Source organism: Hypanus sabinus, chromosome 1 (genome assembly GCF_030144855.1).
Source record: "Hypanus sabinus isolate sHypSab1 chromosome 1, sHypSab1.hap1, whole genome shotgun sequence".
In the NCBI taxonomy this organism is placed as follows: Eukaryota; Metazoa; Chordata; class Chondrichthyes; order Myliobatiformes; family Dasyatidae; genus Hypanus; species Hypanus sabinus.
In genome coordinates this window covers 11,345,927-11,490,105 of record NC_082706.1, presented here as the reverse complement: position 1 = coordinate 11,490,105, position 144,179 = coordinate 11,345,927, and the positions used below count along the sequence as shown (strand labels likewise).

The window sequence follows — 144,179 nt, the reverse complement described above, 5'->3', positions numbered from 1 at the left end:
CCTGCCAGTGTTCCTGCCGTGCCGCTGCCACTGGCATCAACTGATGAACTCTGAAAGTGCCCCAGCGATTGCACTGTATCTTCTGAGCGCCAGTGGTCTTTGCTGGTACCTTTGTGTCCTCTGCCAGTGCACAATCCCAGTGCACTCTGACATTAACTTGACAGGGACAGTGAACCTGTAGAAAATGGCTGTGGAAATAATGTATGCCTCTCTTGCTTTGAAACAGTGGCTGAAGGCTGACGAGGCCAAGAAACCCAGCAGCGGAACTCCGATCAAGATCGAGACTCCCAACCAGTTTGTGCCTCTTTTTACAGACCCCCGGGAAGTGCTGGAAACGAGGAATAAGGCAAGATATGTCTGAGCCTTTCTGTCACTGTCATGTCAAAGTCAAAGTTTATTGTATTGTGAACAAGACCATAAGACATTGAAGCAGAACTAGGCCATTCAGCCCATCGAGTCTGCTCTGCCATTTGATCAAGTCTGGCATGATTAACCCCATTCAAGAATGACAGCTTCCATCCTGCTGTTATCAGTGTATGTACCACCAGGGTCAAGGACATCCTCAGTCCCTCTGTCATCAGAGTATGTACCACCAGGGTCAAGGACATCCTCAGTCCCTCTGTCATCAGAGTATGTACCACCAGGGTCAAGGACATCCTCAGTCCCTCTCTCATCAGAGTATGTACCACCAGGGTCAAGGACATCCTCAGTCCCTCTGTCATCAGAGTATGTACCACCAGGGTCAAGGACATCCTCAGTCCCTCTGTCATCAGAGTATGTACCACCAGGGTCAAGGACATCCTCAGTCCCTCTGTCATCAGTGTATGTACCACCAGGGTCAAGGACATCCTCAGTCCCTCTGTCATCAGTGTATGTACCACCAGGGTCAAGGACATCCTCAGTCCCTCTGTCATCAGTGTATGTACCACCAGGGTCAAGGACATCCTCAGTCCCTCTGTCATCAGTGTATGTACCACCAGGGTCAAGGACATCCTCAGTCCCTCTGTCATCAGTGTATGTACGACCAGGGTCAAGGACATCCTCAGTCCCTCTGTCATCAGTGTATGTACCACCAGGGTCAAGGACATCCTCAGTCCCTCTGTCATCAGTGTATGTACCACCAGGGTCAAGGACATCCTCAGTCCCTCTGTCATCAGAGTATGTACCACCAGGGTCAAGGACATCCTCAGTCCCTCTGTCATCAGTGTATGTACGACCAGGGTCAAGGACATCCTCAGTCCCTCTGTCATCAATGTATGTACCGCCAGGGTCAAGGACATCCTCAGTCCCTCTGTCATCAGAGTATGTACCACCAGGGTCAAGGACATCCTCAGTCCCTCTGTCATCAGTGTATGTACGACCAGGGTCAAGGACATCCTCAGTCCCTCTGTCATCAATGTATGTACCGCCAGGGTCAAGGACATCCTCAGTCCCTCTGTCATCAGTGTATGTACTGCCAGGGTCAAGGACATCCTCAGTCCCTCTGTCATCAGTGTATGTACCACCAGGGTCAAGGACATCCTCAGTCCCTCTGTCATCAGTGTATGTACCACCAGGGTCAAGGACATCCTCAGTCCCTCTGTCATCAGTGTATGTACCGCCAGGGTCAAGGACATCCTCAGTCCCTCTGTCATCAATGTATGTACCGCCAGGGTCAAGGACATCCTCAGTCCCTCTGTCATCAGTGTATGTACCACCAGGGTCAAGGACATCCTCAGTCCCTCTGTCATCAGAGTATGTACCACCAGGGTCAAGGACATCCTCAGTCCCTCTGTCATCAGTGTATGTACCACCAGGGTCAAGGACATCCTCAGTCACTCTGTCATCAGAGTATGTACCACCAGGGTCAAGGACATCCTCAGTCCCTCTCTCATCAGAGTATGTACCACCAGGGTCAAGGACATCCTCAGTCCCTCTGTCATCAGAGTATGTACCACCAGGGTCAAGGACATCCTGTCCCTCTGTCATCAGTGTATGTACCACCAGGGTCAAGGACATCCTCAGTCCCTCTGTCATCAGTGTATGTACCACCAGGGTCAAGGACATCCTCAGTCCCTCTGTCATCAGAGTATGTACCACCAGGGTCAAGGACATCCTCAGTCCCTCTGTCATCAGTGTATGTACCACCAGGGTCAAGGACATCCTCAGTCCCTCTGTCATCAATGTATGTACCGCCAGGGTCAAGGACATCCTCAGTCCCTCTGTCATCAGAGTATGTACCACCAGGGTCAAGGACATCCTCAGTCCCTCTGTCATCAATGTATGTACCACCAGGGTCAAGGACATCCTCAGTCCCTCTGTCATCAGAGTATGTACCACCAGGGTCAAGGACATCCTCAGTCCCTCTGTCATCAGTGTATGTACGACCAGGGTCAAGGACATCCTCAGTCCCTCTGTCATCAATGTATGTACCGCCAGGGTCAAGGACATCCTCAGTCCCTCTGTCATCAGAGTATGTACCACCAGGGTCAAGGACATCCTCAGTCCCTCTGTCATCAATGTATGTACCACCAGGGTCAAGGACATCCTCAGTCCCTCTGTCATCAGAGTATGTACCACCAGGGTCAAGGACATCCTCAGTCCCTCTGTCATCAGTGTATGTACGACCAGGGTCAAGGACATCCTCAGTCCCTCTGTCATCAATGTATGTACCGCCAGGGTCAAGGACATCCTCAGTCCCTCTGTCATCAGAGTATGTACCACCAGGGTCAAGGACATCCTCAGTCCCTCTGTCATCAGTGTATGTACCACCAGGGTCAAGGACATCCTCAGTCCCTCTGTCATCAGAGTATGTACCACCAGGGTCAAGGACATCCTCAGTCCCTCTGTCATCAGTGTATGTACCACCAGGGTCAAGGACATCCTGTCCCTCTGTCATCAATGTATGTACCACCAGGGTCAAGGACATCCTCAGTCCCTCTGTCATCAGAGTATGTACCACCAGGGTCAAGGACATCCTCAGTCCCTCTGTCATCAGAGTATGTACCACCAGGGTCAAGGACATCCTCAGTCCCTCTGTCATCAGTGTATGTACCACCAGGGTCAAGGACATCCTGTCCCTCTGTCATCAGTGTATGTACCACCAGGGTCAAGGACATCCTCAGTCCCTCTGTAATCAGAGTATGTACCACCAGGGTCAAGGACACTTTCCATCCCACAGTTATCAGACTCTTGAACAGACACTAAATGCTGAGTGCATTTCTCCCGATTTCTCTCACTGTGGCCCCTACACTCTTATTTGTCTGTGCGCACTGCACTTACTGTGCAACTGCAACAGCCTATTGGGTTTCTCTTTTACTCCCTCAGTGCAATTATATCAGGTATGATCTGTCTGGGTGGTACTCAAAACAAGCTCTTTGCTTTCGGTTTATAATTGTAACGTCCTGAGATGCATGAAAAGTTTGTCTTGCTTACCAGTACAGAGAAAGTGCACTGCAGGTTAACCATAAGGTACAAAGGTTATAACAAGGCAGATTGTGAGGTCAAGCGGCAAATTTATCGTACTCGTCATCATCATCATTGTGTGCTGTGGGTGATCATGGTCTTCCAACTGTCTCTATCCATGACCATGATCGTTCTTGACAAATTCTTCTACGGAAGTGGTTTGCCATTGCCTTCTTCTGGGCAGTGTCTTTACAAGATGGGTGACCCCAGCCATTATCAATACTCTTCAGAGATTGTCTGCCTGGCGTCAGTGGTCTCATAACCAGGACTTGTGATCTGCACCGGCTGTTCATACGACCATCCACCACCTGCTCCCATGGCTTCACATGACCCTGATCGGGGTGGGGGTGGGTTGGGCAGGGGTCTTGCTAACAGGGGCTACCCCTTGCCCAAGGGTGATCTGCAGGCTAGTGAAGGGAAGGAGTACTTTACAACTCCTTTAGTAGAGACGTATCTCCAGCCCGCAGCCTGTTACCATACAGTGGGGTAGATGCTATCCTTGAGCCTGGTGGTATGTGCTTTCAGGCTTTTGCATCTTTTGCCTGGAGGAAGAGAGAAAGTCTGGGATGGGTGGGGTCTGACTGTGCTGCCTGCTTCCCAGGGGCAGCAAGAAGTACAGACAGATTCCAGAGAGGGGAGGCAGTTCTCCGCGATGCGCTGAGCTGCCTCGGTGACCTTCAACTACATTCCTCACTGGTGGTGGGGCCGCCCGCTGTGTAGCTGGGTCTGCTGGGTGGATTATCGGCGCATTCTCTTCCTGAAGGTTTCTGTTTAACCTGTAGATTCGCGAGCAGAACCGGCAGGATATGAAGTCGGCGGGACCGCAGTCACAGCTACTGGCGGGCGTCATCACGGAAAAAAGCCGCAGCCCGGTGAGTCTGTCCCCGAGATCGGTCGCGCCTCTGTGCCCCTGCAGGGGGGCTGAGCGCTGTCAGGGTGACTTGCCAATACTGGTGTAAGGGACAGTGATAACAGGGTTAGAATGTGTTCGATTGGCCGAATGGCTCCATTTGGGGCTTTCAACTTTGACGTATTGTTTCAGATCAATAGCTAGCGTCACCTCAGCATTGTGTATGTGTGTGGGTGTGTTCATACTGCGTATCTGTGCATGTGTTTGTGAATGCATGTGTGCACGAATGTGCGTGCTTGCGTGTGTGTGTGTGTGTGTGTGTGTGTGTGTGTGTGTGTGTAAACGTGTGAGTGTTTATGTGTGGGCGCACGAGTCTGTGCATAGATGTGAGCAAAAAAAAGAAAGTTTAGCTTTATTTCTCACATTTGCATCAAAACATGCGTTAAAATGCATCACTTGCGCCAATGACCAACACAGTCCGAAAATGTGTCGCCATGCTTCCAGTGCCAAGATAACATGCCCATAACTTACTGACCCTGTCCCGCACATCGCAGGGCTGGGCAGTATATTAACTACATGCACTGTTTACATCAGTCTGCAGAAGGAATGCTGCCTTCAGAGGCGCAGGCTGCGACCGAGCGGGATCTGCAGGCGCTGGAGCAGGAGCCTGAGCCCCCGAACCCATTCAACGAGCTCACCGACCAGGAACTGGAGGAATACAAGAGAGAGGTGGAGCGGAAACAGCTGGGGCTGGATGGTAATGTTTTCAGAGTCTCTTGTGGGGAAGCTGGCAAGTTCAGATCGAATTATACTGCCCACCTCATCCATGCCTAACAGTGATAAACCCATCTGCTTGTAAACCTGTTTCTCTCTACTTCCCTATTCATGTGTTTGTCCACAGCAGCACACACTAAATACTCAGTAGGTCAGGCAGCATCTATGAAAGTGAGCGAACAGTTGACATTTCAGGCCGAGACCCTTCACCTAGATTGGAAAGGAGGGGTTAGAATGGCCTGCTAATTACCTCTCCCTGGTTCCTCATCTCCTTCCCTTCATTCTGTGGTCTACTCCCTCTCCTATTAGATTGCTTCTTCTTCAGCCATTTACATCTTCCTCCTATCACTTCCCAGCTTCTTATTTCATCCCCCCTGCCTCATCCACCTTCCTCCTCACCTGGTCTCACCTATCACCTGCCAGCTTGTACTCCTCCCCTCCTCCCTCCTCTCACCACCTTATTCTGTCAAAAAATTTCTGCTGCTTTGTCTTCTTCCATTATCTCATTCATTCTCTCTCTCTCACTCTCTCTCTCTCTCTCTCTCTCTCATCTCTCTCTCTCTCATCCCCACCTCTCTCTCTCTCATCCCTCTCTCTCTCTCTCTCATCCCTCTCTCTCTCTCTCATCCCTCTCTCTCTCTCATCCCTCTCTCTCTCTCATCCCTCTCTCTCTTTCATCCCCATCCTCTCTCACTCTCAGTCTCTCATCACCCTCTCTCTCCCTCTGTTTCTCTCATCCTTTCTCTCTCCCTCTCGCTCTCATCCCTATGAGCTTTCTCTCTCTCTTCCCCTCTCTCACTTCCTCTCCCTCTCCTGCCCCCTCAACTTCTCCCCTTCCCCCTCACCCCTCTCTGCCCTCCCCATTCCTCCCCCTCTCCCCTTCTTCCCCTCCCCTCCTCCCTTCCCCTCTCCATCTCTCTATTTCTCTCTGTCCCTCTGCCTCCCATGAGAGACCGGAGTATTTTAGGGATCGAGGCGGTCATATGAGAGAACAGGTAAAAGCTGTTCCTGTGCTGTGCGGCTGCACAACTTGAGAGACTATATCTAGCATATTGTTGAATAGATGAGCTAGCCTAAAGGGCAAGGGCTGAATGGCCAACACCAGCTCCTGTTCCTTCCTTAACTACCCTTTGACAGCTACATAAATGCACATTGTTGTAATTGAGCAGCACACACAAAATGCTGGAGGAACTCAGCAGGTTAGGCAGCATCTGTGGAAACGAATAAACTGTCGATGTTCAGTTCTTCAGGACTGGAAAGGGAGGGGAAGATGCCGGAATATAACGGTGGGCAGAGGAGAAGGAGGCTGGCTGAAAGGTGACAGGTGAGGCCAGGTGGGTGGGAAAGGTCAAGAGCTGGAGAAGAAGAAGAAATCTGATAGGAGAGGAGAGTGGACCATGGGAGAAGGGGGAGAATGAGGGACACCTGGGGGTGGTGACAGGCAGGTGAGGAGGAGAGGTTAGAGACCAGAGTGGGAAATAGAAGAAGTGGGGGGGGGGGGAAATAAAAATTACCAGAAGGAGAAATCAATGTTCATGCCATCAGGTGGGAAGCTACCCAGATGGAATATAAGGTGTTGGTCCTCCACTCTGAGAGTGGCCTCATTGTGGCATGAGAGGAGGTCATGGACTGACATGTCAGCATGGGAATCAGATTCGGAATGGAGGTATTTGAAAAGGCGGTCCCCAATTTACATTCAGTCTCATCTCTATAGAAGAGGCTGCATCAGGAGCACCAGATACGATAGATGACTCTAACACATTCGCAGGCGCAGTGTTGCCTCACCTGGAAGGACTGTTTGGGGCCCTGAATGGAGGTGTATGGGCAGGTGTAGCGTTTCTCCCGCCTGCGGGGATAAATGGACAAGGGAATCACGGCAGGGGTGAACTTGCCAAAACTGAGCTGGGCCCTCGGCAGTCTTTCAAAGTTTGAAGTAATCTTTGCACGAGACTGGACTAAAGTACAAGCCAATCTTACGTAGACATCAATGGGCTGATTTTGCACGCAGGTCCAGATGAGGAGGACACCTCGGCAGGGATTTCTCCCCTGAAGACCCCCCTCACTTCGCCAGCTAAGTCACCCACATCTCCCAGGTCACCAGGAGGTAAGTCATGGATGGGTCGGTCCCTGTTAGTTCAAAAGATGGATCATTGCGTTTGATATAGTAAACATATCAATGACCTTGAAAGGATTGGTCAGAAATCTCTCATCTATTCCCTGCGTAGATACCCGTCTGTTACTCCCAATATGGACTCTGGAATGTGCATATATAGTTTCCAGTGTAGATTTGCAACCTATCATTCCCAGTATACAGTCCGATATCTTCTTGAATCTGAAATTCTGGTATTTTCTGTTTAATTGGTTATTATTTCTCAACAGGGTTTCCTTGCAGGTTTGAAGCTTCAGTGTGTCTTTGCTCGCTGCTGTGTTTACTTGCCTTGTCTTGTGTGTTGTGATTTCTCCGCACTCTTTTCCAATGGGAAATAAGAAGCATTTTTTTCCTTCCGCAGCCAGCAGCCTTGCTTTCCGTCCCCTTCAGCTCCGAGGCTGACGCACGGTCTCTGACCGCAGGTCAGCTGCCGCTCGGGGCCGGTTCCCTCTCTGACCCTGAGCTCGTGCGTTCTCTCGTCACCAGAGCTGTTGCTCTTCCTGTAGGCCAACGCCAATACTTGGCTGTTGGCGGTTCTCTGACTCAGCTCTGCCCCATGGGGTCGGACTTTGATTCTCTCCTGCGAGTGGCTAGCGGACGTGAAGTGGTGGGGAGATTGAGTGCATCACAGCCAAGCCCCAGGCGACAGCTCACAGGTTGGGAATTCGGGGGTCTTGGCCGTCTCTGCGGGCTGCGGAAATGGTTCCGATTCTCAGCGCATTCCTCCAACCCACACACGCGCGTCAGGCCAGTGACCTCAGCATGAAGCGAAAGCAGAGGCGGCTCGTGTGCCGGGTCACAAAACCACACAGCACAGGAACAGGCCTTGCAGCCCATCGACTCTGTGCCGGCCAAGATGCACCCTCTTTTTACACTGAACCACTCTAACCCATTCTGTTCTCCTACTATTCCCACAAATCCCCCTCACCTACACGCTTGGAGATGGTCAAAACCCCAGAATTCTCGCTGTCATTTCCCAACACAGATTCCACCCCTCGCCTAAGCACTCGCAAAATTTACAGCAGCCAACTTAACCCACCACCCCACAGGCCTTCGGGAAAGCGGAGCACCCGCTAGCTTTGACATTCTCCTGATTTGGTGAACTGCGCCACCTTACACTCCAGCCTCTACCGGCATCCCCAGACAGACCGGCAGCTCAGGTGAAGGCCCTTCGGCCCACCGTCTCTGCACTGTCCATTCAGTAACCATCCCATTTTCCATTTTGCACCCCACCCTCTGCAGCTCCCTGCTTCTAGAGCCCTACCCCCACCAGTGCAGCCTTACAGCTGACAACTAACCCTCCAATTCACACGTCTCCTGCTTCCCAGAGGGCTCACGTAATCTTCCCTAGTAACAGGTGAAGCTTTTAACAAAGCTTTCTGGTGAATTTCAGGACAAGCCGTGACCACTTGATTAGAGATGTTGAAGTGGGGGTGTCACCTCTAGTGTTCAAATGAGTAGAAATTCTAGACAAAACCAAATGCTGAGGTTGTTTTCCCCTCAGAGTTGACTCACACTTTTCTGTCCACATTCCTGTTTGTCAGGGGGTCCAGGGCAAGTGCCTCTCACTGTGTGAAGCTTCTGGGGGGGAGGCAAAAAGGGAGGGCTTCTCTGTTTGACTGAAATACAATGCTTCTCCATTCTTTGTGGTTGTGTGCTGATGTCTCCTGCTTTTCAAACGTGGCCATCTTGTTCCATTCTTGTTCTCTTTTTTTTCCCCCCTTCCGTTTGGCTCACGCTAAAAGGAGTTCCACATGACACTGAGTACTTGTCATTGTAGTAAGTATACTATTCAACCCACTCCCCACCCCTCCGTGCTATCACCCCGAGAGTCCTCAATCCCCTCTCCTCACCACCCCTTGCAATCCTCGATATTCCCCTCCCCGGCCCCTGTGGCGCAGCAGGGACGGCATTGCTGGTTCTGTAGGTTCACTTGCTTCCGAAACGAGGGCACGGGGAGGCCATGCGTCCTAAACCACTGCCTGGCGTTCTGCTGCTCCTCGGTTCAGCTCGACGTTGCCCCTCACTCAGTACCAAGGCTCCGGGAGCACTGTCCTGTGCATTATTGTCCGATTGACACCTTTCCCACCATAATAATAGTGGGCAGCCGCTGATCCCAGGGGTTTAATGGGTTTGAGCCTCCGGTGGAATGTGTCCTCTGGGTGGGAAGATTTGAAGAACCGGCTGTCGCCCCAACAGTAGGTTCCCCTTCTCTACGTCATTGGTGTAGTCCAAGGGAAAGGCAAGCACCGATACAGCTTGGCACCAGTGTCATTGAATACCATACCACAGAAGTTAAAAAGTATCACAGTCCAGGCCCTTCGGCCCACAGTGTTTTGCTAACCTCTTAACTTACCCTATGATCAATCCACAAAACTTTTCATTTTTCTTTCATCTATGTGACTGTCTAAGTCTCTAATGTATCTGCCTCTACCGCCACCCCTAGGAGTGTGTTCCATGCACCTAACACTCTCTGTACAAAAAAACTACCTCCAATCACTTTAAAATTACACCGCTTGTATCACCCATTTCTGGCCACTCTATCTATGCCTCTTATCATCTTACACAGCTCTGTAAAGCTCTAACCTCTCATTCTCCTTCACTCCAAAGAGAAAAGCTCCAGCTCGCTCAACCCATACTCACAAGACAAGCAGTCTTATCTGGGCAGCATTCTGTAAATCTCTTCTGCACCCTCTCTAAAGCTTCTACATCTATCCTATAATGAGGCGACCAGAACTGAGCACAATACTCCCAAGTACGGTCTAACCAGAATTTTATAGAGCTGTAACATTACCTTGCAGTTTCTTGAGCTCGATTTCCTGACTGATAAAGGCCAACACACCATACGCCTTCTTAACCACCTGATCAACTTGTGCGGCAACTTTGAGGCATCACCTGTGGACGTGGTCTCCAAGATCCCTTTGTTCTCTGAACCCGCTAGGAATCCTGCCATTAACCCTGTACTTTACCCTCAAAGTGAATCACTCCACACTTCTCTGCCCTGCTCAGTATCCTGTCATTGTCCTACTGTAGCCTATGACAGCCTTCAGTACTATCCACAGCGCCACCAACCCTCGTGTCATCTGCAAATCGGTGACCTCTGCTTTCACCAAGTTTGCTCGTGACTCCCACACACACACAATGCAGGGGAGGAATTATAAAGGCTTTATGCTGTTTAGGCATTTTGAAAAGTTTAATTCTGTTGAACATGGGATTAATTTGGATGTTGAAATTGGGTTTTGATTATTGTAACATCGGATGAGTGGATTAGCAAGCCACAATGCCTAGACGGACATCACTTGCGAATGAACGCCGAGCAGATTTATCCTGGGGCCATCTACTCACAATTCAATAATTTCTTGCATTTCAATGTCTATGAATAGAATAGAAAAGGAAATATTGCCCAAATACTTTGCACCATCGTTTCACTTCTGGGATGGAGAGGGGAGTTGGGGGTGGGGTGACAATCCTAGATGAATGGGATAAAACTGCCCTCTGGATACTTGACTGTGACATTACTCACTAATCATAACACAAATGTAGAGCATAGAACAGTACAGCACAGTACAGGCCCTTCAGCCTTTGACCTTTTAACCTACAAGATCAATCTAACCCTTCCCTCCCACCTAGCTCTCCATTTCTCTATCGTTCATGTGCCCGTCTAAGAGTTTCCAAATGTCTCAGCGATTACCACTACCTCTTGCACTGTACCTACCGCTCTTTGTGTAATAAAAAGAAATACCCCTTAAACTTCCCTTCACTCACCCTAAAAGGATATCATAAGAATGTGAGACATGGGAGCAAAATCAGGCCATTCAGCCCATCGAGTCTGCTTCTCCATTTGATCATGCCTGATTTAATACCCCTCTCAACCCCATTTTCCTCATGCCCTTTGACTCTCTTACTAATCAAGAACCTACCAACCTCCACTTTAAATATACTCAGTGAATTAGCCTCCACAGCCGTCTGTGGCAATGAAATCACAGAATCACCACTCTCTAGCTAAAGGAACTCCTCCTCAAAGGATGCCATTCTATACTGAGCCATGACCCGCTTGCGCTAGACTTTCCCTCTACCTCAGATATATCCTCGGCTATATGAGTGTCAGGGTGGAGATATGTCTCTACTAAAAGAACTGTAAGGATCTCCTTCCCTCTGCTAGCTTGCAGATCACCCTTGGGCAAGGTGTAGCACCCGCTGGGCTGCCCACACCCCCCCCAACCCTGAACAGGGTCATATCAAGCCATGAGCAGCTGGTGTACATCACAATTCCTGGTTATATGACCACTGACGCACTGACACCAGGCAGACAATCTCTGACGGGTATTGATAATGGCTGGGGTTACCCGTCTTGTAAAGACGCTGCCCAGAAGAAGGCAATGGCAAACCCACTTATTAAGGAATATTTGCCAAGAACAACCATGGTCATGGAAAGACCGTGGTCACCCACATCATACGACATGGCACATAACGAGCAAATCCTCTGGTATTAGCCATTGCGTCCTGGGATAAAGTTGCTGGCTGTCCGCTCTATCTATGCCTCCTATCATCTTACATACCTCTCTCATCCTCTTTCATTCCAAAGAGGAAAGCCCTAGCTCGCTCAACCTTTCCTCATTAGACAGACATGCCCCAAAAAGTTGAGCCTGGTTCATTGAAACAATGAGCTTGGTCAGTGCCTTGCTGACCAGGGAACTGCTTCAATAGGGGGCGCTCTTACAGGGTCCATCTTGCTCCATTATGCTCAGCTTTATCTTGCGTACGGTGCATCTCATCCCAGAATTGATCCCCACTCCCGACCGGTTTTCCCTTCCCATAGGCTAGTTGGAACAACCTCCTCCTCGACCCCCTCTCACCTGTCCCTGCGACGTTGGACAGTTCCGCGTCTCCTTGCATGCCTACTTTCTTCATCGTGTGCTTGCAGATTAATTTGCTAAAGTCCCTCAATCCCATTAACCGCTTTCTTCCACTGCCATTATCTCAAACGACGGCTGCATGCTCAACTGACACTGGGGAAAGAGGCGTAATGATGATGGCTCCCTTCAAACTGGGGCCAGGAAAAGGGGGAGGTGCAACTGTTCCGTTGTGTTGTTCTGCGCTGTGGCAGAAAGACCACATGGTAACATGCCAGTTGAGTCTATGCACATCTTCCAGAAGTCAGAGATGTTTCATTCAGAGTGCAGCCCAATAATAGAGCCGAGATGACTCTATTACTAAGTACATTGTGGCACAGGTCTCGCACCATGATTATTTGGACCCAATTTGTTGAAGATGGCCAAATGTCACTTTAGTTTCAGTTTAGGTTGCATGTGAAGTCTACCCCAAATTTTTCTGCAAAAAATTGGCCTTTGGAGATTGGCACTCAGTTCCATCCGGCATCGCCATATTGCAGCTCTGAGCTTTTCTGCTTTTCTCTTCCCTTTAAGAAACCAAGCCGTGCAAAGGCTCGGAGGCGCCAGATGACGCCGAGACGGTAGCCCCTGAGGAGGTGTCCAATGGGAAGGAGGAGGACCAGACTGTGGATGAGCAGCTGAGTAAAGGCATGCAACAAGTGACGACCAACGTGGAGAACGGCACCGAGCCGCCCGTGAAACCGGCCAAGGACAAGACGGAGTCCGTGACCAGCGGCCCTCTCTCGCCCGAAGGCTCCCCTTCCAAGTCTCCATCCAAGAAGAAGAAGAAGTTCCGCACCCCGTCTTTCCTGAAAAAGAGTAAAAAGAAAGAGAAAACAGAGTCCTGAATTGGGGGGGGGGGGGGTGGAGTAAATGTATACAACAACTTGCCAAACAGAGAACCTTGGTGTAGACCAGCTTCATCAATTGAGTGCACCAATTCTTGTCACACTTGCACAGTTGACAATGCGGACTGGCAAAACAGTACCACCTACCTGAACACAGAGGGCCTGAATTTCACTGCTCATTGGTTTCACGCCTCTTGTTTAACGCATTTTACAATCTGCATTATTTTAATGAGTCAGGGTCCCATTCTTCTTTAATGGGTCGGTGATTTAGTTAAAACTCTGCAGACAGAAGCGCAGTGCACCCAGATGAATTTCTTTCCGCCTTGCCGTGCCCTACTCCACGCAGCAGACCTGGTCACAGGCCTGGCTCTTATGTCCGCAACACTGGCTGTGCTGAGTGAACGGCATGCAGTGCCATTGGATGTGGTGGGTAAATTGTTCAAACGGATGCCTTAAGCTGATCCCCTGGACTTCAATGAATGGCAGTGAGAACGGAGGGTGTTCTACCGGAGGGGAAGAATGTGTGCAGTTGAGGCAGAGGGAGAACCCGCAGAATCCTAACTTACTCACTAATTGTCCGTTACACCGCTGGCGTTTGGGGCAGCAATGAAGATCCTCCATCTCCGGCGGGGTTCAGGGCTTCCTTCATCATGTCAGTTTTCACTACTGTGGGTCACGCAAGTCCTGGGTGGGGTCTCAGGAATACTGTCACACTCAGATGCAGAAGGATTCTTCATTGCTGTTTCCATAACAATTTCATTTTACCAATCAGGGTTGTTGGCCCTGAGCTGAACCTCCAAACCTGGAGGACCGGTGGACCACTCTTAGTTTGGCCTCGACCCTTTGACCTGTTTGGCATGGGTGACCCTACCAAGAGCCAAAGCACAAGGCCCTGATTCCAGCCAACATAGCTCTCCATGTTATTGAGGCACACAAGCCTCCAAATCCTACAACAAAGTTGCAGTCCTCCTAGAGGACAGAATCCTGCGTGTTATATTTAATGACACGGTCATTGGAGCTCAGCAGAAGGTAAAGAACAGGTGATTTAAAGACCAAATAAGCAGAACATCTCAATAGTGGAAAGGTGGTGTGCTTCAATAAATTCAGAAAGGAAGGAGGTGGACTGAGCAGTTAACTAATGGGATTTACCAATCAGACCTGCCCTGAAGACTGCTTGGTCATTGTGTAATGAGGGACATGGTTGGGTGCCTAACAGTTGAGTGTTTATGAAGTTCACTATTTCAGTGAAATCCATGCTGTTTTGCGCAGTCTGTCTGTCTTTGATAGCAAAAGATCCCCCATGATGAACCGGCCCGAGGGGCAACTTCTTCCTTCAGAGCACGGTGTGTATATGAATAAGCTGCCAGCAGAAGGTGGTAAATTTGGGGCAGATTTGGTAAAAGCATTTAGACAGTTCCATGGATAGGAAGGGTTTAGAGCAGGGATTCCCAACCTGGGGTTCGTGATCCCCTTGCTTAATGGTATTGGTCCATGGCATAAAAAAGGTTGGAAATCTTTGGTTTATAGAGATAGGGATCAAACACAGGCAAACAGGTCCAGTTTCATGGGCATTGATGAGCTGGGCTGAATGACCTGTTTCCATGCCGCGTTACTCAATAGCTCAGTTACTTTGCCTGGACGAATTGCTCCTATTATTGCATCCAAAGATGGGCATTTGATTCCAGAGCTGAAACCACTCGTGGACTGTTTCACCTCTTGATGGAAATTGGACCAGGCACCCCTTGTGGCCAGGACACTGTTTCTGACAGGGTGGGTGGGATAAAGTCATTCCTTTTGGAGTGTTGCTGGAGAACTTGGAGCATACTATCCTGTCACTGAGACTGCCCGAATTTCCCTGTGCACCACCTAGCTAGTGTGGCTGTCAGAAGGGTAACCCAGCCAGCCCCATCATTGGGCCCTCACCTGTTGACCCCCATCTCCTTGAACTCCAATATAAGGCTCTGCAACAGAACCTCCCACCACCACCAGCACCCCCCCCCCCCCAAGTCAGTGATCCCCTTTCCCACGTTTTCCCAATCCATCACTATATCAGTATCCTGGTCATTCCTGTCAACCTTGCCCCAAACCATCAACATCTCTCTCGCCCCAGTTCTCGGCCATCCCCAAATCCAGGCACGGAGCAGGACTGTAGGACTGGAACTGGAATTGGTTTATTATGCCACATGTACCAAGGTACAGTGAAAAGCTTGTCTTGCATACTGTTTGTGCAGATCAGTTCATGACAATAGTGCATGGAGGTCGAGCAAGATGAAACAATAACAATAGTGTAATAGTTACAGAGGAAGTGCAGGGCAGGTAGACAGTACAGAGCAAGATCACAATAAGATTGACTCTGAGGTCAGGAATATCTTAACAGACTAGTGACCAATTCAATGTGGAGGAAGCTGTCTTTGAACCTGGGGGTATGTGTTTTCAGACATCTGTAACCTCTGCTCAATGGAAGAGGGGAGAAAAGATATTGTCCAGGGTGGGTGGGGTCTTTGATTCTGCTGTCTGCTCTACTTATGCAGCCAGAAGAATAGAGAGACTCCATGGAGAGGGAGATGGGTTTCCATGGATGTGCTGAGCACTGTCCACAACTCCCTGCAGTTCCCTTTGGTCATGGGCAGAGCCGTTGCGGTACCAAGGATGCTTTCAATGGTACATCAGTAAAAATTGGTAAGGGTTGACAGGGTATGCCAGATTTCTTTAGTCTCCTGAGGAATTAGAAGCGCTGGTGAGCTTTCTTAGACAACAGCCTGTGTGACGGAGCAGTCCTGTGCATAGTGAAGCTGGAAGATCGATAATCCTGTCTGAAGCTCAGCAATGCCTTGTATCTGACATGATTGATCTTCCAAAGGAAGGAATGAATCAAGTTCGATGTGTCTTCTGGCATTGTGCAGCTACTGCTGTTACCCAAGAAAGCGTCAAAAATACCCTCTGAAGTACGCGCAATATTCTTAAAAGGTGCAGGGACTTTAATGTTGTTTCCACAGGCCCCTTCAACATGTTATTCCCAAATTGTCCCATTCCTTAACCAATAATTGCTCTTAATCGCCTAGCAATGAACTCCCTTCTGGGTTATAACTTGGATTTGGCAATAATGATCTGAGTTTCTTCAGAAGTCAAGATTGAGGCATAACACTTGGTATTTAATGTTGTTTATTAAGTGTTATAAGAACAAAAAGCGGGCAAAGAAGAGACAAAGAAAAAGAAAAATTTAAAGTTGATTTATTATCAAAGTATGCATATGTCACTATATACTACATTGAGATTAACTTTCATGCAGGTATTCACAGTGGAGCAGAGAAATACAATAGAATCAAAGAAACATTACACACAAAGACTGACAAACAACCAGTGTGCCAAAGAGGGCAAACTGTGCAAATTAAATATGCATAAATAAGTAAAAAAATATTACTGAGCATGAGTTGTAGCGTCCTTGAAAGTGAGTCCAAAAGTTGTGGAGTTGGTTCAGAGCTGCAATGAGTGAAGCTGACCACACTGATTTAGGAGCCTGAAGTTTGATGGGTAATAACTGTTTCTGGACCTGGTGGTGCAATTATTACCCTTCAAAGAGCCACGGTTGACTTATACTCAGGCTGGAGAAAAACAAAATTCTGCACCCATTCCTAACTGATTCTAAATGGGGCTGAAATGACCTAGAAGCACTGTTTTCCTCTATGTTTTCCCACAACCTCTTTCCTGCTGCACTCAATGAATGTTGCTGAAACCATAGGAGCATTGTCAGAGTCTTAAATGGGGCAACTGTCTTAGCTGAAGGAATCCCCAGAGATATTATGAAAGGGACCATAATTAAATATTAGTGGCCCACAGGGCAGAATTCCAACAGGACATCGGGGCCCGGGACGGGGTTAGGCTAAAGTTTCTCTGAGCCACTCTCACTGCACCTCTCCAGATCACTGGAATAACTCCGGTGTCTCAAAGGAGATCCACCATCATCCAAGCTGCACTTTTGAACTTTTGAACTTTGTCGAGGGAAATATTTGTTCAGTGATCACACCTGTGCTCAGCTCCAAAGGTCGGGGTTCAAGTCCTACTGTCAAAACTCAAATTTGAAAATAAACGAGGAAATGCGTTCCTGTCTGAGGCTATTGTTTCTGAATGAGTTAAGGTCACACGTGATGTCAAGTAAATGCAAAATAAATTCCGCAAAGCTAATCAAAGACAGGGAGCCTTCCTCAGAGAGCTGGATATCATTTATCCTTAAGAAAATTCCAAAGTAAATTCAAGCAATCTGCTGGAGGATCTCAGTGCATCGAGCAATATCTGTGGGCGGTAAGGAATTGTTTACATTTTAACTCAAAATGCGACAGTTCTTAAATATGTTAGGGGCATTTAAGAATCTCTTAGATGAGAAGCTTTCATGTGGATAAGAGGTATTTAAGAAGCTCTTAGGCATGTGATGAAAGAAAAGTGGAAGTCTATGTAGGAGGGAAAGGTTAGATTGAATTTAAGAGTAAGTTAGGCCAGCACAATATTGTGGGCCGAAGGGCCTGAACTCTACTGTAATGTTCTATGCTCTAATTCCTTTTCTCCTATTGATTCTGCTCAATTGCTGAGTCTTTTTTAAATTTTATTTTATTTGGAGATACATTGTGAAACAGCCTCTTCCAGCGCAGGTCTCACTGCCCAGCAACCCCCGATTTAACCCTAGCCTAATTACAGGACAATTTCCAATGACTGATTAACTTACCCAGTACATCTTTGGGCTGTGGGAGGAAACAGGAGCACCCAGAGGAAAACCAACACAGTCACGGCGGGGTGGGGGGGGGGGTGTGGATGTACAAACTCCTTACAGATGGCCGAACTCCACTGCCCTTAGCTGTGATAGTGTCACACTAACAGCAACTCCGTTCTCTTGCATTTCCGAAGCAGGTTACCTGATCACTTTGCGGCAGCATGCTGTGCACATTGAGTTCCCACGTTTCCACCAAGGGAGAGGTCATCTGCTCTTCGAGTGCTTTGCCACATCTTGCAGATGTTAAAGTGATAGCGGGAATGCATGTCCTTCTCTGCTGCTCAGCTCTGGTGGCCAGTGGGTGGCAGAGAGGGGCAGATGCTGGGTGACATTTTCTGTTCCGTCACGTTGCAAAGTTATTGAAACCCAAGAAAAATGGCTTCAAGCTGGGTTGCTCCGGAAGAATCAATAAACAAGAAACTAAAAGGAACTCAGCAAATAAGGCAGCATCTTTGAAGGAAAATGGACAATCAATGTTCTGGATCTAGACTCTTCTTCTGTCTTCAGATTTGGATTGATGTATCGCAGTGTATTGAAGCATACAGTGAAAAGTGTTGTTTACATTAACAACCAACACACCTATGGATGAGCTGGGGGTAGCCCATAAGAGTCACCACACTTTCTGCCGCCACTGATCTTGTTACTGGCACTTGGGACAACAATGAAGGTTCTCCATCTCTGTCTGTCCATACCATCGCACACAGATACAGAAGGGTTCTTCATTGCTGTTTTCATAAGTTTTTTTGAGCAACCAGGGTTGTTAGCCTTGAACCTGGAGGACGGGTGGGCCTCAACCCTTTGACCTGTTTGGCATGGGTGACCTTCTTTGCTGCCCCAGCCAACAAGGCCCTGACTCAAGCCAACATAGCTCCCCAGGTCACTGAGGCGCACAAGCCTCCAAACCCTGCAGCAACGTTGTGGTCCTCTTGGAGGTGCCGCTAACATACCTTGCTCACAATTCCCTCCATGGATGCTGCCTGACCTGTTGAGTTCTTCCAGCTTTTTGTATGTTTCTCTAAATACTAGCATGTGCCTCGGTATTGCTGAAGGAAGATTGTTACATAGGACTTGCCATCTAGTGCTTTTTGAGTTTGTAGTCACTGTTGGGCACGGCGTTGACCTGCAGAACTTCATCATCCCTTCACTTCCACAGGAACATGTCATCATTAAGGAGATGAAAGCACCCTGTAAACCTCAATGCTCTGCGCAAATGGTTTCGGAATTACTTGCTCCAGATTTTGATTGTTACATCAGACAGTGTGATCTGTGAGTTAATCCTTCACTGTCTGTATGGCAACATCTTCAAATCAGCCCTGGTTTTGAACCTCCCTTTCTCAATCTGCTCTTCTCCTTGCGCTATACCTTAAAACGATTCCAAAAGTACCTTTCCAAAGTCAATATTCCCAGTATTAGAACACACTGCACGGATTACATACAATTTCTTCTCACTATATGTTTGACCACAATTTCCATTGTTGGGCACCTTCCAACTCCCATTCTACACCAGGAAACACATTTGAGATTACGGACATTAATGAAATGCAAACCAAATATTAAATCCAGAGCTTATTGTCATTGATATTTATGCCTTTGATGTATAATAAACCATTGATTCGAACTTCCTACTGATTGCAACCATAGCACTTAAAATGAAAGGTATATTGTCCCAAGAATCAGTGCAATCCCCTGTGGTTGTTTATAGAGAATTGTGTTACTTGTGCCGTCTATGTCTGACAATCCTTGCCGAGCACCATGAACCAATGTAATGTATATGGCTTGATGTCAATATATAGGATAAAGAAAAAAATGTTGGTGCATTGCATTTGGTGCCTCACTATGATCTGGCTACCTGTAAATGCTCATCTGTTTCTGCTCGATGTGTGCCTAGGTCTTTGTATTCTAATATTCTGCACTGTAATTAAAATGAACCTGGAACTGCCTAATCTAAAGCTATCTTGTCGTTTTATCATGATCATCGGCAAGGTGAACAGAGGATGCCAAACTGTGGCAAGTCCACCTCCAGCACAAGGGTACACCTGATTTCATAAGATAAGGCCATAAGATGTAGGAGCAGAATTGGGCCATTTGGCCATCAAGTCTGTTCTGCCAATTCATCATGCTGATCCGGTATCCCTCTCAGCCCCAATCTTCTCCCTTCTCCCCCTATCCCTTCATGCCCTGACTAATCAAGAATCTATCAACCTCTACCTTAATGATTTGGCCTCCTGTGGTAAAGAATTCAACAAATTCACCGCTCTCTGGCTGAAGAAATTCCTCCTCACCTCCATTCTAAAAGGACACCCCCCCCCCATTCTGAGGCTGTGTCTTCAGGTCTTCAATTCCCCCACCATAGAAAAACTTTTTCCATATCCACTCTATCGAGGCTTTTCAACATTCAATGAGGTCACCCCTTTTTCTTCTGAATTTCAGTGAGTATAGGCTAACAGCCATCAAACACTTGCCATATGACAAGCTTTTCAATCCCAGAATCATTTTTGTGAACTTCCTTTGAACAATCTCCAATGTCAGCTCAACCTTTCTTAGATAAGGGGCCCAAAACTGCTCACAATCCTCCAAGTGAGACCTCAACAGTGCTTTATAAAGCCTAAGCATTACATTCTTGCTTTTATATTCTAGTCCTCTTGAAATGAATGCTAATATCACATTTGCCTTCCTCACCACTGACTCAACCTGCAAATGAACCTTTAGGGAATTCTGCAGAATGGCCCCCAAGTCCCATTGCACCTCATATTTTTTGAATTTTCTCTCCATTTAGAAAATAGTCAACCCTTTTATTTCTACTACCGAAGTGCATGACCATACACTTCCCGACACTGTATTCCATCTGCCACATCTTTGCCCTTTCTCCTAATCTGTCTCAATCTTTCTGTAGCCTCAAAACTACCTGCCCCTCCACCTATCTTTGTATCGTATGCAAACTTGGCCACAAAACCATCAATTCTATCATCTAAATCACTGACATTTAACATAAAAGGAAGTGGTTCCAAAACAGACCCCTGTGGAACACCACTAGTCACTGGCAGCCAACCATGGATCTGGATGTGTTGAGTTGGGCGGATGAGGGCAGACAGCATTAGGCCAGGGTAGGGTGTGGACTGTGATTTTTTTTTAACTGAATGACACTGAAATTTGTTTTGTGTGAGGCTTTTATTTGTAGAGTTTTGCATTTGGAAAAGGTTCTATCCCCGAAATGAGGAGTTCCCAACCGTTTTTTATGCCATTCCAATACCATTAAGCTAGCGGTCCATGGTCCCCAGGTTGGAAATCCCTTCCCTAAATATAAATTAGTAGCACAGTACCATAGTGGTTAGCGGGACGATTTACAGTACAAGCGAACCGGGTTCAATTCCCACCACTGCCTATAAGGAGTTTGCATGTTCTCCCCGTCACCACATGGGTTTCCTCCCACAGTCCAAAGATGTACTGGCTGGAAGGTTAATTGGTCATTGTAAGTTGTCCCATGATTAGGCTAGGATTAAATTGGGAGATTGCTGGGCAATGCGGCTCAAAGCACTGGAAGAGCCAATTCTGCACTGGATCTCAATAAAACAAAAAATAAAATTGAAACAGAGTAACTCTGAAGTGTAAGACCTGAAATACCCCTGCATTGGGAAGACTGATGGAATCTCTTTTTCCAAATTCACAGTTGCTTAAATTATTGATAATGCAAGAAGATAATCAGGGTATTTGCATTTTGATATTGCAATTATTGAATAATATCATCTACTAAGAACAAGTACAATGAGCAAGATACTAATGAAGGACTTTGTATTTTTTACATTCCTAATTCCTGACAAAAGAGGATTCTCATTGTTCTTGAAATATCTGTTGGAAAATTAGGCCACCAAACCAACATTAGATTGGAGCAGGTTAGTCGACCTCAGCAAATTAGCCAGGCCAATTTATCAGTTATCAATTTGTTCCCACATCTCTTGTTCTTCAACATTAGTGTTTGGGTTGTGATCCGTTTACACACTGCAATAAAACAGGATAATTTATCCAAAAACTCTCAGTGTATGTAAACAGTGAGTGTCTTCTCCAGTTTGATCACTCTGCCATATTTATTGGCCCATATGCTCCCCTTGTGCCACAATGAGGCCACCCTCATGGTGAGAAGCAACACCTTATATTCCTTCTGGGATGTCTCCAACCTGATGGCACGAATATCAATTTCTCCTTCTGGTAAAAAAAATTCCCCCCTCCCTTCTAGTCCCCATTCTGGCCTCCTACCTCTTCTCACCTGCCTATTACTTACCACTGGATCCCCTCATCCTTCCCCTTCTCAGCTGGTCCATTCTCCTCTCTTATCAGATTCTTCCCACTCCAGCCCTTTAATATTCCTACCCACCTGGCTTCATCTATCACCTTCTAGCTATCCTCCTTCACCTCTTCCCCACCTTTTTTATTCTGGCATCTTCCCCCTTCCTTTCCAGTTCTGAAGAAGGGTCTTGGCCCTAAATGTTGTCTGTTTATTAGTTTCCGTGGATGCTGTCTGACCTGCTGAGTTCCTCCAGCATTTTGTGTGTTTTGCAAGAGAAAGGCAACTGCTTTGGTCTAGTTCTTTGTCAATGGTCCTCTGGTACAGTCCAGAGTGAAAGGAGTTTAGGGGCTTAGCTGAGATCAGGAATCCTTGGTTATAGAAATCCAAGGAAGATGTTGTCTGATAAGACGCTCAACTGCAGCTTTATCCATCCTCTCTGTTGGGTTCTGGAGCAGAAATAGGCCATTCATCCCATCAAGAGTGCTCTGCCATTCCATCATGGCTGATTAATTATACTACTTAACCCTACTCACCTGCCTTCACTCATAATCTTTATGCCATTACTCACCCTGACCCTATCAATGTCAGCTTCAAGTATACTCAATGACTTGGCCTCTACAAAGCCTGTGTAATGAATTCCACAGACACACACTGTCTTAAGATATTCCTCCTCTGTTCAGAAAGGAAATCTTTGTATTCTGAGGCTGTGTGCTCTTGTTGTAGACTCTCCCCCTATAAAAAAAATCCTCTCCACACCCACTCTATCTCAGCCTTTCAATATTTGATAAGTTTCAGTCAGATTTCCCCCTTCATTCTTGTAAACTTGAGTGAGTACAGCCCCAGAGCTATCAAACTCTCCTCGTACATTAACCCATTTGTTCCCAGGATCCTCCTCACAAACCTCCTCTGGAACCTCTCCCACGCCAACACATCCTTTCTTAGATAAGGGGTCCCAAACTGCTCACGATAATTTATCGAAACAAACTCCAAGTGAAAGATGTCTGTAGTCATTCTCTAGATATGTGGCCCTGCCTCTTCCCCAGTTTGATCACACTGCCTTATTGATTGCTCACAGCCCCGAGAAGGACAACAATTTTGGTCTAGTCCCTTTGCCAATGGTTCTCTGGTATAACCCAGAATAAAAAGTGTTTAGAGCAGTGATTCCCAGCCTAGGGTCTACAGACCCCTCACTTAATGGTATTGGTCCATGGCATAAAAAAGGTTGGGAACCCCTGGAAAATTTAGAGGAACAGCTAAGATGAGGAACCCTTGAGTATAGGAATCCAGAAGAAGAATATTGTCCAACAAGATGTCCCAATGCCACTTTACACACCATCTCTATCTGCAGAGATGGACAGTGGCATTGTTTCCAAATTTTGTCAGAATGATCCACCAGTTACTTAAAAATATCCATTGGGAGATCATTGGGCAGTCCATTACAGTACAATACCTTAAGCTGCCTTGCTTACAGAGTTCTCAGGAAAAGTTAGAACCAGTGGGTAATGGATTTAGAGAGATGTATCAAGGCTGGGGAAAATATTGAATGGTGGAGGATCAAACAGATGGTAGAGTCTACATCCACAGAGACATGTAAATGCATTAAGGTCATTAATATTTCATACAGGCAACTCTCCTTTGTTAATGGATAGAACATTAGGGTGATTTTGTATTCTGATGTTTCATGTAAGTGTCAGGGAAGAGGCACAAAACCTTTTGCTTCACAATCATTTTATTAAGCGTATATAGAACAAAGGGAACAGTAGCAGAAGGCTTAAAGGCAGGAGACCAAAATGCTAAGAAGATTGAGAAGGTGGCATGGGTTTTAATACCATAAAGATAAGGAAAAATCCCATTCAAATTTATAGATAAGGGTCAACCAAAGAGAAAGCATTTATTCAATATTGCAGTACCAAGTTAACCAATGAGAAAGCACTTAATTAAATAATGTAGAACAAAGAAGCTTCCAGAGTTTTCCAGAATTGTAACTTTTACACCCACTGGAGGCATATTAAACTGTTACATGCAGATAAGAACTACTTAGAATGCAAGCAGCTAATTAATTGCTAATTATTAAACTCAAAAGAAAAAACAATTAAACAGTCTTACGGGTTGCAGAGTGGTGAAACGTCCCTACCAAAGGGAACATAAGGTGCTCCTTCCCTCCGCTACTCTGCAGGTCACCGCTGGGCAACGTGAAGCCATGGGAGCAGGCGATGCACATCACAAGTCCTGGTTATGCAACCACTGATGCCAGGCAGACAGTCTCTGAAGACTATTGATAATGGCTGGGGTCACCCGTCTTGTAAAGTCACTGGACAGAAGAAGGCAATGGTAGACTACTTCTATAGAAAAAAAATTGGCAAGAACAGTCATGGTCATGGATAGAGAAAAGAATAAGAACAACAGCATGAAGGGGGTCTTCCCCACAGGCAATGATCAGTTTAAAGACAGGTGGAAGACCATGTTCAACCATGTCACGACACAGCACAGAATGATGTTGATGATCTGACTCTAGGCTACAATACCTTAAAATGCAGGATACAGACCTACGTGTAATTATTACATTTGGTATTGGGATTTGGGGTTTTACAATATTGCTTCTATTTCAGGACTGTGTCCAGATCATGTATCTTCTAAAGGTGCTCTCGAAGTTGTGGCTCACAGGATTTTACAATTTACAAGAGTGTTGGTGTCGGCCAAGGAAGGAGTATATCTGTCAAGTCACCTCTTATCCTCCTTCCCCACAATGCCTAGCTCACTCAACCAACCCTCACAGGACATGTTCCCTAGTCCAGGCAGCATCCAGCTCCCAAAGTAGGTCCCTGCTTTTGAATTAATTTTCTCTCTCTCCCTCTCTCTCCCTCTCTCTCCCTCTCTCCCCCGCCACCGCCCCCAGATAGTGCAGGAGTTCTAGATTTAATTGACACAGTCTGTAGATTGGGCTCTGTAGTTCACGTCATAATGTGTTTTTGGTTTCTGGTCACTCCTTTTTCTGTTGCCACTTTGGACAATTTTGATTTGGTTCATTATTGTTATATATACCAAGATATGGTGAAAAACTTGTCTTGCCTACTGCTCATATTGTCCAGTGCTTTGAGACATAACAGGACAAGTTAATTACAATGCAGAAAAAAGTATAACAGCTAGAGAGAAAGTGCAGTGCATGTTAACAATAAAGTGCAAAATCATAAGCAGGTAGATTCTGAGATCAAGAGTCTATCTTATCATACAAGAGGTCTGTTCAATAGTCTGATAACAGTGGGATAGAGATTGTCCTTCAGCCTGCTTGTATGCACTTTCAGGCTTCAGCATCTTCTGCACAACGTGAGATGAGTGAAGTGAAAACTGTCCTCACTATATTCCAGTTCTTTTATTTTGAACAAAAGTTTGCAGGTAAAATTTTCAATTTTCCATTCCTCAAGCACCACCCCTACATTTACAGTCATTCAAAGGACTTTGGCCAGAGGCTCTACAACCGAGAATGCGTCTGAACCAGGTGATTTACTGTCACGGTGAGCACTGGCTATGACTGAACCCAGGTGCGGAGGGAAGGCAGGTAGGAAAAAGAGGTTATAGTGTACATACATATACCAACAGAGCATCGGTGAGTCAATCAAGCGGCACTGCGAGACAAATCATTCTCCACACAAGGACCCCATGATGAGTGCTAATCAGGAGTCTGCCTTAAATAATCACAGAATGCAGAAAACCCGTGCCTGACGCAAATACTTCGACAAGATAAAACAGAAAGCACAAGGGCTCAACGACTCTCGTTGATAGCAATTAGGAAATGTCATTGCTGGAGAAATCCAGAAGCCCAATGCTCTATGGCATACTGCAAAGGCCTGCAGGGCTTGTGACAATTACTCACTTGTGGCTAGCCTTTCTGGTACCTCCTCTTCATCAAGTTTTTATCCATTATATTTTCTTTTGCTGAGACTCCACTAATTTTATCCTTCAGTGGGAAACTGAGGTTACATACCTCCCTAGTACCTCAGCCATGCTGTCTGTGTCAACAGCTAAACTTTCTTTTAAGCCTCTGATGAGCTCCTCAACTCCTTTCCTGTTCACAAGCTTGTAAAGTATCTTTGGAGTACAATTCTAGTTCTTTTTTTTTTAAAAAAAAGGCTATCTTTTTTCCTTTATTATTTCCTTAATTTCTTCCCCTTTGAGTTCTGTATTATCAGCATTGTCCAATATGTTAACAAAAAGACCACTGTCGTATCTGCTTTCTTAGGGTTATAAGTCACACAGCGCAGAAACAGGCCCTTTGACCTATCCAGTCTATGCCAAACTAATTAAACGGTGTAGTCCCATCGACCTGCACCTTGGCCAATTGCCCTCCATACCCTTCCCATCCACGTTCCTATCCAACTTCTCTTGATCGTTGAAATCTTCAGCACTATTCTACTCTCTCCAGTAATCCAGGGAGTCGTGGCCTCAAGCTCTTTTTCCTGCTCCCCCATGGGCCAGTACTCTTGTACATTGCTCTAAGGATCAAGGATTAACTTTATCCATCATATACATTTGCATGTATTAGGAATTTGCTGTTGTGTGTTGGCTCGACGCAGAACAAAGCAACAATAAAATTCAACGTTTATAAAGAATAATATAAAAAATGAAATTAGATGTTGAGGTATGAATATAGAATATAATGTGTATAAATATCAGCAAGTATTTACAATATAAAGAGCGTTATAAAAAATGGTTTAAAGTTTTTATAGCGCAGTGATTGATAGAGGAAGGTGGGGAGGGGATGTTACTAACTAGAATTTCAAGTTTGATGTCATATGCTGGTGATAATAAACCTGATTCTGATTCTGAATAGTTGATCAGATTAACTGCTGGGGGAAAGAAACTTTGAAGATGACATGAAAATTTTATTTTAATAGCCCTATAGTGTCTTTCAGAGGAGTGCTTTTGGAAAAAAGCCGTTTGCGAGGTGGGTAGTGTTCTTCCTGCCTGGACGCATACGAGTTGTGCAGTGATGGTAGACTGTAGCCTAGGACCTTTCCTGCTGACCTGACAATTCACTGTCATTTTCATGTGCCATATCATGAGAGGATGCCGCAGCAAACCAGGCAGGTGTGAGGATGCCCCCTATTGTTCAATTACAGTTCGGTCTGCCAAGCTTCACTTCCGAACTAGATCCCTTCCCATTGCGTTCAAATTGGCCTTTCTTCAATTGACTACTTTGTTCCCTTTGAGTTACCCTACCTCTGTTCCCTCTAAGCTGCATTATGCAGTAACTGAAATGCACCCATTTACATAGCCTTTGTTACCATGCAGATGGAATTTTCTTATACATAATGTTAATATAATTGTGAAATACCCTGCACAGGATCAAAGTAAACTGCAGAGCTCCATCATGGGCACTAGCCTCTGTAGTATCCAGGACATCTTCAAGGAGTGATGCCTCAAAAAGGCGGCATCCATCATTAAGAACCCCCATCACCCAGGTCATGCCCTCTTCTCATTGCTACCATCAGGAATGAGGTACAGGAGCCTGAAGGCACACACACAATGATTTAAGAACAGTTTCTTCCCCTCTGCCATCTGATTTCTGAATGGACTTTGAACCCATGAACACTACCTTGGTAATTTTTTTACCTCTAGTTTTGCACTACTTATTTAGTTCAACTATTTAGTACAAATATACTTACTGTAATTCAGATTTTTTCTCTATTATTATGTATGGCTTTGTACTGCTGCCGCAAAGACAACAAATTTCACAACATATGCCAGTGATATTAAACCTGATTCTGATTTTGATGTGTTAATGAAAATCCATAGATTTTCTAAATAATAAATGCACAACAACCTTTACTTTGAAACATTTTAGGGCTTCAATGTATTTACGCTGTCAGTGTTTCAACTTGGTGATACTATTTATCGGAGTGACAAAGTGAAAGATCTGCTTGAATCTGTAAGTTCTGAAGTCAATATTGTGCTTATTATTTGATTCATTCAATGTGTGTGTAATCACTTGGATAACAGATTTTCTAACAATGAGTTAGGAGAATAGCAAGCTTTTGATTCTGTTGCTATTGCAAATGCAACCAATTTTGAATTTGGAAGGAGAAAGTTGGAGGACTGACAAAAATTACTCAGCTACTATTACGAACTATGATGAAAGCATTGCCTCAAAATATCGCAGCCATGCCGTGATTTCAAATTCATCATTTCTGAGAGAGTTAAGACTGGCTCAATTAAGATGTTCACTGATATGTTGAACTACACGCTTGGAAACAAAAGAATATGAAGAACTGTTAATTGTTGTTAACATCGTCGGAACATTTCAAGCTTCTAGTGTTGACTGTGAACATGGGCTCAGTCTTGTGAATTCATTCAAATGTACACCCAGAAACAGACTAGAAATGGAGCATTTGGATGACCTAATGAGGATTAAGATGTATATTGGGTCTGGATGTGAAATTCATCTGGACCATGTTTGGAGACAATGGATTTGTAATAAAGACAGACAAGAAAAAGTTTACGAAATATGAAAGATTTTCTTTGTTATATTGGATTCCATTGTACCCTTCTATTAATATCAAAATCAAAACTATGTCATTTTTCAATTTGAATTCTGAATATTCATAATGTGCATCCTTGGGCTCTTAGCTCCTAGATGGACCATAGGCCATTGATGGCCTCCCATCTCCGTCATCCACTGAAGTTGATGGTATGGCTGGAGTTCATGAACACTTCTGCAGTTCATTGCATCCACTGAACAGGGGCGCCAGAGCCCTGTTGGCCGGCTTTACCCGTTTCCACTTCTCGCGATGGAGATGTAGGTTTGGACTTTGAGAGGCATTCATAGTATGCCTATCACACACAAAAAATTAAAGTGCCATGCTATTTTCAAGCCGTTTAAAAATTCCATGCTCAAAGCAATGGTTGGTCCATGCATCGGCAAAAAAGGTGAGAGGGAATGTTGTCCTATTCCTACATCCTACACCTTCTGATTCTGAAAGCTGTTCCCTAGGTGTTTCCTCACTGATACTGTTCCACATGCCTCTGGTGCTCTCTGGCTTATTTCCCAGAAAGTATTTCTTTTCCCACTGTAAATGCCCACAAGAAAATGAATCTCCAGGGAGTAGTTGATACATATTTGGTTAATAAGTTTGCTTTTAACTTTGAATACTGCTCAGCAACACCTCCCATTTTGATTGTCTAGTACAGGGGTCCCCAACTTGGTGGTCTATGGACTCCTTGGTTAATGGTAAGGCTCCATGGCATTAAGAAAAGCTATGGGAAGCCCCTGGTCTAGAACATGCTAGTCAATAAACTTCTCCTGAATACCCTTCAGTTCTTCCTCCATTTCCCCCTCATGTACAGCAGGTCCCTGGGATAGGTAAGGGTTCCATTCCTGAGAAATAGCTGTAAGCCAATTTCTCTGTAAGGTTGAAATGTCCATTGTCTATAGCACCCATATTCTATCACTTTATAAACACCAACGCTAATGCCTTCACTTCATTGAATAATCACCTAAACACTAACTGTAATTAAACTACTGGAAAGCACACTGTATAATCATTAATGAATATTATGAAAGTTTTTTATTATTACTAGCTTGAAAATTCTTCAAAATGTATTGGGGGGAAGATGTGTGTAAAGGGAAACTTTCATATATTATTTTATATGTAATTTGGAGTGTCTCTATATTTATCCGCCTGGACAATGGTTACATCTGGGGTACTGACACTCAGGGATGGCTATACCAAGTCCAATGCTGCTAAGTGTGGATAAGAATAAGGAATCCCAACCAATGCCACAACCAGGATCCTTTTCTCCTTCCTTTCTCAACAGCCTATAGCTTTCAGGTGCTACATTCAGCAAACCAAAGAGAATGGAGGACGGGTGGTATATTTAGAGAAAGACACAGAGCTGGCATCTCATTTTAATGTTCATTCGTTAGGTGCAATGTCATATGACATCATCATTATGTGCCGTGTTGTATGACGTTAGTGATCATGGTCTTTCTGTGTCCATGATAGTTCTTGGCAAATTTTTCTCCAACAGTGGTTTGCCATTGCCTTCTTCTGGGCAGTGTCTTTACAAAGTGGGTGGCCCCAACCATTATTGGTACTCTTCAGAGATTGTCTGCCTGGCATCAGTGGTCACATAACCAGGACTTGTGATCTGCACCAGCTGCTCATATGACCATCCATCACCTGCTCCCATAACTTCATGTGACCCTGATTTTGTGGGGGGGGGGGGCTAAGCAGGTGCTACACCTTGCCCAAGGGTGACCTTGAGGCTAGCGAAGGGAAGGGGCACCTTATACCTCATTTGGTAGAGGTACATCTCCACCTAGTTTGATTAATATTCATTAAAGTTGCTCTGATCATCATGCCTTTACACTCAGAAAAATCTGTCCAGTGGAGTAAGTTAGTTGTATTTTCATTCTGCAGCTGCTTTCTCTGTGTACCTTCCGCCACACCAAACTTGTAATAGCGATTCAAATGTTATCTGTAGCGAGCTGTTCAGATGTTGTACCCGTAGTTCAAGTTCGCACATAGTTATAATCAGTGGATTAGATCTCTTTGTCTCTTCCCCCAGCATCATTGGTAACCATATTTCCCTGCAGATGTGGCAAATTTCTGTTCTAACCCATTGGCCATTTGCAACAATGTCTGGTCGAAGTTCTGGCTATTATTGATCTTGACAAATGCGGCTGAGTGACGCGCACTTGGAGACCCAGGCTGCACTGCGGTCCGCCGGGTCGGCAGGGGGCGCCTGGCGCCTGATCCCCCGATTCCCCCCCCCCCTTGGAGACCCAGGCTGCATTGCATTCCGCCGGGTCGGCAGGGGGCGCCAGGCGCCCGATCTCCCTTGGAGACCCAGGCTGCATTGCGGTCCGCCGGGTCGGCAGGGGGCGCCGGGCGCCGACGGCGAGGCTTCGTGGTGGGTATAGACTTCTGGAAGGTTCGGCTATTAGGTTTCGGGCCGTGGCCATGGGTCGGAGCCGGAGCAGGTCGCCGCGGAGGGGTGAGTGTGAGGCTCGGGGGATGGTGGTGGGTTTCGGTTTCCCCCAGTGCCGGCGAGGTTGGAAGGGCAGGGGCGTTCGGCATGTCGAGTCGGTGCTCTGTCGAAGGGAATCATCATCCCTCCGACTCCCGACCCTCGCACTGGGACGAGTTACAGTAAAATGGATAACCCACCGACACGCTCGCCTCAGGGGGTGGCAACCGAGGGTCCAGGGGCAACGTGCAGACTTCAAAATCCTATTTTCCCCACTGTCCACCTTTCCTACCAGCCCCTCACGCCTTCCTTCCACACCGTGCCCTACCGACTCCTCCACATCCCTCCCCACCCTTGCCAGTCCCCTCCCCGTCCCTCCCCCCTCCTCCACCCTCCCCCCTCCTCCACCCTCCCCCCTCCTCCACCCTCCCCCATCCGCTCCCCCTCCCCCATCCCTCCCTCCTCCACCCTTCCCCATCCCTCCCTCCCTCCCTCCTCCACCCTTCCCCATCCCTCCCTCCCTCCCTCCCTCCCTCCTCCACCCTTCCCCATCCCTCCCTCCCTCCTCCACCCTTCCCCATCCCTCCCTCCCTCCCTCCTCCACCCTTCCCCATCCCTCCCTCCCTCCCTCCTCCACCCTTCCCCATCCCTCCCTCCCTCCCTCCCTCCCTCCACCCTTCCCCATCCCTCCCTCCTCCACCCTTCCCCATCTCTCCCTCCCTCCTCCACCCTTCCCCATCTCTCCCTCCCTCCTCCACCCTTCCCCATCGCTCCCTCCCTCCTCCACCCTTCCCCATCCCTCCCTCCCTCCTCCACCCTTCCCCATCCCTCCCTCCCTCCTCCACCCTTCCCCATCTCCCTCCCTCCTCCACTCTTCCCCATCTCCCTCCCTCCTCCACTCTTCCCCATCTCCCCCTTCCTCCTCCACCCTTCCCCATTCCTAGCTCCTCTTTCTCTCACTCCTCTACCCCATCTCCACCCCTCCCTCCCTCCACTCCTTCCCATCTCATACCCCTCACACATCCCTCCATCCCTCCTTTACCCAACTGTCCCCTCTGTGCCCTCCCCCACTGTCCCCAGTATTTTGTGTGTGTTTATCTACTTAAACCTTCAAGTGTGGTTTTTGTCACTTGAATCTCGGATGTTCAGTGTTCTCCCATCACACCTTGCAGGATTAACAAATTTGAACTCACCCAAAATTGACTTGTATTACACCATTACCCAACACTCCCTATTCTTGACCTTCAGCATCTGTTTGAAATTTCTCGTCTTTGTGTGAAGTCCTTGGGCCCTTTTTTCTCTCTTTTCTCTGTCCTTTAACCTTACAATCTCTACTATCTTTAACCAGTACAAGATCCAGCTCAATAGTTGATATAAAATTCAGAATGTGATTACTGCACGGAGAGCAGAGCGCGTAGTACTGGAGTAGTTTTGTTTCTGTGGTTTGAGAACGCAGAAGGTTAGTACCTGTTCATGACTTCTCCCCCCCCATTAAGGTATTTTTGAATAGTTCACCTGTTCCACTGGCAAAATTGTACCCAGTGTTGTCAACAAATTAAATTTACTTTCAGGTTTATGTCGTGTTGCCAGTGATTTGGATTATTTTAGAGTTCAGCCCACTTGCCATAGATCTGTATAAATTTGAGATTGTCCATGTAGTTCAAAGTAAATTTATTATCAAATTACATACAGTATATGTCACCGTATACAACACTGCGATTCTTTTACCTGTGGACATGTTCAACAGATCCAATGTAACTCTTGCTTCGGCTAGTGGCTTAATATAGGGGGTGATAGCACCCTCTCCTCCCCCCTCCCCCCCCGGTCCAGCCAAACTTAAGAAAATTCATTTGGGTCAATGCTGCGCGATGTGTCTCGTTACAAATCAGTATCACGAAATAACAAACAATACACAATATGTGATTAAACAATTGCACTTTATAATTTTTAATTTGACTATATGGTTAGTAAAGAAATCAGAAAAAAGGGGGCCATTCTCATGAAACAGTCTACTGTGCAATGTTGGAGCTCACTGATAAGGCCATTCGTCCACCATCGACCTCCTCCGATCGTCGCTGACCTTTGGACCCTCGCTCCAAGTCCACCCCATCCAAGGTCTACCAACTCTCCATTCACATCTTCTTTCCTCATCTCTCCCCAGCAAGAGACTGCAAATTCTCAGCTCCCAGACACACATGAAAGAACAACATCCCATTCATTGGCTAGCCTACTGTGTTACCTCTAGTCGTAATTCAAGCTTTGCTGCTACAGAGAAACCATTACCTCAGCAGTGGAACAGTACAGGGAAGCCAGTACATTAACAGTGAAACGTTACAGTGTATTACACCAATAACTATGATAGTATCAATGAAAGACTGCAACAACCAGTATGTGAAAGACAACAAATTGCAAATACAAAAAGCAAGAAAAATATTGGCAATAAATATTAAAAACATAAGGTGAATCCTTGAAAGTGAGTTCATCGGTTGTGGAAGCATTTCAATGATGGACAAGTGAAATTATCCCCTCTAGATCAAGAGCCTGATGGTTGAGGAGTGATAACTGTTTCTGAACATGGTGGTGTGTGTCCTGAGGCTCCTGTACCACCTTCATGATGGCAGTAGTGAAAAGAGAGAATGACCTGGGTGGTGGAGGTCTTTGATAGTTGCTGCTTTCCTGCAGCAATGCTGTGTGTAGCTGTGCTCAGTGATGGGGATGACTTTACCCAAGATGGACTGGGCTGTGTCCACTGCTTTTTGTAGGATTTTCTGTTCAAGAGCATTGGTGTTTCCATACCAGGCTGTGATGCAGCCAGTCAATATACTGTCCACCATGCATCTACAGAAGTTTGTCAAAATTTTGGATGCCGTGCCAAATCTTTGCAAACTTCTAAGTCTTCAAGGTAATTAAATTTACTCATTTAGCATTGTGGTTTGTGATTATTAATGGATGTATAATTTTTTTCTCTATGAAATCAGAGCGTCGGCGGTCAAGGTCAACATCCAGAGAAAGAGAGAGAGCCAGGCGACGTGAGCGATCCAGATCAAGAGAACGAGATAGAGAGCGCAGAAGGAGTCGTTCAAGATCACCTCACAGAAGGCGCTCAAGGTTCGTTTTGAACTTGATATGTACAGCATTTTGGCTATATTTGTGTAAATTGCTGAAAATAATTTTGTGCTTTCTGATGTACTATAGGTCTCCACGGCGGCATAGATCAAGTTCAGCATCTCCTTCAAGGCAGAAAGATCAGGAAACAAAAGAACATGAGATTTCAGGTAACTGATAGGGCAAACCATAAAAGTGCAAACTTATTAAAGTCTGATTTATTGATCTGATCTCCACCTTTGAATTGCCCAAATTTCATTTGTCTTCAAACAGTTAGTTAGTTTCTCAGCTCCATTTATTAGCCCAAGCAGTGGTGAAAAAATTGTGGCTTTTTTTTGCTAGCAAGTTGAATGTTAATGTAATTAGGCATGTAGTAATGTAGAGAGAATTTGTAATTTTATATAATAGCTTTGAGGAAGGTTGGAGTTGTGGGAACAATACCAATCATCAATGGGGCTAACGGACGAAACTTTAAAATTAAAAAACACTAAATTCTGGAAGTATTCACCAGGCAGACAGAACCATGGGTCTTGCCTTATGGTAGTAATTAAATTATATCCCCATGGAGTGGAAAACTGTTAGTATTTCAGGTCAATAATCTTTGATAGGGCAAACTTGGGGTTGTTTTCAAAGAGGGACTTTCTTATTTTAATTGTTGGTGGACTGTTGAATTTTGACCATCATCTCTCCTCTTAAGTGAGAGTGTAAACTTATTCACATTTTTTTTGGCAAGACTTTTGTGAAAGTGACACTGATCCTGTCTTTTAGCTTAAAGAGTGGGGAGGTTATTATCTGGCTGCTTTAAATAAGAAAAATCATCCAGGCTAGCTCATGTAACGGCTTCAACTGAAAGAGAACAGATAAAGATATCAGGTGAGAATAAGAATTGACTTGGTTCCGCATTCAGCTTTTCTGTCCTGACCACTTAGTGAGAGGTAGTTACTTCATCCTTTTCAATGATAACTTGTTGTAGAATTCCTCTTTCCTTTTCCTGAACATTTTAAGTATTCATTTAAGACTTCATCTTTGTTCTCTGATTTCACACACTTTGATCTCTAATGAGCCCTTCTCTTTCCTTGGTTACTCTCTTGCCTGTAACGTTCACGTTCCAAGCTTTGGGATCTTCTTAATTTTGTCTGCTGTGCTACTTCCTGACACCTTTTTGCTCTCATAATTTATAGATTAATTAACTACCCTGTACTTTCAGTGCTTCTGTTCGGCTTCTCCTGTTTTCAGTTACCTATACCTGCCAAAGCTACTTTGTTTCTTCAATCCATAAATAACTCTTAAATCGGTTCCTTGAGCTGTTGGCCTTGGCGTTCACCATTAACTGAAAATGTTGGTCCCAAATTCTCACTAATTTGAATGACTCCCACTAGTTGCAAATAGACAATTGGAGAAATCAGCTTTCCTTCAGTTCAGGTCCTTAATTTCAAGTCCATTCATATTCTTCATTCATTCAATCATTATCTGATGTGTCGTATATGGGCTATCGTGGTCTTGACCGTGATCCTTCTTGTTAAATTTTTCTGTAGTAGTGGTTTGCCATTGCCGCCTTCTGGGCAGTGTCCTTACGAGACAAGTGACCTCAGCCATTATCCTTTAGAGATTGTGTCCTTTGCATCAGCAGTCAGATAACTAGGACTTGTGATATGCATCAGCTGCTCATACAACCATCCACCACCTGCTCCCATGGCTTCATGTGATCCTGATCCGGGGGCTAAGCAGGTGTTTCACTTTGTCCAAGAGTGACCTGCAGGCTAAAGGAAAGAAGAAGCTCCTTGCATCTCCTTTGGTAGAGACTTATCTCTACCCTGCCACCAAAATATTTGCAATAACAACAGTAAAACTAGAAAAGTAATGGTATTGGTTATAGGTGTACAATTGGGAATTGCTTACACAAAATGTATATTTCTATTTAGAAGCAGATATGGAGGGGAAAACAGAGGAAGAAATTGAAATGTTAAAGTTGATGGGATTTGGTGCTTTTGACACTTCAAAGGTAAGTGGAAATGCTTCAATTCTTAACTTTTTTGGGTTGGATCAAGATTAAATTTAAAATTTAAATTAAAAATTAAATTGAGTTGGATGCGTTACATACAATATGGATCTACAGACCCGGCACTGTCACTGCATACCATTTCCAACAACTATAGTTCTGAGTAAACTAATCTTGAATCATGAATGTGAACTTGCCAAATTAGCGGAAGCAAAATAACAATAATGCACAACAATTAATACTAAAGAAGGACATATTTCAAGGAGCATATGGGTCTCTCCTGGGTTTTAAAAGATGCTAGTGATAATTCTCATACTTTTCTATAGTTTTCTCAGTTGAAGAAACATTCCTTTATATGGCCACATTATGTACTTTATGAAGAATAAGAAGGGTGTATCAGGAACTTACATGACACTCATTCCTGTAGTCAGGAGATATTTCTTACATGTACAGTACATTGAAACATTAAAGCATAGAGAAAAATGTGTAAATTTGTGTCAGCAGCCAACACAGTTATGGTTTCTGCTGGGGGTAGTCTGCAAATAATATCATGCTTCAAGTGCCATAATTAAGGATAGACTAAATACATTTCCAGTTTACCATAGAAAGGTGGCACAGACTTTTATGGTACATAATGCCTGAGAAATTTGATTGGATCTTTTGCAGAGGTAAATAACGGTGGATAATGTCATGGAATGAACCTTAGAGTAATACAGCATAGAAACAGGGTCTCAGACCAATTTGTCCATGTCTGTGTAGTGCCCATCTAAGTTGGTCCCATTTACCTAATAGTCCCCTAACCTTTTTGTATCCAATCACCTATACAAATCTCTTTGAATTGTTATAGACAATAGGTGCAGAAGTAGACCATTCGGCCCCTCGAGTCTGCACCGCCATTCTGAGATCATGGCTGATCATTCACTATCAATACCCAGTCCCTGCCTTGTCCCCATATCCCTTGATTCCCCTATCCATCAGATATCTATCTAGCTCCTTCTTGAAAGCATCCAGAGAATTGGCCTCCACCGTCTTCTGAGGCAGTGCATTCCACACCTCCACAACTCTCTGGGAGAAGAAGCTCTTCCTCAACTCTGTTTTAAATAACTGACCTCTTATTCTCAATCCATGCCCTCTGGTACTGGACTCTCCCAACATCTGGAACATATTTCCTGCCTCAATCCTAACAAATCCTTTAATTATCTTAAATGTTTCAATCAGATCCCCTCTCAATCTCCTCAATTCCAGCGTGTACAAGCCCAATCTCTCCAATCTCTCTGCGTAAGACAGCCCTGCCATCCCAGGAATCAACCTAGTGAATCTACGCTGCACTTCCTCAATTGCCAGAATGTCCTTCCTTAAACGTGGAGACCAAAACTGTACACAATATTCCAGGTTTGGTCTCACCAGGGCCCTGTACAAATGCAAAAGGACATCCTTGCTCTTGTGCTCAATTCCCCTTGTAACAAAGGCCAACATTCCATTTGCCCTCTTCACTGCCTGTTGCACTTGCTCATTCACTTTCATTGACTGGTGAACTAGGACTCCTAGGTCTCTTTGCATTTCCCCCTTACCTAACTCTACACCGTTCAGACAATACTCTGCCCCCTTGTTCCTGCTTCCAAAGTGGATAACTTCACATTTATTCACATTGAATGACATCTGCCAAGTATCTGCCCACTCACCCAGCCTATCCAAGTCTCCCTGTATTCTCCTAACGTCCTCTTCACATGTCACACTGACACCCAGTTTAGTATCGTCAGCAAACTTGCTGATATAGTTTTCAATGCCGTCATCTAAATCGTTGACATAAATCGTAAAGAGCTGTGGTCCCAATACAGAGCCCTGTGGTACCCGACTAGTCACCTCCAGCCAGTCCGAGAAACACCCATTCACTGCTACCCTTTGCTTTCTATCTGCCAACCAGTTTTCTATCCATGTTGAAACCCTGCCCCCAATGCCATGAGCTCTGATTTTACTCACCAATCTCCTATGTGGCACCTTATCGAATGCCTTCTGAAAATCTAGGTACACAACATCCACTGGCTTACCCTCGTCTAACATCCTTGTTACACCCTCAAAAAACTCCAACAGATTAGTCAAGCATGATTTGCCCTTGGTAAATCCATGCTGGCTCGGCTTAATCCTATTTCTGCCATCAAGATGTGCCACTATTTCGTCCTTAATAATGGACTCAAGCTTCTTCCCCACGACTGGCGTTAGGCTAACAGGGCGATAGTTCTCCGTTTTCTCCTTCCCTCCCTTCTTGAAAAGTGGGACAACATTAGCCACTCTCCAATCTTCAGGAACTGATCCTGAATCTAAGGAACATTGGAAAATGATTACCAATGCATCCGCAATTTCCTGAGCCACCTCTTTTAGAACCCTCGGATGCAGACCATCTGGACCCGGGGATTTATTAGCCTTCAGTCCTACCAGTCTGCTCATCACAGTTTCTTTCCTAATGTCAATCTGTCTCAATTCCTCTGATATCTTGGACCCTGGCCCATCCATACATCTGGGAGATTGTTTGTGTCCTCCCTGGTGAAGACAGATCTAAAGTACGCATTAAATTCTGTTGCCATTTCCCTGTTTCCCATAACAATTTCTCCCAATTCATTCTTCAAGAGGCCAACATTGTTCTTAACTATCTTCTTTCTCTTCACATAGCTAAAAAAGCTCTTGCTATCCCCTTTTATATTCCTGGCTAGACTCTCATACCTGATTTTTTCTCTCCGTATTGCTTTTTTAGTTAAGATATGCTGTTCCTTAAAACTTTCCCAATCATCTGTATTCCCACTCATCTTAGCCCTGTCATACTTCTTTTTACAATCCCTGACTTCCTTTGTCAACCACTGTGGCCCCTTCCCCCTCTTTGAATCCTTCCTTCTCATTGGAATGAACTGCTTTTGCATCTTTTGTATTATCCCCAAGAATATCTGCCACTGCTGATCCACTGTCTTTCCTGCCAGGGCATCCGCCCATTTAACTTTGGCCAGCTCTTCCCTCATGGCTCCATAGTCTCCTTTATTTAATTGCAACACTGACACCTCTGATCTGCCCTTATCCCTCTCAAATTGTAGATAAAAACTTATCATGTTATGATCACTACTTCCTTATTATCTGTTATTATCTGTCTTAATGGCTTTCTTTTGAAACTTATTCCTTATACACACTGCTTTCTGCATGATGAAATTATTACTTAGACCCTTTTCAAATCTCTTTACTCTCACCCTAAATCTATGTCCTCTGTCATGTGGAATGATACTCGGCCTCCTTGGGTTAAATTTCAAGAGATAAGAAAATCTTGGGATTGTTTGCTCTGGAATTTTAAAAAAATGTAATGGACAATGTGGTTGCAGTTTTCAAGCTTAAGAAAATTGAACAGATAAATAGTGAGAAGTTATTGGTTTGTAAAGCTTGAGCTGAGGTGAAATAGTCCAAATATTGGTGCCAGCTCTTTCAGGTGTGAAATTAGTAAACACTTTTACGTACAGGGTGGTAGATGTGTAGAACTCTTCCTGAAATGGTAATGGTGGCTGAGTTATGGTTAAATAAGAATTAATAATTTTAGTAGAAAGACAGATATGAAGTAATGTCTCAGATCTATCAAAGCCTCATTTAGTGTTGTCTTGAGTAGTCTGCTGATGCTTTTCCTGATACTTGACATTTAATGCCAATGACTGAAATTGTACCTTTGGGTTTTCAGTTCAATGAGAAACCATGAGTATTGAGAGAGTGGGAGAATGTGGATGTCTGAGTGGCAAGATGTTCAGATAGGCTTAATTTAGTACAGATTCCTGATTACATATCTGAACAGATGCCAAGTCATTATCCAAAAAATTTCAGTTGAAGATAGATAGTAGAATGAATTAGTGCAGGGAGTACTGTTGACATAAATGCTTTGGAGTCTGGATTTCTGAATATCATTTCAAAATAGTGGATAATGCCAAAGTTTTAAATATATGATGATCCAGGCAAAAGTTCACATGAGTGATTAGACCTTGGAACATCTTACTAGTTGGAATAGTTAAAATGAACAGAATGGTATATTTAATAGGAACCGGATCAGGAAAAAAAGAAAGAAAAGCATTTTGCGATACTTCAGTCAAGCAATTCCAAAGAGAGAATGATGTTGAGGTTTGGAATAGGTATCTGTATCTGAACTGACTGATATGTCATTAGGCTTCTGTACTGTGCATTCTGTGTAAGACCATTGGACTGGCTTTGGCCATCATTCTCACACCTTGATCTGTTTTCATACCCATACATCTTGCTTCCTGTGGATCCAAGAAATCTGCAGGCCCTGCTACAACTGCCAAGCAGTAAAGCAAAGCAGTCTGCATGCAACAACTAAGCGCTCTAATAGATTTAGAAACCCCATTGCAGAACTTGCTGTCTCTATGTGAAATGTCAAAGTTTTTGGAGATATCGTTTAGGAGACTATGGTGAATATTAAATACATGTTATACTGCTGTTTGATGATAGAGGGAATGAATGTAAGGGATTCTGATCAGGTTGGCTGTTTACACTGCTGGTGCAGATGATATATTAAAAATACTAGCTAACTAATTTGAGGCTTGTACAAAATAATCAGTGTGAATGTAAAAAATGCTTTTAGTCCCAAAGACATACAAGTTGTGGTAAGACTGGAGTATCTCAGGCAGTGCTAGGGCTATTGCTTCTTTACTTAGTATATAATACATAAATCAATATATCCAGGCAATCCCTGGGTTAGGTAAGGGCTCCATTCCTGAGAATTGTCCTTTAGTCAATTTCTCCATTAGTCAGAAACATCCATTTTTTGTTGCCATGTTGTATTGCTGTACATGTACTTGCTATAATTTCACCTTATGACTCGTCATCCTAACGCCACCCATAACTAAGATATGGAATATTTGCTGTATCAAGTCATTAACAAATATCAGGAAACAACATCATTATTACTTCAAAAATGCTTTAAAATGAATGGGAAATTTTGTATAAAATTAAATTTCCATTATGAGCTAATTTATAACCTAGGGAGCCCCTGTGTGTGGGATACAGAGTAAAATTCCAAACTTAAAAGTTTCTGATTATAATTGTGTTAATTAACTTGCTTTGAAATCAGACAGCTTCCCCACTGTAGAACACTTGTGCTCAAGAATTAGCTGCAAAATTGTCCAGTGCAGTTATTACACTAACAACCAGAGACGGGTAAGAATAATTGCAGTGATTTAACAATGTGGTTCTAGGGCGATTAATGATGAGCACATCCCAATAAACATAATTTTAAATATACCTAAATGTTTAGCAATGTAAATTGTAACCTAAAAGCGTTGTGCACTTGCAACCCAAATCCTTAACAGATTAAATGATAACCTTAATCTTTTACATTGGCCATTAATTAATGTGCAATGTTTGTAGGCACGTGGTAGCTATGTAATTTTTTTCTATATTGGGAATCCCTAATTATGCAGCAGGCAGCTGCTGGTATTCTTCATGGGCAGTATAGCCCAAAATGAAGAATTCAGTAGGGTCTCCTATCTCAACAAAAATAAAATCACCTTCCAATAGATAGTAATAAGACTGCACACTACTGTTTAATTTTTTCTTTCTTCAAACCAGCTGTACTGCTTCAGTGGTCCGTGACTGCGAGACACTAAAGTAAAAGCTGGAAATGCTGGAAAAAACTTGGCAGGTAAGGCAGCATTTGTGGAAAGAACAACAGAGTAAATGTCAAAGACCATTCATCAGATTTCCAGCATCTGCAGTTACTCAGTTATTGTAAGGTGCTATTTTGGCACTGGTTAAATTGGACATAAATCTGTTGGATCTTGCTCAGCTGGACATTGTATGAAGCCTTCTAGCCACCCAGATCACAATTTGCGATTGTGTACTCTGATTTGTGGTCTGATTTTTGTTTTGCAGGGAAAGAAAGTGGAGGGTTCGGTTAATGCTTATGCTGTTAATGTACAGCAGAAAAGAAAATATCGGTGAGTATATAGAATAGTTAGAATATGTATAAAGGCAGTGGCCATTTTATTGGGTACTACCTGAACATATCCTATGTAAATTCGTGATCTTTTGCTCCTATAGCCCATCTACTTCAAGGTTCAATGTGGTGTTCATCCAGAGATGCTCTTCTGCACACCACTGTTGTAACATGCGGTTATTTGAATTACTGTTGCCTTCCTGTTAGCTTGAACCAGTCTGAGCTCATTAACAAGGTTTGTCCACAGAACTACCGCTCAATGTAAGTTTTTGTGGGTTGTTTTTTACACCTTTCTCTGTTAAACATTAGAGACTGTTGTGCATGGGAAAACCCAGGAGATCAGTTTCTGAGATACTCAAACCACTCTGTCCAGCACCAACAGTCAGTCATTTACATTGCATTTCTTCCTCTTTCTGATGTTCCGTCTAAACAACAATGAACCTCTTAACCATGGCAGCATGTTTTTCATTGAATTACTGCCACATAATTGGCTGATAAAGATATCTTCACTAATGAGCCGGTGTATCTAATTAAGTGACTACCGAGTGTACTTTCATGTTTGTGATCTAAGCTTCACCTGGGCCGGCATTTATTGACTTATCATTAATTGCCCTTGAGAAGGTGATGGTGGAGGGGGTTTCTTTACCAATTATGGTTATTCTGATAAAGGATTGCTCAGTCATGAGGGTATATGTAGTAGTTGTACTCCCAAATGGTCTGTTGTGTTTGGCCTTGGTAGAGCTTGGAATTTATAATACTGTCAGAGTGACTGCAGTATGCCTTCTTGTTCTCCTTTCTGTGCAACTTCAAAGAACTGCAAATTGGTTAAATGTGATATCCTTTTTATAAAAACCGTGTTAACCTTGCTTGATTGCCAATAGTTATACAAATGTGCTGCTTAATTACGGATTCCAGTATTTTCCAAGTGACAGATTTTTGCAAATGGCCTGCAATTTTCTCCTTTCTAGTCTCTCTCTCTCCCCCCCCCCCCACCCCCCAGCCCCCACCTTCTGGAATTACAACATTGTCATTGCAGTTTTCAGTCCTGTGCTTCTCTCCAGAATCCAGGAATTTTGTTGAGGTCTTGGTGGTTGAGATTGTTTTGTTTGGTAGGTTCCTGAGCAAGTAACAATGTTGCATTTTGTAAATGGTATACCCTGCAACCATTGCGCATCAACTGTGTTCAATTGGTATGTAAGGTGGTAGTTAGCAACTAACTGCTGGAGGAACTCAGCAGATCAGGCAGCAGCTATGGAAAGGAGTAGCATTAACGGTACTGATGGAGATCAGCACTAAAAAGGAAGGAAGGGGAGGAAGCCAGATTAAGAAAGTGGGGGAGGGGAAGGGAGTACAGGCTGGAAGGTGATAGGTGACGCCAGGTGATGGTGAAATTCAGTGGGGTGGAAGGGGATGTTCTGTCCTGAAGGACATCAGTCTTGTGTTGTTGGAACTGCACTCGTCCAGAAATGTGTGGAGTATTTTGTTTCTTTATGCTTTATGCTTTGTAGAGTCAAATGGCCTGGGGAAGCAAGTTACTTGCTGAAGTTTACCCTATGCACTGGAAGGAGTTTATTTCTAAAACCGTAGCAAAAATAGGCTATATAGAAAATTGCAGTTAATCCAAATAAAATATGATATCCTCCAGCTTAAATAATGCTAAGCTGAAGTGACAGTCAGTTGAGCCAATCTTAGTGAATGATGTTAAAGACTCAAAAGGATTAGTGGCTTGGGGTTACACCTGGTTCCCTTGCTATGGCTGTATTAACCAATCTATTGTGCCTGTTCACAGTATGAGAATTGCATGATTTAACTTGCAAGATTTTCAACTTCTTAACAATCCCATCACTGTTATCATACAACAATAAAACCAATTGCATTCATGTCAAGAGTTTGGAAATATAGTTTGATCTGCACAGTCAAGTTTTAATTTGATAAGAACTTATTATTTCTTGCAAGTTGAATGCATAGTTTCTTGCTATAAATAGGTAACAATGGAATTCAGTAAGGCCTTTGACAAGGTTAGTTAGGAAGGTTCAATCATTAGGTATTAATATTGAAGTAGTAAAATGGATACAACAGTGGCTGAATGGGAAATGCCAGAGAGTAGTGGTGGATAACTGTCAGGTTGGAGGCCGGTGACTAGTGGTGTGCCTCAGGGATCTGTACTGGGCCCAATGTTGTTTGTCATATACATTAATGATCTGGATGATGGGGTGGTAAATTGGATTAGTAAGTATGCAGATGATACTAAGATAGGTGGCGTTGTGGATAGTGAAGTAGCTTTTCAAAGCTTGCAGTGAGATTTAGGCCAGTTAGAAGAGTGGACTGAAAGATGGCAGATGGAGTTTAATGCTGATAAGTGTGAGGTGCTACATTTTGTTAGGACTAATCAAAGTAGGACATACATGGTAAATGGTAGGGCATTGAAGAACGCAGTACAACAAAGTGATCTAGGAATAACGGTGCATAGTTCCCTGAAGGTGGAATCTCGTGGATAGGGTGGTGAAGAAAGCTTTTGGTATGCTGTCCTTTATAAATCAGAGCATTGAGTATAGGAGTTGGGATGTAATGTTAAAATTGTACAAGGCATTGGTGAGGCCAAATTTGGAGTATTGTGTACAGTTCTGGTCACCGAATTATAGGAAAGTTGTCAACAAAATAGAGAGAGTACAGAGGAGATTTACTAGAATGTTACCTGGGTTTCAGCACCTAAGTTACAGAGAAAGGTTGAACAAGTTAGGTCTTTATTCTTTGGAGCATAGAAGGTTGAGGGGGAGACTTGATAGAGATATTTAAAATTATGAGGGGGATAGATGGAGTTGACGTGGATAGGCTTTTTCCATTGAAAGTAGGGGAGATTCAAACAAGAGGACATGAGTTGAGAGTTAAGGGGCAAAAGTTTAGGGGTAACATGAGGGGGAACTTCTTTACTCAGAGAGTGGTAGCTGTGTGGAACGAGCTTCTAGTAGAAGTGGTAGAGGCAGGTTCGATATTGTCATTTAAAAAGAAATTGGATAGGTATATGGACAGGAAAGGAATGGAGGGTTATGGGCTGAGTGCAGTTCGGTGGGACTAGGTGAGAGTAAGCGTTCGGCACGGACTAGAAGGGCCGATGTGGCCTGTTTCGGTGCTATCATTGTTACATGGTTATAATAGAATTTTTGCATCCTCTGTTTCTAATGGTTGACTCCTTATTTTTGAATTATGGCTTTCAGGTTTTCTCAGAAGGGAGAACATCTTTCTCCAAGTCTTTTTGGTCAAGACTCCGCAACTATTTTTCAGCTGCTATCGCTTTTATGTAGCCCTAGTGATAAACAAGCTCCAATGAAATCAGTTATGTTAGTAAATGTTATTAGAAAGGTGTCTTGCCAGAGAGTAGTGGTGGATAACTGTCAGGTTGGAGGCCGTTGGAAACGGTGGTGGATTCTCCACCTTGTAGCACATGGAGTAGGTCGCATTCCTAGCTGCTCTCTCTTTTAATATAGTTTATATCCCACTAACAGATCCCTTTTAGTTTTGATGATTTACTACTACTGAAGGATTTACGACTTAATTACAATGTCTGAAAAAAGTTGCTCTGGTATTGAATTGAGAAGCCGGAAGACTTTCCCTGAAATGGAGCAAACGGAACAAATCAAGAAAATGGAGGAACCTTTTACACTAGCAGGAATATTCTCTTCAATACAAGACATGAAATCGGAATTCGGATCGCTTAAATTTAAAATTGATAAGCTGGCCAGTTCAAGCAGGAAGCTCAAAAAAGCTATTTCTATGATTCAAGACTCTCTGAAAAACTTGGGACTCTCAACTTCAAACAAATCAGCAGACTACAACCCGAATCAAGAGTGAGCATGATCTATTCAAGCAAAATATTAAAGATCAAGGAATGAAGATATCTTCAAGGGAAAAGAAAATCAATGAAATTACCTCGGAACTATCTAAAACGAAGAAAAGAATGGGTTAGATCAGGGGTGGGCAAACTTTTTGACTTGTGGGCCACAAAGGGTTCTAAAATTTGACAGGGGGGCCGGACCAGGAGCAGATGGATGGAGTGTTTTGGTAATACACCTCATAAGAGAAAATAAAATATCATGGGATATGTAGAAAACATGTGCTTTAATTTCAATTGAAAATGAACAAATGCATTACAACAAAATATCTGTCTTTGAAGTCCCATGGTATTTAGCTATTTATTGAAATGACTTTTAAAACACTAAAAATTAAATGAATAAAATACAGCTTTTTTTAATAGTAACAGTTATTATTTTAAAGCGCTGAAAATTCTGTTATCCTTCAAGATATTATCATCATCACTCTCCTCCTGCCTGTCTTTATTTAAAAAACGGTAGGAGATGCAGGTCTACTTGTCCTGCTCCTTATTCAATTGTCCCCGTGCCAAAACTCAACAATGATCAGCACAAGGACAGAACAGTGATAGCGCGCCAGTATGCGGAGCGCGTTATTTGATCTGGAGCGCATTTTTTATTTTGAGAACGTACGTGCACCTGCGCACTACTCATGTCCAGAAATGACATGTAACATGTAAGGCTTATTGAAAAAAATATTTTCAAATGCATTTTTTATATAACACAACAAAGAAACTTATTTTTAATTTCAGTGGGAACAGTGTTGTTGGTCTCCCTTTTTAGCCAGCGCATCAAAGTCTGGATTTAGTTTTGTTGTGGCGATTCTCAGGATGGATCTGAGGTGTTGGTCAGTTAACTTGGATCTGTGGCTGGCTTTGTTGATGTTCATGACGCTGAACGCCTGTTCACACAAATAGGTTGAGCCGAACAAAGAGTAAAGCGCAAATGTGGAGTAATACGCTGCACCTCATCAAAGGTCAATGTGTAGCTGTGTGCTACATGCAGCGCTAAAATTACGACACGGAGTCGGTAACTGCAGTCGAAGAAAAAAACTTTATTCGAAATCCCCAGCCTCACTTTTAAGCCTCCCTCAACCTGCCCCCCATGGCGCAGAGGCTCCAAAGCTCGCAAATCCCCGCAGGCTATCTCCCTTAGCCGGAAAGCTGGCTAATTGTGAGCCGGTTCGGATGTGCCAGGAAATGGGTCGCCACAAATGTATATAGAGTGCATCATCTATTGGGAAAACGCCAGAATTGCGGGGGAAAAACGTTAATAAGGTTTATTAATATAATTTCATCAAGTTCTGCGGGCCGGATTAAAAAGCTTATCAGGCCGCATATGGCCCCCGGGCCGTAGTTTGCCCATGCCTGGGTTAGATAGTAGAGGGCGTCGGAGGAATCTGCGTACGCTGGGACTGCCTGAAAATACTGAAGCTGGCGATCTGTTAACATTCTTTTCAGATATGCTGTACTCACTTTTCAATGAGACCCTTGAAACTAGCCCCTTAATTGACAGAGCTCACAGAATTCCATTTTCTTGGCTTCAGCCGAATTACGTCCTCGAGCAGTTGTACTTGCTTCGCATTATTATATGACTAAAGAAGCTATTATTCGAGAAGGCAGGAAGAAACAGAAATTATTTTTCAATTCAACACAAATTCGTATAATCGAAGATTATCCACCTGAAATCGTTCCCAAAAGGAAGAAATATCGAGAAGTTATGAGTGAAATGTATAAATTAGATTTAAATCCCTCCCTTCGCTTTCCAGCAAAGCTGATAATTTTTCCTGAAAAATCTCAATCATTGAGAATCTACTCTCCTCAGGAGGGATGGGAGTATATTAAAAACCTTAAAGTTAAGCCTACTGAAATTAAAGTTAGTTCGATTACTGAGTAGGTAATTTTGAAGTATCTGCTGTATGAGTTGTTTATGGAGCATTTGAGTTAAGTACATGGTATACCTTTTCATTCTCTGGTATGGGACATGGTCGATTTTTTAAAATCTTATTAATAGTATGTAGCGGTGTGCTACACGCAGCGCTGAAATAACGACACATAGTCAATGAGCTGCAGTTGCAAAAGAGATTTATTCGAACTTCGCGGCCTTGCTTTAAAGCCTTCCTGAATGCTATAGGGGGTGTGTATTCACAGCCCCGTCCTGAGCGCACGCTTTTCCCCTTGCTGGTGAAGCAGACTTGGTGCCCTTTTTGGGACTGGCCTCAATGCCAGCGGGCACTGATTTGTGAGCCGGTTCGAGTGCGCTGGGAAGTGGGTCGCCACAAGTACATATATAACTGTCTTGCAGGGAACCTTTATAGTATTGTACTTTAGTGGTCCGTGTAGGACTTGTTGTGTATTAATCGTTTTATTTCTTTTATTTGCTTTAATACTTATAGTTTTAGGTCTGTTATATATATATAAACATAAAATATACTCATTTACTTTTCTTTTTCGAGAGAAAGAATATTGTTTATAACATTATTTGCCCTGATTTATTCCTTCTTTTGAATATATGTTTAAGTTACTTTAGCTGATTCTAAGATGGTCGTTGTTGATTATGTTTTTATTAATGTTAGACAACATTATAGTAGTTAAATTCTGTTTGTGCCTTTTATTATGGCTATTTTCCGTGGGATTTTTGCTTTTTTTTATTATACGGAGCTGCAAGATGGAGAACAGGGTCAAAGGTTATTAGTTAGCATGGGACCAGCCTATCGGTTCCTTTATTTCTATCTATTGGGAGGGGTCTATTAGAGTAGGTTCTTTTCTTGATTGGGCAGTTCTTTTGATGGATTTCTCTTTTGTAAATGCATCACTCCTTCTGGTTGTACCTGCGCCTTTTGGTTTAATCTGTACTTGCATAACATTTCTTTTATATAATATTAAACTCAGTTTTAAACATGGATGTTAATAAAATCAATATAATATATTGGAATGGTGTCAATCATCCCATTTACCGTTTAAAAAAAAATTAAGAAATTAAAAACACTTAATGCTGATACTATTTTTGCGCAAGAAAATCAGATACGAAAACAAGATGAGGATAGGTTTTTCCACTTCTGGAAAAGGCCTTTATTTCACTTGCTGTCCGATAGTAAAACAAGAGGCGTTTCTATATTTTTTGGTCCCAAAATCCCTTTTGTACACCTTAATACTACTACTGATTCGATTGGAAGATATTTAATTGTTACTGGTTTACTATGCAAGCAAAAGGTAGCTCTGGTGTGTGTATACGCACCTAATGTAGATAATTCTGATTTTTTAAAGAAACTTTTTTCAGAGTTACCGAATCTCAATGAATATAAGCTGATCATGGGTGGTGACTTTAATTGTTGTTTAAATCCGGCGATTGACAGGTCATCAACCAGTCCGTCGCTTCCAAATAAAGCGGCAGCTTTATTAACTCTTTTTTATTAGAATAAGGCCTTGTCGATATTTGGAGATATAAACACCCCAATGATAAAGATTTCTCTTTTTTCTCACACGTCCATCGTAAATATTCTCAAATTGATTACTTTTTTTTAGATATATGTCTGTTAAATTCCATTGTTGAATGTATGACATCATTGCGCTTTCAGATCACGCGCCTTTAAAGTTAACTTAAAGTTAAAGCTTTCGGATAGATTTTTGAAAATTTCACAGTGGAGATTGAACCCCGTATTGTTATAGGATCCAGCTTTTGTTAATTTTATTAAGGAGCAAATTTCTATATTTTTTGAATTTAATACAACTGAAGGAATGTCAAATCTGGTTATATGGGACTCCTTGAAATCTTTTCTTAGGGGACAGATAATCTCATTCAGCAGCTTTGAGAAAGAAAACTAAAGCGGAATTGTCAGTGCTTATTAATAAAATTAAACAGATAAAGCGTATTCAGTTAAACCCACTGAAGACCTATATAAAGAAAGGGTCGAACTTCAATCACAGTATGATTTACTTCTGACCTTTCCCATTGAACAGCAAATTTTTAAATCTAAAAGTTTATTTTATATGCATGGGAAAAATCTGCTAAACTTTTAGCAGGTCAGTTAAAGGCTGGGATGGTCAGAAGACAGATTTTAAAAATTCGTCGACCAGATAGAACAGAAACTTTAGATCCTTATGAAATTAATAAGATATTTATGGACTTTTATTCTAATCTTTATAAATCTGAATTCTCTGGTGGTACTATGATTATGAATAAATTTTTGCAAAGGTTAAATATACCCCAGATTTTGATTCAAGATGCCGATATGTTAGATGCACCCATTAAACAAGAGGAGATAGCCAAGGCTATATCCTCTATGCAATTAGGTAAAGCTCTGGGACCTGATGGTTATACGGTAGAATTTTACAAGACCTTTCATGAAATGCTTATACCACATCTTCATCAAACATTACCGACTCTACATCCTCTGGGAACCTTCCTAAAACTTTTTATGAAGCACTAATTTCATTGATTCCAAAAAAAGGAAAAGACCCGCTGGACTGTGTATCCTAGAGACCTATTTCTTTACTGAATGTAGATTTTAAAATTCTCTCTAAGATTCTAGCAAATAGGCTTGAGACTATCTTGCCTAATGTTATCTCAAGCAATCAAACAGGATTTATTAAAAATAGGTACTCGCATTTTAATATTCGAAGATTATTAAATATCATTTATTCCCCCTCAGCCAAAGAATCTGAATGTATTGTATCTTTGGATGCAGAGAATGCCTTTGATAGGGTGGAGTGGCCTTACCTATTTCAGGTTTTGAAGAGGTTCAGTTTTGGTCCAGGATTTATTTCCTAGATTAAATTGATTTATCATGCCCCGGTGGCTGCGTTTTTAACTAATAATCAAAAATCTCCTTACTTTGGATTATTTAGAGGTACCCGTCAGAGTTGTCCCCTTAGTCCTTTATTATTTAATTTGGCTTTAGAACCACTTGCTATTGCTCTTAGGGATTCTAATTCTGTGCAGGGTATTAGGAGAGAGGATAAAATACATAAGGTTTCATTATATGCGGATGATTTATTAGTTTACATTTCAAATCCTAAGAAATCTATTCCTTCTGTTATCTATATTTATGGAATTTGGTACTTTTTCTGGATATAAACTTAATTCACATAAAAGTGAATTATTTCCTATTAATTATTCTGATTATTATGATCAAATACCTTTTAATATTGCCAAAAAAACATTTTATTTACCTTGGTATCAAATTTACAAAAAATTTTAAAGACCTATATAGGTATAATTTCTCCCCTTTAGTTGAATATACCCAACAGGCACTTTCTAAATGGTCACATATGTTGATGTCATTGATAGGTCGAACAAGTGCTATAAAAATGGTTATTTTACCAAAATTTTTATATATATTTCAAGCAGTTCCCTCTTTTGTTCCAAAAACATTTTTTGATAAAATAGATTCTTTGATTTTATCTTATGTTTGGGATAATAAAAGCTCTAGAGTGAATAAACTTTTATTGCAAAAATCAAAAAAAGATGGAGGACTGGCTTTACCAAACTTCAGATTTTATTGTTGGGCAATTTATATTCGTTATATTACTTTTTGGATTTATGATATGACCAAGATGGTCCTTTATGGTTACAGTTGGAGGAAAATTCAGTAACAGGGTTTTCGTTAGCTTCTTTATTAGGAGCTCCTCTTCTGTTTTCGCTCTCCAGAATAGGTAGACAAGCTCTTAACCCTATTGTTAAACATACTTTAAAAATTGGGTTTTAATTTCATAGATTTTTTGAATTAAATGATTTTTTACTTTCTAGTAATATTCTAATTTTTTTAAACCATCAACTTTGGATAAGGCTTTTTTAACATGGAAAATTAAGGGAATAAAAACTTTTTTTAGATTTGTTTTTACAAGACTGTTTAATGTCTTTTTCACAGTTGATGGATAAATATGATATTTCTAATACACATTTTTTCAGGTATCTACAGGTTAGGAATTTTTTACGTGATTTTTTTACCGAATTGCCCCCTGGTCTGCTCTTTGGCTTAAATTTGGCTTATGTTATTTTTCAGTTTAAACCTTTTCAAAAACAATTAATAGCTATCATTTATGAACAGTTAATGAATGCTTGCATGTCGCCTAATGATAGAGTTCAACGTACTTGGGAAGTAGAACTTCAGCATTCACTTTCAGATAAACAATGGAGTAGGATTTATTATTTAGTCAATAATTCGTCTATCTGTGCACGCCATATCTTAATTCAGTTTAAGATAGTACATAGGGTCCATATGTCCAAAGATAAATTGGCGCATATTTTTCCAAATATAAGCCCTATTTGTGACAGATGTAATGCAGAAATGGCTACTCTAACTCATATGTTTTGGCCATGTGTAAGTTTAAATAATTTTTGGAGGAATGTGTTTGGAATATTATCTAAAGTTATAGATGTGGATGTTCAATCTAATCCACTTACAGCAATTTTTGGGATTATTCCAGAGGAAGCAAGCAGAGTGTCTGCTTCCGCCCAACATGTGATAGCTTTTTCAACTTTACTGGCTAGGAGAGCTATTTTGCTACACTGGAAAGAATCTTACCCGCCTACTGTATTTTTATTGGCTCTCCTCCATTATGTCATGTCTAAGCTTACAGAAAATTAGAAGCCGGACATTTGATGCATCCTTTGATTTTGAACAAGTCTGGCAACTCTTTATTCAATATTTTCACTTGATTTAATTTATATTTATTTATTTTTCTTTATTCTCTTTGGGGAAAATCCTTATCCATGAAGGTTCAGAGATGACTGGAAGGATTTGTTTTTTCTCTCTTTTTTTCTAATTTTATCCTCAATTGGACTGCCTAATCTTTCTTTTTCTTTCCTTTTTTTTTCTCTTTTTTTAGTTTTTTTGTTTCAGTTTAGTTAGAGGGGTTTTTTTTCCTTATCAATAAAATTTCCAATCTTTTTTTTTATGATTGTTATGAGGAGTTGTAGTTTTTTCTTTGAGCAGTGTATATATAACAGTGTAGCAACCCACTTCCCAGCACACTCGAACTGGCTCACAAAGTGGCGCGCGCCGGCATTGAGGCCGGTCCCAAAGAGGGCGCCAAGCCTTTTTCACCAGCAAGGGGAAAAGCCCGCGCACGGGACGGGACTGTGAATATGCACCCCCTATGGCATTCCTGCCCGGGGAGGGTGGGAACAGGAAGGCTTTAAAGCAAGGCCGCGAAGTTTGAATAAACCTGTTTGCAACTGCAGCTCACCCACTACGTGTCGTTATTTCAGCGCTGCGTGTAGCTCACCGCTACAACTGGTGACCCCGAAGGCCCAAACGATATTTGGACTGGAGATGAACGATGCCACATCTGTTCATGCAGTTTTGTTAAAACTGCCAAGCTTCTGGACGCTGCAACCTCACCTATGATTCCAGCAAGCAGAAGCCCAATTCCACATTCAGCAGATAACCTCGGATGCCACACGTTAATACTATGTGGTGAGCTCCCTCGACCAGGAGACAGCCGCCCAGGTTGAGGAGTTCATACAGTCGCCCCCGGAGCACGGCAAATACACAGAATTCAAAGCCTTGCCCATAAGGACTTTCAGACTCTCACGGTGCGAGCGAGCTGCCCGCTTACTGCACCTGGATGGTTTGGGGGACAGGCCACCGTCGGCTTTGATGAACGAGATGCTGTCCCTGGCCGGAGGTCACAACGCCTGCCTCATGTTTGAGCAGCCGTTCCTGGAGCAGCTGCCTGAGGACATACGCCTGCTGCTGTCCGACGCGGATTTCAGCAACCCCTGAAAGGTGGCGGCCTGGGCGGACGTGCTGTGGAAAGCCAAGAAGGAGAATGGGGCGTCCGTCGCACAGATCACCAGGTCACACTCCCAGCAGCAAACCAGACCAGGCCTGGCCACAGAGCCCGCTAACTCCAGAGGCAGGGGTGAGGAGACCAACAAACAATGGTGCTTCTACCACCAGTGGTGGGGCACAGAAGCCCGCTGCTGTAGCCTGCCCTGTAAGTTCCCGGGAAACGCCAGGGACAGCTGCCGCTGATGGCTACAGCGGCTGGCCATCGGGATAGCGTTCTGTATGTCTGGGACAAGCAGTCGGGATGTCACTTTTTGGTCAACACTGGAGTCGAGATCAGCGTCTTACCTCCCACGAGTTACGACACCTGCAACAGAAAACCAGGTCCCACCCTGAGGGCCACAAACGGCACCCATATGGTGCGGCTACAGTTCGGCTCCAGCCAGTTCACGTGGGACTTCACACTGGCCCAACCACTCCTGGGAGCGGATTTTTTGCGAGCTCACAGCCTACTGGTCGACCTGCCAAGGAAGAGACTGGTCCACGCCAAGACCTTTCAAGTGATCTCCCTGGGTGAAGCCCAGTTCCCGGCCCCACACCTAGACTCCATCACACTGTCCGACAACGACTTCACCAGAGTCCTGGCAGATTTCCCATCAGTTCTGGCACCATAGTTCACGGCAGCCATGCCCAGACACATTCCGACACAAGGACTACCCCTCCACGCCCGTGCTGGAAGGCTTCCCCCGGACAAGCTCTGACTGGCGAAGGAGGAGTTCAAGAGGATGGAGGAATTGGGGATCATACGGTGGTCCGACAGCCCATAAGCCTCCCCCCTACACATGGTGCCCAAAGCAACAGGGGGCTGGAGACCATGTGGCGACTACCGCAGGCTGAACGAGGCTACAACGCCGGACCGCTACCCTGTGCCGCACATTCAGGACTTTGCAGCAAACCTGCACGGCGCATGGATCTTCTCCAAGGTAGACCTTGTCTGGAGATACCATCAAATCCCGATGCATCCAGACGACGTCCCCAAAATGACACTCATCACCCCTTTTGGCCTTTTCGAGTTCCTCTGCATGCTGTTCGGCCTAAAGAATGCCACACAGACGTTTCAGCGGTTAATGGACGCGGTGGAACGCGAGCTGGACTTCGCTTTCATCTATTTGGACGACATCCTCATAGCCAGCAGCAGTCATCAGGAGCATCTGTCTCACCTCCGTCAACTCTATGCCCAACTGAGCGAATACGGCCTGACAATCAACCCGGCCAAATGCCAGTTTGGGCTCAACACCATGGACTTCCTGGGCCACAGGATTACTAAAGACCGGGCAACCCCTCTGCCCGCCAAGGTAGACGCTGTCTGCTATTTCTCCCGACCCAACACAATCAAAGGCCTTCAGGAATTCATGGGTATGGTGAATTTCTACCACTGTTTCCACCTTTCAGCTGCCCGAATCATGCGCCCCCTGTTCGCCCTGATGTCGGGTAAGGGCAAGTACATTACCTGAGACAAGAAGTCCGCCGCCGCTTTCATTAAAACCAAAGAAGCCTTGGCAAATGCAGCGATGCTAGTGCACCCCAGAACAGACATCCCTACCGCCCTCACAGTGGACGCATCTAACATGGCAGTCGGTGGAGTGCTGGAACAACTCATCGAGGGTCACTGGCAACCCCTGACGTTTTTCAGCAAACCTACAACCACCCGAGCTCAAATACAGTGCTTTCGACTGGGAACTGTTGGCGCTATACCTGGCAATCTGGCATTTCAGATACTTCTTAGAAGGTAGGCCCTTCACTGCATTCACGGACCACAAACCTCTTTGCGTTCACGAAAGCATCCAGCCCCTGGTCGTCCCACCAGCAGCGACATCTGTCCTACATCTGCGAATACACGACGGATGTCCGGCATGTCTCAGGAAAGTACAATGTCGTGGCGGACGCCTAACATCCAAGCCCTGTCCCAGGGGGTAGACTGTGAAGCGCTGGCGGAGGCGCAGCAGGCAGACGAGGAGATCCCTAGTTACAGGACTGCAGTCTCCGGTTTGCAGCTCCAGGACCTCCCCATAGGCCCTGGTGAGAGGACCCTACTCTGTGACATCACCACCGGCCAACCCCGCCCCGTCGTCCCAGTAGCCTGGTGGCGGTGTGTTTTCAACTCCATTCACATTTTAGCGCACCCCTTCATCAGGTCAACTGTCCAGATGGTAGCCAGCAGGTTCGTTTGGCAGGGACTCCGCAGGCAGGTCAGTGAATGGGCCAAAATGTGCATGCACTGCCAACAGCCAAGGTGCAGCGGCACACCAAAGCCCTGCTGCAGCAGTTCCACCCCACCCGTCGGCGTTTCAACCACATTCATGTGGATATCGTGGGCCCCCTGCCAGGGTCACGAGGAGCGCGGCACCTCCTGACTATCGTGGACCAGTTCACAAGATGGCTAGAGGCAGTCCCGCTCACCAACACCACCTCCGAATCTTGTGCAACCTGGGTATCTTGCTTTGGTGTACCAGCCCACATTACCTCCGACAGAGGCACCCAGTTCACCTCCAGCCTGTGGTCAGCTATGGCCAGTCTTTTTGGGACACAGCTGCACCACACAACTGCATACCACCCACAGTCGAACGGACTAGTGGAGTGTTTCCACCATCACCTGAAGTCGGCTCTCATGGTCCGCCTCAAAGGGCCTAACAAGGTGGATGAGCTTCCCTGGGTCCTGCTCGGAATCCGCACGGCGCACAAAGAGGATCTGCACACCTCGTCGGCCGAGTTGGTGTACTGCGCACCCCTGGTCGTACCATGAGAGTTCATACCAGCCCCAAGGGGGCAAGAGGAAGAATCCGCAGCAGTCCTGGGCAGACTACGCGAGAGGCTCGGTAGCCTGGCCCCCATACCCACTTCACAGCATGGACAGAGCCCGAACTGCGTACCCAAAGACCTGCAAAACTGTAAGTTCGTTTTTGTACGACGGGGCGGACATCGGGCACCGCTACAGCGGCCCTATGAAGGGCAGATTACGGTGATCAGAAACAACGGGTCCACATTCGTGCTAGACATTGGGGGGAAAGAGGAGTTTTTCACAGGGCACCGACTCAAACCGGCCCATGTGGACTTGGTGCAGCCGGTCGAGATTCAGGCACCGCGGCGCAGAGGCAGACCTCCCAAACAGAGTCCGACCCAGTCTGAGGACATTGGGGGGTGTATCGCCAGTTCTGGGGGGGCGGGGGGGTTATGTAGCGACCCACTCTCCAGTGCACTTGAACCAGCTCACAAAGTGGCACGTGCCAGCATTGAGGCCGGTCCCAAAGAGGGCGCCAAGCCTTCTTCACCAGCAAGGGGAAAAGCCTGCACACAGGACGGGACTGTGAATATGCGCCCCCTATGGCTTTCCTGCCCAGGGAGGGCGGGAACAGGAAGTCTTTAAAGCAAGGCCGCGAAGTTTGAATAAACCTCTTTGCAACTGCAGCTCACCGACTATGTGTCGTCGTTTCAGCGCTGCGTGTAGCACACCGCTACAACAGCATATTTTACTGATTTGATTTTGATATATACTTTTTGTCTTTACTGTTGCTGTTTATTTGTCTTTTATATTATTTACTTGTTAAACTCCTCTTCCGATTTGTATATTCTTTATTTGGAAATCAAAAAAAAAGATTGAAAAATGAAAAAATGGAAACGGTCCTGATGTCTTTTCAGAGATGTAACTTTCCTCTGGGCCCTTTTATTTGGTTGCGGTGCTATGGTCACTATTAAGCATTAGTGACTCTGTAAGCAAAATGTGTTCATTAAACACATTTCTCATCTTCTCATCTTTTTTTCCAGTCCTGATGAAGGGTCTCAGCCCAAAATGTTTGTTCATTTCCATAGATGCTGCCTGACCTGCTGAATTCCTCCAACATTTTGGATGTTTTGCCCTGTGTTCATATAAGTTTATCTAATCAGCTACAGTTGATGTACTGTGACTTAGTATTATAAAAATACCCTCCTTGGCAAAAGACAGCAAACTGAATTGTTCGAAATTCTATAGTGATTATAATTTACAGTTATTTCAAGTAGTGTTCATTAAAATTTGCTTTCAATAGTTACCCTTTAATAATTTTTACTTTTTTCCCCCATACAGGCAGTATATGAACAGGAAAGGTGGATTTAACAGACCTCTGGATTTCATTGCGTGACTTATTTTAGGCCTGGACTGCCTGATGATGGCATGTGAGTTCCTGGCACTGGTCAGAATAATAGCAAATGTTCCTTCTCTTACACTATAATCTGCGAGCAAATCTTCAAGTTTTTTTTTATATCAGTGTCGTTTTTGTATACTAGTCACAGGAATGGTTGTTTTGAGGTGGTGGAAGCACTCTAAATTCCTCATTCTTGATAATCAGAATTGTTGATTCTTAGAATCTGCAATGCAAGCATTAATCTGTGCTTGTTCTTGAATTGTATCTTTTATTTCAAGTTTCCAATTTTGTTAATGGTATTAAAGTTGTGGAAGTTTTCAACTAAAAAAGAAAATGAATCTGCTGAATATTTGTATGTTTTTATTGATGCACATCCAATTTTACTTTAAAAGTGTAAATTATAAGCATGTAGAACAGTTGCTGTCTTCAGTGGGTTTAAATGTATGGCCATTTTCATACCATCTGCTGGTTGTGTTCCACATTTCTATTACCATGTAGAAGTTTTGCCTGTTTTTTCAGTGGTTTGAATTGGAATTTGAGTTTAATACACAATAGTTTGTTGCAAGTGCAGATGTCAGTCCTTGCCTTCCCACATATTTCACATCTCATAGTATTACATATCCACTCTAAATTTTACAAATCAAAATCCATATTTGCAGTGTAATAGCAATATCAAACAATTCACTTAAAATGGAAGTCATTGGCTCTTCTGAACTAAATAAAATTCAGTGCTTGCATTAAGGGTTCCCAACCTGGTGTACACAGACCCCTCGGTTAGAGGTAGGGGTCCATGGCATAAAAAAAGGTTGGCAAACCCTGCATTAAGGTATTTATGCAAATTTCAGTGTAATTCAATGTTTGGTGTATGTACCATTCATTAACGTCTCTGATGTGAACCCTCTGTCTTTGAGGGTTGTAATATTAATGTATTTGGAATAATTACAATTAGAATAAAACAAATCTTTGAAAACCAATAATGAGAAGGTTTGATAATATAACTATAAGCCTTCACCTAGCCACCTTGCGTGCTGAATTTAATTATGATTATATCATATGATAAACAACAAATACTTAGAGGCTCACTGTATGCAAGCTAATATACTTATGACTTCTTACATTTCTCTCAAACAGCAATAGTATGTTTCTCTTTGTTGTAATACCTGTCATGTGACATGGAGCATTTTATGCTCAAAGGTCAGGGTGTCTTTGAATAGATGTAGTTATTATTAGCTGCAGTTGTCATCAGTTTGCAGATTCCACTATTTAAGAATTGTTCATATTCCAAATATTTCACTTTTGGAGTTTTATTTATGTAATTTTTATGTTCCCATATGGTAGAAGAATTGGGTGACTTTTCAGGTGACCAGAGAATGGCATCCTAGTTTTTTATGTTGATGATTGAAACTTTTAACTTTGGTAGGAGCTTGTTCTTGAATTGTATTTTTTTAATTTCAGGTTTCTAACGTTAGGAGCTTGCCCTGCAAAATACCTTAATGTCAATTTGCTTCCCAAAGAGCATTCCTATCCAGTTCAAAAGAGACTTTCGCCTATCTTGAACAACACATGCTTCAGTGGTTCACCACCAAGTGAATGATAAGACTTCTTGCACTAGTGTGCACTGCTGATGAGGTGATGTCTATTGTTGGAATTCACTATGACCTGTTGCTGTTTGGGTGCCTAGGATCAGCCATCTTCAAATAAAATATCACCAACAGCCTGCAAGTTTATGCTTGATAAAGCTTCCGTTTGAATTTTAATTCTGGACCAATGTGTATTGGATAGGGGTAAATGTGAGCATTTGTGCAACACCACCTCTTAGCTGTTCGATTTTTCCAACTACCCTTTTGTTGAGCTGTGTAAATGAGACCCCTGAGATTTGTATTGTAATGTAAGGCTAAATCCCAAGAGAACCTGCAGATTTTTGTAAACTTTCTAAATCTAAGTTGGCTTGCATTTTGTTGTAATGGTGGATAGCCTTTGTATCATTTTCAATGGTTAATAAAAAAAAATTTATCACTGTGAACATGTGTTGAAATTTGAAAAGGAATTTGAATGGATGTTAGAGTTGATGTTTCCTTAGATATGCCCTTAGTGAACCACTGAAACAAATTTGAATTAATCCAGAATCCAGTATTTTTATCAGACTAATTTGAAATAACTTGGAACTTTAGAGGATGATTTGATGTAACTCATCAGCATAAAATCATATTATTTTCACAAAAATTACCTCGGAGCAGCTGGTAAATCTGATTAACGTTTACTTCAGCTTCCCTGGTGATTGTAGCATAGCCAAGTCCAGTAAAGCTAAATTATCCCAGTTTCTGTATTTTGTTGATCTGTTACTGCCTTGATTCATGAGGGGGAAATCAGTTAAGATCCTTGCTGTGAGACACTGAAAAGTATTGCTGTATAAAAGGACATCTGGACAGATCATTATGGCAAGCATCCGGGGAGACTAATGGTATGTTGGTTATATTGAAAGAGGATTTGAGTATAAGAATAAAAACTGTCTTCGCATTGTAAAGTGCTATGTTGAGTCAGCATCTAGAATACTATGTACAGCCTAATAAAAATAAAGATATATTGTATATGATGGAGGGAAAGCAGCAAAAGTACACCAAACTGAATACCAAGATGAAGAGTTTGTCATATGAGGAGAGATTAAGGAAGTGGGGTCTGTCTCAACTGGAGCTTTGAAGAATGAGAGATGAACTCACATAGATGTGGAAGTTCTTACAGTGCTTGACAAATTAGATGTAGAGGAGATGTGTCCCCTCCCTACAGTGTCAAACCAGGAATCACAGACTTAAAAATAAAAGACCAATTCTTCAATGAAATATAAAGTCTCCACCTAAGACCTGGAAGATGGTGAATCTTGACAATTCTCTACTTTAGGTTTCAGGTGTTGAGTATTCTTCTTTGGCTGCCCATTGATTTCAGTGTTGAGTATATTCAAGACAGATAGTTTTAGATGATGGAGTCAAAGATTACATGGTTAATGCAAGGAGACCACTCTATTGAAAAGCTTAGTTGTGGCCTTATTGAATGATCCAGCAGATGAGCGTTGAGATATTCTACTGTTGCATTTGTCATTTAAAAAAGGCAGGTCATGTGATGCATTTATGGCCAGAAGACTACTTACTGTGTGTGTGTTATCCAGTTTTGTTTGGGGACTTCCTTCAGATTAAGATCCAGTCCAGGTTAACTCCAGTTTATAACTGAGGGGTATTGTGAGCTTTGTCAGTATAAGAACTGTTCTTGTTTCACGGCTATTGAATGTTGTAAAAAGGACACTGTCCTATATGTGCACCAAATGTTCGGCCAATTTCAAAGAGGTTAATGACTTAATAGTGCCCTGACAAGGGCCAGTCCCTGAAAAACCACTGAGCCCTTGCAAAATGTTGATGGGTTTTCAATATAAAATCTCCAATTAATTTTCAATATTTTTTAATATTTCTAATATTTGGAGGTACTTCAATTTTACTTTAAATGGCTGTTTATAGGTGGTTTTTAAATTAATTTTTATAACAAAAATTTAACTGAAGTTTTTTTTATAAGCAAAACATAGCTTACTTCCACTGTTGATTATTAAATCTTTGTCCACAAATCCCCATTGACATCAACATGCTTTCAGTTCAGATGCCAGTCTAAAGTGATGTGGGATCAATGAGCTATTTTCCACTCTATAATATTAGGGAATGTCAGTAAAATCGGAAACTAGCAGCATAACAAATGTGGCGGTTTTGGCCCTCCACATCTGTCAGTAAGTTTCACTCTTGTGTTTATCAGCGTAAGTATAGAAATAATTAGCTTTTGTTTCTACAGTTGAGCTCTGAAAGGAACTGCCAACAGCAATGTTCTGACAATGTTGTCAAGTTTAGCATGATACCCAAACTTCAAAATTAAACTTTATGTCCATGTTGTACTTGAACTTTTCTTAATACAGTGAATCTGGTTAATTGGGACATATTGGGTCCACTTGATTTTGGCCCAATTAAGCGGCTGCTTCAATTAGCTGAAGTTTCATGGAAACTAATTAAAAAGGTATAAAAAAGAAAAGTTACCATTTAATTGAGTAGCAAATTGTATATTTAAATTATAGAACAAATCAAAACACAGCCAGTGCTACTGTCATACTATAAAACAGTGTATTAGTTCCTAATGGGTTGGAAAAGGTACAGATGAACCTCTGCTTCAATTGAAAGGGAAGAGTTTGACACAGGATTTTGTATAGATAATGTAAGGCAGGCCATTTATTTTGCATACTGTATTCAGTGAACGTGTCAACATTGGTTCAGAGTTTGGCCTCTGTGCAGATAGACCTGTCTCTGTTTCTTTGGGTTGGTCTCTTCTGGCTGAATTAGAAATGACCTTGGTTTTTTGGAGTGGAGAGAACCGAGGATGAACCCTTACCAGTTCTAGTTATGTATGCATGTAAAAAACTGTTTTGACAACTTTTGGTTTCTTGACCTTCGCACAAATTACTTGTTCTCCTGATAGATATTCAGCAATCTGGCAAGAGTCCACCCACCAACAACTGCTAATGATAAGAGCTCGAGTTCGGAACATACTTTTGTGTAAGATTCAAGTTTATTTATCGTGTGTGTGGAAGCATGCAGTGAAATGCATGAGTTGTGTTAACAATCAGCACACTCGAGGGCATGCTGGAGCCAACCCACAATAGTTGCCACATATTCCAGTGCCCACAATGCTCAGTAAAATAACACAGAACATAGCAAGCAACAAAACAGCAACAGCAAAATAAGCTCTGCTCCTCCCTCCCATCTATACACGTACACAGTCCTTTAACCCCGAGATAGTCTTGTCTTCAACCTCTGATTTGGACTTGAACATGCAGATATTGGGCCTTCGACTACTCCAGCTGAGCCACAGAGATTTGCAGACCCAGGGCTCCAGTCAACAGGCCTCAACTTCCAGACTGCCAGTAACCCACAAAAACATCTCGATACCCTAGGCTCTGAAACAAAGCAGTGATCTGAGCTTAGAAGATGCTATGAAGCATATTAAATGGTGAATGAAATCTAGCAGTTCACATGATTTGAACAACATGTTGGGGAAGAGGTTTTCAAATTCTTCTCAGTAACAATATTCTGTTACTGCATTTAATTTGTGTAAGGCTGATTACCATTTCTAGATGTGTTGTACACTTGCTGCTTCTGTGAATCCTGGTTGATGGTTTCATGACACCATGCAGTGCCTATTTTGAGTGACACAAAACAAAAATGAAATTTATCCTCTGGTTAAACTTCTAATAATACTTTGTCCAAAATTACAAGCCTGCTAATGTGATTGATCGATCATTTTAAACCCACAGGCGCTCTCACTCACTAACAAGGGGGAAGAGAGAGGTATCACTTCTGCCACAGGAGAGGGGAGAGCAATAGCTCTCCGTTTTGATGTTTGTGTCGGATGTACACCGAGGTCTGATTCAAGATTTCCAGCACTTGCAGAATCTCTTGTTTCTCAGTTTTGCCCAGATTTGTTCAGAAATCTTTCATATCAAAGTAGTTTAGCTTTAAAATCATGTCTTTTTTTGTGCTTATGGTAGGCTTTGAAAGAAAGTCTTCTTTGTAAAAGAGGAGAATCAAGGTTTGAAGGGATCAATTAAGCAGGTTAGTTTGGTTCAGTGTATTTGTATAGGATTTATCAATGCTCCTTTAGCATCAGTAGCCATTTCACTTGGTACATCTACTCATTTATGCAAGTATCTAATCAGCCAATCATATGACAGCAACTCAATGCATAAAAGCATGCAGACATGGTCAAGAGATTCAGGTGTTGTTCAAACCAAATATCAGGAAGAGGAAGAAATGTGATCTAAATGACTGACCGTGGAATGAATGTTGGTACCAGACAGGGTGGTTTAAGTATCTCAGACCGTGCAACAATCTCTCGACTTCTCAGGATGGCACAAAGAATAAAAACTATTCAGTAAGTGCCATTTAAGTGGGTGAAAATGCCTTATTAATGAGAGAGGTTAGAGGAGAACGGCCAAACCAGTTCAAGCTGAGAGGAAGGCTACTGTAACTCAAATAGCCACATGTTACAAAGGTGTGCAGATGAGCATCTCTGAGCACACAACACATTGAATCTTGAAATGGATGGGCTACAGCTGTGTAAGACCATGAATATACATAAGAGGCCACTTCTTTAGGCACAAGAGCTACCTAATAAAGTGATGCTTTCCTGGGTATGAGAACTGTTCAGATGTGCCTGAACTCAGATGCAGAAACTCCTTAGCTGTGATCATGATGGTGTGGAAGCAATGTCACCATTTTAATGGAACAAAATATTATCTGAGGACAAAGTGTGAAATTGAAAATATTGCATACCAAAGTTAATAAGAATATCATGCCATCAGTCAATGTTAAAGTAAATTTATTATCAAAGTATGTATATGTCACTACATACTACCAGATTCATTTTCTTGCAGCCATTTACAATAAAATAAATACAATAGAATCAATGGAAAAACTATACTTAAACAAGGACTGACAAACAACCAATGTGCAAAAGAAGACAATTGTGAAAACACAAAAAAAAATACTGATGTTGAAGTTGTACAAGACATTGGTGAGAACTAATTTGGAATATTGAGTATAGTTTTTGTTACCTACCTACAGGAAAGATGGAAATAAGGTTGAAAGAGAACAGAGAAAATTTAAAAGGATGTTGCCAGGTCTGGAGGACCTGAGTTATTAGGAAAGATTGACTAAGTTAGGACTTTATTTCTTAGAGCATAGAAGACTTGATTGAGGTATACAAAATTATGGGGGGTATAGATGGGTAAATATAAGCAAGCTTTTTCCACTGAGGTTGGGTGAGACAGCAGCTAGAGGCCATGGGTTAAGTGTGAAAGGTGAAAAGTTTAAGGGGGAACATAAGGGGAAACTTCTTCACTCAGGGGGTCATGAGAGTGTGGAATGAGCTACCAGCATTAGTGGAGCTAGTAAGCTTGATTTCAACGTCTTAAGAGAAGTTTAGATAAGTACATGGATGGTAGGGGTGCAGAGGGCTATGGTCTCGGTGCAGGTGGGTGGGAGTAGGCAGCTTAAATGGTTTTGGCATGGACTAGATGGGCCAAAGAGCCTGTTTCTGTGCTGTACTTTTCTATGACTGAGAACATGAATTGTAGCGTCATGGAAAGTGAATCAGTAGGTTGTTTGAATCAGTTCAGACTTGAGGTGAATGAAGTTATCCACATTGGTATAGCAGGCTGATGATTGTAGGGTAAAAACTGTCCCTAGTACAGGATCTAAGGCTCCTGTACCTTCCACTTGATGGTAGATGGAAAACTGCACTACAGGAACAGACCTTCAGTGCATATTGGGTGCCAAATCAATTAAGTTAGTGATCAAAAGCCATCTAAACAGTGAAGCATTCTGACAGGTCACCTCACTGTCTGGTTTGGAGGATGGGGGTTACTGCACAGGACCGAAAGAAACTGCAGAAGGTTGTATGTAAATTTAGTCTGCTCCATCTTGGGTACGAGCCTACAAAGTACCCAGGGCATCTTCAAGGAGCGGTGTCTCAGAAAGGCAGCACCCATTATTAAGGACCACCAGCACCCAGGGCATGCCCTTTTCTCACTGTTACCATCAGGATGGAGGTACAGAAGCTTGAAGGCACACACTCAGCAATTATGAAACAGCTTCTTCCCCTCTGCCATCTGATTACTAAATGGACATCGAACCCTTGGACACTACCTCACTTTTTAATATATATATTATTTCTGGTTTTTTGCACATTTTTTGATCTATTCAATATACGTATACTGTATTAGTATTTATATATGTATGTCAGGAAGAAGAGTCAGTAGAACATGTAAGTGAGTTGCAGGAAGTATGGGATATAGAAAGATGATGAGAATTAATCTAAGGGAATTGGTGCAGGAATTCACATTAAAAGGGTTACTGGGCATGGGTGAGAGAGCACAGGTCGGGGTACTTTGAGCTTTCTTAAGAGATACAGGGTTTTTTATAGGATATGATGGATAAGCAGGAATAGGGTACTAGGATGGCCAAAGAAGTGTAGTGTAGATTAGGGTGGGTATGTGTGTGTGAATGGGTGAAGGGATTTAGAATGCAAGTCTTATCATCTGATCCACACTCCGGAACAATAGGTGGCAGTAATGCACCATTAAGCTGGGTGCCAACCGCCATAAAACAAGAAGGATTTATTAGTATTACTTCAGTGTGTTTTTTTCTTCTATATTATGTATTGCATTGAACTGCTGCTAAGTTAACAAATTTCATGACACATGCTGGTGATGATAAACCTGATTCTGATTCTTCTGCCTACACAATATCCTTGTGCTTCTATGTTTCTCACATTCTTGTGCCTATCTAAACACACTTTAAAAGTCCCTAGAATATGAGTCTCTATCACCACCCCAGGCAGTGTATTCCAGGCACCCACTACTCTGTTTAAAAAAAATGTGTCCCTCACATCATCTTTGAAGTTTCTCCCTCACACCTTAAATACATGCTCTCTGGTTTTAGTTGTTTCAGCTCTGGAGAAAAAAGTACTGTCTATGCTGTCTGTGCTTCTCATTATTGTATAAACTTCTGTCATATCTCCCCTCAGCCTCAGCTCCAGAGAAAACAACCCAAGTTTGTTCATCTTCCTGTTGTGGCACCTGCCCTCCAATCCAGGCAGCATCCTGGTATCTGCACTCTCTCCAAAGCTGTGATGGCCCTCCTATAATGTTAGCATGGAGAAGAGGGCACTCGTCAGCACAGCCTAATCTCAATGCATTGGTGTGAGAGTTTACACAGTTCACAAAGATACCATGCAGTGCTGCAGATCACTGGGATAGCAGTCTGGTCAGCACACTACTTGCTTTGGGCATGGGGTATGCTGACTCTTATCTGTATGTTCGTGGGGGAACCTGGTGCTGAAGTGTCTGTTGATGACCTGATTCTTGCTCAGAGTTTCATACATAGTGAAGCAGTTACCACATTGCAATCAATCAAAAAATCATCCCCCACCCCCAAGCCAAATTTTTCTAAAGTTTTCCTCATGCAGCATTCGTACTGCTGCCTCAATGCGCCAGCAACCTGAGTTCAATCCTGAACCTCTGCGGAGTTTCCATGTTCTCCCTATGATTACAAGTTTCCTCTGGCAGCTGCACGTTAACTAGCCACTGTAAGTAAGTGGCAAAAGGGGTATATGCATGTGTGAATGAGAAAGCAGACAAAAATTTGCAGGGCTCCAGGGACATAAGGAGAGTTGAAATGAAACTAATGAGATTGTCCTACTGGGTTGACAGCATGAGCTTGAAGGACCGAATGTTTTCCTAATGTGTTATCAATAAATGCTGTGTTCTAGCAGTGGTAAACTAGAACGAAAGTGCACATTTTGAATGAATGTGAATCTGTTCCACATCCTACCAAATTGGTGGATAGAATATCAGGAATGACACCAATAACCTTTTCAAAAAGAGCTGTCTTGGAGATAGTAAACACGAGAAAATCTACAGGTGCTGGAAATCCAAAGCAACACACTCAAAATGCTGGAGGAACTCAGCAGGTCAGGCAGCTTCTATGAAAATGAATAAACAGTTGATGTTTTGGGCTGACACCCTCCTTCAGGACTGGGAAAGATGCCAGAATAAAAAGGTGGAGGGGTGGGGAAGGAGGCTAGCTAGAAGGTGATAGGTGAAGCCTGGTGGGTGGGAAAGTTACAGGGCTGGAGAGGAGGAGGGCACCCGGGGGATGCAGGTGAGGAAAGGTAAGAGGCCAGAGTGGGGAACAGAAGAAGAGGGGAGGGTGGGGTGTTTTTTTTTTACCAGAAGGAGATAGATTCCTCTGAGTCCATTTAAAGATTAATTTTATTTGCAACATGCATATAGAAACATACAGTGAAATGCATAATTTGTGCCAAATCAACTCAGAGAGAATTGTGCTAGGCAGCCCACAAATGCTGCCACACATACATGCTATGCCCACAACTCACTGACCCTTACCCATATGTACGTCTTTGGAATGTGGAAGGAAACCCACACAGTTGTGGGGAGAACGTGCCAACTCCTAACAGACAGTGGTGGTGATCAATCCCTGATGTTACTGTGCAAGCCCTGGAGGCTTGTCTTACTCCTCTTACCCGTAGCTCTTCTGGCTCTTTGCCTTTAGCATATTTCACAAATTCCTGAACTTGCTTTCATATCTTTTTAAAGTGCCAAATTCCTGATCTCAACAGCTTCTACACAAAGATAATTTTCTCACCTATGTACGTTTCTTCTACCAGTTATATTGAACCTATATATTTATCCCCTGTCATCAGAAACATTCTTCTCAATTCAGAGCCTGCTGTAAGAAAAAAGGCTCCAAATCAGGGGTTCCCAACTTAGGACCCTTGGACTGTTCAGTTAACAATTGGGGTCCATGGCATTAAAAAGGTTGGGAATCCCTGATCTAAATGATTGGCTGACTCCACTCTGGCACCTTGTGCACCACAAGTATCACTCACCATTGGTGTGTGTGCCTTTATCTTTTCAGGTCATGTGATTCAGTAAATTTCTGTGCTTTTTGAGGCTTCTTCAAATATAACCATATAATATATAACCATATAACAATTACAGCACGGAAATAGGCCATCTCGGCCTTTCTAGTCTGTGCCGAACGCTTACTCTCACCTAGTCCCACCTACCCGCACTCAGCCCATAACCCTCCATTCCTTTCCTGTCCATATACCTATCCAATTTTACTTTAAATGACAATACTGAACCTGCCTCTACCACTTCTACTGGAAGCTCATTCCACACAGCTACCACTCTCTGAGTAAAGAAATTCCCCCCATGTTACCCTTAAACTTCTGCCCCCTAAGTCTCAACTCATGTCCTCTTGTTTGAATCTCCCCTATTCTCAAATGAGTCTTTTACCATCTGACTGAATACTTATGTGGCTCGGCATCACATTTTGATTGAAAGGATCTGGTGAAGGATCTTGATGCTTCAAGATGTAAAAATAAATTGGATGACATTAAACTAGGAAGATCATTATTGGAATAGGGTGAGGAGAAAGAGTGTGTTTTTCAAAGTAAGTTCATTATCAAAGGGTGTCTATGTTACCATATACATGTGGCATCAGTCGGTCTCGAGACACCATGGATCTGCGCCTGGAGTTTCCAGGGTGCAGGCCTGGGCAGGGTTGTGTGGGAGACCAGCAGTTGCCCAAGCTGCAGGCCTTCCCCTCTCCATGCCACCAATGTTGTCCAAGGGAAGGGCACTAGGACCCACGCAGCTTGGCACTGGTGACGTCGCAGAGCAATGTGTTGTTAAGTGCCTTGCTCAAGGACACAAACACGCTGCTTCAGCTGAGGCTCGAACCAGTGACCTTCAGGTTACTAGTCTGATGCCTTGCCCACTAGGCCATGTGCCAACACATCCATATACATAATACCTTGAAATTCATTTTCTTGCAGGTATTTACAAAAAGTAAATTAATACAATAGAGTTTATGAAAAACTATATACAAACAAAGACTGACGGCAGCCAATGTGCAAATACAAAATAAATAATACTGAGAACATGAATTGTAGAGTCCTTGAAAGTGAGGCTGTAGGTTGTAATATTTAAAGACATAGAGTACAGAAACTCCCACTTCCTGCTTACCACCAACCACCTATATACATCAATGTGATTCTCTTGACATTGCCTCAGATCCCTGCTGATTCTACCATTCAGTTGCACACTAGGGCCAGTGGCCAATTGACCTACCAACCTGAACATCTTTGGGAGGTGGGAGGAAGCAGAGCACCTGAAGGAATCAGAATCAGATTTATTATCACTGACCTATAACATAAAATGTTTTGCAGCAGCAGTACAGTGCAAAGGCATAAAAATCTATAAGTAAATAGTGTGCAAAATAAGGAATAGCAAGGTAGTGTTTGTGAATTTGTGGGCCATTCATAAGTCTGATGAGACAGGGAAAGAAGCTGTTCCTAAGTCACTGAGTGTGTGTAAAAACAGGATATTATGTAAGATGTTGGTGTGGACTAATTGGAGTATTGTGTTCCGTTCTGGTCACCTATCTATAGGGAAGATATCAATAAGCTTGAAAGAGTACAGAGGAAATTGACAAGGATAATGCCGGGACTTGGGGATCTGAGTTATAGGGAAAGGTTGAATAAGTTAGTACTTTATTGCCTTGAGTGGAGAAGAATGAGGGGAAATTTGATAGAGGTGTACAAAATATATAGGATTATAGATAGGATAAATGTAAGCAGGCTTTTTCCACTGAGGTTGGGTGAGACTTGTACCTAAGGTTTAAGGGTGAAAGGTGAAATGCTTAAAGGATACATCTTCATTCTGAGTGTGGAAAGAACTGCCAATGGAAGTGATGGATGCTGGTTCCATTTCAGCATTTAGGAGAAATTTGGATAAGTACATGGATGGGAAGGGTATTGGGGTCTATGGTCCAGGTTCGGGTTGATGGAACTGAGCAGAATTATAGTTTGGCAGAGACTAGATGGGCCAAAGGGCCTGTTTCAGTGCTGTCATGCTCTCTTATTGTGTGTCTATTTGTGAATCTTCAGGATCCTGCACCTCCTCCTGATGGCAGCAACATGCTTATTTCTTAGGTGGTCCAGAGTTCAGTTTCCGCTCTGGAGAAAGTTAAGCAGACGTTCTGGTGCAAAACCTAAGGAGCGCAGTTATGCCTCCTTGAAACTAGTCACGCCTCACCCAGGCCTCTAAGCTACCATTTAATATCATGTCTGATATGACTGTAACCTCAGGCCGTCATTCCAATCTGTGGTAACTCCCTCACCCTCAAGCACCCATCTACTACTGCTAAAAAATTATTCAAATACTGCTTCCAGCAGCTTTGAAAAAGAGTTCTAAAGACTCAATCCTTTGGAAGAAAATTTTGATAAATTCAACATCACAGAAATAGGCACTTTTGGTCCTCCTCACCCTCACTGACCACAATTCCTATCAATGCTAACACCTTTTAGAAGTTGGAGTTGAATCTGCTTCTATCTCCTCCACTTGCAGCTCATTCCATACATTTAGCACCCTGTGAACAACATACCTCTTAGGTCTCCTTTAAATTTCTTCCCTCTGTGCCCTCTAGTTCTAGACTCCTGGAGAAAAGAAAAGATCCTGACTAGATTTTATTTAAACTAATTGTTCATTTCACTCCATTGATGCTGCCTGACTCGCTGAGTTCCTCCAGCATTTTGTGTGTGTTGCTCAAGGTTTCCAGCATCTGCAGCATCTCATGTGTCTCCTGGCAAAGCTACATCATCATTATGTGTCGGGTCGTATGAAGTGGGCAAATCATCGTCTCATGACCATGATTGTTCTTGGCAAATTTTTCTACAGCAGTGATTTGCCATCGCCTTCTTCTGGGCAGTGACTTTACAAGACGGGTGACCCCCAGCCATTATCAACACTCTTCAGAGATTGTCTGCCTGGTGTCAGTGGTCGCATAACTAGGACTTGTGGTATGCACCAACTGCTCATGTGACCAGCCGCCTCCTGCTCCCATGGCTTCATGTGGTCCTGATTTGAGGAGAGTAGGGGGCTACACTTTGCCCAAGTGTGACCCGCAGGCTAGTGGAGGGAAGTTGTTCTTTACACCTTCTTTGGTAGAGACGTATCTTCACCCTGCCACCCAGGCTAAGCTACCCTGTCAACACCTCACGGTTTTATAAACCTCTATAACAGGGGTAGGCAACCTACGGCCCATGAGTCATATCCAGCCCACGAAGTTATTTTGACCAGCCCGTGAGCAAATATTGCAATACTATACTTATCCGGCCCGCGAGCAAATTTTCCTTATTCTGAGTGTTTCACATGACCACAATGATGGACATGCATGGCGTCTTGTTACACTAGCCCCGTTAGGTCCCGTTTTGTTCCAAACCAAACACTGGTATATACAAACGATGGCAGATGGCAGACAGGGAAGGCAGACTACCTTATTAATATATATTAGGTACTCTCCGTGCACGCATAGGTTTTCAGATGGGATCGTTCAAATTTGTAAACAGAAACAGTGTCAATCTCATTTAAATAACTTGAATTTACAACTTCAAGGAAAAAAATCAGCTGATACATGAGATGTATGGTCATGTTGTGGCCTTTGAAAGAAAGCTGCAATTGTGGGAGTACCGGCTTCAAAAAGGAAATAGTGCACATTTTCCCACTTTTCAGAAACGAAAAGCACAAGATCCAGGCATTATTGTGTATATGGTCCAAGAATTGAGAAAAGAGCTTTCATCTTGTTTTGCTGATTTTCACTTGCAAGCAAATGAGTTCAAGCTGTTTGCTACTCCGTTTGATGTGGAAGTGGACACTGCATTGGAAATTTTTCAAATGGAATTGATTGAGATGCAGCATGACGACATATTGAGATCGAAGTTTCATTCTGAAGATGTGTCAGTGCTTGACTTCTATAGAAAATATATTCATCCAAGTGGGAAGTATCCTAACTTAGTGGACCATGAAAAAAAGATGGCATCATTGTTTGGCAGCACTTACCTGTGTGAGCAATTATTTTCAAAAATGAAGCACACCAAGAACCATTTGAGAACAAGATTGACTGATGCCCATCTGGATAACATCTTGCTCTTGGCATCAACAGGTCTGACACCCAATATTGTGAAGCTTTCAAGCAACAAACAGCATCAAGTTTCATATTGATTTATCGACTGTTTGCATTAAAATTTTCTTTTTTATTATACTTAATTTACCACCGTTCAGTGCATCATGTTCATACGTTTTATATTTAAAGATTCTTTGTGTCCTTTTAATATATTCAAAAGATGCCTTGATTGAAATAAATTGCAACTAAACTGAGTTATTTGATTACTAACTGGCATCCTTGGTTAAGCACAAATGATTTTCTAGCATGCGTTATTCAATAATTTGAGGCAAAACATAACTAGATGTAATTAAATGGATAATTCCGATATTTCCAGTTTTTTTATGGCGTTTATCTGGCCCACTGCCCGCTCATTAATACGCAGTCCGGCCCACAGAGGCAAAAATGTTGCCGACCCCTGCTCTATAAGGTCACCCTCAGCCTCCTACGTTCCAGTGAGAACAAACCCAGCCTATACATTCTCTCTTTGTAACTACAGCCCTCCATTCCAGGCATCATATTGGCAAAACATCTACATTCTCTATATTGTTAACACATCTTTCCTGTATTATGGTGACCAGATATATACACAATATATTTAAGTGCAGTATAGCCAATGTTTTGTGCAACTGCAACTCATCATCCCAGCTCTCATACACAGTGCACGCCAAATGCCTTTTTCACTAACTTGTGCCACCACTTTCAGGGAGCACACCAAGGTCTCTCAAAATATTACATTCATGAGGTTCCTACCAGTTACTTTATTTGTCCTACCAGAATTTAACCTTCCACTTATCAGGATTAAATTTCATCTACCCAAACTCAAGCTGATGTATATTCACTGAGACGGTCTTTTTCACTATCTATGAATTTTTTTGTGTGTCATTTGCAAATATTAATCATACCACCAATATTCTCATTCACATCATTTAATATATAATAGGGCTATGGGTAACCTTAGGTAATTTCTAAAGTAAGTACATTTTTGGCATAGCATTGTGGGCCAAAGGGCCTGTATGGTGCTGTAGGGTTTCTACGTTTCAATATTACAGACAGCAATATACAAGTTCATTGATTTGTTTCAACTCAAAATGTTTACAGTTCGTTTACTTCCACAGATGCTAGTAGATCCACTGAGTTCATCCAACGGATTGTTTGTTGAAGTCAACTTTGAATTCAGTTTGGATCTCTCACGCCTTAACCTTCTAGACAAGACTACCATGCAAGAACTTGCTGTAGCCTCACTGAAGTCCATGAAAACCACATCTATCACTCAGCCTTCATCAATTTTCCTAGCTATCTCCTAAAAATATGAATTGGTTAAGATTTATGAGATGAAAAAGTTCCAAGTTCAAAATAAACTATTATTAAAGTACAGGTATGTCATCATATACAACCCTGAGATTCATGTTATTGTGCATACTCAAGAAATCTGGAGAATAATAATCAGAATCAATGAAAGACCACCCAACTAAGGTGTTCAACCAGAGTGCAGAAGACAACAAACTGTACAAATGCAAACAGAAGAACCAATGATATAAATAAGTAAGCAATAAATATCGAGAACATGAGATGAAGAGTTTTTGAAAGTAAGTCCATTGATTGTGGGAACATTTCAATGGTGGGGCAAGTGAAGTTATCCCTTTTGGCTCAAAAACCTGATGTTTGAGTGGTTGTAACAGTTCCTGAACTTGGTGGTGTGAGTCCTGTGGCTTTTGTACCATCTTCCTGATGGCAATAGCAAGAAGGGAGCATGTCCAGGTGGGGATCCCTGATGATAGATGCTGGTTTCCTGCAACAACGTTTATGTAGATGTGCTCAACGGATGAAATCTCCTCTACACAAACCATGCTAACTGCATCCAAGTAAATACAAACACCTTTCCTCAGAGCCTTCAATAATTTCCCTAACATGATGAGTATTTGATGATAAACCCACAGGAAAAACATTGCTAGTGAGATGTCTCCAAACCACCCTGACTTCTCTTTCAAAGGCAGTGTGCATGAAGCCTGGAATCTGTTGTGAACTGCTGACCCCTACTGTTGGACATTTGAGATATGCATGTCTTGAACAAGAGATCCAACAACACCTGAACTCTACCTGGAGCAGAGCCATTGCCATTTCAGTTTTGAATCAGAAACTTACAGAGCAAAGGACAACTGGTCTGTATGTGTATTGGGAGGAGTGGAGTGACTCTGGGTTACTTCAGGTAGACGTAAGTGCAAAGGTTACAATCATGATCTTGTCGCACAGGGCACAGTGCGTTCAAGGGAATGAGTATCCTCTCTTCCTGGCTTTTGAAAGAACTGTTTAAGACCCCTGCATGCCTGCCCAATTCCCTTATATAAACTGTTATTCTTGACATTGGGGCTCTGCATCATTCATGGGTGAAAATATGAAGCGGACTCCAAGCTCTTTTTAGAAAGCAGGTGCTTATTCAGATTTAGATGATCATGTTTTATCATGTGCCTCTGAACTCATCCTTAATAATCAACTCAACTTCCCAACCACTGAGGTCAGTGAATGGCCTATAGTTTCCATTCGTCTACCTCTCTCCCTTCTTGAAGAGTGGAGTGATATTTGCAATTTTCCAGTCTTCCGGGACCATTCCAGAATATAGTGATTCTTGAAAGATCATTACTAATGATTCCTTGATCTCTTTCAGAACTCTGGGGTGTGCACCATCTGGTCCAGGTGATTTATCTACCTTCAGACCTTTCAGTTTCACAAGAACCTTCTCTCTAGTTATGGTAACTTCACAAACTTTGCGCCCCCTGACAGCTGGAACTTCCACCTTACTGCTAGCGTTGTCCATGGTGAAGACTATGTGGAATGAACTGCCAGAAGAAGTGGTTAAACTGGGACAATAATAACTTTTAAAAGACAGTTGGACAGATACATGGTTTAGAGGTTTTTGGGCAAATACTGGCTAATGGAACTAGCATTGATGGGCATTTTGGTTGGCATGGACTGGTTTGCCTGAATGGCCTGTGTCTGTGCAGTGTATCATTATGATAATCCTTGTACCAATTAACTGTTGCAGTTATTAACTCATTGTTTCCCCTGTATAGAACCCTCTTGATTTTGTGTCCCTCAGTTAATTCTCCCCACAGAATCGGAATCAGGTTCATTACTACTAACACACATTATGAAATCTGATGTTTCGTGCCAGCAGTGCAGTGCAAGGTATAAAGTTACAAGGTTGCAAAAATATTTTTAAAGTGCGAATAATGAGGAAGTGTTCAAGGGTACATGGACCGTTCGGAAATCTGATGGCAGAGGGGAAGAAGCTGCCTTAAAACACTAAAGGTAGGTTTTCAGGCTCCTGTTTCTCCTTCCCAATGGTAATAATGAAAAGAGGGCATGTCCCAGATGCTGAGGTGCCACCTTCTTGAAGCACCACTTTTTGGAGTTGTCCTCAATGGTGGTGAACTTTGTGCTAGTGCTGGAGCTGGCTGAGTCTACGTCCCTCTGCAGCCTCTTTTGACCCTGTGTGTTGGAACCTCCAGACTAGACTGTGGTGCATCCGGTTAGAATGCTTTAACAATTTGCTTTGATAAAGCTCCATTTCTTCTTCTTTTGTTCTAAAAAAATATAATCACACAGTTTCTTCATTGTTAGATTTCTCCAACCCTAGTGATATCCTTGGTGAGTCTTGTTGTAAATTTGGGGCCACTTCATTGAGCACCTCCGCTCCATCTGCTACAAGCAGGATTTCCCTGTGACCAAACATTTTAATTCCGATTCCCATTCCCATTCTGACATGTCGGTCTATGGCCTCCTCTTATGCCAAGATGAGGCCACTCTCAGGGTGGAGGAGCAACACCTTATATTCTGTCTGGGTATCCTCCAAGCTGATGGCATGAACATCGATTTCTCCTTTCGGTAAACAAATCCACTCCCCCCCCCTTCCTCACTCTGATTTTTTAACCTCTTCTCACCTGACTATTACTTCCCCTTGGGTCCCCTCCCCCTTCCCTTTCTCCTAAGGTCCATTCTCCTCTCCTATCAGGTTCCTTCCTCTCCAGTGCTTTACCTTTCCCACCCACCTGGCTTCACTATCACCTCCCAGCTCCTTCCCTTTCCCCCACCTTCTTATTCTGGCATCTTCACCCTTCCTTCCCAGTTCTGAGGAAGGGTCTCAGCCCAAAACGTTGACTGTTTACTCTTTTCCATAGATACTGCCGGAACTGCTGAGTTCCTCCAGCATTTTGTGTGTGTATCTTTGTATCTCTCTTGCGCTTAAGTGTCGCGGTCAGAACTGTACACAGTAGCTGTGACCTAAATAGAAAATCTGGCATAGTGTAGTGCTGGACAAGCAAATTTGCAGGACCATTTGATGTTACCTTCAATTTGCCTATTTCAGATGTTATGTGATAGAATAATACTTTCCAGTGGCCCTGGTAAGGTTCAAGCGAGCAGGGGCAACAGAATCAGGTGATCTTCAAGGGCCCCAAGTGTGTAAAAGAGAGAGTGGGAAGGTGAGGTGCTAGTGCAGCATGGATAGTGTAGTGGTTAGCGCAATACTTTACAGTACCAGCGACTCGGGTTCAAATCCCGCCGCTGTCCTTAAGGAGTTTGTACATTCTCCCCATTAACGTGTGTGTTTCCTCCAGGTGCTCCGGTTTCCTTCCACCGTCCCAAAGACACACCGTTTTGTAGGTTAATTGGGTATTGTAAGTTGTCCCGTGATTAGATGAGGATTAAATTGGAAGGGCCCATTCCACTGTGTACATTAATAAATAAATATATTATTAAATATCTAACATAAATGACACAAGAAAGAACACAATTAGTCCACAAACTGTGATTTAAAGTGGTCAAAGCAGGTCACTGTGTTGCGATACTGAAGTAGTGATTGGGATGTGCAAGTTGTTCAAGAACTGAATGACTGAAAGAAAGTGGTTCTAGAATCAAATAGTTGAAAGGAAGTAGCTGCTCTTGAACCTGGTTGTGTGGGACTTCAGGCTTCTGTACCTCCTGCCTGATGGTAGCCATGAGAAAATGTCACATGATGATAGATATTGCCTTTGAGAAATAGAGCCTCATGTAGCAGCCAAATCTAACAAATCAATTGCTGTCACTGGCGAACTAGAAGGGGTTGCTATCCTTGTATGACACACCCTCCGATCAATCCAATAATAACGTTCCACAAAGTCAAAGAAATGTATTCGATCCTTTATTAGCAACTAACAAAACAAACAATCTTGAAGCAATGCAATTAAGCATAAATTAAGCGGTCACCAAAAGCACCCAGCGACCCCCTGAACAAACTACTGAGAACAAAGCACGAATACATAACTTATTCCCTTAACTTTTACCACCGCCCCCCCCACATGACTAGTTATCATAGTAAACCAACAACACAAAATACAATCCAGATATAAAACAGCTGCATGGCTCCTACAATACAATAGAAGAGTGTCCTGTTACTTCACAGGGTCAGATGCACTGTTCCCTCTAAGCTGCCCGGGTGTATGCCACATAGTAACTGAAATGCTCCCATGCACATTGCCTTTGTTGCCACACAGCTGGAATTTTCTTTTGTATAATGTTTTAATAAAGTGCCGCGCAATTTTCAGGCCATGTAAAAATTTCCTGCTCAGAGCAATGGTTGGCCCATGCAGCTGTTAAAAAAAATTAGAGGGAATGTTGGACAGATGGTACCACTGTAGGTTCAAATGTAAACAAATTTGGCACAGGGTAGTAGCATTGGAAAGGTTTTACATACAAGTTTTATAAACAGAAAATAAAACCTAAACACAAATGGGATTTTTCAGGCAACCAGGTCTAGAGGGAGGAGAAGTTTACACTCTTATGTACATAAGGTAGACAAGATCGGTGAGCTGCAGGCACAGTTAACCATGGGGGATTACAATGCTGAGGCATGGAAAAAGACCTTGCTTAATAATAGACAGGAATGAATCCCAGATACTTCTGAGTACAGGGTTCTCAGGAAACACCATAAGATATACCTGACTGGCAGACCACAGTTTGTGTGACTTCAGAGCTGTGTGTCAGACATGGCTATAAGTAGCACAGGGGCCCCACAGGGGACTGTATTAGCTCCCTTCCTGTTTACCCCGTATATCTTGGACTTTAGATACAACACTGAGTCATGTCATCTGCAGAAATTCTCTGATAACTCAGCAATAGTTGTGTGTATAAAGGGAGGACAGGAGGATGAATACAAGGCCCTCATGAAGGACTATCTCAGATGATGTAAGCTGAATCATCTGCACCTCAACGTGAGTAAGACAAAGGAGAGAATGATGGACCTTAGGAAGACTAAATCTGCACAGCTACCTATTACTATTGATGACAAGGATGTGGTGTGAAAAGGACCCACAAGTACCTGGATGGCAGACTTGAGTTGCCTCTACTTCCTAAGGAGACTGAGGTCCTTTGGAGTATGCAGGCCTCTCCTTCACATGTTTTACCAGTCTGTTGTCACCAGTACATTCTTCTATGTAGTGGTATACTGGGGCAATGGCATCAACACGGGTGATGCCAACAGGCTCAATAAACTGATTAGAAAGACTGGCTCTGTTATAGGAGTCAAACTAGACACACTGGAGGCTGTGGTAGAACAAATCCTGGCAATTCTGGCCAATGTTTCCCACCCTCTGCCTGCCACCTTGGCTGAACAGAGGAACACTTTTAGTAAAAAAGAGCGCTATATGAGGTTATTCTTACCGTTGGCCATTAAGCTCTATAATGTCAACTGTTTGTGGTATCTTATTTTTTATTCTTTCTTACTTCTCTTCTAATATTTCTATACTTGTGCACTTGTAATGCTACTGTGACTGCATAATTTCCTTTGGGATCAATAAAGTATCTATCTATCTATATACAAGCAGAATTAGGCCATTTGGCCCATTGAGTCCGCTCCTCCATCTTATCATGGCTGAACCATTTCCCCTCTCAACCCCAATCTCCAGCATTCACCCCGTATCCCTTCATGCCCTGTCTAATCAACCTCTGCCTTAAATATATCCAATGACTTGGCCTCCACAGCTACCTGTGGCAATGAATTCCACAGATCCACCACTCTGGCTGAAGAATTTCCTCGTCATCTCTGTTCTAAAAGGACATCCCTGTATTCTGAAGCTATGTCCTCTGGTCTTATACTAAAAGAAAGGGATAGTGAGATAGCAGGGGGAATAGCAGTGCTGTTGAAGGAGTACTTTGCAGTGCTGGAGAGAGAGGACTGAAATTACCTGTTTAGTGCTGAGGACACGAGACTGATACCACTGGTCACCAAGATGTGGGAAGGATATCGAGGAGCAACTTTTCAGGAGAAATTGCAGAAACATGCAACAACTGTGGAACGATAGCGAAGAAGGACCTTTACTACCAAATATAGACTGGGTTTAGTAACACGAGAGGCAAGTATAGGGAGGTGTTTCTCAAGTGTGGTGTGGAGAACTTCCCTAATTTAGTGATCAAGAAAGCAGCGTTGGTGGGCCTGGTTCTGGTTAACAATCCAGTAGCGTTTGGGGAACACCTAGGAAACTGACAGTCTCAGCACAAGGTCGAGAAAAGCTTTGGAAAATTGTCCTTTGGACAAGAACCATTTCTATTGTAATTAGGGAGCTGGCCTTGATAGATTGGAATCAAAGGTTAGCAGGCAGTAAATAAACATTGTATAAGAGTATAGGCTTTTGGATAGGTAGGTAGGGAAATTGAAACCACAGCTCCCTGGATTACCAGAAAGAGTAAGGTGGAGCAGGAAGAAGCACACATGATAATTGTCAGGTTCACATAAATTAGAATCAGGCTGATTACAGAAAGGGGAAGTGATAAAGGAAATAAGAGAGACAGAGACAGCACAAGAAAAAGGCCAATAAGAAGCACAAGAGATTTTGCAGATGCTGGAAATCAAGAGCTGCACACACAAAATGCTGGCGAAGCTCAGCAGGTCAGGCAGCACCTTTGGTGAGAAACAGTCGAAGTTTCAGGCTGGGACCCTTCATTGGGATTGGAAAGAAAGGAGCTCTGTTTACTCTTCTCCATAGATGCTGCCTGACCTGCTGAGTTTCTCCAGCATTTTATGTGCGTGTTGCTCTGCAGAAGCTCTTATGTTTATGATCTAATTGAGTATCCCCACAGCTACTGTGCTCTGCATTGCACAGTTCCAGCAGATTATTGTTTCTCAACTGCCTCCATTCACCCTTTTCAATTTGCACTCCTCCAGGCAGATCAGTTATGATGGAGCAGTATTATCTCTCTCTCTTAAGTGACACTAAAAGCAATTGTGTCATGTGAACATCCCATAAAAAACATACCCTTTGTGCTTTCCACCCCTTTAATAAATTCAATACCTCTGCCTCAACAGCTCTCTGAGACAATTTCTAAAGAGTCGCCATGCTCTAAGCGAGAATATCCTTCTCATCTCTGCCTGAAACAGGCACCCCCGTATTCTCCGCTCCTCGAGTGCTGGTTATCACAGATCCATCAAATACTTCAACGTTTCAGTAAATTAGTATTTCTTTCTTCTAAACTCCAACCTGCCCAACCTCTCTTCTTAGGACAACTAGTTCGTCTTAGGAATCGACCCAGGGTGAACCGTCTGTGCGTTGTAATCCCGGTCTGCCTTAAATAAGGAAACAAACTGTATGTAGTGCCCCAGATGCAGTCACACTTGCACCCTGTAACGGTGTGCAAACCTTCCCTACTTTGAACATGAAGAGAGGGCAGTATTTTTGTTTTGCTGGTTGGGGGAGGGGCTCTCCATGTGAAGACATTTGTGTCAAACGTGAGAAAGATACTGCCCGCACTCCGCTCCAGCGCAGCAAGCTAATCCTCCACTGCGCATGTCACACATACAGTGCACGGACACTTAGGCAACTTTTGATAGTACGAGAACCGCATTACATCATTGTTGATCGGCCTATCAGAACTTGGTTATGTGAAGTCAGAGGAATCGACAGGCAACCGTCTGTGGTTCACGCTGACGGGCGACAGTATTATCCAATCATGCTCGGAGAAGGCGGCCGAATCCAAATTTGACCAATAAGAAGTGTGGGCGGGCTCTTGCTCTCTTGTTTTTAAAAATCTCGAGCGGTCAAGGTAACGTGATTGCAGATGGGCAGCATCAGCAACCAATGGAAGGAAAGAGGAGGCTGTCCCACGGTGGTCTTATCCAATAGACGAGCGTGGATGGGGCACGGGAGGTGGACCGTGGGTCCGGTCAGGGTGCGCGGCCGCTGCGCCTTTATTTCTCCAGGCAGGTAAACACGGGCGGTTGGTAGCGGCTGGGCGGAGCGGGCCGGGGCACTGAACTCAACTGAGAGAGAACTCTTGCAGCTGATCGTCGCGCCATCTCTTGTCCATTCTCACAACAATGACCGCCGTGCAGCTCATCAACATCGAGCGGCTGATTGAAGCCGCGCACTACTTGGAGCGGCGGGAGCGAGGTAAACAATCCCGGGCGGGGGAGGCAGGGGGCAAGGGCGATGGTGGGGGTGGGGGGGGGGAGGGAATGGGAGTCGGGAGAATGGCTGAAGCGGGGAGGAGGGAATCAGAGGCAAATAATAGAGTTGAGGCAATAGCTGAGAGTGCAGGAATTGGGGAAGTTGGGGCAAATAATGGGGAGGGTAAGTATTGGGGTAATGGCTGAGAATCGGGATTAGGGAGGTTTGATAATGCCTGAGGTGAGAGTTGGGGTAATGGGTGAGAGTGGGGGAAATTGGGAAGTGTGACAAATAATGGTTTAGGTAAGAGTTGGTGGCAGTGGTTGAGACGTGGGGGGGGGGTGGGATTGGGATGAGATAATCAAGTCAGGGCTGTATCGAGAAGGAGGGAGCGAATGGACGGAGAAAATAAATAGTAGGCCATCGCTGTACTCCAGCCCAATCTGTCAAATGCACAGCTGATCTGCCCACATACTGGTTTCCTATGTTATCCTATCTTGATTACAACGTGATCAAAACAAAAACAGAACCGAGTCCATATAGTCCCTGGTTAAAGAATTCCAAGCATTCATCGGCCTTTTAAGTGAATACATTACTACTAGTTTCTGTTCTAAATAACAACTTTAAGTAGGCTAGCCAATGTTTTCAGGCCGTGGCCCCTAGTTCTAGACTCCTGGGTCGAGGGGAACATCTTTTCTGAATCTGTCATGTTGATTTTCCTTAGTTTCAATGAGGGAGTCTCTGGCCCTACTGAATAGAAAAGGATTCTTTGTACCTCTAATATGACAGATATGCTGTCTCAGCAACCAAACTGGTGAATGGTCACTGCACTCCCTTTCGTTTTCTTGCTAAGGAGTGGGAATGTGGATAGGTGTGTGGTGCATGAGGGTGGGGCAAGTGTCATCTGTGCGGGAGACAGAAGAGGGTTGGTGTTGTGGAGGGGTAGAAATAGGGAAGTTGGGATGGGTGAAGATTGCGTGTTGCCTCCCTGCCTGAGTCTATTCTCATTCCCCCACGCAGAGGCTGAGCATGGGTATGCGGCGCTCCTGCCCTACAGAAACGAGGATCCTGGCAGCAAACGGAAAAGCAAAACCAAGAAGAGTGCAGGGAGCAGGTAAAGTCCAGATGTGGTCAGGTTTTGGCTAGACTTGTCTTTTGTAACCCCACACCCGAGCTACCCTTCTTCCCCGTCTGGATTTCACGACATCCTTCCTGGTCTCCCTGTAAGTGGGAATTAAGGCTGTTTTCTCATAGGTGCCCCGACTGATTTGCTTCTTTACAGAATTGATCCTTTAATCATTCTTTGTTTCCATATAAATCACTCCTGAATGAAGTATTTAATTTAGCGATACAAGCACAGAGTGGGCCCTACTGGCCTTTCGAGCAATCCCCATCAGACCCGATTAATCCTAATCACAGGACAATTTACAATGACCAATTAACCTACCCAGTGCGTCTTTGGACTGTGGGAGGAAACTGGAGCACCTGGAGAAAGCGCGCACATTCCATTGGGAGGAAGTACAGGGACTCCTTACAGAACAGTGCCGGAATTGAACTCAGAATTCTGGAATGCCCTGAGCTGTAAAGGTGGCGCACTAAACGTGGTGTCCTAAGCCAATTCCCTAGTTGTATTGAAACTAGTTTAGCTGTTCCTTCCTGGAGTAATTCCATGGTTTACTTCTCCACCCAATTCCAGTCCTGGACAAACAGTGACACTGTTGGAATGGGTTGGATTAATCAGCTATGGAAACTGCTTTGTCAATAATTATTGAAGTCACTTCTCTGTGCTGTTTGTAAACAGGCTAATGGAAACAATGTGTACATGACTAGCACTGAGTTTTTAAAAAGAAGCTTGTTTGTTCAGACTCACATTGCAACTGTTTATTCTTGCTGATATTTATTTGATCTTGCTTTATCCATTACTTATTCCATTTTAACCTGAATTTTATTTCATTAAACTTCTCTTCAAATGTGCGTGTGTGTTTTATTGAAGACAAAATAAATGTGGTGATTTGGTCTGGAAATGCTCCATACTCCTCTGGGTCTTTTTTAGATCTCTGGGCATCTTCTATTTTATTTTATTAATTTATTTTACTTTTTTTTAGTATTTCTGCGCAGTAACAGACCCTGTGTTGCTCAATTTAATTATTTATTCCAAATGAGAAAATTTGCAGATGCTGGAAATCAACGCATTTTGTGTGTAGTATTATTTATTTATTGAGAAACAGTGTGGAAAAGGCCCTTTGAGTCACACCACCCAGCATTTCCCCAATTTAATCCTAGCCTAATCATGGCACAATTTACAATGACCAATTAACCTACCTACCAACTGGTATGTCTTTGGACTGTGGGAGGATACTGGAGCACCTGGAGGAAACCCACATGGTCGAGAACATACAAATTCCTTACCGACAGCAGTGGGAATTAGGCACAGGTTGCCTGTACTCTGAAGTATTGTGCTAACCACTACAGTACTGTACTCGCAAACTTGGCAAGAAACAGCCTAGTTGTTTTTGAGTCTTCAAGAAAACAACTGTGCTCTTTCCTTTAAGTCCAAGTTCATTTTTTGAGTTTGAGCTCTGCACATGTATCCAAAGATAACAAAATCTGCTACTTGAATCACGCTGAGCCTGCCACTGAAATTATACCCATGTGACAACTTAACCTCTAACCTCTGTTTTTGGCATTGAGTCATAGAAAAATACAGCACAAAAACAGGCCCTGTGGCCCCTCCAGTCTGTGCCAAACCATTCAAGCTGCTTGCTCCCAGTTTAACGTGGGAGGAAATTGGAATGCCAGAGTAAACCCACACGGTCAGGAGTAGAGCGCACAAGCTCCTTACAGATAGCAGTGGAAATGAATCTGAGTTACTGTCAGTTTAAAAAATAATAATTCTCTAATGAAGGAGAGATGGCTAATGTGTCTGGAACAGTTCTAAACATATTTAACAATATGATGGGGATTTAATTTTGATTTGTACTTGCCATCTGACTGGTTGTTTAATGACTTCCTCTCACATTTAGTCTTCATTTTTGTGAATGGTGGGATAAAAATCAATTCAGCTTGCTTGTGCCAGCTCTTAAGTTTCAGTAACAGACCTAGTGCTGAGTCAAGTAACAGATTTTGTTATCTTTGTATACATGTGTAAAGCTCAACCTCAAAAAAAAGAACTTGGGCTTAAAGGAAAGCGCAGTTGTTTTCTTGGAAACTTAAAAACAAGTTTGTGAGCTCCTGTACCAAAGTTGAACAAATGAGCCCTTGATTTCCGAGCACCACTGGTAGCAGGTGGCATGCTGTAGGTTCCCCAAGCTCAAATTTTTTTTCTCTTTGTTCTACTTGTTTAGAAGAATCGGGGGGGGGGGGGGGGGGGGGAGAATCTCATTGAAATCTATCAAATACTGAAAGGCCTAGATAGAGTGGATGTGGAGAGGATGTTTCCAATAATGGGGGAATCTAAGATAGAATGATGTCCCTTTAGAATGGAGATGAGGAGAAATTTATTGGGGTGGTGGGGGGGGGGTGTTTGAATCTGTGGAATTAATTGCCACAGAGTCAATTATGATTATTTAAAGTGGAGGCTGATGAAATCTTGAATAATAAGGGTGTCAAAGGTTACAGGGAGAAGGTTGAGACAGAAAGTCAATCAGACATGATGGAATGGCCTATTTTGCTCCTATGTCTTGTAGTCTTACTAGTGCATCATGCAGAAGTAAATGCCATCGGATACCTCATTGCAAACCTTTTGTTTATCAGTATGAATTTTTTTAATAGTGGGAACTGTATAATGAAAAATGTTTGAATTAGCCAAATATGTAGGTGATCTTCTAGGTGGGGTCCCAATGTACTTAGATGATGTCTGATTTTTTTTTTCTGCTTTTGAGCAAATCTTCATGCTTTTATTTAGTAAGTTTCAGTAAAGCTCTGCCTTTGCAAGAAGCTGCAGCATTTATTTTATTTGTATTTATTTAAGTGGGGGAAATACTTTTTTTTAAAAAAAAAGGTAAGCAAGATGCTGCACATCTTGAATTTGAAGGGCAAATTATTTTCTCACTCTATAACTATACTCTGTAATTTGGGATATTGGTAATCATTTTTTGCCTGAATGTTTTGATGTGTGTGGGCTACCAACCTGAAGGGAGCGTTTTACAAAATGTGAAACTTGCTTGTTAGTCAGTTTTCAATCAAAATGGTTTGGCTTCTGGTAGATAAAGTCCTCCATGTTACAACTTTCACAGATTGTGCAAGTCCTTATGTTGAACAAGGTGTGATCTAGAAGATGATACATAGTTGTAAGTTGTTTATTTCCCCTTTAAAATTGAATAAGTTCTTATTCTATTTTCTTTTTTTTCAGATCTACACATAACGAAATGGAAAAAAACAGGTAGGCTGAAGACTGTGGAAAATAATTTGATGCCTTAAATGTTACGATGGTTAGTTTAGTATAATGTGCAGTAGAATCACAAGTACACACAGCATTCAAACAGGTCCCTAGGCCCACCAAAGCTATGCCAACTGTCAATTACCTATGCCTACTTAAATCCTATTTACCCGCTCATGGTTTGTAGTCTTCAGGGCAGAAACTGGTCCCTAAGCTGTACCAACTGTCAATTATCTGTATATATACTGTACCAAACCTATTTACCAGTACATGGTCTGTCATCTACTTGCAGATTCAAGGGCTGGTCCAAATGCTCTTTAAATGTCTTGAGTATCTGCCGCCTCCACTTTCTTAGCCAGTATATTCCATTTTGCGACTACTTGCTGGCTGAAGTAATTTCTTCAGATCTCCTGTAAACATCATTTCTTACCTTAAAACTATGCCTCCTGCTCTTAGGTACTTCTGCTTTGGGCAAAGTTTCTTGCTATTGACCCTATCTATGCTTCTGATAATGTTTTACACCACTATCTGGACTTGCCTCAGCCTCCTCTGGATATCTAGTCTGTTGTAACATTCCATCCCAGGCAACACTCTGGTGAATCCTCAGTACATTCTTTTACATTGATCACAGTTTATTGACAGTGTGACAACCAAAACTAAAAACCGTATTCCTGTCGAGGCCCAGTGAGTGTTTTGTGAGTTGACCTCTGATGATCAAAAGTAGATTTTATCTCAAAAATCTCCTTCTTGGCCTAATAATGCACCACTGATACTGCATTCATTGAGAATTGTTACCTGAGTCCTTACTTAAATAATAATCTTGCAGAGTTTGTTCGGAAAGTGTGTTTTGCCATTATATGAAGAAGAGTTTGCATTTGGATAGCACTATTATAAGCTTAGATGAACCAAGCAATTTTACAGTCAATGAAATGCTTTTAAAGGTGATGCACTTCATTGATGTAGAAATGACTGGTGTTAATTTGTCTATTTTAGGGTTGCACAAATATAACCATGGTCAATAATTTGTTTAATCTTGGCAATTAAATATTTGCTGGTGATTCTAAGCAGACATCATCCACAGTTCTTGGAAAGAGTATTCTGGGATCTTTTACTTCATTGTATCATCTTTTTTATATATAAAAAAATACTTGTAACTGTGGTCAGGACTAATCCTCATGTATGAAAATTTAGCATCTAGTTATTATTTAATGTTAACCATATACAACTTGGGAGTGTCAAATGACAAAAGCCTCAAAATGATTTAGTTTGCTGTTTATAACTCCTGTAGTAGCATAATGTATTATTGTAAGTCCTTGGTTCATTGTTGTAGTTGATCAGCAGGTTTTTGAAAAAAAAATCACTTAGTTCCTGAATACGAAGCTATGTAGCTTGCTATAATCGTGCTATAACGTGATTGTTTTGCCAAAAAAATACTGCCCATTACACCACTGGTATTTAGGGTAGCAATTAAAGTCTTCCATCTCTGGCGGTGACCTACCCTTTGACCTTTTTGGCAAGTGTGACCCTACCGAGAGCCAAAACATAAAACCTTGACTCCAGCCAACATAGCACTCTGGACCATTGAGGCACACAAGCCTCCAAACCCTATGACAGGTTGTGATCCTTGGAGGATGTTTTACTATCAATTCTACCCTTTCAGAAGAATGGTTTTGAGGGATGGACAATGTTGTTTCAAATAGTAATCAGTTAATGTATAAGAGTAGCCTGAAGCCAAGGAGTTTGCTTCCCTAAGGATTCTTTTGCAGTTTGTCCCCTACATGCTATAGGTCATTAATCTATTGATGTGGAGCATACATACTGAGGTTTTGTGCAGATTTCTTTTAAAACACCATTTTGCAGCAGCAGGTAGTGCTGCAGGGTGATGTCATTACACAGTTAGGTTCACTGCATAATGTCACAGAAGTATTGCCTGATAACTTGGGCACGGTATCATGTTGCACCGTTTGCTCTGTTAGATCATTTCTCTTCCCCATTCAAGTAGAAAACAGTTTCTGTTGTGAGCGCGTGCCCAAAACCGCAGAGCAAAGTCGCAAGTGGACAATAGCCGTCTTATTTCTGATTTCTCACGAGGTTGGTGAGGACATCTCATATGTTCCAAATATGAATGAAGCTGGATTAGCTAAGAAGGAATGAGAATGGAGTAGTGTCAAATTACTTGTAGACATTTTTAAAAAAAGGAACAGGGAACATTACAGCACAGGAACAGGCCCTTCAGGCCCACAGTGTTGTGCTGAACCAGCTTAAAAAGTAAATTTTAAAAAAAGCTAATCCCTCCTACCTACACCATGGCCATATCTCTCCATCTTCCTTGTATTCATGTGCCAATGTAAACATTTCTTAAAAACCTGCAATTTATTTGCCTCTACCACCATACCAGGCAACCACAACTCTTGAGTTTAAAAATTTTAACTTGCCCCTGGCATCCCCTTTAAATCTACCTCCTCTCACCTCTCTGGTATTAGATATTTCTTACCCTGGGAGAAAGCTACTCCCTGTCCACTCTATCTATGCCTCTCTCAATCTTAGGAATCTCTATCAGATCTCCCCTCAGCCTTTGCCGCTCCAGAGGAAGTAACCCAAGTTTGTCCAGCCTCTCATGATAGCACATGCCCTCTAAACCAGGTAGCATCCTGCTAAACCTTTCTGCACCCTCTCCAAGCCTCAACATCCTTCCTACACTGGGGCAACCAGAACTGTATGCGTTACTCCAGATGTGGCCTAAACTTCTATAAAGTTGCAACATACCCTCTTGACTTTTGAGCTCGATGCCTCGACTCATAAAAGCAAGCATTCTTGATCAAAAGAGGAAACGGGGATATGGAAAAAGATAAGAACTTCCAAGACCAGTTTACAAACAGCATGCCTACGACTCCCAAATTTTATTTGGGTCCAAAGGAGTTGACGTTGCATTAACAGTTACTTTGTCCTTAACAGAAGCATTTCGAACTTCTTGCAGCAATTTTAATTCAATGTGCATAAATCTAAATAGGGTACAGCAAATCACACAGCAGCTCAAGGTAATTGGCATGTGGTGGATAATCTTTCTCATTGCCTTAGTTTTACTGGCAGTTTGTTCATTGTTTACTGTTTATTGTTTTCTGTACATTGGCTGTTGCAATGCAGTACATTTCAGATAATTCATTTCCCTTTAACAGAAATGGAACAACAGTTATTTCCTGATCTTAATATGCTTTAATACTCTGAATGCTGTGTAAATCCTTTTCCATGTAATGTGGTAATGAGGTACGAAATGGAGGAGTAAGATCATATTATTCAAAGGTTCAAAGATTAATTTTAATTTCAGGCTATGTATACAATGTGCTATCCGTTCTCTTCACAGACATCCACAAAACAAGAAGCCCCATAGAATGAATTGTAGAAATATTCTATGCTTCCCTTTCACTCCTGCTGCCTTTGCTCAAGCAGCAGCAGAAGACCCAAAGCCTCAAAGAGACATAGTTCGAAAGTCCATCAAAACTACAGTCCACAACCAGCCCTTCAGTATCTCAGACAGGCTCTCTCCCTCCCCTGAGGAAGAAAGAGATCGCTCCTGCAGTAATGAGAGCGGAGACCAGCAACTCGCTGTTCCGTTGTTATGATCTTCCGCTGCATTTTATACAGTAACTCTAAATTTCTCGACAGCATAAACCTAAATATTAGGTTTGCATTTCTATTCAACTACCAAACTTGTATGTATAAATGTTGGTTGCATTTGGAAGTACTTAAAGATAAATGTGCATTTTGTGCTGAATTTATTTTCTTTCCCCTCTCTCCCTGCTACTTCCTTTCCCCAGACGTTGGGTCCAAGTCTATCTTCTGTGTCACTTCTCCCTTGCTTTTAATTTTCCTGTGGTTCCCAGCTGTAACCAAATTAGTTGTTTTGCCCAGTTATTTTCTAGTTACCTCCAGTGCCTGGCCTAGGAAGGATGCTGCCAGAATTTTGCTGTGAATTGGTTCATATCCACCTGTGACAGATTGACATGCCCATGTTGTTCATAGCTTGATGGCACATAGTTTCCAATTCTTGGAAGAGCTCCAACAGGTAGAACCAGCTGGGTAGTGACGTGTCTCATCATTCCAAGTAACGACGTTGAAGAGACTTGATGGCTTTGCCATATGGCAATGGGGATCCAGAGGTCAAACCACTTCTGGGGGCATTTCCTCATGGTTAAGTATTTTTGCAGTGATATGGACATTGAACCCGTGAAACTACTTACTACTTAACCCTTTTTATTTTTTCTGTTTTTTGCAGTATTTTTAATGTAACTATTTAATATAAATAAATAAATAAATATATATATATACACACACACACACTTTAATTTTCTTATTTTTTTTATTACCATGTATTGTGTTGTACTGCTGCTGCTAAATTAACATTACAACATATGCTGGTGATATAACCTGATTCTGAACAAATTACATGGAAACAGGCCCTTTGGCCCACTGACTACTAAAGACCATTTCACTAATCCCATTTTATTCTCTATTTTCTATCAATATGCCCCAGATTCTGAAATAATTTGATGATCCACTGTTGTAGTTGGTTCTTTTTTGCTTCAACACTGTCTTGGACTACCTCAGACACCCAAACTATCTCAGCAACAGCTTTTCCCCAAAACTCACTCCAGAACTTGCCAAAAGTATCCGGGCTACCTGACTAGTGAGTAGTAGACTTCTCTCAAATAAACAAGTAAACATGGTTACAATCCAGAAGAGATTCCTTTTATTCAAAGCAGCATTTGCTTGTTGTGAACTAGTTCGTGTTTGTGTACTATGTGCCCTTGTATAAACCATGGAAGAGAGTGAGCTTGAGAGAAACATTTTGCATACATGTAAAGATAGTTAATGTAATTTGTTTCCAGGTCTCAAAAGCTTTTCCTTCTAATGTAGATATTATGAATGTCTGCTCATCTACTTCTAACAGTATTTAAGAAATGTGACTATTCAGCATTACGCAGCACACTTTAATTAGTATTGTAACCACAAATTAGGGTGGTGTTGTGGAGATGTGTCTCTACCGGAGAAGATGTAAAAGTGGTCCTTCACTCTGCTAACCTGCAGATCACAATTGGTCAAGGTGTAGCACCTATTAGCCCTCTGATCAGCATCACATGAAGCCAAATTTGCCAAGAACAATCATGGTCTTGGAAAGACCGTGATCACGTACGTTGGTTTGAAGGTGCAGCAGGCTATCAAGAAGGCAAATGGGATGTTCTTGATAGCCTGCTGCCTTCATTGCTAGAGGGATTGAACTTAAGAGCAGGAAGGTTATGCTGCATATGTACAGGGTACTGGTGAGTCTGCACCTGGAGTACTGCGTGCAGTTCTGGTCTCCCCTCATGAGGAAAGATATACTGGCTTTGGAGGTAGTACAGAGGAGGTTCACCAGGTTGATTCTAGAGATGAGGGGTTTAGACTGTGAGGAGAGATTGAGTCGCCTGGGACTGACTCACTGGAATTTTGAAGAATGAGAGGAGATCTTATAGAAACATGTCAGATTATGAAAGGGATAGATAAGATAGAAGCAGGAAAGTAGTTTCCACTGATAGGTGAGATTAGAACTAAAGATTTGGGGGAATAGATTTAGGATGGAGATGAGGAGGAACTGCTTTTCCCAGAAGCTGGTGAACCTCTGGAATTCTCTACCCAATGAAGCAGTGGAGGCTACCTCAGTAAGTATATTCAAGATAAGGTTGGATAGGTTTTGCATAGTCTGGGAATTATTGGTTACGGGGAAAAGTCAGGTAGATTGAGATGAGTCCGTGGCCAGATCAGCCACGATCTTATTGAAAGGTGGAGCAGGCTCGATGGCCAGATGGCCGACTCCTCCTATTTCTTATGTTACATCATACAACGTGGTACAAACAATCAGTGAATGACAAATCTGTCCCTTTTGGTAGCCAGAAATTGGTGATTATGATGGATTTCAGCATAAAAACTTAGCTGATATTCCACTATTTGATATTTTTGTTGCCGAAAATGATGGCTTTCTTTTGGCTGAAGCTTGACCATTATTTGTAGAGGAAATGGCTATCACAGTAGCATAACAGAAAACTTTACAGCGCCAGCGAACTGGTTTCAATTCCCATTGCTGTCTGTAAGGATATTGTAAGTTTTCCCCATGACCACATGGGACCCACCATGTACTCCCACATTCCAAAGACATGCGGGTTAGTAAGGGTTAATAAGTTGATGGCATCCTATGTTGGTACCAGAAGTGTCGCAACACATGCAGGCTCTCCCCAGCACATCCTTGGACTGTGTTGGTCACTGATGCAAACAATGTATTTTGCTTTGTTTTGAATTATGCCTGACAAATAAAGCTTGTCTTTAATCTTTTCCTGGAGAATATTTATGCTCAAAGCAGTCTGTCAGGCCAGTTAGTACATACAAAATGCTGGAGCAACTCAGCAGGTCAAGCAGCATCTATGGAGAGGAATAAACAATTCAGGAAGGGTATCTGCCACTACCTCACTATTCTTGCTGTCTTTTTGCTCTACTTATTCAATTGTTTATCTGTGTATATTTCTTAATTGTAATTACATTTTGTGTTTTGCACTGTACTTCACTACATTCGGATAGTGGGCTGGAGATGCATCTCCATTAAAGGAGGTGTAAGGCACTCTTTCCCTCCGCTGGCCTGCAGGTCACCTTTGGGCAATGCATACCACCTCCTTAGCCCTCTAATCATGGTCATGTGAAGCTATGGGAGCAGGTGGTGGATGTCCCAAGTCCTGGTTATGCAACCACTGACACCAGGCAGACACTCTCTGAAGAGTATTGATAATGGCTGGGGTCACCCGTCTTGTAAAGTCACTGCCTGGAAGAAGAAAAACTCTGAAGAGAGAAAAAATAACTTCTGTAGAAAAATTTGCCAAGAACAATCATAATACCAAATTTGCCCACGTCATATGACACAGCACATAATGATGGTGCACTCCGTAGCTGCTGCAATACAGCTCATTTCCTGACATGTCAGTGATCATTCTCACTCCGATAGTTCCCTTGTAAGGTACTAAGTAACGAGACTTAGGTTTCTAGATCAGGCTCACCAGCAGATTTAACAAATGCTGTCAATGTTGTCTCTGTAATATCCTCCAAATTCTCTGGTAGAGAAAGCAAACCAATATTAGCTGCTTCTCCCAGGCTAATGTCTACAGCATCAAACTTCTAATTATCATTCACTTGCTATGACAGGCAGATCACATGTGTCTAACAGTAGATACCCAAAAAAGAAGTAGCTCTACCCTGAGCTCCATCATTGCAAGAGAGCATGACAACTTGGGAAAATATTTTATTATGTCGTGAAAGCCTCTCTACAACAAGTTTGCATCCATACTGACTTGTGGGAATCCTTGGTTCATGACAAAACACTAGAAGGAAGCAACAACCAAGATGGCACGGAGAATCTATAGTTTCCACAGGAAACCCAGAAAGAATGCATCACTTCCCCAGCCAGTCCCTCTGCAACCTGTTGCCATACCTGTGTCAAAGTTTGTATATCACACATTGGCCTCATTGGTCATTTCCAGATACTGTTATCGCCTATAACTGCACTCAGAACACATGACACTTACTGCTCAATCCTACTTTAGTTTACTTGTGCACAAGGAGAAAATCATTTGCCTGTAAATACAAAATTATGGCCCATAAGTGCTAGTTATGCTGGGATTTTGTACCTTCTGTATTTACGCGAACAGTATTTTGCCTTTATTGAACCCGTTATATGGGGAAGTATTGCTCCTTGAGCAATATGTTACAACAGATGCATGCAGTCTTGCATGCCTCTTGATGCTTGATCTGTCCTCTATTTGAGATTGTACTTTGAAATGTCTGCAATATCTTTCGGTTAGCTTCAGCTACAAAGATCTATAGAATATTTTGCGGCAGTTGGTGCATTTTGAATTTCAGCAGAGATAGCACAATTAATCATACAGGTGAACTTTATTGCAGTATTTTAGTGTTTATTAAATTCAAAACAGCCTGTTCCAAATCAATTTCTGTAGTTTCCATTGTGGAAAGCCACCCATCTTGTCCAACCTATTTTGGTTAAGCTCGGGAATGTTATCTGCTTGTTAAATTCAACCTAAATACTGAATGTTTTTATTTGGATCCAACGCAGCCCAAAGCTTACTGCTCTGGTAGGTTCTTATGTGCAGCCACCTCAAATTCACATGAGCATCTGTTACTTGTTATTCTTTACCTCGTCTTATCTGTTTGGTTTTTTTTAAAAAGTGTTTTATGATCTATGGTCTTTGGCCTCTGTATATATCTACTTTTGTTTGTTTGGATGGAGGGTAATATTTCAATGGCAATGCTGTTTGTTTTTGTCTGTTTTCTGTGCTTGGCTACACAAAAAATAGTTTATAAAAGCAGTAAAGAATGACTTTCAGTGTCATATGCTAATGAGGATTAGAATAGGAAGATATGCAAACCAATGTGTGGCTAACAAATTGGTGTAGCGAGTAGGGATTCAGATTTTTAGACCATTAGAATCTTTTCTGTAGCAGAGGTGACCTATACAAGAGGGACAGGTTACAGGAACCTTGGTTTTAAGAGCAGTTATTATCCTTCAACTATCATGCTCCTGAACCAACCTAGATAAGTTCACTCATTTCAACACTGATCGCTGAACACAACCTGTCGACTCATTTTCAAGAACTCTACAACTCACACTCTCAATATTATTTTATTTATTAGTGTTGTATTTGGACACTTTGCTGTCTTTTCCATATTAATTGCTTGTTGCCTTTGTGTGTAGTTTCCATTTATTCTATTGTATTTAATTGTTCTTTTGTGAACATGAAACCTGGGAACTATAGACCCATAAGTTTAGCACCTGTAACTGGAAAGGATTCTGAAGGATAAGATATATGTACATCAGAGCAACAGTGGTTGATTAGGGGAAAAATATTAAATAAAAACTTAATGCTCGATGTTGAGAGAAGTGATGTTAATGTTTGAAAATGAAGATGCTTCATCGCTTCTTAATGTTTTTATCCTGTGATATTACTCCTATTACTCTCTCCAACAATGCCACCAAAACTGCAGAATCTTTCCAGGACTTTCTGCTATTTTCTAGCAGTTACAGAATTTTACTTTTTGATGTAAAAATGGTTGAAGATGTCTGCCATTTCCTTATAACCCTATCTCATCTATAAAGGGACTGGCATTTACTATCCTTGTAAATATTTGTTCATTTTATGAATGTGTAGAACCTCCGAATATCTGATTTTCATGCAGGATTACCCTCATCCTGTTTTCTCCCAGTCAGTGTTATCCTTTCCTGATATCTAAAATTCTCCTGCTCCTTGGGCATAATATAATTCTTGCATTTCTGGGAAACATTTTCTTTTGATGTAATACTATTCCTTAACAACTTTACTCAGCCACAGGTTTAATACGTTTCATGTGAATACTTTATTTCACAATGGTCAATTAGAACATTTCATAATTCTAAAATATCTATTGCCATCTGTTGATTTAAATTCAATTTCCTAATCTACTTTAACACATTTCCACCTCATTCCTTTGTAATTGAGTCCAACATTGACTTGGTTTTCATTCTCAAATTTCCTCATATGATGATCTCTCTTTCCCATTTATGATATAGTATTTACATTGCAGCAGATCTAGAGTAGCCTGTTCCCTGGCTGGTCCACAACAGAATGTTCCAGGAAACTGTTCAATTGTAAGACTATCTTTTATGAATTAAATTTGAAGTCGGGTCTACTTAATTTCTACTTGCTAATTAGGAATAATATCATTTGTCTTTTCTAGTTTACATAAAAATCTGTGACCAATCATAAATATTTCAACTGCAAAGGCAAGAAGTACATTCAATGGGGAAAAAAGCCTATAGGTTATTAAGTTATGAAATATTTAAGAGGTTTTGTATCCTATCTTTTAAAACTGAGAAAGGCTATGGGAATTGTAATCATTATTTTCCATTTGATAATATTGTAGAAAATTCTTATTGTTGTACACTCCCACTAACAACGCTTCATGCCAGCCTCTGATAGAATGTTGCACAACAGGATCATAAAAGAATATTTATAACTGAATTCAATGCGCAGTGCAGCCACTAGTTTTTTTTGGCTATGTTTAGTCCATTTAAGGAGGCTGTTTGACTAACATTGTTCTCTTTCACAGTTTAGAAAACTGTGTCATTTTCCTGCGTGTTTGGATATCTTGTTCTATGAGTAGTCATGATTTTAATGCTTTGGAATTTTTTCCTGTGTCAAGATCTTAACTAATAAGATTTGGTCATTAAGCTCTGAGATTTCTCTGCCATTCATGAAGAACATGACTGATCTTGGCACTTTTATCTAGCACTATCCTCAAAGCCTCCCACTCGACAGACTCCCTTTACACATTCCCCTGCCTCAGGAAGTTATCCAACATAATCAAGGACTCCTGCACTATGGTCATTCTCTGTTCTCTTCCTCCTGATGGGCAAAAAATAAAAAAGCTTGTGTGTGTGTACCACCAGGCTGAAGAACTGGTGATACATACTCTTGATGTGGTGTCCCACTTATCAAACTCTTGAACAAGCTAAAAGATGAAAAGGTGAATTCTTCACCTTGCAGCTTGTTTCCTCAAGCCTCTTGCACTTTATTTGTCTTATCTGTGTTGCCCTTTCTCTGTAATTGCCATCCTTTTTTTTCTCTAAGCACATCAGTGTACTTGTGTATGGTAAGTTCTGCCTGAGTGGTGCACAAAAAAAACACTTTTCACTTTATTTCGGCACATGTGACTATAATACTGCAAAATAAATTTCTGGCCATTTGAATGAAGAGCTTCCACAGAGATGAGAGATAGAGAATTCTAATGGTTGGCCTTCTGAAGAAATTTCTACTCTTTCACCCTTAAGTGGCATACCATGCACACTCAAAATGTGCCCCTAATCTTAACTCCTCAGTCAGAGGAAACATCCTTCCTGTACCTAGTTTGTCAGCCCCTTTTATTAAATTTGTAAATTCTATCATGACTATAGGTGTTTGAAGGTGTCGAGGAGCCAAGACTTCATCAGCCATCTCCGTCCAGCAAATTAAAAATCTAACTGACCGTTCACACAGGCATACCTATTTAATAGTAGGTGAATAACAACATTGACAAGTTCCTGTGAGTTAATATCTTAGTCACCTAAGGAGCATAACACCAAAGAAGAGCTAGAAAATTTCTTTTATTGTTCAGTGATGGGGTGTGGAATGTAAGAGCAGGGAGGTTATGGTCAACGTTCCCTCTTTTTTTTTTAAGAGCTGCGCAGACCAATCATTGCTCTGAGGAGTACATTTTTACACTGCTGAAAATGGCGCAGCACTTTAAATCACAAACAAATGAAAATCAGCAGATGCTGGAAATATGAGCAATACACAAAATGCAGGAAGAACTCAGCAGGCCAGGCAGCATCTATGGAAAGGAGTATGGTCGACGTTGCTTGAAATGTCGACCGTACTCCTTTCCATAGACGCTCCCTGACCTGCTGAGTTCCTCCAGCATTTTGTGTGTGTTGCTCGGCACTTAAAATTTTTTTGTGTGTGACATGTACATCAATCAAACACAAACCTCAGCTCACAATGCAATATCAGGCAATTAAAACAACTGATAGGCACAGTGACAAAAGTAAAATGTTTTGACTAGATGGCCTCAGTGTTCAGTGGGCCAGCAGTTTATTAACAATAAGCTACTGACCCCCATTCTGTGTTTATTGTTACAATAGGGTAATTTGAAGCACATAAACACTAGAGCTTCAACGTATTTACATTGTCAAAGTAAAGGTTGTGGTGTGGTTAATATTTAGAAAATTTATGGATTATATTCATGAAAACAATTACAATTATATTAACATATATTTCTAAATTATTACCTTAATTACAACATTATCTTAACATTATATAAAAGGAAATTTCAGTTGTGCGCCAACAAAGGCTACGTGCATGGGAGCATTTCAGTTACTGTGTGGTCATGCACCCACGCAGTTTAGAGGGAACTTTGGTAATGGTGCAATTAGGTAAAACTTCATTTGGACCACAGCTGAAATAGTATGTAGTTTTGGTTGTCATATTAAAGAAATTGCATGGAGAGAGTCAAGGTGTGATTCACCAGAATATGGTCTGAAAAGTATTTAATTTAAGAGATACTGAATAAATTGGGGTTCTTTTCAAGCAGTGAGGGGAAAACTGATTTGAAATTTACAGATGAAAGGTATAAATAGGGTGCATAGTGGGAAAAACTATTCTACCTCGCAGAAGTGTCTTGGACAAAAGGGAGTAGAGTTGGCTAGAAGTTGAGGATTTTAGTTGAGGGTGGTTGAAATCTGGAATTATTGCATTTGTGGGTGGTGCAACACTTAGAATGCTATGACGTGAAATGGTTATGAGTTAGGTGCTGGAAAATGAGATGACTATGTAGATAGATATTTAATAACCAGCATAGACATGGGTAGGCCATGCTCTGACTCTAATTGAGAAAGTAGGCAGGTGCTGAAAGGTTTCAAATCTTATCTCAAAATTATTTTTCTCCCCATTAGGGAGAGTGAGATTAATTTTGCTGCAGCAAGTGGGTACTTATTACTAAGGCAAACCAGCTAGTGAGTCCAAGGCTCCATGCATAATCTGTGTGGATTTTGTAAATGGTGAAAGTTTTTTTAAATTTTTCTATGCTTCGTTTTTCTGATGTGCTGAGCTGTGCTGGAAAATACATGTTTGTAAGTAATGAAAATTCTGAATTCTGTCGTCTTCATATTTGGATTTTTCAAGTCATGTCAAGTCACTTTTATTGTCATTTCAATTATAACTGCTGATACAGTACACAGTAAAAACAAAACAACATTCCTCCAGGACTATGGTGCTACATGAAATAACACAAAACTACACTAGACTATGTGAAGCAACACAAAACTACATTTTTCAAAGTGATCTGTTATTACCAATAGTAACAAAACCTATTGTGACATACAGAAATTTAGAAGTTAGGTTTGCCAGAGCTCTCATCTAATATTCCTTGCAGATTGCATCATTTAAGACACAAGAAATTCTGTAGGTGTTGGAAATTTAGAGTCACTCACACAAAATGCTGGAGGAACTCGGGCAGCATCCATGGAGAGGAATAAACAATCAACGTTTTGGGCAGAGACCCTTTATCAGGACTCATTTAGAAATCCCAATAATCATATGGGAATTGAAATGCTTTAAATTCCTGAATGCTAATGCAAAGTCAGTGTTAATCTTTACAGTTTGGTGTTCGGGAGTATTTACTATTGTGTTTTTTTCCACTGAAGGGTGGAATGTTTAATTTCAAAAATAAACATGATATTTTAAAGATGCAGAAGTGACTAAGCTCTCTTTACAATCATAGTGTCATCCGGTCTATACATTCTGTGTACAAAGCTTCAGTGCCACTACTGTGGCCTATTTGAACAATGGTGTTTGCAAGGTTTCTTGGTGCCCAGTGGTGGTGAGAATTTAGGTTACAGTCACTCCCTACCAGATCTTTGTGTCGGTGTCACTAATCTTCAGTGAACTCCTTAACACCTACTCTTGCAGCCTGAAATGTGTCTGACTGAATTGACGACTGGGTATCTTGTGCAAGAAGACTGTTTCAGGGCTGACCAGAGTTTACCGTTCTCTGAGCTGATATCTTCCTGAAGCACTTACAAAGCAGTATTTCCCTAAACAGGAATACCATGCCTATTGGATATTATGGGATAGTGCAGGGAAATGGTACTTGATGATGCAGGCTTAGAGGAGCAAATGGCCTCCTCTTTGTCCTGTTGAAAGACTAGATCCTATTTGTTTACTTTCCTACCCAGATTGTTGCCTTATGAAAATTATTCTGATGAATAGGACAAATTTATTTTATTCTGTCTGGGTACCCTCCCACCTAATGACTCAAATATCAATTTCTCCTTCCAGTGAACAGTTTTTTTGCTCTCTCTATTCCACTCTCTGATCTTTTAGTACTTCTCACCTACCTATGATTACCCCCTGGGTCCCCTCCGCCTTCTCTCTCTTCTATTGTCCACTTTCCTCTCTTATCAGATTCTTTCTTCTCTAGCCCTTCACCTTTCCCATGCACCTGGCGTCACCAATCACCTACCTGCTAGCCTTTTTACCCATCCTCCACCTGCTTATTCTAGCATCTTCCCACTTCCTTCTCAGTCCTAATGAAGGGTGTCAGCCTTCGTGTGTGTGTGTGTTCTAAAAATGTGCAGATCATTAAGTTTGGATCATTGTTTTAGAAAGTGCATTCATCTAGCCATAACTTGGTGCACACTGGAACTATGTGCTTGACTCATCCCTTCCCTTTACAGTAAGTAGGTGGTTAATGGAATGTCCATCAGTTCCAACAAATCTGTTTTGCTTTTAAACTGGTGTAACCCTTTACAGTGTCATTTGTAAGATTGGGGTTCAGTTTCTGCCTCTGTCTGCAAGGAGTTTCCCTGTGTTTGTGTGGGTATCCTCCAGGTGCTCTGGTTGCTTTTCCCCAACAGTCCAAAGACATGTGAGTTAGGGTTACACATGCAAAATGCTGGAGGAACTCAGCAGGCCAGACGGCATCTGTGGAAAAGAATAAGAAGTTGACGTTTCGGGCCAAGGCCCTTCCTTTCCAGTCCTGATAAATGTTGACAATTTACTTTTTTTTCCACAGATGCTGCTGGGTTTATCCAGCATTTTGTGTGTATTGCTTGGACTTCCAGCATCACATTTTCTCGCGTTTGTGAGTTAGGGTTAGTAGGTTGTGGGCATGTTATGTTGGCACCAGAAGTGTAGCATCTTGCCCCTAGCACATCCCCAACACAAGTCATACATTTCAATATATATGTGACAATAAAGCTTCTTAAATATGGTACGTAACTGCATGGAAAGGGTGTTACACATTTGGCTGCGCAGATGATTGTCATTAACATGTTGTTGACATCAACAGGAATGAATGACCTAATACTTTTTTTTTTTGTTTTTTTTCCCCTTGAGCTCATGAGAATTCCCCTACCTGGAGGCAGTTATAAGCTAGAGGTGACTTGCTCTATATCTTTCATCAACACCACCTTGAACTCAGTGACAACAGCTTGCAAGTGAGGGCAAGTCCTGTTGGAGTCAATTTCTTTCCACCGCTTTCCTATTTCTGTGGATATACCTGCCACTGCCACCATTTACTCATCCCCTTGAAAGCCATAGTTACAGGACATAAAAAGCTGATTAATGGGTACAGGAGGGAGACAGCAGATACTGGAAATCAGGATCAACACTGTTTCCTTAACAATTTTGTTTTAACAGTTAGTGTTACTATCTGTGAGCTGGAGATCTGGTTGACCACTCTTAGTCTGGCCTCTAACCTTTGACCTTTTGGGCATGGTGACCCTGCCAGGAGACAAAGCATCAAGCCCTGACTCCAGCCAACATAGGTCTCCGGGTCATTGAGACACGCAAGCCTCCAAACCACAACAATTTGTTGTCCTTTTGAGCCCTGAACACCACCAGAAATGAAGGACCTTCATTGCTGCCTTAATTGCCGGCAGTGTAATGGGCTGTAAGTAAGGATCAACACACAAAAAGTGCTCATCCAGTCAGGCAGCATCTATGGAGGAATGTTGGTCAACACACTGAATAGCTGCTATCTAGATTATGCCGATTTTTAAAACATTCGAAAGCAAATCAGATGAATACTTAATGGGAAGAAAATGGGTTAGCATAATGCTTTGCAGCACTGCAGATCGATGTTCAATTCCTGCTGCCATCTGTAAGTAGTTTGTGTGTTCTCCCTGTGACCATGTGAGTTTCCTCCAGCTGCTCCAATTTTTGTCCCACATTCCAAAGATGTAGAGGTTAGAGTTAGTAAGTTGTGGTCATGCTGTGTTGGCGCTGGAAGCATGCCCTTTAATTGTGGTTTGGCCACATATTCGAACTATTTTGGTCATTCATGTAACTAATGCACTTCACTATGTTTCGATGTTGATGTGACAAAACGCTAATCATAATCTCACTCTCTCTAGATGTTCTGCTTATAATGTGACTTTCTATAATGTGAAATTTATTAGGGATGTAACTCTCATGTAACTTGATGTATGCAGGATCATCAATGTCATCATTATGTACCATCATATGATGTAGGCAGACAGGGTCTTTCCATGACCATGATTGTTCTTGGCAACATCTTCTACAGAAGTGGTTTGCCATTGCCTTCTTCTGGGGAGTGTCTTTGCAGGATGGGTGATCTCAGCTATTATCAATTCAGAAATTGCTTGGCATCAGTGGTTGCGTAACCAGGACGTGATATGCACTAGCTGCTTATACGACCATCCACCACCTGCACCCTTAGCTTCATGTGTCCATGATCGGAGGGCTAAGCAAGTGCTACACCTTGCCCAACGGTGACCTGCAGACTAGTGGAGGGAAGGAGCACCTTATACCTCCTTTGTAGAGACGTATCTCCACCCCACCACCCAAGTATCCAGGATGAAATCAATAGATCTTTATCAGGTCTTGTGCTTGCTAACACTGCTGAAAATAGGAATTTGTAGAGAATTGAGGACTGGGTTGGGTTTGGCTCTGTTATTGACTTGCCCATTGGGCCAGAAGTGCTTTGTACGCAAGTGGATTTTACATCCAAAATAAAATAATAGTTCAGTTGTTCAATAGTTCAGGATTTATCAAGCTGATGATGTTTGGTTGGGTGATGCCTAACAATTTCAGAGTCTTGAAGCTTACTGTTGAAGTTTGCTTTACTTTACTATTTCTATTGTCTTTAAAGTTCTGAAATTATCAGGTTTTAAATTTAATCTCTATCAGTAGTGTGTTCAGAAAAATATACACTTGGTGGCCATTTCATTAGATACACCTGTAGACCAGCTTGTTAATGCCTAATTACCCAATCGTGTGGCAGTAACTCAGTGGATAAAAGCATGTAGACATGGCCAAGATATTCAGACCAAACATCAGAATAGGAAAGAAATGTGATCGAAGTGATTTTGACCGTGGAATGATCGTTGGTGTTAAACGGGGTGGTTAGAGTATCTCCTGGGATTTTCACGCAGGACACTCTCTAAAGTTTACAGAGAATGGTACGAAAAATTTAAAAAAAAACATCCTATGGGTGAAAACACCTTGTTAATGAGAGAGGCCAAAGGAGAATGGCCAGGCTGGTTCAAACTGACAGGAAGGTGACAGTGATTCAAATAACAGTGGCGTAAGGAAGAGTCTCTAAATGCACAACTTGTTGAAGCTTGACATGGATGGACTACAGCAGCAAAAGACCGTGAACGTACACTCGGGCATTTTTTTTAGGTACAGAAGCTACCTAATAAAGTGGCCATAGAGTGTATTCAGTTATTCTAATGATAACATTGAGATGTTAGAGTAAAATTAGAATACCATTTTATATCATCTCTTATCAGATCATTATGCTTCTGGAGCCAAGCAAAGCGTTCCTAAGCAAGCTGATACTGTCCAGTGTTTGTTGATTTATTTTCAAACAGCAGGATTTAAACTAGAAACACAAGCGATTCTGCAGATGCTGGAAATCCAGAAACACAAAAATGCTGGAGGAACTCAGCAGGTCAGTATGCATCTATGGAGAGTCAGTGTTTCAGACTGGGACTCTCCCCTCCATCAGAGCTGGCTAATTTAAATTGGAGCAGTTGAACTGGTGTTTGATGTCCTCTGACTGACTGCTCGCTTGAGGTCCATCACTTTATAGCCCTTTCAGCTCAAAGCAAAAGTAGCACATACCATGTGCTCTGCAGGGTTGTGTGAAATAATGTGCTATGTTATCCCAGCCTCGTTCCCAGAACTTGTAAATTAATGCACTGTATGCAGATTCAGAGAGCAAACTGTGAATAACACAAGGGATCAGCAAGGCCATTTTTTGTTTACGGCAGCTTCTGCAGCACTCAAGGGAGTCCAATTTGATTGCTTCTGGCGCTGACCAGTGGAGCCGATCTTTGCTTATGGACAGCCTAATTTTGCTTTTATGCAGCCAATCCCCTTTAGGACATAACAAAATATATAGGTTAGGAGCAGTAGTAAGTAACTTGGCCTCTCGAAACTGAGAAACAATTTGCCACATCAGTAATGATATAATCCACCGTTGTCCCCATTGGTTTCTTAAGAACCTACTTAAACTTATTATTGTTCTCTCAGGAGGTGCATTCTGTAGTTCACTATTGAAAACTTTTAACACATTGAGTTTGGATGCAATTAGCAATTCTCAATCCTTAAGTTCTTGGCTGCATTGTGGAGCCTCTTGCCAGTGAGTGTGACTTATGCCTTTGAAGTGTTGACTTAGCTTTATGGTGGCACTCTGCTCTTTGGATACATTTGCCAATTTCACACGGTAACATTTTGTAGTTGGTGAAGAAGGAACCTCTGTAACACCAATGTACTTCACGAGCTAAATTTATTTTGGGTGAAAGTAACTTTATTTATTTTCTTTAGTCTGAGCAATCTGTTTTAGTGAATCTATTGGATTCATTGCCACTGATGGCTGTAGAGGCCAAGCCATTGGGTGTATTTAAAGCAGAGATTCATAGGTACTTAATTAGTAAAGGCATCAAATGTTGTGAGGAGAAGGCAAGAGAGTGAGATTGAAAGGGGTAATTAATCAGCCATGATGGAATAGCAGAGCACATTTGATGGGCTGAATGGCCAAATTCTGCTCCTGAATGATCATTCAATTAGCTTATGAAATAGATTTTAAAATGTAGCTATTTTAAAAGGAAGCCAGATTTAAATTGGAAGGAGTTCAGCCTTTGATACCACAGCCACCTGTGCTTCCTGGGAACTTGTTACCTATCACCTTCCAGTTTGTGCTTCTTCCATCTTCCTTTTTCAGACCTAATAAAGGGTGTTGGCGCGAAACATCGACTGTTTATTCCTCTCCATAGATGCTGCTTGACCAACTGAGTTCCTCCATCAGTTTGTGTGTGTATGTGTGTGTGTTACAGGTCAAAAAGTTTGCAATTGCTTGAGTTATTCCCTGATAGTTCTGGGTTGTGACTTTAAATGAGTGTCTCTTTTTTTTAAACCAGGCGGGCCCATCTGCGACTTTGCTTGGAACGCTTGAAAGAACTGGTACCAGTCGGAGCAGAGAGTACAAGACATACCACACTAAGTTTACTTATGAAAGCCAAATTACACATCAAGGTAAGCTGTAGGGAGAAATTCAGTAACTTTGTTACTTCTGCAGAAAACCTTGGCTAATTGCTTTCTTCCATCTCAGCATCGGAACTGCTGGCCATTAGATGTTATCGACTTCACAGCGATCAGATATGTTTTCATAGTAACTGAACTGTGTGGTTCTTGTTTTCTAGACATTGTTTACACTTTTGACAGCAGACAAAGTTATTTCTAATGGCATTTTCTTCTATTTTCTTCAGCCCTTATTGGATGCTACTCTTTCATTATTACAGACTCCCGATGAAAGGTCTGCACCCAAAACATCAACTGTTTATCCCTTTCTACAGATGCTACCTGATGTGCTGATTTCCTTGAGCATTTTGTGTGTGTTCTCTGAATTTCCATCATCTGCAAATCTCTTGTGTTTATTCTTTCAGTGTTGCTCCTGGAAGTGTTTTGTGGTTATCATTGATGACTGATATCTCAAAGCCCATGCTTTGCACTGTCATTTAAATTTAGATCTGTGAAAGTTCTGAGAGATGAAGTAGAAGGGAGTTATTGCCTCACCAATAATATTACGACAATTGGTTTATTAATGTCACATACTGTGGTACAGAGAAAAGCTTGTCTTGCAAACTGTTCATACAGATCAGACCATTACTCAGTGCATTGAGACAGAACAAGGTAACAATGTATAATGAAGTGTAACAGCTACAGAGAAAGTCAGCGCAGGTAAATAATAAGATATAAAATCTTATCAAGGTAGAGTGTAAGGTCAAGAGTCCATTTTATTGTACTAGGGAACTATTCGATAGTCTTATAACAACAGATGCCCTTGAGCCTTGTTGTAAGTGCTTTCAGACCTTTTTTTTTAATCTTCTGTCCAATGGAAGAGGGGAGAAGAGCAGATGTCCAGCATGTGTGGGGTCTTCGATTATGCCGGCTGTTTTACTGAGGCAGTGAGAGTATAGACAGAGTCTACATATGGGAGGCTGCTTTCAGTGAAGTGCTGAGCTGTGTCCAAAAGTCTGTGCAGTTTCTTGCAGTCTCAGGCGAAGCATTTGCCATATCAAGCCATTATGATTCAATATTTCTACAGTGCATTGGTTAAAAATTGGTGAGGGCCAACAGGGACTTGCCAAATTTCTTTTGACTCCTGAGAAAGTAGATGTGTTGGTGAGCGTTCATGGCAGTGTGGTATTCATGGCTGAACCGAGACAGGCTGATGGTTATGTTCACTCCTAGGAACAGGTAGATTAGTATATCCAGTTGACATAAGCTTATCCTTGAAATATTGAGCATTTTTTTACTTTCATATTTATACAGACCCCTGATCTACTGGTCAGTGTGAACAAAACAATTTTTAGATAATTGCCAGATAAGTCCATTACCAAGTCCTCACCATGCTCCCTCAGCAGGCAATGTTCATCTCTACATTGTTCATTTGTTCATTCTTAGTCTCCACCTTGTAACAACCAATCCTTTCGTTCCTTCCACCTCTGATTTCAATTTAAATATGTTCAGTTTCTAACTTTGCTTTGTTCAAATGGGGCGTATGGTGACATTACAGTTAGTGTTATTACAATGCCAGCGATCCAGTTCAATTCAGCTGCTGTCTGTACGTTGTCCCTATGTGGTGCGTGGATTTCCTCTGGGTGCTCTGGTTTCCCCCAAGCATTCAAAAGGCTAATTGGTTAGTAGGTTAATAGATAGTGTAGGTGTAATTGGACAGCATTGGCCTGTTGGGCTACAAGGACCTGTTAGCATGCTGTTCCTCAAAATAAATAATTAGGCTTTTTCAGGATTCCCAGGATGTGCAAGTTTTTCCTCTTTAAAATATTTGTCTTTCCTTCTAGACACTTGAAGAAGGTGACAGAAGGGCTCTGCACCAGATTGACCAGCTACAACGGGAGCAGCGTCATCTGAAGCGGCAGCTGGAATTGCTTAACATTGAGAGGACGCGAATGGATAGCATAGGATCAACTGTTTCTTCAGAGAGATCAGACTCTGATCAAGGTAATATTCTATAGAGAGTTTCCATTTAGTACAAAATGATTGGTTATAGATTAATCAATCACAAACTTCTAGCACTGGTATAGCAATCAGAATTCTTCTTAACTCTCACATAGTTGCAAAATTGTTTCAGAAATACAGTACTGTGCAAAAGTCTTAGGCATGAAACTCATGGAATACCAGTTGGACCCCAATTATAGCAGTTGACACCCTCAAATCTGTCTTGCCATTTTAGTTTTAGCAGATTTGTCCCAGAAAGTAATCTATATCAACTCTTAGGCTGAGGGAATGATAAGACGATTAGGTATAGGAGCAAAATTAAGCCTTTTGGCCCTTTAAGCCTGCTCCTTATTCCATTATATCTGACTTTTCTCCTCAACATACATCTCGCACCTTCTCCTCATAACTCTTACTTCCCTTACGCATCAAGAGTCTATCAGTAACACGAGAAAGTCTGCAGATGCTGGAAATCCAGAGCAACGTGCACACAAAGTGCCTCCTCTCAGTACCTGAAGAAGGGTCTCTTCCCGAAATATTGACTACTCATTTCCGTGCATGCTGCCTAACCTGCTGAGTTCCTGCAACGTTTTGTGTCTGTTGCTCCAGAGCCTATCTTTGCTTTAAATACACCAAAGTCTTGGCCTATACAGGTCTCTGTAGCAATGACTTCTAAACCTCTCTAATGGAAGAAATTCCTCCCCTTCTCAGCTCTAAAGGGATGCTTTTTGAAACTGTGCCAAATATGTAATTTAGAAACATAGAAAATAGGTGCAGGAGTAGGCCCTTCAAGCCTGCACTGCCATTCAGTATAATCATGGCTGATCATCCAACTCAGAACCCTGTACCTGCTTTCTCTTCATACCCCCTGATCCCATTAGCCACAAGGGCCGTATCTAACTCCCTCTTAAATATAGCCAATGAACTGGCCTCAACTGTTTCCTGTGGCAGAGAATTCCACAGATTTACCTCTCTCTGTGTGAAGAAGTTTTTCCTCGTCTCGGTCCTAAAAGGCTTCCCCTTTATCCTTAAACTGTGACCCCTCGTTCTGGACTTCCCCAACATCTGAAACAATCTTCCTGCATCTAGCCTGTCCAATCCCTTTAGAATTTTATACGTTTCAATAAGAGCCCCCCTCAATCTTCTAAATTCCAGTGAGTATAAGCCTATTCCATCCAGTCTTTCTTCGTATGAAAGTCCTGCCATCCCAGGAATCAATCTGGTGAACCTTCTCTGTACTCCCTCTATGGCAAAAATGTCTTTCCTCAGATTAGGGGACCAAAACTGCACACAATATTCTAGGTGTGGTCTCACCAAGGTCTTGTACAACTGCAGTAGAACCTCCCTGCTCCTGTACTCAAATCCTTTTGCTATGAATGCCAACATACCATTTGCCTTTTTCACCATCTGCTGTACCTGCATGCCCACCTTCAATGACTGGTGTACAATGACACCCAGGTCTCGTTGCATCTCCCCTTTTCCTAACTGGCCACCGTTCAGATATAAATCTGTTTTCCTGTTCTTGCAACCAAACTGGATAACCTCACATTTATCCACATTAAATTGCATCTGCCATGAATTTGCCCACTCACCTAACCTATCCAAGTCACCCTGCATCCTCTTAGCATCCTCCTCACAGCTAACACCACCGCCCAGCTTCCTATCATCTGCAAACTTGGAGATGCTGCATTTAATTCCCTCGTCTAAATCATTAATATATATTGTAAACAACTGGGGTCCCAGCACTGAACATTGCAGAACCCCACTAGTCACTGCCTGCCATTCTGAAAAGGACCCATTTACTCCCACTCTTTGCTTCCTGTCTGCCAACCAATTCTCTATCCACATCAATACCATACCCCCAATCCCGTGTGCTTTAAGTTTGCACACTAATCTCCTGTGTGGGACCTTGTTAAAAGGCTTTTGAAAATCTAAATATACCACATCCACTGGCTCTCCCCTATCCACTCTACTAGTTACATCTTCAAAAAATTCTATAAGATTCGTCCAGACATGATTTTCCTTTCACAAATCCATGCTGACTTTGTCTGATGATTTTACCTCTTTCCAAATGTGCTGTGATCACATCTTTGATAACCGACTCTAGCATTTTCCCCACCACTGATGTCAGACTAACCGGTCTATAATTCCCCGGTTTCTCTCTCCCTCCTTTTTTAAAAAGTGGGGTTCCATTAGCCACCCTCCAATCCTCAGGAACTAATCCAGAAATAATGCATCCACTATTTCTTGGGCTACTTCCTTAAGCAGTCTGGGATGCAGACTATCTGGCCCTGGGGATTTATCTGCCTTTAATCCCTTCAATTTACCTAACACCACTTCCCTACTAACATGTATTTCCCTCAGTTCTTCCATCTCACTAGACCCTCGGTCCCCTACTATTTCCGGAAGATTACTTATGTCCTCCTTAGTGAAGACCGAACCAAAGTAGTTATTCAATTGGTCTGCCATGTCTTTGTTCCCTATGATCAATTCACCTGTTTCTGACTGTAAAGGACCTACATTTGTCTTGACCAATCTTTTTCTTTTCACGTATCTATAAAAGCTTTTACAGTCAGTTTTTATGTTCCCTGCCAGCTTTCTCTCATAATCTTTTTTCCCTTTCCTAATTAAGCCCCTTGTCCTCCTCTGCTGGTCTCTGAATTTCTCCCAGTCCTCAGGTGTGCCACTTTTTTTTGCTAATTTATATGTTTCTTCTTTGGACTTGATACTATCCCTAATTTCCCTTGTCAGCCAGGGGTGCACTACCTTCCCTGGTTTATTCTTTTGCCAAACTGGGATGAACAATTGTTGTAGTTCATCCAATCGATCTTTAAATGCTTGCCATTGCATATCCACCGTCAACCCTTTAAGTATCATTTGCCAGTCTATCTTAGCTAATTCACGTCTCATACCTTCAAAGTTACCCTTCTTTAAGTTCAGAACCTTTGTTTCTGAATTAACTATGTCACTCTCCATCTTAACGAAGAATTCCATCGTATTATGGTCACTCTTACCCAAGGGGCTTCGCACGACAAGATTGCTAACTAACCCTTCCTCTTTGCTCAATACCCAATCTAGAATGGCCTGCTCTCTAGTTGGTTCCTCGACACGTTGGTTCAGAAAACCATCCCGCATACATTCCAAGAAATCCTCTTCCTCAGCACCCTTACCAATTTGCTTCACCCAATCTATATGTAGATTGAAGTCACCCATTATAACTACTGTTCCTTTATTGCACACATTTCTAATTTCCTGTTTAATGCCATCCCCAACCTCACTATGACTGTTAGGTGGCCTGTACACAACTCCCACCAGTGTTTTCTGCCCCTTAGTGTTATAAGAAGCACTTGTTACAAGGAGGAGCAGGACTTGAGGGATATGGGCCAAACACAGGTTGGGTGAATGGGCAAATGTATGGCAGATGCAGTTTAATGTGGATAAATGTGAGGTTATCCACTTTGGTGGCAAGAACAGGAAGGCAGATTACCATCTAAATGGAGTCAAGTTAGGAAAAGGGAAAGTACAACGAGATCTAGATGTTCTTGTACATCAGTCAATGAAAGCAAGCATGCAGGTACAGCAGGCAGTGAAGAAAGCTAATGGCATGCTGGCTTTTATAACAAGAGGAATTGAGTATAGGAGTAAAGAAGTCCTTCTGCAGCTGTACAGGGCCCTGGTGAGACCACACCTGGAGTATTGTGTGCAGTATTTTTTTTGTATACACTGGAATTTAGAAGGATGAGAGAGGATCTGATTGAAACATACAAGATTATTAAGGGATTGGACACACTGGAGGCAGGAAGAATGTTCCTGCTGATGGGCGAGTCCAGAACTAGAGGCCACAGTTTAAGAATAAGGGGTAGGCCATTTAGAACAGAGATGCAGAAAAACTTTTTCACCCAGAGAGTGGTGGATATGTGGAATGTTCTACCCCAGAAGGCAGTGGAGGCCAAGTCTCTGGATGCATTCAAGAGAGAGTTAGATAGAGCTCTTATAGATAGTGGGGTCAAGGGATATAGGGAGAGGGCAGGAACGGGGTACTGACTGTGTATGATCAGCCATGATCACAGTGAATGGTGGTGCTGGCTAGAAGGCCCGAATGGCCTACTCCTACACTTACTGTCTATTGTCTATTAATAATATTATTGTACCTACTGCAACCACATCCTCTTGACAGCTCATTCCATAAACTCACCACCCTCTGTGTGACTATTTCCAGCATTCCATTCAAATCACATGGTTCTAATCAGTTGGAGCAAAAATTGGCCATTTGTCCCTGCAACCTTGTTCTGCAGATCAATAGATAAACCCCGATTTAATTGCTATTTCAGTCCCAGTATTCCTGACAGTATTGGGTAGACTTTCATTACATTAGTTATCCTGTATTGATCCATCTGTCCTCTCTCCCTCCCAATGAGCCTGCGTCACCCAATTTCAGCCATGTGACCATTAACCTTCTAACCCAAACATCTTTGGCGTGACAAATAAAGCTCATCTTTCATCTTTCATCTTTGTCAAGCTCCCATTCACTCTTCTGAATTCTAGTGGATGCAAACTTTCCTCATTAAATAGTTTACTCATTCCAGTTATCAGTCAAGTAAAGCTCCTCCGAATTACTTCTAAAGCATCTGCATTCATCCATAAACAAGGAGACTAATAACGCACAGTGTGCTCCAGATTTGGTCTCACCAATGTCCTATATAGACTATAGCATAACCTCCTACATTTGTATTCAGTCCCCCAGCTATATTAATACCTGCATTCTAGCCTCTTGTGGACCATAATCTGGGACGTCATGGCTATTTAGATCTATTTAACTTTCCTTTTCCAAACTGAACTCTGTTACATTATTATGATTTGTCAGGTCTTTGCTGCCTTGCATTTTCTATACAACTTATTTTCCTACCTACCTTTGTGCTACTAGTAACTGTAGTAACAATCTATTGAATCTCTTTATCCAAATCATTTGTCTATATTGTAAAAGCATAATACCAGGGCATTGACCAACTAATTACATTTTGCCAATCAGAAAAGTAACCCATTAATATGCGCTTTAGTGTATTTTCGGTCACCAGTCTTGAGGCAAACCCGTACAGCAAGGAAACAGGTCCATAACTTCACTGAGTCCTCACAATCCATCTTATTGCCCATGCCATTACATCACATCCTATGCTATCATCATCATAATGTGCCATAGACAATCATGGTGTTCTGACCATGATTGTTCTTGGCAATTTTTTCTACCCAAGTGGTTTGCAGTTGCCTTGTTGACAGTGTCTTCACAAGACTGGTAACCCCAGTCATTATCAATACCCTTCAGAGATTGTCTGCCTGGCATCTGTGGTTGCATAACCAGGACTTGTAATATGTACCAGCTGCTCATACAACCATTTACCACCTGCTCCCATGGCTTCACATGATACTGATCTGGTTGGGGGTGGGGGTGGGGGTGGGGGTGAAGCAGGTGCTACGTCTTGCTCAAGGGTGACCTGCAGGCTAGCGGAGGGAAGGAATGTGCCCTACACCTCTTTTGGTGGATTCATATCTCTGCCCCGACACACTACAAGCTCTTATAGTATGCAATAATGTTTGCATTTGGGAAGTATTGTACATCCACTGGATCCCCTTTGTTCACAATATATGTTACTTAAAAGAACATTGGTCTAACACAGGGTTTCCCAACTTTACTTTTTGCCATGGACCTTTGCTGTTAAACTGAGGGGTCTGTGGACCCAGGTTGGGAGCCAATGGTCTAACGTGATTGAGCCTTTCACAAAGTAATGAGAGCCCTAATTACCATGTTATTTCAATGTGCCTGGCTATAATATTTTAATAACTTTTGTATGATAGATAGAAGTTGACTATGATCAATTGAGAAACATTACTTGAAGCTTCACAATGGAACAACAATTGACCATTTTTGTCTAGTAGAAAAAAATACTGGAAGAATGCTTCAAAGATAAACTGAAAGTAGTATTAGATCCAAGTAGAAGAAATATAAAATGGGCAGAAAAAGCAGCAAAACTGTGGATTGGGAGCAATTGAAAAGTCAGCGAAAGGGATTATGTAAAAGGAGATAAGAGATGGTTTGCAGAAGACAAAAGCTGACTCAAGATGTGTGAGCAGATCAGTGAAGATAAAATTTGATTCCCATATTCAGAAGTGGGGAAATTTATAATGAGGATCAAAGGTAGCAGACCAACTAAACATGTGCTTTGGCTCTGTCTTCCCAAAGAAAAACACAAATAAAAACTCCCTGATGTGTTTGGAAACAATAGGGTTTGTGAAAGAGGTTGAATGAAATGGTGTTGGGAAATTGATGCTGTTGATGGCTGATAATATCCAGAAATTCTGGAAGAGCGCAGCAGGTCCCTGTCTCCCCTCATCTATTCCCCTAACTTCTTACCTCTTCTCGCCAGTCCATTACCTCCCCCTGGGTCCACTCCTCCTTTCCTTTCTCCTATGGTCCACTCGCCTCTCTCATCAGATTCCTTCCTCTCCAGCCACCTTTCCCACCCACCTGGCTTCATCTATCACCTTGTAGCTATCCTATAAGACCATAAGATACAGGAGCAGAATTAGGCCATTTGGCCCATCGAGTCTGCTCCACCATTTCATCATGGCTGATCCAACCTTCCTCTCAGCTCCAATCTCCTGACTTCTCCCTGTATCCCTTTATGCCCTGACCAATCAAGAATCAATCAACCTCTGCCTTAAATATTCATAACGACTTGGCCTTTGCAGCTGCCTGTGGCAAAGTGTTCCACAGGTTCACCACTCTCCGGTTAAAGAAATTCCTCCTCATCTCCATTCTTAAAGGACGCCCCTTTATTCTGAGGCTTTGTTTTCTGGTCTTACTCTCCCAACATAGGAAACTTCCTTTCCACATCCACTCGTAACAAGGCTTTACACTATTTGATAGTTCTGAATTCAAGTGAATACCAGCCCAGAACCATCAGACACTCTTCATATGACAAGCCATTCAATTCTCCTTCCCCCCCCCCCCACCCTTTTTATTCCTGCATTTTACTCCTTCCTTTCCAGTCCCGAATAAGGGTTTCTGCCCAAAACATCAACTTTTTTTTCATTTCAACAGACGCTGTCTGACCTGCTGAGTTCCTCCAGCATTTTGTGTGTGTTCTTTGGTTTTCCAGCATCTGCAGACTTCTTCATATTTGTGATAAATATCCCCAATCTTTGACTCGGAGTACGTGAGGCAGTTGAGCTAAAAAACAAAATGAGTAAGATGTATTTCTAGTGAATTTCACAAGTCCTTTGGACTCTGGAAGAATTCCAATGGATTGAAGGGGAGCTAGAAAAAATAAAAGTAAATTGGTTAATCTGACATTGTTAGTGTGTAAAATGTCTTAATAAAAAATGGAATAATGGAACGCTGGCAGAATCAAACAACGTTAAACTGAATATACTTATAGGAATGCTTGACAAATCATTTGGGATCTTTTTTTTGGATGATGTAACTAGAATGGATGAGGACTACCCACGAATGTGATATTATTTGACATTAAGAAGGCTTTGAGTAAGGGTGCAGAATTGAAAAGTGGGTTTGGATGTAAGGTACTAAAAGGAGTGTCATGGTATCAATAAATAGTGTTTTTCTGATGAGCAGGCAGTGGCTAGCGGCTGCTGTAGGAGTTAACACTTGATTCCTAGCTATTGATTATTTCTTAATAATTTAAAGATGGGAGCTCAATGTAGTATGTCTAGATTTGCAGACCATCCTAAACTGAGTGAGAATGTGAGAGTGTGAGTTTTGAGAAGGATGCAGAGAAATTCTGATATGACTTGGACAAGTTGAGAGAGTGGACAAGTGCAGTATAATGTGGATAAAGGTTAGATATTACATTTTGGTGATTAATATCAGGAAAGAATGATTTCAGTAGTGAGTGATCGTGAAATATGAGACATGGATGTCTCGGCATAATAATATCTGCCTGTCCTTGAGCATCTTGGAAAGATGTATAGATAGGGAAGCTGTATAGGCATATGGGCCAAGCACTTGCAAATTGGACTAGCTTAAGTGGGCATTTTGTTTGATGTGGGTAAGTTTGGCTAATTTACCTAGTTCCATGCTGTAGTAGACCTCTGTAGCTCAGGGTCAACCATGAATATTGAGTCCTAGCTGTCAAGATATGCAAGCCAAGGCCGTACAAAAAGAAGAGCAAGCTGTTGCCCAACCCAGAGGAATGGCAGAGACTAATACAATTTGGTACCAGCAGCATCGCAGGAGTTGCCTGCCAGCATTGAACTCAATGTAGGACTGCCTTAGGGACTCCAGCTCTGGATTTTTCCCTCTGGGTTTACTCCCAAAGCCTTCCCCATGGGTGGATCTAGCCACAAGGCAGCAAAGGTTTGAGATCAGAGTTTTCCTTGTCCTAGATTAGCTACTAACCACAGCTGACTAGACCCATCTGCCTGAGGTGACTGGTTTTAGATGCCAGTAATCCGCCTTTGTCCCTTCTCCAGTCAGTAGAAACAGTTCCATCAAGCTTAGTAGCGAAGCCACATGTGAAAGCCAGGAGCTGAACTTGGCTGTCAGAGGCTATTTGAGGTGCCCGCTGTTGGGAGCATTTAAAAGGTTAGAGGGAGCTTTTCCCAATTACCACCCGAAGCCATACCAACCTTAACAAACCTTCCACACTGTATGCCTCTATTACTCTTAAGACTATGATCAGTTACTGAAAGTAAGCAAGAAGGCACAGCAGACAATTAAAAAGGCAAAATGCTCTGCTGGCTTTCACATTGGGAAGATTCAAGTGCAGGAGCAATGTACAGAGTCTTGGCAGGACCAGACTTTCATGACTTGTGCAATTTTGGTCTCCTTATTGAAGAATGTTCTTGCTAAGGAGCTGGAGTGGTGAAGATCATGAGACTGATTCCAGGGTTGGCCAGAATGATATACAAAGAGAGATTTTGTGTCCGTGTGTGTGTGTGTTCCTGTGCCCTTTTTATTATCACAAACACAAGAAAGTTTCTGGACACTCGAAATCCAAAACCCAGCAGCTCAGCAGCATTTATGGAAAAGAGTAAACAGTCAACATTTTGGGCTGAGACCCTTCATCAGGACTGAGAAGGAAGGGAGAAGATGTCAGAATAAAAAGGTGGGTGGAGAGGGGAAAGATGCTGGCTGAAGCTGTTAGGTTGAAACCAGGTGGGTGGGAAAAGGTTGAGGGCTGGAGAGGAAAGAATCTGATAGGAGAGTGGAGTGGATAATAGAAGAATGGGAAGGAAAAAGGGGACCCTGGGGGGAGGAGGGGGAAGTAATAGGCAGGTGAGAAGAAGTGAAAGGTCAGAGTGGGGAATAGAGGAAGGGTGGGGGTGGGGGAAGGGAAAATCAATATTTATGCCATCAGGTCTGAAACTTCCCAGACGGAATATAAGGTTTTGCTTCTCCACCCTGAGGGTGGCCCCATCTTGGCACACATTAGAATAGGAATGGGAAACAGAATTAAAATGTTTGGCCAACAAGAAGTCACACTTGTGGCATATGGTGCAGAGATGCTTAGCAAAGCAGTCCCCCAATTTACGGCAGGTCTCACCAGTGTAAATGAGGCCTTTTATAATGGTGTTCTATAAAATACAAAATAAAGGTATTATTGTTACAATTTTTCAAATAGGAGATGATGAGTAATTAAGGTGAGAATGGGAAAAGTTCAAAGGAGATGCGGATGGGAATTTTATTTTGGTACAGAGATGAGTGCCTGAAACAAGATGCTTTTCCATCTTTGTCTCTGGTAGCTCATTTCAGGCACTCGCTTCTGTACAAAAAAAAACTTGCTCCTTTAAACTTTTATAGAACACTAATTAAAATGTACATTGCTTGCACATCACCCATGTGGAACTTAAGAGGCTTTTAGATAGACATGAAAATGCAGGGAATGGAGAGATGTGGATGATGTGCAGGCAGATGAGGTTTGATTGAATTTGGCCTCATGTTCAACACAGACATTGGGTGCCAAAGGGTCTGTTCCTGGACTGTACTATGTTCTAATTTGAGCACGCGATTTATAAAGGAGGAAGGAAATCTAAAATAATTGCATGCACAAAACAAAAGGCAAAACCCCTCACTGTGCGTGATCTTTTTTTTAACCTGCAGAAGAAATCGATGTGGACGTGGAAAGCACTGAATACATATCAAGAGACCTGGATTGGAGCAACAGCAGTGTGAGTGACTCTGATGAGCAGATCAGTGTGAAGAGCAGCGGCAGTGACGAGGGGTACTTCAGTACAGGCATCAAGAGAATGAAGCTACTCCCAACTCCTCATAAAACTCTTGCCAGCCTATAAGGAAAACCAATCCAGTCGGATAACTACTTTCATATGATGAGCTACTGCTCCATGGTTGGACTTAGTGTTCTGTAGCACAACATGTCTTTTTCTCCCCTATTCATCATGCTTGTTGTCTCCTGGTGCTTCAGATTTTCCCTGAAGAACCTACAGATTACTTTAAGAAAGTACGGAAGGTTTAGAGAGGGAAAGGACTGAAGGCACATTTCATATATTTGTTGGTCTAGCTCTTCTATATCATACTTGCTCTTGCACAACCATTTAAATTGTCCCTTTTCCCCTCTCCACCCCTCCACTGTATTTTGAAGCACTTGGATGATGCTTGCATCCTTGGACTGGAAAGAGAGCTATTAAATAGCTACACGTGTGCCAGACAGGCAGATGCATCACACTGCATGTTAGCCTGCAAAGAAACTTTGCCTAAGGGTGCTGAGTAATGCTTGTTACATAGAATGGGATTTTCAAGTTTGTGATCTGAGAATTTCTCTCATGTTTTCAACAAATTGGACGTGTTAGAGCAAATCTGTATCTGCTTTCATGTCTTAATATGTTACCTAATATGGGATAAGGAATAGGTGAATTTCAGTTTGATTAAATATCCCAGCTTTCTGATACCATATTCCCCAAACATTTTGATACTTGGTGCACTCCATGTAATCAATCTTGCTTGAAATACTCCACAACATTTTTCTAAAAAAAACTCTGGAACAGAAGTAAAAATTCTCCATAATGATTTTTAAAAAAATATTTAACCATTAAATTTGAACACCTTCATTTTCAGGTGGCTTGTTGAATTCACTGAGAGTTCTCATGCAAAACCAAAATACTGCGGATGCTAGGAATTCACAGCAAATCCAATGCAGTCTTCAGAAGGAAAGAAAGGTTCAGAATAATTTAACACCTTGCTTCTCCACTCTGATTCTGCCATAAATCGTGAATATTCCTAGCGTATGCAGTATTTTCCATGAGAAAAAACTCGTATTCTAAGATTGCAAGAGATTTTGAAAATAATGCTATAGTTAGATACTATGGTCACTATAAATCATAAACTTTTTAACATCTCGGACATTAGGAATTCATGTTTTATGCTTTCTGAGGTCTGTAACCGTTTAAGATCTGTTCTGTTCCTTTCTGTTCCTATTGTTTTGAGAAGCCAGTATCTGAGTAGCTCATTGAATTTCTCCGTGAAATTTGGCTGGGAACTCTTGTTTTCCACGTGGTAGTATAGTCCAAGAGTGTGGAGGATAAGCACACTAGATAGTTGGAATTAAAACCTATTTGCATGGGCTACAGTCCAAATTCATTGGCATGTTATGTGTGCCTCCTTAAACATTGACATGGAAAACCCCAGAGTCCCCGCCTGCTGGTGAGCATACTTGAATCATGAGCTTTGAACTAACATTTCTCTCAAATCCTCACAGACTTGACCCATTTCTGTCCCTGTACCACACTGGGAAAGTAACAGCAGCTTGTTGGAAGCACAAACAACTCCTATTAAATGGCAGTGCTCAAGCAGTATATCTAGTGCTCTGATTCTTTGAGTCAGAAGTTGAAGTTAATTCCATCCGTAGTGGTATGACATTCTTAACGAAGTTGGCAGATGCACTCGATGCTGGCCAGAGATTTCAGTGAGTTGACTGTTTATCCGATAATGTGCAGACCAAGCATTTCCATTTGTCTTAGGAAGCTGAGGTGTCTTTGATATTTACTTTTCATCGCTTATTTTAATCTACTTTTATTTGTTATTGTTTTGTTTGGATTATGTTCTAGCCCAATCCATATGTACTATGGAAAGCTTGCTTGCTCCTTTTATTGTTCAAAAATAATACTTGTATTCTAGATGTTCAATTTCACAGACATTCATGCAAGTACTTGCAATATGAAACCTAATCCTTTGCTCACTATTCAGTGAGAAAGGTGAAAGGCATGTTAAAGCATTAATGAAATTGTATGTTTTATCTTTGCACTCCTTAAATGATAATCTAAACTTAAAAGATCTGTCCATAGCAGCTCTAGTGCAGTTTCTAGCAATTTATCCTAACTGTAAGGCAAAATAAGCTCTAAGTTTAAGAAATAATTGGTACAAAGCTCTGGTACAGTTTTACAAAACTTTGCCCTTTCTCACACCGAAGACAGGGGGCATTAACTTTTCCTAGTGGCAGGCCACTTTTACCTATGCGTTGCTTATGGCAACAAATCAATTATTAACACTTTGTGACAGTTGCACAAAAATACAAATGGGGTGTCTTGGAGACCACCTGCTTAAAGCAACCAGCAAACATCTGTTACAACAATGAATTAATGATTCTCTTCAACCTGTATCAGGCAATTACTTTTCTGGACAACTGTAGTCAGTCCAGGAAGGCAGCTGAACAAAGTGTCTTGACAGCAACTCTGTAACCTTAGTCGGATCTTCATAGGATTTGCATCAGGGTTAAGTTCAAACCTTTGTGATCTTGACTTGTGTCTGGTGCCAGTTGTGAGACTTCCCCTGTACAAATCTTGAAGGTTAAGTATGATGCTGCATATACTAGGCCAAACTCACTCGGTGAAAGGCCATCTCCAGGAGGTGGCCATAGATCTATTTTAGAGTTCTGGCTACAGTAAAACTGTAGCCCCATTAAAACCAGACTGTTCTTTTAGATATCTTCTTTCACTTCTTCTTATTTTCCAATTTTGCAATTGGAAAATGCATCCACAGTTGGTTAATTACAGCTTATTTATAGAGCTTTTTTCACTTCTCAACACCAATCGTTTCTCTCCCAATCTGCATCTTTCCCTGGATTGCCCTCCTTGTCCTTTTCACTTCGATCATTACACAGGAACTAACTTTACCTGCGCTTCTACCTGAATGTTGCCAGCACTGAATGTAAGTGTAACAGTGACCCCAGTATTGCCCTGTGTTTTGGGGTGGAAAAAAAAAGAAAAGCAGGTTCATACCATCAATGTATTGCACATTTGCAGTTTTACTGCATAAATTGATATGAGGGGCTAAATGGCAGATACAAAATCCTCAGTCCAGAGGTGTGTTTGCTGTTGGTATCAATCTGTAGACAGAAATTCAGTACTTCTCCTGCATGGTGGGTATATGATGAGTGCTGAGCATTCAATACATTGCACCAAGTTGTCACTCTGCCGAGCAGAGAGAACACATAAATTGTTTTTAAAAATTCTCATTTCCAGCTGCACTTCTTGAATTTGATTCCTGATTGAGTATAGGATATGATGACCCTTCCCACATTTGCACTAATCTTCCTCACTAATGATGGGCGTGCATGGATTTTTTTTAAAACTAGGAATTGCAAAATATTCCCATCGTACATTGTGAAATTTAAATTAATAATTAAAGTTTAATGTTTTAGAGTTGTTACTGTGCTTGCTAACAGCAATAGGCTACAGGACAAATTCTTCCCTCGAGCACAGTGCAATTAAGCATGTAGCACTCTCCAATAACATACACCTGAAGATGTTTTCCCACCTTTAACCCTCAACATTTACGCTGTTAACCACCAGCACATCAGAAGTTGAAACACATTTTCAAATACCAAGCAAAGTCTTTAGTTGAAGACGTGGGTGCTATGGATGCCTACAGCGCGTCACACTTACCTGCCTGATGATAACAAACTGACGTATCCACAATGATGCAATTAATTTTCAATATTTTGGCAACCACATGCAGTATAAGATAAAATTGAAAACGTTAGTGAGCCTGTTAGTGGGTGAGGAGTGGAATGATGCCTGGTATGTGCAGATTGTATTTTAAAAAGTGTCATTGCAGTGTGACCTTTCCTCTCACCAAAGTCTCTCTCTTCATTTGTTGTGCAAACGAGAGAACCTCATTGGGGAGGAAAAGCCTGACTGCCTTGTTTCTGAATTGAGCACTTTTTGAAAACGCAGTAGGAACACCTTGGAGCATTTGATGGTGAGGAATATATTGGACACACACCATTTCAGGATGGTGATATTGTGCCTTCTCCTCTGTTGGAATTTTAATGATTTTTGTGCACTTAGTCCGCCAGAGTCTATAGATTTAAACTGTGCGGAGATTTTGTTTTTTTTTGTTGTGAGTTTGTTCACATATCATTTTTCATACTGAACTCCCAGCTTGCACACTGACTGCACCTGATAGTAGACATGACCTCATTTGGTTAAATTGGAATATATCTGAGTTATCACCGCAGGTTTTCTTCAGTGGTGGAACGGGGCCAGTGCTGGCTGAGACATGGTTTTTAAAACCATGAGACAAAGGCTAAATTGCCTAATTCTGCTTTTATCAAGTCTGCCCCACCATTCCATCATAGCTAATTTATTATCCTTCTCAACTCCATTCTCCTGCCTTCTTCCCATAACCTTTGACACCCAACTAATCAAGACTGTTTTACATGGTGCAGTTATTGTTCAATCTGGGACTTAACGTTTCATGATACTTGTACGTTCTTGTACTTCATTTCTGTGGGTCCATGTGAATGATCTGGTCAGTCTTCCATGTGTGCACCAAGTGAGAGGGTTGGGGAGGAAGCAGGGCACAGTAAGCCCAATTGAAGTCCAACTTAGAAATAAATGAAAAGTGTGTACAATTGAGTCCTTATTGACCGGACAAGTGTTTTCTGGTTAAATTTCCATGTCATATTGTGAAATAGAAACTGCCTCTGTAATTGCAACCGGTTGCCAATATTTCATGATTCACTATTAAACAGTGTGCAGCTGAGATTTAAAAAGTTACAAGGAGCAGTGGTTCTACACTGATTTCATAAACTATTTTTATAAAAGTTTAAGTAATTGGGCTTTGTTCGCATAACCCTTAAGTGCTTATTGCAGAAAATCATAGCATTTGGAATCAGTCCTGCTCTTTTGGGTAATTGGAAGGCAAAACTTGGTTTTGGGTAACCTTGGTATAGACTGATCACCTGTTTTAGCCAGGCAGGTGCTGCATAAGGGAAAGTGTGGAAAGGAATGGATTAATGGCACTGGGAATGTGTTAAGTGCTTCCAGAAACTCCCTGGCAGTATTGGCAAAGGTTGCTTCTACAGATCTAGTTTTTTTAAGATATTTTAATATTTGCCTGACAATTTGAAAACTATGTTTGAATTATTTTGTTTTGGAGTTTCTCCAGTTCTTCAAACTACAAAGTACATTTATTATTGAAGTATTTATACTATATACAACCTTGCAGGCAGCCACAAAATAAAGAAACGCAATAGAGCCCATTTTTAAAAAAAAGACCGTCAAAAACCCAGTGTGCAAAAAAAACACAATTCATGCAATTAACATTCAGAACTAAAGTTCACAAAAGTGAGTTCACAGCCACAAAGCCAGTCAATGCTGCAGCTGGGCCAGGAGCCCATCAGTTGCAGACCACTGCCTCAGTTCAGCACACAGATGAGTTTGTCTCTCAGACAAATGTGTTTAGCCTTTGAAACCCTACACATTTGAAGAATGGTCACAGTTCTGTGCAGGAGAGGTGAGAAATGTGGGCATTTGGATGAGCAAGGCAGGCTTGTAGTTTCATTTTAAAATCTGAATAGATTGGCATAGAATTTTGACCTTTTTTCATTACCAACAACTGCACTCCCCCCGGTTAGAAGATTTCCTCCATTTCCTGTGGCATTTGTGTCCAACCAAAGGACTTGCTGCAGGCAAACCTAACTCACTGACCAGGGGACATCACCTAGTCTCTGCTTTAGCTCAGAGAATTGTTCAATGTACCTTGCATGATAGTTGCTTGGTTAGAATAAATCTCTTTTTCTTCCATTCTGGACTGAGTAGAAATGTCTTATTTCTTTAGGATCTTGTTAATTTTAATCCCTAATATTTTGTTCCAATCATTTGCCTGATCTTTCTATTCTTGCGCTGGTACATAAGAAACTGAAGCACTTAGGGGAGGTGGGGAGAGATACTAAATTTTTATATGCAAGGTAAAAGATTCAGCATGAACCTGCACAAATGATTATTGGAGGGGAGGGCATAATTCTTTATTTTTCATATGCTGATTATTGTAAATACCTTTTTTATCCCTCTGTCAGGACCATACAGTGGTGCTTATTCCAGGTAGCACATGTGTCACGCTACTGTATGTGTTAGACATGTTTGTGTGTATGTATACTTAATGTATTGTTTGACTGTTGTATAAAATTAAAAAAAAAACAATTTATTTCATTATTATATCGTCTCTGTTGTGATATGTTCATGGTAATCGAGCTCCACAACCTCCAGCAACACAGAATTGTTCTGGACTTCAAGTGATTCAAGTACCGATATCCAACTTAAAAGTGGACTGTCATCAAAAAAAAAATTAAGAACTCGAGTGCAAAGGGATTTGAGAGTCCTCATGCAGGATTCCCAACAGGTTAACTCGTGGGTTAAGTCAGTGGTAAGGAAGGCAAATGCAATGTAAGCATTCATTTTGAGAAGAATAGAATATAACAGGAAAGACGTAAAGCTGAGGCTTTATAAGGCATTGGTCAAACTTGGAGAATTGTGAGCAGTTTTTGGCCCCTTATCTAGGAAAGAAAGGAATGTACCAGCATTGGTGAGAGTCCAGAGGAGGTTTAAGAGAATTATCCCTGGAATGAATCAGCCATAATCAAATGGTGGAGCAGACTCGATGGGCTATTCTGGTTCTCTGTCTTATGATCTAAAATGGTGAGGATCTCTTCCCATCTTCATTCAAAGGTATTCTTCCTGCTTTTCCAGGTCACACCTGGTCAGCAGTACAAGACGAAATTAAGGAATTAGTGAGTCCCCTAAAGGAAAACAAGTGCAGTCACCCAAACATTGAACTTGCAACTTTTGGGTTGAATTTGAACCGTCTATTAATCGCAGGTCAATCTCTCAGAGGTAAGATTCTATGTTAAATACAGTACTGTACAAAAATCATTGACGTTTGTATAACTAGGGTGGCACAAGTGCAGACCCACCCAGCCCTGAGAAACCAGGCAAGGTCATTTGTTCCAAGCAGTTGGTTTATTGATCATTACAGAATGTCTCTGGTGCTTCTCACTCCCTCTCCTCTCCCTTCTTTTCTCAACCATGATGCCCCTCTCCATTTCCACTTCCCACTCTCAGTTCACAACATCAGAGTCAGGTTTATTATACGGCATGAAATGTGTTGTTTTTGGGGGCAACAGTTCAGTGCAATACATAATATCACTACAGTAGTGTGCAGAAGTCTTCAGCACCCTGCTATAGTGTGTGTGTATATATATATACATATATATATATAAAATACACACACACCAAAGACTTGCACAGTACTGTATGCTTTGGTGAAATTTACAGGCAGGAAATAGCAACTTGGTGTACGCATGTTGGTCTGGATAAGGAGGAGGTTCATGAGAATAATCCTGGAAATAAAAGGGTTAATGTATGAGCAGCGTTGGATTGCTCTGGGCCTGTACTCGCTGGAGTTTAGAAAAATGGTGGTGGAAGGGGAGGTTCTCATTGAAATCTAATAAATATTGAAAGGCCTACATAGAGTGAACATGGAGAGGATGTTTCCTGTAGCAGGGAGGGTCTATGAATCAGAAGGCACAGGCTCAGAATAAAAGGTTGACCCTTTCGAACAGAAATGAGGAATTCCTTTAGACAAATGATGGTGAATCTGTGGATTGTGACACCACAGATGGCTGTGGGGTCAGGTATATTTAAAGCGGAGGTTGAGAGGTTCTTGATTAGTAAGGGTGTTAAAGGTTGCGGGGAGAAGGCAGGAGGGTGGGGTTGAGAGGGAAAATAAATCAATTATGTTGGAATGCCTTAATTCTGCTCCCATGTCACGTGGTCTTATCATGAGGGACAAATCTTCCTTAATTAATATTAGCATTTCCTGGTTCTGCAAGCCAGAAGCTTTAATGACTGTAAATCTGGAGGATAAAACTGTTGAAATGGCCAGGACTATTGTTGAGTATTTTCACCAGGCCAAGTGCCTGAATTAAAATCTGATTAAAGACCTGCGGCCCTTCTAGTCCATGCCAAACTATTACTCTGGCTGGTCCTATCAACATTCACCCAGACAATAGCCCTCCATACCTCTCCCATCCCTGTACCAATCCAAATTCCTCTTAAATGTAAAAATCGAACTCCAACCAAAATTGGTTCATCACATTTTCCTACCTCTCATTCCATCTGATGATCTCTTACCCACTCTTTAATCTATTTATACCTATTTTTAAGAGTTGTATCAATGATGTCCTCCTTCATACTACTGGCCCAGTCTGTATAATTGTTTTTCATTGAGACACAGCACAGAATAGGCCCTTTCAGCCTGTGCGGTACCATACTTGGAAGTTGTCGCTGCCTCAGATGGGCAGATTTCTAATCCCTGGATTTTAATTGTAACAGAATCCAGGCACCTGTATTTGCCAAAAGCAACCAACAGCAGGGATTTTTGGATTTGCAGTTCATGTGCCCGGTGTGTCAAGTTTATCCTATTCCTGGCATAGTCACAGAGTAGGTTATAACATACAGAACACACTCAATCATCCCCTCCAGTATGCTCCACCCTGTAAACACCTCCTTTTATATTCCACCCCCCTTCATTCCATTCACTCGCCTTCCTAATTAATTGCTGCACCTGAATGCCAACTTTTGTGTTTCATGCACGGGGATTTCCAGATCTTTTTCTGCCATGTCATAACATTTAAATGATTGTTTCACTTTTGCATTCCTCTTGGAGTCATAGTTGTACTAAAACAGGTCCTTCGGCCCATCTAGTCCTTGCCAAACTATTACTTTGCCTAGTCCCATCAATAGGTACCCAGACCATAGTCCTCCATACCCCTCCCAAATTTCCAATCCAAATTTCTCTTAAGTGGACATGAATTCTCACCACTATCTCATTCTGAAGCATGGCAGGAGCCAGAGCATTGAAGACAGCGAGAGTGGCTGTCGGAGGGCTCGGTAATCGATATGCTGATTCTTGAGTCGGGGAAACTCGAAATAAAAAGGCAACGCTTCAGACTGACTGTAACACCGAAATAGTGAATCCCGGCCCTCCGAGACACGCCACACAGCAATCCTGACATAACCCTAGCATAATCACAGGACAACTTACAATGACCAATTGGTGGGTCTGTGTACTGCGGGAGGAAACGCAGTCATGGGGAGAGCGTACAACCTCCTTACGGGCAGTGCCAGGAATCAAACCCAGGTTGCCTGGATTGTAAAGTGTTGTGCTAATCAGTATGCTATCAAGACACCCTATCTTTCCTGACAACGTGACAACCTGGCAAATCAAGATTCAAAGTCAAGTTTATTTATTGTGTGTACATCAACGCACATTAAAATGCGTGACTTGTGTTAACAAACCACGCACCTGTGTGTCGACATACATTCCGGCACCAACATAGCATGCTCAGTAGAACAGCGTAGGACACAACAGGTATCAAAACAACATTCCTCTCTCCCAACCACGCATATACACAGTCCTCTAACCCCAAGACAAGCCACCGCCTTCGGTCTCCAGCCTCTTTTCTCCCAATGGAGAAAGCCAGAGCAACGGTACACAATGTTCTCAACAGAAGCCTCTCATTTCAGATCTCTGTACTATGGGGATATCTGAGTGAAAGACCAGCATGCTGTCTTCTTTCATGATCACTTGTGGTTTCTACACTGACTCATGGACAAGATTATTGGGTCCCTCTGAACACCAGTTAATCTCTCACCATTTAAAGAATTCATCGCCATTCTGTTGGCATTTTCTACCTAAAGTGACAAACTTCTATTGTTGTCCACATTTTCATTCATCTACTGTGTTGTCAAAGTTGAAACTAAATGTTATTATCAAAGTACATAAATGACACCATATACAACCCTGAGATTCATTTTCTTGTAAGCATACTCAATAATTGTATAGAATAGTAATCAGAACAGAATCAATGAAAGACCACCCAAGTAGGGTATTCAACCAGAGTACAGAAGACAACAAACTTTGCAAATACTAAAAGAAGAAATAATGATAATAAAAAGTAGGCAATAAATATCGAGAACATGAGAAGAGGAGTCCTTGAAAATGAGACATTTGGTTGTGGGAACGTTTCAACGATGGGGCAAGCGAAGCTGTGAAGTTATCCCCTTTGTTCAAGAGCCTGATGGGTGAGGGCAGTCCCTGTTCCATAATCTGTTGGTGTGAGTCCTGAGGCTCCTGTACCTTCTTCCTGATGGCAGCAGTGAGAAGAGAGCATGTCCTGGGAGATGGGGGCCCCACACAGTTACCTGTCACTCACCTTGGTACAATATCCACAGCATTCTTGCATCACGTTATCCCATTCAGTTCGTACCATGCACAAATTTGGCCACTCCATACTCAATCTCCTCATACGATCCTGACCAGCAGAGATAACCTACAGTGCACCACCTGTGACAAACTCTAAACTGAGATACCTTATTTGTGATGTGCCGGAGAAGGCTATTTGGGCCTTTGAATTTCAGCTGGCTCAGAATTCTTCTTGCTTCTATTATCCCCACTTGCATCCTTGCAACGAGCTCTCTATTATATACCCATCGACTTCTCCCAGACTTACTCACCATCCACCTCCACCAGGGACAATTTAAAGCAGTCTACTGACCAATCTGCGCTTAGCCAGTGAGAAGATTCGTTTTATTTGTCGCATGTATATCGAAAAGTACAGTGAAATGCTTCGTTGTGTCAGGTCAAATCAGTGAGGATTGTGCTACTCAGCTTGCAAGTATTGCCATACTTCCAGGGTGAACATAGCACGCCCACAGCTCACTAACCCTAACCCGTAAGTCTTTGGGATGGGGTCACGGGTAGTAGTGGGAATCGAACCCTGTAAAGGGTTGTGCTATCTGCTTACACTACTGTGCTTCGATTAGCTTACAAATCTAAACTTCTGAGGGAAGTCCATTCAGTCACAGGGAGACCACATAAACTCCATACAAACAGCACTCAGATCAAACCTGCAAGCACAGCATCACCCCCATTCCTACAGTATGCTGTTAATGAACGAATCCTCATTAATATCCTCATTAAAAGCCTGGGGTTAGAGGACTGTTTGTATATGTGCATAGGAGCAAAAGGGCTTATTGATGCATTTATTTAGAGATAGAGCATAGAGCAATGAGCTATGACACCCAGCAACCCCCAGTTTAACCCTAGCCTCATCACCGGACAATTTACAAAGAACAATTAGCCTGCTAACTGGTACGTCTTTGGACTGTGTGACGATACACGGGCACCCGGAGGAAACCCAGGTGATCACAGGAAGGACGTACAAATTCCTCTCGGCCGGCCGGATTTGAACTCTGAGCTCCATCACCCTGAGCTGTCATAGCTCAGGTTGCTCTCTTTTCTGGAAGGTTTTCCCCCAAAGCTGACACAATATTCATTTAACTTCTCCGGTAGTCATTCCCCGCCACAATTTCCCATGCCTCTGTCCGGACGGGAACCCACATTGGCCTGCTATAAATCGTGGCACCTTGCATTTTGATGGTCTTGGCACATTTCATCAGAACTTGTTTTGGACCAGGTGCCAACACATTGCCAGGTGCGTCTTGTCTTTTGCAGTCTTTTAGTAACTCATTTGTACGGTATACATTACCTTTCGTGACCGAAGGGCTCCCAAATAATTCACAGCCACTGATGTCTGTATATACATGCACATATATGCACATAATTCACAGTTGCAATGTAATTTTCGAACTCAGCTCCCATGGCTATGTTCAGCAATCTGTTTGCTGTGACCAAACCACACGCTCTTTTCTCTGTGCTGCCATCAGGCAGAAGGTACAAGTGCCTCAGGATTCACACCACCAGGTCCAAGACTAGTTACAGCCCCTCAACCATCAGGCTCTTGAAAAAAAGAGAGTAATTACACTCTGGAACAGTCAATTGCCCCCTCAATTTTCAAGGCATAAACCATTGTTCCAGTGCCAAAGCAGGCAATGGTAACCTGCCTAAATGACTATCATCCAGTGGCATTAGCATCAACCGTTATGAAATACTTTGAGCGGCTGGTTATGGAACATATTAAAACCTCTCTCCCAGATACATTGGACCCCTTCCAGTTCGCTTATCGCTCAAATCAATCCACTGACAATACAATAGCCTCTGCCCTGCACTCTGTCCTGTCCCACCTCCAAAATGGGGTCTCATATGCCAGGCTGCTGTTTATAGTCTTCAGTTCAGCATTCAACACCATCGTACCCCAGAAACTATCCTCACTGGGTATCAAAACCACCCTCTGTGACTGGATACGGGACTTCTTAACAGTTAAGCCACAGTCAGTCCATGTGGGCAGCAATGTCTCTCATCCCGTTACACTGAGCACTGGCGCTCCCCAAGGCTGTGTGCTAAGCCTGCTGCTGTTCACACTGCTGGTGCATGACTGTGTCACAGGATCCAGCTGAAACCGTGTCATCAAGTTTGCAGATGACCAACAGTGGTTGGACGTATTGAGAATGATGACAAGACGAAGTACAGAGAGGAAGTGGAAAAGCTGGTGGACTGGTGTGAGACCAACCTAAGCCCGAACATGGAGAAGACAAGAGAAATCACTGTGGACTTCAGGAAGGTGCAGACGAACCACCCCCCCAACCCCCGCGAATACATGGCTTCCCCGTAGAGAGAGTTAAGTGCACCAAGTTCCTGGGAGTTCACATCATGGATGACTTCACCTCAAGTCAAGTCACTTTTATTGTCATTTCGACCATAACTGCTGGTATAATATCACCACGAACAAGAAGACACAGCATCACCTCCATTTCCTAAGAAGATTGAGGCAAACAAGGCTCCCCCTAGCCCCCATCTTAAATGTGTTTTCCAGGAGCACCATTGAGAGCATCCAGACAAGTTGCACCTCCATCTGGTTCGGGAGCAGTCGAGCATCAGACTGGAAGTCCCTACAAAAGAGAGTGAGAACAGCTGAGAGGGTCATAGGGGTCTCCCTACCATCCATCAGGGACATTTATCAGGAACACTGCGTACTCAGGGCCCTTAGTATTATTAAGGATCCCACCCATCCATCCAGCATCCCCTTTGACTTTCTACCATCAGGCAGAAGACCCTGATGCATAAAAACAAGTTTCCTCCCCCAAGCCATTGGGCTTCTGAACTCCTGGTGTTATTGTATCCAAAGTGTCACTGGTTAATCTGATTCAGTACAATATTTCATATTTATGCACTTTAGTTTGTTATTTATGTGTGATTCATCTGTAAATGTCACCTGTACTTTCGTAAGTTATCGTGTGTTACGGGTGTTATGTGTACGACTGCACTTTATACCCTGGTTTGAAGAAACACTGTCTTGATTCTTTATACATTATATATATGTATATAGTTAAATGTCAATAAACTTGACTTGACTCTCATGACCCAAGGGGTCCCAAGTAATTCACAGTCGCCAGTGTCTGTACATACATATATATATACGCACATAATTCGCAGTTACTGATGTACTTTTGGAACCCAGCTCCCATGGCTGTGTCTAGCAAACCTTTTCAGGACATTTACAGTGGCAGCTGTGTAGAAAGGGCTTTGAGGATCATCAGGGACTTCAGCCACCACAACCACAAACTGTTTCAGCTGCTTCTGTCCGGTCAGTGGTACCGCAGCATTAAGGCCAGGCCAGCAGGCTACGGGACAGCTTCTTTCACCAGGCCATCAGATTAATCAATACACTGGCCAATAATCAATAATCTGATTGTATATCTGACTGTACACACGTGTATACAAAACAATTATGTATACAATCTTAGGGTTTGGGTATTATCCTCCCACATCTCCCTTCCTTATTGCTTGTACACGGCGATGCAGAAGCAATATAAAGATCCTTTCTCCCTCATGTTGTGAGATGGATGTAAGAAATAAATTCTAATTCTGAAAAAAAAACCCAGGCCATGCTCTTTTCCCACTGCTGCCATCAAGCAGAAGGTACACGAGCCTCAGGACTCGCACCACCAGATTCAAGAACAGTTACAACCCCTCAACCATCAGGCTCTCGAACAAAAGAGGATAATTACACTCATCTATTGAGATGTTCCCACAACCAATGATCTCATTTTAAGCCTCTTTATCTTGTTATTTCATGATCTTGTTATTTATTGCTATTTACTTATATTTGTATTTGCACAGTTTGTTGTCTTCTGCACTCTGGTTGATCTTTCACTGATCATGTTATAGTTGCATTTCTATAGATTTACCGAGTATGCCCATAGGAAAATGAATCGCAGGGTTTTATGTGGTGACTTGTATGTTCTCTGATAATAAAATTTGCTTTGAACTTTTAAACTTTTTAAACTTTCAAGCCAGTCCACACATTATCACATGTCATCTCTTTGTGCTAATGACTGGGTGGGTTGGTTGGGGGTAAACAGTAGCCAGGCTATTTGGGAGTACTCCCCGGTCTGTGAAACAAGCACAGTTGCATCCATTTGAAAGGACAAATGATAAAACGGAGAACATTGAAGTTCAAGATTCAAAGTTCATTTATTGTCGAAGTATGAACACTTTATGCAACCTTGAGATTCGTCTCCTTACAGGCAGCTGCAAAACAAGAAACCCCAAAGAATCCATTGAAAAAAGACCGACAAACACCCAACGTGCATAGACCATTGCAGCACTGAACATTCCCTTCAGCCCACGATGTTGTGCCAAACTTTCAACCTACTCCAAGATCAAAATAACCCTTCCCTCCCACATAGCCTCCATTTTTCTGTCATTCGTATGCCTATACAATGTATGGAATCTGATTATCTGGGTTTCCTCCTATATTCCAAAGACATTCGAGTTTAGGTTAGTAAGTCGTGGGCACAAGAAGCAGGGTGACCCTTGCTGTTTGTCCTCATCACATCCTCAGGCTGGGTAGGTTGTTGACACAAAAGACACATTTTATTGTATGCTTTTGATGTGCATGTGACAAATAAAGTTAATTTTAATAAAGCTAATCTTAATTGGCCTCTACCACCATCCCGGCAGCATCTTCCACACACCCGCCATTCTCTATGTAAAAGAAACCGACCTCTGACACCCCCACCTTAAAAGTATTGTACATCCTCCCGTATTAGCCAAGTAGCTAGGAAATGATGCTGGTGTCCACTCTATCAATACCTCTTATCACCTTGTACTTCTTCATCAAGTCACCTCTGATCTTCCTTCACTCGAAAGAGAAAAGCCCTGACTCGCTCATATTTTCCCTATAAGGCATGCACTCTAATCCAGGCAGCATCCTGATAAATCTCCTCTGCGCTACGTGATACTTACAGTAGACCTTGCATCTTTGTCAAAAGATAGATCCTCTGACAGCATCATTAGGACAAGATCCAGCATTTTCTGAATGCCTAGAATTCAGGGAATGATATTTTCTGCTACCAGCACGTGCATATTGGTCAGCAGTTATCAGATGGAAAGGCTGAATTACATAATCTCCCACTGAGGTCTCCAGCTGCAGCGATGGATGGTGCAACAGAGTCTGGATTTCAGTTTGAGACAGACTCTAGGAGTGGGAAAATCCCATGTGTAATTGAGTGAGCTGGCTAAAGCTGATGACATAATGAACAACATCCACGTAAAAGGGTGAGTCACTGTTAGTCACTCCCAGTCACGTAGACATTTAAGTTTTTGCTTATATGTCACTTCAGCATGTCAGGGCATGCAGCCTACATCTTGCACGCACTCATTTCTCCGTGCAATCCTCTTCGGCTTCCTCCAGGCTCTCCACTTCCCTCCCACATTCCAAAGCCATGCAGGCTGGGAGGTGCAATTGGGTGTCATGGGCTCAGTTGAGTCAGAAGGACGGGTTACCGCGCTGTATCTCCCAATAGATAAAATGAAACGTCGCTGTTTAAAGACAAATACGCGGTTCCTTGAAAGCGCCATCGCAGGTAGACAGGGAGGTGAAGGATGCATTTGGCATGCCGAGAGGGGGATGATGCTGTAGTTGTACAAGGTGGTGGCGAGGCAGCATTTGGAATATCGTGGTCGGTTTTGGTTAGGGAAAGGTTCAAGAAGCCACAAACAATGCTGAGGAGATGTATGAGGATGTTGTCGGGACTCGAGGGGCTGAGTTGCGGAGCGAGGTTGAACAATCTGGGACCTTATTCCCTGGAGTATAAAACAATGGGGGTTATTATATAGAAGTGTATTAAATCATCAGGGGCACAGATAGGGCAAATGCACAAAGTCTTTTTCCCCAGGACGGGAGGCATAGATTTAAGGTGAGGGGAGAGATTTGAAAGGAATTTGAGGGGCAACCTTTACACCCTGGGGGAGGGGGAGAGAGGGGGAGGTTCTGTATCTCAAATGAGCTGCTGTTACAGTGGTTATGTCAGATACATTATTGATGAATAAAGGACACTTGGATAGGTACATGATAAGAAAGGTTAGGTGGGATAAGAGCCAAATATGGGGACGATGGGAATCCTAGTCCTGTTTCGGTGTTGAATGACCCTAACACCTTCATAAACACTGGCTGTGATAAGACTATAAGGTATAGGAGCAGAATAATGCCATTCAACCCATCAAGCCTACTCCACCATTCCGTCATGGCTGATACTTTATTCCTCCCAACTCCATTCTCCTGCCTTCTTCCCATAACCTTTGACACCCTTGCTAATTAAGAACCTATCAATCTCCACTTTAATCATACTCAATGACTTGGTCTCCCCAGTGTCCGTAGCAATGAATTCCAGTTTCTCAGTTTTAGCCAGCGAGTGGTGAATCTGTGGAATTTGATGCTGTGGAGGCCAGATCCTTACATACACTTAAGGCAGAGGATGATAGATTCTTGATTGGTCAGGGCATGAAGGGTTATGGGGAGAAGGCAGGAGATGGGGGCTGAGAGGGAAAATGAATCAGTCAGAGCAGATGGACCAAATGGCCTATTTCTGCTTCTATATCTTATGATCTTAAGGTCTGATGAGACATCCTTGTATTCCGAGGCTGTGCCCTCTGATCCCAGACTCTCCCATTACAGGAAGCATCCTCTCCACATCCACTCCGTCTAAGCCTTTCAATATTCGATATTGATGCTAACTTCCTCTTCAGGAGCAGCTCTAATGTGCACTGCCTCAGCCACTTTGTTCAGTTGTATGTACTCTATAAGTGCTTTCACTTTTGTAAAACACAGTTAAGAAAGCTGTAGTAGATCTGATACTAGAGCAATAAACAAGTTAAATACTTGAAGCCAGTCATACAGAAAGTCAACAAGAAATCTACAGCAACAGGAAAGATCTGATGAAGAGTCTTTGATAGTCGACCTTTGAAATATTGACTGCCCAAAAATGCCGTCTAAGGGGATGAACTTTTCCAGTTTTTTGAAACTTTTGACACAGATTCTTCGACTGTTTTAGATGAACATTTGTCCTGGTGAAATAGGAGGAGGAGCAGTCCTGAGTTCAATAAGGCCCTAATAGAAGCCTGTTAAATGCCTGGGATACGATACAGTTTAGTTTAAAATGACCGCATGCTTCAGGTAACCAGCTGAAGTGCACTTGTGTAAGTTTCAATATCCTCAGCATGCCTTGAGAATTTCGCATTCAGTTAAGTTCTTGGTACTTGGTTAAGTTAAGTTAAGTTCAGTGAAGTGCAGAAAGCATTTTGGTTCTATCAATATTATCAGTTAGTATTCACAGCCACTTGTTTCGATGGTGTTGTTACTTGGAGGTGCAGCGACCATTTCTAAGCTTTTCGAATGATAAACCCACTGGTATGACAGAGAGGCAAACAAGAGAGAAATATTTATAATACTGATTTCGTAAATGAAATGGACACTTCAATCCTCAGCAAGGAAGCTAGTTAACTCTCGGGACCCAGACGCCAAAGCTACCTGCAGGAAAGATATCAATAGGTTTGCGAGAGTACAGAGAAAATTTACAAGGGTGTTGCCGAGCCTTGAGGACCTGAGTTATAGGGACAGACTGGAGAGGTTAGGACTTGATTCCCTGGAGCATCGGAGAACAAGGGGAGATTTGACTGAGTTATATAAAAGTATGAAAGGTATCATTCATTATGCATCAAGTTGTAGGACATGGGTGATTACGGTCTTTCTATGACTATGCTTGTTCTTGACAAATGTTTCTACAAAAGCGGTTTGGCATTAACTTCTTCTGGGCAGTGTCTTTACAAAATGGGTGACCCCACCCATTATCAATACTCCTCAGAGACCGTCTGCTTGGCGTCAGTTGTCGCATAACCAGGACTTGTGATACGCACCCGTTGCTCAGACGACCTTCCATCCCATGGCCTCACGTGACTCTGATCAGTGGGGGGTGGGGGTGGATAAGCAGGTGCCACACCTTGCCCAAGGGTGACCTGTAGGCTGGCGGAGGGAAGGAGCACCTTTCGTCATCTTTGGTAGAGACACATCTCCACCCCACCCAGTGAAGGGTATAGATAGAGTAAATGCAAGCAGGCTTTTTCCACTGAGGTTGGATGAGATTGGAACAAGAGATCATAGGTTAAGAGTCAAATGTGAAATATTTAAGGGGAACATGAGGGGGAACTTCTTCCCTCAGAGAGTGATGAGAGTGTGGAACGAGCTGCCAGTGGAAGTGGACTGCGGATTTGACTGCAAACGTTAAGAGAAGCTTGGATAAGTACACGGATGGGAGGGGAATGAAGAGCTGTGGTCCAAGTATAGGCTGATGGGACAATGCAGAATAAGTCTGGCATGGGCTAGATGGGCCAAAGGGCCTGTTTCTGTGCTTTAGCGCTCTATTACTATGACTCTACCGTAGAAAAGAGACTGTTCAGCCTGTCCTTCTCAACCCAGCCCCTTTGAGAGAGCTGCCCATTCACCATAGTCCCCCGGCTCTCGCTCAAAAGCACTGCAAGCAGAGCATTAAGTGTTTTAATTTCTTTCGGAAATGTTTTTAGGACATGAATCACTGGACAGCATGTTTCAAATCAGAACTGGCTGAGAAAACAAATTTCTCCTTGTTCTTTTGTCAAGTACACAAAATCCTTTCGCCCTTGTGGAAATATCTCCCAAGCATTCCAAGATTATACAGGATTTTGTCACAAGTGTTAACTTTCTCCTTGACCTCTGCTCTGAGAAGAACTTTCTAAGTTGGTTTTATATCTGACCCTGATCTAATAAATGTCAGACGGGCTACACACAAGCATCCCTCTTTGTTCCGGTTACCTTATCTGCACAGCCCAAATGAAAAGGTATATCTGCCTTCATTTTCCATTTTCCCTTGCGCTGACGCTTCAAAAGTTCAATGAATATACCTGTCACCATATACTACCCTGACAGTCAAGAAACTATTCCTCCCACAAACACTCCCATAGCATCCCTCGATGACAAATTCACTACCTTGTGAAGGCAACATTAAAGATCCCCACCTTCCATTTCTGTGCAGCTATCATCAAGCAAGAGGTGCAGAAGCCTTACGTCCCACATTACCCGGTCCAAGAACAGCTACTTCCCTTCAACCATTCAGGTCTTCAATCGGCACACCCCTAATCTACCCACCCACCTTACCTATCACTGCCAGCCTCTACTCCTCTCCAACTTCCTTTTTTGGTTTCTGCCCCCTTCCTTTCCGATTCTGATGAAGGGTCTCGACCCATAGATGCTGCCTGGCCTGCTGAGTTCCTCCAGCATTTCGCTGCGTTGTGGATGACTGTGGTTGTCAGGGTACAGTTATCCCATTCCAGAACATATTCCTTCTGATTCCCGATGTGCTAGTCTCCCCAGTGGGTTCATCTGTTCCGACTTCAGCTCGGGGATTTAGCCAAAGTTCAAAGTAAATTGGGTTCAGGGAGTTTGCTAAATTACCATCCCTTTGATTTGTCCTGAAGAGGACAGAAACAGGCCCTCCAGCTCACGATACTGTGCTGAAAAAAATTACTCTGGTAATTAAATACCAAACTCAGCTAATCCCTGGCAAAACACACGCAATTCTGGGGGAACTCAGCGGGTCAGGCAACGTCTATGGAAATGAACAAACAGTCGATGTTTCAGGCCGAGACCCTTGTTCAAGGCTAATTCTTCTGTCTATAGAATGTCTATAGGTGTAACTCCATTTTCTGCATATTCATGAGCCCCTGTCATGGTAGCATAGTGGTTAGCACACACTTTAGGTACAGGCAACCTGGGTTCAATTCCCGCCACTACCTGTAAGGAGATTGCACATTCTCCCCATGATTGCGTGGGTCTCCTCCGGGTGCTCCAGTTTTCTCGTACAGTCCAAAGACCGACCGGTTGGTAGGTTAATTGGTCATTGATTAGGCTAGCATTAACCTGAGAGATTGCTGGATAGCATGGCACAATGGTCTGGAAGGTCCGATTCCGTGCTGTATCCGGATAAGAAAAATCCTTGCATCCACTACCATTCCTGACAGTGCATTCCAGGTAACCTTCACTCGCTATGTCAGAAACATACCTGCCCCGCACACCTCCCTTCAACTTACCCTCTCTCACCTTGAGTGCTAGCCCTTTAGACATTTCAACCCTAGGGTAAAGATACTGGCTGTCTAATCTATTTCATAATCTTATAAGCTTCCATCAGGCCTTCCTCAAGTGCTCCTGGTGACAATAACAACCTTGTTCTGCAGACTGTTGCTTCTCCTTTCTCCAGGGGAGTTCTGGGGGTTAGGGGTTGGGGGTTGCTCAAGAGGCAGATGTTCTTAGTGAACTCAAAGGTGTAATGAAAGTATTTTAGAATCTGTTTCTTGTTCTTTTCTGATTCAGCAGCAGGAAACTATTTGCAAAGGAGGCACTAAACATGTATAAAAGGTTATAAGAAATTACTTTATTAGTTATATAAATAAAATAGAGTAAGAAATAAAAATGATGACTAAAGTAGTAAAAGGGACAAAATAATATTTACACACCAATCTATAAACTACACCCTCAAAATGTACTGCCGGATGGAACTGTAGATGTCTGACAGTTTTTCCCATTCATTCTCCCTCTCTTTCCTTGATCTCTCTCTCTCTCCCCCCTCTCTCTCTCCCTCCCCTTGTCTCGCTACCTATCCCCTGTCTCTCCTGGTCTCACTGTTTCCCTCCCATTCTCTCTCTCCTTGTTTTTCTCCCTCCCTCTTCCTCTCTCTCTCCTTGTCTCTTTATCTCCATCCCCTTCTCACTCTCTCTCCTTCTTTACTTCTTATCTCTCTATCTCTCCTTGACTTTCTATCTCCCTCCCTCTCTCTCATTTATCTCTCTCCTTGTTTTTCAGTTTCCACCCCCCTCCTTTCTGTCTCTCCTCCTCTTTCCTTGTCTCTCGATCTCCCTCCCTCTCCCTCACTTTCTCCTTGTCTCTCTCTCTTTCCTCCCCCTTGTCTTTTTATCTCCCCCCTACTCTCTCTCCCCTTCTCCTTTCTTCTCCCTCTATCTCCAACTTTTAGAACCAGTCACCACCCAGTCTATGAGAAGATTCCCCCACGTGTAATGAAATTGCTTCCTTTTGTACCCTTCAAGATCCCTTCAAAAATCTATCGTATTTACCCCACGGAGGAGCAGACTGGTTGTCACACTAGGCTCTCAGCGCATGGCTCTCCCGTACTTCCTCAAAGCATTCTCACATCACGCATTAACACCATTTATTCTTCAAGGTTACATATGTTAGCATCTTTCAGGGAGGAATCGAATTTAACTCTTTCCTTACCAAAGTTAAGTCTCTTCTGCACCAGTCTGTCCTGTCAAGGGCTAATTGAACACCAGTGTTCAAGGAATAACCACTGATTGAATCTCCCACACAGCACTCTAAGAGAAATGTGCGTGGGAATTTGCAGCATTGAATTTAGGCCGATCAGTACATAGACACACTGGAGAACTGCCACCCAGCTCTAAACCCGCTGACTGATGTCATGGCTGCAGCTTAACCACTAGCCAATGCCATTGGGGTTCCAGTTTCCTTTGCAGCAGATGGGATTTTCCCCTTCTTTATCCAGCTGGTTTTCTTCTTTACTGACCTCTGGTGCTGGAATGGATTTTCACCTCTCGCGAGGGACAAGGTAGGGACTGTGAGGAAGAGCTTGTGGCCAAGCAGATTCTCCCCATGTAGATTTTCCCTGTGTGTTAGTGGTAACGTAGAACATAAAACAGGCATCTGGGCCCGCAGTGGCTGTGCCTACTCCAAGATCAATTTAACCTGCCCCTCCCTGGAGCCCTACATTTTTCTTTCCTTCATTGCCTATCTGAGAGTTGCTTAAATGTTTCTAATATAGATGCCTCTACCACTAGCGTCCCGTGCATTTGCCACACTCTTTGTAAAAAACAAACTACACCTACCATCCCTATATTTTCCTCCGAACACCCTAAATGTATGCTCTCTCATTGCTGCTCTAGGAAAAGAGGTGATGGCTCTCCACTCGATCTACACCACTTATCATCTCTATCAAGTCACCTCTCATCCTCCTTCACTCCAGAGAGAAAAGCCCAACCACAGGTCTGGAGTGCAGTTCCTTTCCTTTCTGAAGTTATCTCCTCCACCTTGGAAAGTTTGCGGGAGCTGTATGCAGCTCAGAGGAATGTAAGTGCTGGCATCAGGACAGGGCCTTATTTGACACCAGTCGTTTCTGTGAGTGCTCCTGTTGAAGACCTTTTGTTTAATATCACAGTTTGCATGCCAATGTTGGGCCAGCACGAGAGAGCAATGGATTTCAGTGGGCAGTTGGATCTCTGCGGATGGGTCAAAGGCTTCAGTGGGATTGGTGAACTCAGCCGTCATTGTTGATGATGCTCCTAGAGTCTCCACCGTCCAGTATTATCACGGCCCAGAATATCCACTATCCAGTGTTATCACAATGAGAATATCCACTGTCCGGTGTTATCACTGCCCCAGAGTCTCTGCTGTCCAGTGTTATCACAGCCCAGTGTTAACACTGTCCAAGGTATCCACCATCCAGTATTATCACAGCCCAGAATATCCGCTGTCCAGTGTTATCACTACCCTAGAGTCTCTACCATCCAGAGTCTCCACTGTCCAGTGTTACCACTGTCCAAAGTTTCCACTGCCCAGTATTATCATGGCCCCGAAAATCCAATGTCCAGTGTCTGTACTGTCCGGTGTTATCACTGCCCAGAGTCTCTGCTGCTCAAGGTTAGTCACTGTCCAGGGTGGTCGTTGTCCTGTGTCCCCATGACCCAATGTGCTCACTACTCACTCCAGCCACTGACCTGAGACTGAGTCCCTTCCCACCCACCCTACTCACCGTCTCACACCACATCCCTGTTGAAGCTTTTGTCTAGTGTTACAGTCACGACCCTTCCTGGACCCTTCCTGGCTGGAATACTGTTGAGCATTTAGTGTGTGAGAATTTTGGGTGTCATCAACAGCTCCCAAACACTCGCACCCTCCAACACCAGCACCAGATGTAGTGTGCACCATCTACGATGCCCTGCAGTTACTCCAACGGCACCTCCCAGACCGACAGCTGTAACTGTGAGGAAGGGCAAGGGGGAAGACCACCACCGTCAGGTTCCCCCTTACACTGCCAGTTCTTCGTTGTCAAGGGGTCCAAGCCCCAGAGCCCTCTCACCAACAGCGTGCGGTATCACCTCCATCAGATGCAGAGCAGCGGTTCAAGAAGGCGGCTCAGCCCCACCTTCTCAGGGGCATTTGTCAATGGGCAAGGAGGGGTGGGTGGTCTTGGCAGCGTTCTGAAAAAATGAAAAACAGCCCCTCAGAAGCACAATGTGCATGTGATGTCACTTACTTGTAGTTTGTGATGTCACATGTACCCACACACACACACGCATATAAATATATATACAGTGTGTGATGTCACAGACACATGCGCAGTCTGTGATGTCACACAGAAATGTGTATTATCTGCAGACTTGCTGGTGGAAATGGGAGCATTTGGAAATGGAAATTGACTTGACTTGATAAGTCAAAGTTCTCTGGATAGAGGAGCGGAGATATTGGCACTACTGTTTATATCTGTTGTAATATCATAGCCCAGGTTTTTTATCTCTCAGTTTATTTTCAAGTTAGTTAGTTGCTTTATTTTTTTTTAAATTTGAGGGTTTTTCTTTTCATTATAAATACAGGATGAGCTTGGGAGATTTGGCACATTTGTGTTATTAATAGTTGATACTTGTATATACTACTCTATTAACTTTGTGTTCCCAATCTCTCTGTATTTCTATTGTTATTATCTTTTGTTTGAAAATCAATAAAAAGATTTTAAAAAGAAAAGAAACAAAGTTCTCTGGATTCACCAGACGGGGCAGTGACCGGACGCCGGGATACGGAGCAAAATCCAGGGCAGCGCTGGAGAGTGAGAAGGGAAAACACCATATTTGTAGAAGCAGGGAGTGGTAGCAGCTGATAAAGGTGACAATGAGTCAGGGAACAGGTCAGAGGGCAACTTCTCCTTCACTCGGTCACGTCTCCTGTGCTCCAAAGAACACTCCGTCCCCTTGGCCAATTATTACAAACAGCCATGAGTCAGTTGGCTAACAACAAAACATAACTCACCTCTGTCACCATGGTTACCAAATAACTCTGACAGCTGGATGCGTGCAACAGATACATTATCATTCCTCTCATTGCCTCATATCTACACAAAATAATTACCCCTGCTCCCAACGAAGCTGATGTTAGTCAGTGTTACAATTACCAAATATTTTCTGAAGTCCTGTGGTTAACCCCGTGAAAAATCAATAACAAATTTGATAGATGTATGTAAACAAAGTTGTGAGGGATATAAATAAGGTAAATGCACGCAGGTTTCTTTCCCACTGGGGTTGGGTGAAACTAGGACTAGAGGTGATAGGTTAAGGGTGAAAGGTGAAATATTTAAGGGGAAGTTCTTCACTCGGAGAGTGGTGTGATTATGGAATGAGTTTCCTGCGGAAACAGCGGATACAACATTTAAGAGAAGTTGGATAGGAGCGGTATGGAGGGGTATGGTCCAGGTGTAGGTCGATAGAAGTATGCAGACCTAATGAAGGGTTTCAGCCCGAAACATTGACCGTTTATTCCTCTCCATGGAGGGGGCCCGGCCTGCTGCAGTTTTGTGGTGAACTACATATACCTGTCTGGACAGGACCCCACCTGCTGACTACTCCTGTGGCTCCTCCCACTGACCCGATAAAGGCGATTGGGGCCTGAGCCCGGCCTCTCAGTCTCCAGGATGTAGCATGGTGGTAAATTGCTGCTAGTTCTTTCTTCCAACAAATAAAAGCCAATATCTCGCCTCACGTCTCGGAGAGTTATTGATGGTGCATCAAGTTTGTGCTTGTAGGCAGAATGACAGTATAGAAGGCCCAGATGAGCCAGAAGGACTTTTTCTGATCTGTAGTGCTCTGATAGTCTAAATGTAAAATCCAGCTTGGGCTGCACAGGAAAATTATTTCTCACTGGTTGGTATCAGTTTACGTCATCCAGAGGCAGGGGATGCGATTTTGCCTCCATTACAGAGGCTGATGGATCCTTGCCCTTCTCCGGAGATCTGAGCACCAACTCCCAGGGAGATCCTTGCGTGTGGTACCAAGAGGGTGCTGCAATTTCAGAGGTATCGTTCACACAATGAGACATAACGACTCAGTCCCCATCAGATCACTGAGCAAAGCATGAACTTCTCTTGCCACTGTTTCTGAGGAGAATGAGAGTTCCCCTCAACCAACATCAGTGGTATTCTCCGCTCAATATTCAACTGCTGGCTTCAAGTTTGTGCCATAAAGTTTACGTTACACATACACTCAGTGGCCGCTTTATCAGGTACGGCTGTACAACTGCTCATTAATGTAAATATCTAATCAGCCAATTGTGTGACAGCAACTCAATGCACGAAAGCATGCAGACATGGTCAAGAACAAAGGTTCCCAACCTTCTTTATGCCATGCACCAATACCATTAAGCAATGGACCCCAGGTTGGGAACCCCTGCTCAGTTCTTCAGACCAGTCTTCAGAATGGGAAAGGAATGCAATCTATGTGACTTTGACTGTGGAATGATTGTCGGTGGTTTGAGCGTCTCAGAAACTGCTGATCTCCTGGGATTTTCACACTCAATAAACTGGTGTTTACAGAGAATGGCTCAAAAGACATCCAGTGAGCAGCAGTTCTGTAGGCAAAAACGCCTTGTTAATGAGAGAGGTCAGAGGAGGAAGGTCAGACTGGTTCAAGCTGACAGGAAGTAGACAGTAACTCAAAATAACCACACAATACAACAGTGGTGTGCAGAAGAGCATCTCTGAACGCACAACACGTCAAATCTTGAAGTGGATGTGCTACAGCAGCGGAAGACCACGAACATGCACTCGGTGACCACTTTATTAGGTATAGGATGTGGCCACTGACTGCAGACTTCACTATCAACATGCCTTGAAAAGCAACAATAAAAAGCAAGGTTATCTTTATACCCGCTGCTTACTTTGCAAGTCCAGTCAGCAATGCTGCCTTCCTCCTTCAGTTCTCAGATTGGTCAAAGGGCAGTTAAAAAAAAAGTTTCAATTGCAGTGAAGGTTACAACTGTGAGTACTTTGCATGAGCCTTTTCAATTATCTTCGACTGCCGTAAGGAAGAAGTAAATGTGATTCATCCTTGGTGTATAATAAAATAAAATGGGAGCTGGTAAAACAAAGT

General features: G+C 42.6%; 3 protein-coding genes across 7 annotated transcripts in view; all 3 read left to right on the top strand.

Moving 5' to 3' along the window:
• LOC132391401 (beta-adducin-like) overlaps positions 1-19,662 on the top strand; it is a 142,737-nt gene extending 123,075 nt beyond the window's left edge. For all 5 annotated transcript variants that reach the window (XM_059964579.1, XM_059964550.1, XM_059964571.1 and 2 more), the window contains 5 exons: positions 227-346; positions 4,227-4,316; positions 4,889-5,051; positions 7,077-7,172; positions 12,644-19,662. In XM_059964579.1, coding sequence (XP_059820562.1) covers positions 227-346; positions 4,227-4,316; positions 4,889-5,051; positions 7,077-7,172; positions 12,644-12,957 — 783 coding nt within the window. In that variant the 3' untranslated portion in view covers positions 12,958-19,662. The remainder of the gene's footprint in view (positions 1-226; positions 347-4,226; positions 4,317-4,888; positions 5,052-7,076; positions 7,173-12,643) is intronic.
• An 11,173-nt stretch (positions 19,663-30,835) lies between these two features.
• snrnp27 (small nuclear ribonucleoprotein 27 (U4/U6.U5)) lies at positions 30,836-59,845 on the top strand. The gene is made up of 7 exons (XM_059964525.1): positions 30,836-30,995; positions 33,947-34,076; positions 34,164-34,243; positions 35,996-36,075; positions 41,980-42,044; positions 57,765-57,853; positions 59,278-59,845. The coding sequence occupies exons 1-6, from the start codon at positions 30,962-30,964 to the stop codon at positions 57,817-57,819; spliced, it is 444 nt and encodes a 147-aa protein (XP_059820508.1). The 5' UTR covers positions 30,836-30,961; the 3' UTR covers positions 57,820-57,853; positions 59,278-59,845.
• A 21,764-nt stretch (positions 59,846-81,609) lies between these two features.
• On the top strand, positions 81,610-123,841 carry mxd1 (MAX dimerization protein 1). The gene is made up of 6 exons (XM_059964511.1): positions 81,610-81,853; positions 82,871-82,964; positions 86,202-86,231; positions 105,280-105,394; positions 107,224-107,383; positions 117,492-123,841. The coding sequence occupies exons 1-6, from the start codon at positions 81,781-81,783 to the stop codon at positions 117,680-117,682; spliced, it is 663 nt and encodes a 220-aa protein (XP_059820494.1). The 5' UTR covers positions 81,610-81,780; the 3' UTR covers positions 117,683-123,841.
• Positions 123,842-144,179: the final 20,338 nt, after the last annotated feature.

Coding starts and splice junctions, on each gene's coding strand:
- snrnp27 (XM_059964525.1), top strand. CDS start 30,962: ATGGGTCGGAGCCGGAGCAGGTCGCCGCGGAGGG. Junction 30,996..33,946: donor GAGCAGGTCGCCGCGGAGGG/GTGAGTGTGAGG, acceptor CTATGAAATCAG/AGCGTCGGCGGTCAAGGTCA. Junction 36,076..41,979: donor GTGCTTTTGACACTTCAAAG/GTAAGTGGAAAT, acceptor TTTGTTTTGCAG/GGAAAGAAAGTGGAGGGTTC.
- mxd1 (XM_059964511.1), top strand. CDS start 81,781: ATGACCGCCGTGCAGCTCATCAACATCGAGCGGCTGATTGAAGCCGCG. Junction 81,854..82,870: donor CTTGGAGCGGCGGGAGCGAG/GTAAACAATCCC, acceptor TCCCCCACGCAG/AGGCTGAGCATGGGTATGCG. Junction 82,965..86,201: donor AAGAAGAGTGCAGGGAGCAG/GTAAAGTCCAGA, acceptor CTTTTTTTTCAG/ATCTACACATAACGAAATGG.